The sequence below is a fragment of the Clupea harengus genome, chromosome 19, assembly GCF_900700415.2.
Source record: "Clupea harengus chromosome 19, Ch_v2.0.2, whole genome shotgun sequence".
Taxonomy (NCBI): Eukaryota; Metazoa; Chordata; class Actinopteri; order Clupeiformes; family Clupeidae; genus Clupea; species Clupea harengus.
Window position 1 is genome coordinate 25,330,964 of NC_045170.1, and position 144,179 is coordinate 25,475,142.

The 144,179-nt window shown below is 43.2% G+C and overlaps 9 protein-coding genes and 1 long non-coding RNA gene across 16 annotated transcripts in view; 5 read left to right on the forward strand and 5 right to left on the reverse strand.

Moving 5' to 3' along the window:
• The window catches only part of trib1 (tribbles pseudokinase 1), a 6,517-nt gene extending 6,454 nt beyond the window's left edge, over nt 1–63 (forward strand). Inside the window, exon 3 of the mRNA XM_012836036.3 lies at nt 1–63. This exon is cut by the window's left edge and continues 938 nt beyond it. The gene's annotated coding sequence lies outside the window, so the exon portion shown is untranslated.
• A 22,183-nt stretch (nt 64–22,246) lies between these two features.
• lratd2a (LRAT domain containing 2a) lies at nt 22,247–24,173 on the reverse strand. Its single transcript, XM_012836037.3, has 2 exons — nt 23,964–24,173; nt 22,247–23,681 (listed from the first exon to the last, which is right to left on the reverse strand). The coding sequence occupies exon 2, from the start codon at nt 23,623–23,625 to the stop codon at nt 22,804–22,806; it is 822 nt and encodes a 273-aa protein (XP_012691491.1). The 5' UTR covers nt 23,626–23,681; nt 23,964–24,173; the 3' UTR covers nt 22,247–22,803.
• Nucleotides 24,174–28,424: 4,251 nt separating this feature from the next.
• fam91a1 (family with sequence similarity 91 member A1) lies at nt 28,425–52,556 on the reverse strand. The gene is made up of 24 exons (XM_012836056.3): nt 52,209–52,556; nt 51,512–51,596; nt 51,178–51,329; nt 49,946–50,003; nt 47,740–47,807; nt 47,401–47,514; nt 45,499–45,589; nt 44,953–45,015; nt 43,859–43,965; nt 43,645–43,683; nt 41,096–41,208; nt 39,938–40,047; nt 38,700–38,809; nt 37,446–37,532; nt 36,481–36,610; nt 34,385–34,533; nt 33,559–33,693; nt 33,113–33,226; nt 32,626–32,698; nt 32,003–32,149; nt 31,028–31,135; nt 30,580–30,703; nt 29,527–29,596; nt 28,425–28,958 (listed from the first exon to the last, which is right to left on the reverse strand). Exons 1-24 carry the CDS (start codon nt 52,278–52,280, stop codon nt 28,773–28,775), a joined length of 2,505 nt encoding a protein of 834 aa, XP_012691510.1. The 5' UTR covers nt 52,281–52,556; the 3' UTR covers nt 28,425–28,772.
• spire1a (spire-type actin nucleation factor 1a) lies at nt 42,970–100,916 on the reverse strand. 5 transcript variants are annotated; one of them, XR_004165891.2, is made up of 21 exons: nt 100,417–100,916; nt 96,037–96,068; nt 82,460–82,705; nt 79,661–79,786; nt 76,662–76,736; nt 76,378–76,542; nt 75,018–75,104; nt 74,585–74,714; nt 72,784–72,825; nt 71,478–71,525; nt 70,105–70,277; nt 69,678–69,768; nt 69,354–69,499; nt 68,234–68,254; nt 67,244–67,270; nt 65,714–65,851; nt 65,354–65,424; nt 65,165–65,192; nt 64,856–65,022; nt 64,247–64,561; nt 42,970–42,985 (listed from the first exon to the last, which is right to left on the reverse strand). XR_004165891.2 is itself a non-coding variant. In XM_031586567.2 (20 exons), the coding sequence occupies exons 1-20, from the start codon at nt 100,754–100,756 to the stop codon at nt 64,306–64,308; spliced, it is 2,409 nt and encodes an 802-aa protein (XP_031442427.1). In that variant the 5' UTR covers nt 100,757–100,916; the 3' UTR covers nt 62,270–64,305. The 5 variants fall into 5 exon arrangements, 1 of the variants encoding a protein (XP_031442427.1); XR_004165893.2 differs by lacking the exon at nt 72,784–72,825; XR_004165892.2 differs by lacking the exon at nt 67,244–67,270.
• klhl38a (kelch-like family member 38a) lies at nt 54,186–59,799 on the forward strand. Its single transcript, XM_012836038.3, has 4 exons — nt 54,186–54,404; nt 55,845–57,198; nt 57,600–57,705; nt 57,907–59,799. The coding sequence occupies exons 2-4, from the start codon at nt 55,846–55,848 to the stop codon at nt 58,194–58,196; spliced, it is 1,749 nt and encodes a 582-aa protein (XP_012691492.1). The 5' UTR covers nt 54,186–54,404; nt 55,845; the 3' UTR covers nt 58,197–59,799.
• Nucleotides 100,917–102,398: 1,482 nt separating the features above from the next.
• Nucleotides 102,399–109,345, reverse strand: atp6v1c1b (ATPase H+ transporting V1 subunit C1b). 3 transcript variants are annotated; one of them, XM_031586358.2, is made up of 13 exons: nt 109,178–109,345; nt 108,553–108,707; nt 108,211–108,278; nt 107,372–107,457; nt 106,941–107,035; nt 106,688–106,779; nt 105,989–106,087; nt 105,674–105,742; nt 104,985–105,077; nt 104,787–104,880; nt 104,255–104,352; nt 104,029–104,152; nt 102,399–103,164 (listed from the first exon to the last, which is right to left on the reverse strand). In XM_031586358.2, exons 2-13 carry the CDS (start codon nt 108,682–108,684, stop codon nt 103,069–103,071), a joined length of 1,146 nt encoding a protein of 381 aa, XP_031442218.1. In that variant the 5' UTR covers nt 108,685–108,707; nt 109,178–109,345; the 3' UTR covers nt 102,399–103,068. The 3 variants fall into 3 exon arrangements, with proteins under 3 accessions (XP_031442218.1, XP_012691515.1, XP_031442217.1); XM_012836061.3 differs by having other exon boundaries at nt 108,553–108,712; XM_031586357.2 differs by having other exon boundaries at nt 108,553–108,736.
• Nucleotides 109,346–114,161: 4,816 nt separating this feature from the next.
• azin1b (antizyme inhibitor 1b) lies at nt 114,162–125,318 on the forward strand. Its single transcript, XM_012836089.3, has 12 exons — nt 114,162–114,363; nt 116,301–116,438; nt 117,241–117,410; nt 117,787–117,960; nt 118,102–118,274; nt 118,772–118,900; nt 119,326–119,407; nt 120,049–120,123; nt 120,249–120,414; nt 120,658–120,773; nt 123,761–123,978; nt 124,104–125,318. Exons 3-12 carry the CDS (start codon nt 117,309–117,311, stop codon nt 124,177–124,179), a joined length of 1,311 nt encoding a protein of 436 aa, XP_012691543.1. The 5' UTR covers nt 114,162–114,363; nt 116,301–116,438; nt 117,241–117,308; the 3' UTR covers nt 124,180–125,318.
• Nucleotides 124,368–137,233, reverse strand: LOC116224906. The gene is made up of 3 exons (XR_004165789.1): nt 137,221–137,233; nt 132,460–132,466; nt 124,368–124,445 (listed from the first exon to the last, which is right to left on the reverse strand). It is a non-coding gene; the product is annotated as an uncharacterized LOC116224906 (long non-coding RNA).
• rrm2b (ribonucleotide reductase M2 b) lies at nt 125,639–129,568 on the forward strand. Its single transcript, XM_012836052.3, has 9 exons — nt 125,639–125,803; nt 126,325–126,492; nt 126,639–126,755; nt 127,397–127,530; nt 127,847–127,941; nt 128,290–128,423; nt 128,526–128,630; nt 128,734–128,847; nt 129,222–129,568. Exons 1-9 carry the CDS (start codon nt 125,753–125,755, stop codon nt 129,372–129,374), a joined length of 1,071 nt encoding a protein of 356 aa, XP_012691506.1. The 5' UTR covers nt 125,639–125,752; the 3' UTR covers nt 129,375–129,568.
• On the forward strand, nt 131,330–139,338 carry mtdha (metadherin a). Its single transcript, XM_012836090.3, has 12 exons — nt 131,330–131,721; nt 132,445–132,543; nt 133,093–133,180; nt 134,012–134,173; nt 134,613–134,660; nt 134,809–134,979; nt 135,381–135,437; nt 135,525–135,602; nt 136,127–136,245; nt 136,592–136,708; nt 137,160–137,247; nt 137,651–139,338. The coding sequence occupies exons 1-12, from the start codon at nt 131,347–131,349 to the stop codon at nt 137,716–137,718; spliced, it is 1,470 nt and encodes a 489-aa protein (XP_012691544.2). The 5' UTR covers nt 131,330–131,346; the 3' UTR covers nt 137,719–139,338.
• The last annotated feature ends 4,841 nt before the right edge of the window (nt 139,339–144,179 follow it).

Consider the following 144,179-nt stretch of genomic DNA (forward strand, 5'->3'; position numbering starts at 1 on the left):
ACACACAGACACAACACACACACTGCAGGCCAGAGGCTATCATTGACTCTCACACACACACACACACACACACACACACACACACACACACACACACACACACACACACACACACTGCAGGCCAGAGGCTATCATTGACTCTCACACACTCATACACACACACACCCACACACACACACACACACACACACATACACACACACACACACACACACACACACACACACACACATACACACACACACACACACACACCCTCACACACACACACACACACACACACCACTGTTGGGTTATGTCTCATTCAGCACAGAGAAACCGTGTGTGTGATTCTTTATGTTTGTGCATGAATACTCACACTGTAAGTTGCTCTATATCAGGTTCACCATGTGTTCACCTCAACCTCACAACCCTCTCTCAGTCTCTCTCTCTCTCTCTCTCTCTCCTTCCCCTTCTCTCTTTCCCTCTCTATCAAACTGTCTCACACCCTGCGGTGTTGAGTGGGGCTTGAGGAGGCCGTATCATGTGTCGCGCCCTTCTTTGACCCTTTGAGCACGAGGGACCATTAGCCATCAGCTAGCTCAGCTGATAGCACACCACTGACATCCCTCTCCTGCTGTAACACCAGCCCCCATTCAGCTGAGTCCTCTTAAGTAGCATGGCCGTTACAAATGACATTACATCTATAGATAGTGTTAGTGATTAGATGACGACGGTATTAGATTCATAGTTATTTTTAACGATAACCGATTGCAATTACTGACACATAGTGTTGGCAGTTAAAGACAGACAGCATAGCACTTGTTGGCACGTATAGCATATCAATGGTAGCAATATATTAGCACAGTGAGAGCAGACCTAGCACAGTCTGCCTGCTACACGGCTCATGTCGACACCCAGAGATGGTGTTGATGGCTGTTGTGTGTTGTCTCAGCCTTCCATTGGTTGTGCCTCGGTCTTGAACTGTGCGAGTGCTTCAATTAAGTATGAGGAACAGATTCAGGTGAGCTGCATTGTGAGAAGTCGTATGACTCAACACCTTGGTGTTTCAGTACAGCGAGGGAGGGGAGAGAGAAAGAGAGAGAGAGATGGACATCTGGGAATGGTTTGCTTCAGTGTGTGTGTGTGTGTGTGTGTGTGTGTGTGTGTGTGTGTGTGTGTGTGTGTGTGTGTGTGTGTGTGTGTGGGTTTTGTACTTTCACTGTTCACAAACCCACAGTCACAGGCCAACTGTGTTGAGTTACCGACTGGAAGCTCTCTCTTCCCCTTCCATTACGCGCAGTTGAACCTCAGATGGAATGAAAAGTTATTTTCCCGTTTATGCGTTACTTTTTCTCTGAAAGTCCTTTCAGCACAAAATGCATTTTCTCTGACAGGCTGACCATGACTTCAAATGCCAGATGATAATAGCTCATAAATGATACTGACAGAAGTGCACAAAGTTCATTTTGCACTGTGAATGATGTACTTGCGACCGAACCTCAAGGCTAGACCCAAAAGGTTAAACTGAAAATCCTTCATTGTGTAAATGAAAACGATGTAAATACTGTACATGTACATTAAAACTATGTGGACAAACAAGACACAAGTAAAGATCATTTTTTGCATACTTAATTTGTTTTTGCATACTTAATTTGTCAGTCTCGTCTTCACTAACCACATTTATGCATTCACACACACACACACACACACACACACACACACACACACTGTGTCTCACAAACACACACAGATGCGCACATACACACACACACACACACACTATCTCTCTCAAACACACACAGACAAGCACACACACACACTGTCTCTCTCAGACACACACAGACAAGCACACACACACACTGTCTCTCTCAGACACACACAGATAAGCACACACACACACTGTCTCTCTCAGACACACACAGATAAGCACACACATTCTAGTGCTGTAAAAAGCAGAAGGGAAGCGACCCCATGGTTTGTAGATAAGTCTGAGTGACTTTAGCCGTGACCTTCTAATTAAGTCCAAACAGCATTCTTTCTTCCAACAGAACCTTGGGGGGAAGTCTGACCTTCAATAGCCTGTCCTTTAATAGCGTATTTATTTATCATTCCCTGCATTCTCTCTCACACTCTCTCTCTCTCTCTCTCTCTCTCTCTCTCTCTCTCACTCACTCTCTCTCTCTTTCTCTCTCTCTCTTTCTCAGATTTTAGGGAGTGCACAGCGTTCCTGGTTCACAATAGCAGGTATCTCTTCCCACCATCTATGAAGTCACAGGCCCTTGCATAAGCAGCTGATTAAGACTGGATTAGCTATCAACAGGCTAGCTGAAGCGTCTACGTTTCTGGCCAGGTGCCAAGGAGCATCGCACGCCACCATTGCGACTGCCTCATGACTCATTTGCTTGAGCATGACGTCAAATGAAGCGGGCCAACCATAACCCCTGCTCTTCACCACACGCCCATAGACAGAGCTGGATGTGTCTGGGGTTTGGTATGAAAATGTATTCCTGTGTGTGTTAGAGACAAAGAGAGGAAGAGATCTATAGCTAGGTGTTTGGAAGGAGTGAAAGAAAGGAAGTCAAAAGAGAAAGGCAGAGCACACAACCTGGCATGTGCAGTCATGAATGTGTATCCAATGCTACCAGTGCTCTCCTTCATAAAGAGCTGTGGGAGCTGAAGATATGAGAGTCAGTCAGTGATCCTCATGACAGTGGCTCAGAGACAACCTATCTGTGTCCACAGGAAATAGATCAAATTAGCCAGTGCTGCTAGCAGAGTGCTAATGACAGGCTGGTGGCCTTATTTTGATCTATTTCAGTAGCAGGATATTCTCAGACTTCTGTCAATCACCACTGACTCCAAATAAATACAACCATTTTAGACAAAAGGCATTTGATTTAAGGTCAAGGAAGACACTGCTGGGTTTAACATCAGTAGCAATTCACCACTGTTGCCACTGTATATAAAGACTCATAGAAAGATAACTGACATCACAGATTATTTTAATCACTAATACCAAATTAGGTAGCAGGTAAACAAATGAGGTCATTTAAAACAACAAAAAAATATATGAAAATATCATTTGGAGAAATTCAGGATTTCAAAGTAATGTTTTGATGTTCACGTTATCAATTTGGAAGATTTGCAAGCAACAAAACACTACATTGCAAAACAGTGCTTTGGCTGTTGCTGTAAGTACTGGCTAACTGGACCTGCATGCACCGACTTTTATCAGAGCGTATGATATTTTTACACTGTCCCATTGATCATTAATTAATGTCTGGATGGCCACACACACTCATATTTCACTCCAAACATTATTTGGTTTGGTTGTAGCACACACTCAAGCCACTAGGGGGCAGCACCTACATTAATATAAGAGCAGGGTAACATTGCAAGTTAACCTGATCCGTTTCTGATGTGACAAGGTACAGCTTATTAGAATTGGAATTTCATAAAGAAAAGAGTGGAGAGTGGAGCAATTGTCACTGTAAAGAATAAGTGTTCTCTTCATCTGAGAAGGAATTCTCATTACAAATGTGTTTAACCATTGAGCACAGGGGTTTCAATAGCCTGACATCTTGACTACAGTAATGCTCCAAATTGCCAATTCTCTTTTATTATTGGCAATTATGAAACATTTTGTGGAAGTTACTTATTTAAAGCACTTGAAGTCACAGTCTGGTGAATTTGATCATAGCAAAACCTCAAATGTATGAAGTCCTTCCATAACCTGCAATATGAAATGCTGAGGTTTCAGCTCCCACTCCAGAACTTTGGAGCGATGAGTTTAGTGATTTGAACAATGTTTAAATATTCACATTTCTTCTCCTCTGTGTTTCCCACCGAAAGACCAAAGAAAATAGCAGACTTTGTTTCATTGTTGTGCGTGGCTCACTAAGCAGTGTGCATGAGTACTGATCTGACCATGGATTTGTTTTATTATTGGTGATTAGCTGTAATGGACTGCAGGTCTCTTAATCACTGTTCCAGCTTTTCTGAAAAGACCCTTTGTCCAAAGAAAGCAACATGCTACAATAAGAATGTTGTGACCAAAGCAAGGCTAAGCTTTTAATAAACTTATGAGAAACACAGTTGGAGGCGTATATTCTCTCTCTCTCTCTCAACCCCCCACGCCACCCCCCAGTTCTGTCAGGACTGAAAGATTTAACTCTTCATCCCTCCCTCTCTGGTTTGTTGTTTTTGTCGTTTTTGAGGCAGAGGCCTTGTAAAATGCAGTGGAGCCATTTGCTGGGCTAATGTGAATGCCAGAGTAATTTCTGGGTAATCTTCCCACTGCACAATGCTCTCGCCCCTCTCCCACCGCCCAGCACAAGCACTCCTCACACTTAATGGATCACATCCTAACATGATGGCTTCTAGGAAAGCCTCTGTGGTACATTTTATTTTACAACTGCTGGTCCATTTGGAAAATGTTCAAGTTAATAAAAAGGTACAAAATTGAAGATAAAAAAAAACATGAGGTGAATGATTTCTTTTCAGGCCTGTGTTGTAAGTGCACTAAATCTTTCCTGAGCCGCTGTCCAGTTCTTACCTTTTGAGACACACTGATTTTTCATGTGGCTAACTCTTTCAGCTTTGCCATAAAAGCCTGTTTCCGAGCCTAACAGCCTCTTCCTTCCCTATCACTGCCAAACTTTTCAGAAGGAGCAAATGCATTTCTGTGGAAGGGAAAAACACATGTTCTCACTGCATGAGCAAGCTGAACAAGATAACAGACGACTCGAAGGAACACAAAAAAGCATGCAGCACGTGTCCGTGCCAGCGTAATGATGCCAACGGGACACATCAACTGTGGCAGAGCGAGTGTTGATGTTGGCACTGGTGCGGGTGCTATGGCAGGGCCATGAGAGAGGATCCAGCACCAGAGGAAACCAGCCCTCAGCCACAGCCTGAATGAACACAGAGACACAGGGTGAGACAGCTGAGGGTGAGACAGACAGAGGGTGAGACAGACACAGAGGCACAGAGACACAGAGGGTGAGACACAGAGGGTGAGACAGACAGAGGGTGAGACAGACAGCAGAGACACAGAGGGTGAGACAGACAGAGGGTGAGACAGACAGCAGAGGGTGAGACACAGAGGGTGAGACAGACAGCAGAGGGTGAGACACAGAGGGTGAGACAGCAGAGGGTGAGACAGACAGCAGAGACACAGAGGGTGAGACAGACACAGAGACACAGAGGGTGAGACAGTAGAGAGACACAGAGACACAGAGGGTGAGACACAGAGGGTGAGACACAGAGGGTGAGACAGTAGAGAGACACAGAGGGGGTTAACGCTGAGAGGGCACATGTGACAGCATGACGTGACGGGGTACAGGTTGATATTGGGAGAGGAGTGGGAATGGGGACAGAACACAGTGGCGCTGAAAATCTGGAGATTGACCTACTTATTCACATGCATGTACCCAACCTGAAACCAACACAACCCAAAATACTCATCCATTCAGCTCCCACTGAAAAGGCTTTAATGGTATCATTCTCTCTATGCCCAGAAACGCTACAGCGATGGTTCATGTGGGAATGCAGGAGAAGGCACATCCACCAGGCTGCTAGGTTCATCACCACTGGTTGCTTTCAAAAAGCCTTGAAAAGAATACACCGACCAGACATAGTAGATTAGATTCTCAACCCACAGAGCCCTGTGTGGTCCACGTAAACCCCCAGGATCAGTTGTCTCAGCAACAGCGTTGGCCGCCCTCCCCTGATGCCTGTGTGAGGGCTGGGCAGGAAAATGCTCCCCAAGGTCTCAAGGAGAAACCTCCTTCGGATGTTGGACATGGAAGAAAAGAGATATGGAGACGGGCGGTGTTGAGCGAGAGAGCGCGCGCATGCGAAAGAGAGTCTTTGTTTTGTGATTTTGACATCTTCACTGTCTTCATTGTGCAGAGGCATGATGCACACACAGATCGGTAATCCATGACATTATTTCTCTTCACTGACAACATTCAACATCCACAGGATTGAACGCATTCTTGGGTCGTGAGGGAGGCTGCATCTCGGAGAATGGCTGGTGTGGGAGCTGGGATATATACCAACGGATCTGATAGAATATTCCACTTGACAATGAATGTCAGAGGATATAAAGGATATCTCTCTCGCCCTCGCTCTCTCTTGCACTCTCTCTCTCTTGCACACAAACACACACACACACACACACACACACACACACACATAAATCCATGCCTGCCAAACACCAAATACCTCCCAGCACCACCATCAAGCTGTTCAATAGGCTGAGGAGAAAGGGCAGACATGCACCGAGGGCTTCAGAGAAGCCAGAGTTTTCCCCATTTCCATAACTCCATCCGCATAGCATACAGGCTAATCAGGGTTAGTCTCCATAAGCCCCTCAGAAGCTTGCACTGTGCACACCACACGGCAAGTAGCATTAGCTGCCCCCACTCCTAGCCTGAACAGGTCATGCATTTATGAAACTCTGTCCAGTACTGGCAATAGATTATCTCAAGCCACAACTCACAACTAAAGGAAGGTTTACATTTCCTCTTTTCTAGACACCAGTATGAAGTGGAGTGCAGTGGTAGTAAGAATTTACTGGAAAAAGGTAAACATTGTTTGAGTGTGGCATGATGAGTTCCCTATTTGACCAGATAAAAACACTGAGCCATTGTAGGGAGCTGAAAAACAATAATTAACAAGTCGCCAAGCTTCTACAATAATGCAAAAAATGAGAAAAAAAAATGTTCTAGCATGAGAGGTGTGAGAGAAGGGGGTGAGTTTTTTTCACAACTCATTCCACCATCAGAGAGTCTAGGGTCTAGACTGAGACTTCATGACAGTGTTGGCAATACCATTTGTTTACAGATCGAAGAAACTGCTTTTTCTTGCCCCCTCATCCCCACTGACTCATGCCCCCGTGTCACAATAGCACAGGAAAGTCATTAGCCAAAACCGTATTTAAAGTTGGAATGATGTGCGAAGGAAAGGGCCGCCTCATATTGAGCCTGTTTGCATTTCCACGGCGCCAGAGCTTCCAGACTAACAGCTTGGGGTTCAAATGTCATGTGCGCTTGATAAAGGCGGTGCGTGGTATGTGCGATCTCCTGCCGTAAACTCAGGGCCCTTTTTAATTACATTTCAGCCACGCCGCCTTTCACCGGCGCAGGCCATGCTTCTGATCATCTGTGCCTGATTATTAGACCTTTGTGCTGTGTCTGTGTGCTGTGTGTGTGTGTGTGTGTGTGTGTGTGTGTGCTGTGGAGGTGTAATTACACAGCAGGCCCCTGAGAGCTTTTACATGTCAGTGGCCTTATACCTAGCGTTTCAGGGAAGTGGAGGGGAAGGGGGTGGGGAAGGGGGTGGGGAAATAAACACTGGTAATTCACACTGGGTCATACAACACTATATGGCTTTTGAAATAAACATTCACAATTTAAGTAATCTGCTGTTTTCTTGTTCCACTTTGAACTGCTCTAATAGCCCATTTGCTCATAGAAACCCACCACTTTGTAAACAATGGGCCATTTAAATTTGAGAATATGGTTCATGGTTAGGCTCAAGAGATTAAGTCAGTCCTAGTTTGCTGTTGAGTAAGAAAGTCATATGCAATAAGTACAAATGTGTGTGCATAGTCTGTGTATATAGGGGGGGTGTTGATGAGGCATCTAGCACGTCCATTTCAAACATACAGTAGCTATGACTGCAGGCCTCACTTCCTGTGTGGTGGAGAGGTAAAAAAAAGAGGTAGTGCATCATGGACCAGAATAGAGGACCTTGAGTAATGTGAGATTCCATAGAACTGACCAGAAGCTTGGATACACCTGCAGAGAGAGGCACAGCTTAGTGCAGTTTTCACACTTTATATGAATCAGTATTTACCATTTTCTTCCCCAGTTTACAATGTGACCTCTCTTTTCTCCAACACTGAATATATTAACATGATTAACCCTCTATACCCCAATAGAATTCTAGAACACTGCAGCATATTACTGCGAAAACCAGAGAATTCCTGTATTTTTTGTTATTCTGTAAACAAACAGTTACAGTTAGAAAACAAAAGAAAAATTACAATTACAAGTTTCTTTTGTTTGAAAGGGCATAAATTGTTTGTTAATATGATATCAAATATGTATTACTGACATCTACAAATATTAAAATACATAGCTTTACATACACCCTGAAGTTCAAATTCATAAGTTTTGAACGGTACTGCAGACCTATTTATTACATTTAATATCATCTTAATGTATTTAATTAGTATTTGTTTTATATTTTGTAAATAAATAAACACATATTAAACTTAATATTTAAATATTAACACTACTAAACCATATAGATAACCAACATTTTTGCTAATTTGGTGGAAAACACCAACCTCTATGCCTCTTGAAATGCATCCTGGTGCAATACATTTGTGGAAGAGGTGAAGGTGTTTGTGGGAATAAACATCCTCATGGATATCCATCATTTACCCTCTTATCTTGACTACTGTTCATCTGATCCAGCCTTACAAGTGTCCTATGTGGCAGACACCATGCCACAAAATAGGTATGAGGAGTTATGCAGATACGTACCCTGTTCAAACCCAAGGATAGCAGACAGGTGACAAGCTTCAGAAAGTGAGACCATTACAGTTTTTTCCAATCATTTTCACACTTGGCTCAATACCATGTACACTTTCTCAAAAAACTTAACACATCCAGCATATCAGTAGACTATGTGAACTAAATGGGATACTTTTCCATTGCTTAGATACAAAATGCAGTCAATGACCACTTCTTCCAAAATTCATGGATACCCGTCTCAGTCAATGTTCACCACCAGCAAAACGCTGTGCAACTACAGCATTTTTTCAGATATTTAGATACTCTGTTCAAAACAGTTAACTTTCAGTTCAAAACCAGACACAATTTAGATCACTGTAGATGGAAAGATGCTGTATTTTCACAGACAAATGAAATTATACACTTGAAATAAGACAGATTTAGTTTTTTACTAATATTCATAAATGTATTTAGTTTCCATCTTTGTTTTGTTCGTTTGCAGCCTTGCTGCTAACTATACTGCAGTACAGCATTTGTGTTGATATGTACATGTGTGTAAAATATAGATGTAAGTGTCACTGAAGACATTTTCCCACCATTACGGCTGCATATGAAATTCATGGGCCATCAACGAGACAAAGTGACCCAAAAAGGGAACTACAACAAAAATGTATATCCAAAGTGAGTTACAATATAATTTTTCATTGCCCAGGAATTGAACCCAGGTCAGCTACTTGTTAGCCAACAACACTAACCACTGTACCACTTATCACACCTGCCAATCTTGCCACACAAAACTGGTATCTACAAACCAACAGAAAAGTTTGTTCTTACGGTTTTTCCAATAATTTTTACTCGTCTTAATACCATGTACACATTCCCAAAACACTTAACACATCGAGCATACCAGTAGACTATGTGAACCAAACTGTGGATACTTGCCCCTATGCTTATATACAAATGCAGTCAATGACCACTTCTTCTGAAATTCATGGATACCTGTCTCAGTCAAGGTTCACTACCAGCAAAACGCTGTGCAACTACAGCATTTTTTGCCGATGTTTAGATACTCTATTCAAAACAGTTAACTTTCAGTTTAAAACCTAACTTACAGTAATTTAGATTACTGTACATGGAAAGATGCTGTATTTGGACAGACAAATTAAGGTATATGCTTGAATAAGACAAAGTATTCTTATTTTAGCAGAAAGTTTAGTTAGATTATTTTGTTGTTTTGGCTTGCAGACTTCTTACTATCTCTACAGAAGGCAAACATAGATGTAGCTGTTCCTGAAGAGTTGTTTCCACTATTACAGTACTGCTCTATATGTAAGTCATAGGCTATCAGTGAAAGACAGTGATTGAAAAATGCAATTACAGTAAATGTACCCACTCAATAGTGACATCTATTGTGAGAAGCAAACTAACATATGAACACTGTCTTCAGATAGTTAGCTTGGATTGACGTATTTCCAAGATGCAATGCAAAGGAGAATGTTACCGTACATTTGAAGTTCAAACATGTCAAAGTTTGACAACAAATACAGAGGACAGAATGGATCAGCATTAGGGCTACAGTAGAATTCTAGTGGTATTACAGTTCTTTGGTAGACTGTATCTTGTGTTGATGTATGTAAATATTGGAAATACTACAGTAAATACTTAGCATATTTATGCCTTTTTGTTGTCCTGTAGTAAGCCTATATAGTGCAGTAACACGTGCAATTTTAGCATATGCATAATGACACATATTGCAGCATTTTAGAATTGTTTGTTCACTGTAATATAACTATATTTACTGTAGTCCAAAGAAGTTTTTGACTTTGTGTGTTTTTTCTCCTTTTTGCAATGCAAACCTACAGTAATCTATGCCAATCTAGAGGATACAGCAACATGTTATATATGCAATTGGCAATGCTTCAAGTGTTTAGTGTTTTTTAGGTCATTGTACTCTGAGAGAGAACATTTGCTAAAGTTACGGCATTACTCACTTTTGGGTGAAGTATGAAGTGTTTTGGTGGTTGTAGTGCATTTTGCACCAAAGGTTAACTGATATGCTGAGGTGTGTGTCTGTTAAGCCCACTGTGTGAAGAGTTTTGGAAAAAGTGTACATGGTATTGACACAAGTTTAAAAGTGATCGAAAAAAACTGTAATGTGTGTGCTCCAGGAGAACGTCCTAAAACTTCATCGACCATGGAAAAATCTCTCAGTAGGTGAGGCCATGATTAAAATTGACGGCATGTTACTTTGGAAACAGTATATGCCTACGAAACATGTCAGATGGGATATTAAGATCTGGTGTCTCTATGACTCCCTGAAAGGATACTGTTTAGCATTCAATGTATAAATAGGCAACAAGGGGTGTGTGGCAGATGATATTTGGTTTGGGATAGAGGGTAGTAATGGATCTTATGTCAGACAACCTATACAAACACCACCACTTGTATGCGGACAACCTTTGTCCTTCAATTCCTTTAGTGAGAAACCTACTCTGTCCTACTGAAGCTTCCCTACGCTCATCAGGCCTCTCGCTGTTCCTCTCCCCCATGTCCTCACTCCTCTCTGCTGCCACAGCACCCTCACTCACTTCTCTACTCTCAGATGAGCTGGAACACCCGACATCCTGACGCATAAAAGAAAAAACTATCCCATTATTGTAAGCCATCACAGTGGAAGCCATTAGTGTTTCCTCCATTTTTCTGTCAATTGTTTTCTGTCACATCATCGGCTCAATATCCCAATGTGAACTACATACGGACTAGCTACTGCTATCTACTATACATTTGATGTAGTATTGATGTCCTATACTATGGTCCTATATGAGCACTGATTTCATTGTGATTGGCTTTCTACAGTTTAAAAACTATACCAGCTTAAAATTTAACATCACAACATATTACTAGCTGGTTGTCGAATAATCTGCTGAATGCCTTTCCAATATGAGGTTTTAAATATATTATAAATGGTTATCTTGCTATATAGTGTCTTTAGCTACTGTTGTTACAATGAGCTTACAGCTCAAAAAAGAATGGAGGTTTGAATAACTAGTAGAGACGAACAAAAAATAATTAGAAGTGAGAATAAAAAAAAGTGACCCATTTTAACAGTTTTCTTTTTTACTATACATGTTATTTATCTAAATCTAAACAGTTTAGTAAGTAATGAGGCTGATGCAGTCACTAGCTAGCTATCAACCAACTCCTGACTGGCTCGAACTCCTCAGACTTACGTTACCTCAGTCAATGTAGATAGCTAGCAAAATAGCTGTAAAACTAGTCATGAAAATTGAGATGACGATCCAAATCTTAAAATACATTTTCTTCTGACAAACAGAAAACACAGCCGATTACCCATGTCGTCGTTATTTGTGCACAAAATAGCTCTCACCCACAGACGCAGGTGCTTGCTTCATAGGTTGCGAGTCACGAATTGACCGTCATTTCCACAAGTGAGGTAACGTGAAAATTTGCTTATTTGAACGTCCCTCAAAGATCAATAATTAAATGTTACATATCTCGGCAAATAAAAGTGTCATAGGTTTACAATCCATTCAAATTTCATTGATCTAGCTATGTCTTATCAATTTGGAGAACGATGAGGCTGGTGCTAGTTGTAAACCAAGACTTCTCAGTGACCGCCATACGAAGACGTTACTAGAGAGTTAGCTAGTCAGAAAAAAACAGGAGGATACTAATATTACTATTTTTAATACGTTTTTTAATTTTGATTTTTCAAACATGGTCGTCACTGTCATACAAACGTGATGAGTCGTCGTCTTTGGTGCACAAAAATACGGTCTCATCCAGTGAGAACAGATGCAGACGTCTCTGATTGCTAGCCTTTACTGCAAGAGACACTGTAATCCTCAGGCCATCTGTCAGTAGCGAAGTTTAGTTAACAAATACTTCAGAAAAGTCAATGACAGCATACCAAGTTTCCGGTTTCAAAATAAAAGTAAGATGTTCATGTATCCACTAGCGGAGTATTATTTCATGAATTAATGTTGTAGTATAAAAACTGTGTCTTTAAAAGTTACGGCCGGCCGCGGCCGCTATGGGGAAATTCTAACATGCCGTCGGCGGCCGCTATGGGGATTAGAGGGTTAACATAAAGATCTAACATAAAAATCTATTCTGCCACCGGACTGAGACCATTCAAATGCCAACCAAACATGACAAAGAAATCATCTTGCAATGCCTTACAATAATGAATACCTTCAGTACCTCCATTTGATTCTTGTGTGGTGAAGCACTGGAGAGCAACAGAGAAGAAGGTCAGAAGGTGTGTAGGAACTGTCAATCCTGTGGGTTAAGGCCAGCCTGGAATGTTCTGTCAACAACTGACCACCTAATTACTTTAATTGAAAATAACAGTCCATCTGTGTTTTAAGATCCCAAAGTTCTCAGCCCCAAGCCTAGAGCCTTACATCTCTGATGTCCGACTGCGTCCACTGCTGTGCATCCCACAATCCTGTTCACCTGTGACGGCCCTCTGAAGGTCATTTTGCCTCCAGGCGCCCGGCAGCTTTCAAACAGCTGCTCCAGGCCTTTGAGCGAGCAAGTGCCTCTCATCTCATCGTCTCCATGTACGTACGTTGTCTCCAGGCAGGGCATGGTTTGAGGCTGCTCCAGGCTCACACACTGAGCTGATCTCTCCGGACGTCATTTGTGTAGGACTTCAAATCTAGGATTTGTGCCTGTTGTGTAGTGAACCAGTGGGATGCGCCACAGTGTTGACAGTTACAGACAGCAGGGAAAAAGAAGAAAGAAATACAGAGAAAAAAAAACAGAGAAAAAAAAACAGGAAAGCTATGAACACCAGCAGAGCCGTGCACAGACATTTTGAGGGGCAGATACTCAAGCTAAAAGAAAGGGCATCCCTCTCACCAACAGTTATTTCTAAATAAAGTAACGATTGAATTATTTGAATGTTTCAAGCAGGCCTGTGACTATGGCCTGTCATTCCTTTAATAATAACCCATAGCCTCTGGGAAGATGTGGATCAAGCTGATCAGATCTCATTGTTCTACAGCCCCTGGCCACAAGTCTATCAGTGCTCCTGAAGACAGAGGTCACCGATAGTCTAACGTTTCTGATATCCAAATATGATTACATAGACTTGAACCATGTTGGTCATTCATATTCATTTGTTTAAGTTGCCAGACAATTGAAGGTTTTTAACTTTTAATGTTTTTATTGACGTTGTTCACTAGACTAGCTTTTTGTTGTTAAGCTTAATGGTGGACTTTTGTCTCAGTTAGACTGCTTAGCCCATCACAGGCTCCATCGAGATAGTTTAATAGTGGTATCATTTCACAACAGTGACAAACATGGTCGAGGCTTAAGGCACAGTATCGTTACGTAGATGTAGGGGGTTCAAATACTTATTTTCTGCATCAAATGCAAATTAAGTCATAAATGTTATAAAATGCAGTTTTCTGGATTTTTTGGTTGATATTCTGTCTCTCACTGTTAAAATACACCTACTATTACAGTTATAGATCACACATTTCTTTGCAAGTGGCCAAACTTGCGAAATCGGCAGGGGTTCAAATACTTATTTTCCCCACTGTAAGTTTACAAAGCCAAATATCAAAACTTTAGCTCAAGCTGTTGTTGTGATACTGCAATTTGTCAGTTGCATCGCCCCCCCTCAACAAAATTCACAAAATTCACAAAAATGTGTGCAGTGTGTGAAATTTTGTGAACTTTGAACCTTTACATCACAAGACAGTGGCTAGTAAAGCAGTAGATTTTTACATTATTTAGTAGGTAGCACTACTCCACAAATGAATCATAATGAGCTGGGGTAATGCTCGTCCTGGAGGCCAAACTGCCATATTTTTTTTTTTTTCTCTCTGAAACAGTTTTTGAGTTATTGACATTGTCAGTTGCAGCGCCCCTTTGAAAAACATTTCACCACATTCGACACGCCAAAGAATGTAGCAGTGATGCAGCATGTCTAGTTTCATGAACTTTGGAACCTTTAAAAACCTCAAAATTGAAAAATGAAATTTATAATGAAACGGTTGTTAAACTAAATGCCCAAAAAAATGCTTTGAACCTAATCCACTTCAGGAGCTCCAAAAGTTTCATGTGGACTGGTGAGGTCTAAGTATACTGTATATATCGTCAACCAAAATTCTGTGAAAAAAAAACAAACATTTGACCACCCTTCAGTCAAAATGAACAGTTTTCTCTTTGCACCACACAGGAAGGTGCTGCTGAACTTTTCTTTGGTAAGATGATGTCAATGCCAACCACCCCATTCAGTGCTGAAACCCGTTGCAGAGCACAGGGGATGTACTGCAAGTTCATCTTACTGTTTTTGCCTTGTCACTGTGATGGTGAGTTAAAATAAGACCTGCTGCAACCAGTCTCAGTACATATGCATTCACTGCTCCTTATAAGCTAGTATTGGATATGAGCCAAAGCTACAGAGCACAGGTATTTTGCAATGTGTTTGAAGTTGCCATTGCATGTTGCATGAAGGAGCTTTTCATTTAGCAAGGAATACTCTCCTCAGGCATTTCACCCTGGAGATTTGCAGAACTCAGCATTCAAGACAATATTGAGAAACTCAACATTCAGTCAAGGCAATCAGAGACTACCTCACGGGGTTCACAAACTGAATCCTGTTGGCTAGCCCTGTAGGAAACGGGGGTCCGTGATTGACATGGACAAGCCCTCTCTCCTCTCGCTCTCTGCTGAGCATCCCCACTGTCAGGCAGACTTGAAGACAGTGGTGTAATTGAGGAAGACGTGATTCAGCATTTTGCTCTGCGTTGCTGTGGCTCCGTGCGCTGTGGAGGCCCTATCACTAAGGAAACGGGTCGGCCCGCAGGTGGGTACAGATAGCACCACAGGGATTGTGGGTATTCACACAGAGTGCTCTGATGAGATGGTCTAAATAAGATGTAGTTAGTGGGAAAACAAGCTGAGTCCTGTATGAGGAATCACACTGCTTTTTACACTGGTGTTTGTATAACAGCAGGACGACGATCTTTTGAAATTAGAATTCAAATCATAATGGCTATCATGTCATGCACTCACAAACCGGTGTTTTATGGCTTCGTTGTGAAACAAAGCAAATCATTTCCAGTCATTGACATGGCATTATCACGAAGAGACAGTCATTTCCTGTTGCCCAGGAAAGACTGCATATAACCGAGGCCTGAAAAGAGAGAAAAGATTTACTCAAGGACAAAATACAACCCTTTTTAGAGGCAGTCATGTTGAACCGGAACATTTTTCTGTCCGTAGCCTTGGATTTAAGACATTATAATGTTGAGACATCTGAGAATGTTCCCATTATCAACCAGTCTGTGTTTCACACCTCAATCTTGGCGACCGGGGTGTCATCTAAGTTCTTTTGTTAATGCGTTTTTATCACTGTCACACATTTGAGCTCTCACATCTCCCTGGAACCACTTAGTAGTCAATGTCTGCTTCAAATTGGATTCAAGGTAAAGGAATATGAATCAGAAGTGTGGAGTGTTTGTGGAGTGGAATGCTTGCAGACTTAGAACAGTTTTCATACAACATAAAGGTCTCTCATCCAGCGGCAAAAACAATACAGTCTCCAAAAAAATATTCTCTTTCCACACCATATCTCATGACCCCACTTTGGTCTGTGCTGCATGCACATCCATGCTGACATTACAGGTGGAGATTTACTGAAACCTCACTGGTCTGCTGTGGAAGTCCTCATTTCACCATCACAATTTCCACCCATTGCAACCACGGAACACACTTTACTCACTCATAAAACCAACAACAAGCCAACAACGACGCACGGGTTTCTCAGCATTCTCTCTTTCCCCCCTGAAACAATCCACGATAGAGTGAGTATCTCATTTTCTGTCATGGAACCTGCTGTTTCCACGAATGTGAGCTGCAATTTGCAGCGTTGTCATGCAGGACGTTTCGTCACACCTATTCCACCCCTCAGGTGGCTGTTGTCATGCTTAAGCGTCAGCGGGCCTCTTTCATGTGCCTCCTTGCACAGCGTGACTCCTCCACCCCACACACACACACCCACTCCACAGCGCCGCTCAGGGACTCTCTCTCTCTCTCCATCGCCGTCTTAAATCCTCCTCCAGAACACAAAACGTAGCCACCCTACCAATTACCATCATCAAGCCTGGAAGCCACTTGCTTTTTCCTGTGACAGATGACTTTTACCTTCTGCGTACATCAGGTGCTTCTCAAATGAGACAAACCGCAGACACAGAAGCAGCAAAGCACAGCATGACAGAAGAGTCGATCCCCGAGTAGGCCTCCAGAATGTCACAGATGATGGTATTTCTGCATGCAAATCACACCTGTTCCATGAGCGTGCAACACAAGATGTTGAAGGGGCCTAAAGAGCTCTCTGAGGCCACACAAAAGCCACACTACACCACCATGCAACTCTAGCATCTTATAAGCCCATGTGAAGGGTCAATAAGGATCCATGGAGCTCGGCGCGTGTCATAATTGGTCATGCTGACATGCACATGTGAGATCAAGCTTATCCCTAGTACCCTCTTTGTGGCTGATTCCATGGTCTGTAGTCCTACAGTTTGTGACTAGCAAGCCATATCTTCTTATTAGTATTCCCCCAAGCGCTTATTGAGGCAAACTCCTTGAGCTGGGTTCCAGATACGGCTCTGGATCTCGGCTGACCTATGAGCCATACAGGCTGTTTCCATTGTACACCCCAGTGTTAGTTATTATCGTTGCCCCCGCATTGCAATCAAGCCTCTCGAAGTCGTGGATTTTGTAGTGCTGTGATTGAGCGAGCAGGTACTTGGGCTTAGAGCAATCAGAATATGCTTGAATGAGTTCATTGTTGCTGTACTTTATCCGGGGAAGGAATTTGAATTAGCCAACCAGGCTGTGTGGCTGCCGTGTGTTGTTTGCCCTGAGTAAATATGGGCGGGAGTACTGCCTCACAACAGCAGGAGCTTTTGTTAATATGACACCTGTCTTGTTTCTCACTAACATTTAAGAGTCTTTTCCCTCTAGTCTGTTTCAGTATCATGCTGTGGTTTTCTGCCATGGCAGCCTGTTGTGGCTACGCTTTTTCATCATGATTAAGGTTAAAGCCAATTCTGCAAATGCAAATGATCAAAAACTAGCACATTTTCAAGAAAGGAAAAAAAGGATTCAATTTTGTGCAACGACATCTATATTGTCCAATGATGGCTTTCATGTTGGTGATTAAATGGGCTTTCCTTACATAAAAAAGATAAACACAATCAAACACAGCTTCATCCTTTCAACTGCTGTTCAAAAGAAAACACAGAAGCATTGGTAAAGAAAGAAGAAGACACATTTACCGCCCCGATAGTCATTTTGTGAGACACGATGGCATACCTTTCATGTTAAAAACAGGAAGGAGAATTAAAAGCAAGTGGGAAAAACAACATGGGTTCTTTTTCTCCCTACCACCATCAAATGTCCCTGGCTTGAAAGTAGTAGTATAAATAAATAACTATTAAAAGAATTGAGCATAGTTTTATGCCAACACCAAACTGTCACTGCTGTCTTTGGGTCAACATTCTCTTGCCCTTGGCATCAATAATCCTCTCCAGTCACACAACAAGCAAACACCTGAGGAGAAGGAGACAGGATGAGGGTCTACCACAGCAGTGAGACTACAGCTTCATGAACTCCATGCACCAGACAGGATGAGGGTCTACCACACCGGTGAGACTACAGCTTCACAATCTCCATGCCCCAGACAGGTGGCATCCCAAATGGCCACGCAGAATTTGCAATAGTCCACTTACGCTAATCACAAAACAAATGAATACATAGTCCAATATTTCTCTCTTATTTCACACTATAACTCTCGACAGTCAGAAACACTGGGTTGGAGGAGAAAATAGCCCTCATGAATGCTGAGCCTGTTATCTCTCTGACCTTGAGAGCTACCTGGATGACCTTCTCCAGCCCTCTCCTGCGTGTTGATTGCTGGCACATGTGCTAAAGTCACTGTGGTGCACATGCTCCGAGAGCCTACAGCACATTCTTAGCTTTGAAAGTGAAAATCTGTTACCTCCTCTTTGACGGATAAAAAGGGAGTTTCTAACAGGAAGGTAACGTCATAAAGAAAAAAGAAAGAGAGGGGGGGGAAGAGAGAGAAAGAGAAAGAGGGAGGGGGAGAGATGAGTGTAGCAGACAGGAATACACTCTTCTCTGACCCCGGCACAGCCACAGAGGCAAACTAAACACCTGAGCTCTGCTGAAAAATGGAAACGGCGCAGCAGAATAACGGCATGGACAGCTCTTGAGGCGCACGAAGCCAACTGATCAATATAATAATATTCTAAAAATAACGGAGTGCTTGGCCGTCAGAGCAAGCTAGTTACTGTTGATGACGTGACACGCCTGGCAGGATACCAAGAATTCGATTAAGTTTTCTAAGCTGAAGACAACGGCCCGGGAGACTGTGCTCCTGTGATGGAGCAATGACCCTTGACCCTTGAACTTTTAGTGAACACACAAAGATATCAAGTGTATACAGATACATCATCCAGTAAGTCACCAGACACTGATGGAAATAATGGCTGTGATAAACTGAAGAACAGAAACATAGTAGAAAGGCAAGTGGGAGAAAGAGGATGGGCATTTATGTCAGGCTAGACATTTCATAAACGTTTTAAACTCCACCTTCCTGTATACGTTTGAACAGAGAACATTTGGTATAGTTTAAGCAGATATAAACCCCACATTAGAATGGATCTTTCCTGGTCAGGTTTTGGAACACTGAGAGGTTAAGCATTCTAGATACACACCATAATGAACTTTGACGCTTGACACAAACTTTCACAGCTATAATGGAGGGAAAGAAACAAAAACAGGAAATGAGCCGTTACAAATGCATAATGCAGTGTTATTTTTTTCTGCGTTTAGATGTTGAATGTGAATTACAAACATAAAAAATACAAACCTCTATTAGCACACATACAGTCATTTGATTCACTTTAAGTGGAAAATTGCAATGATTTCACATTTTGACAATGATCATTTTCTTCTTGAATACACAGTGCATCACTGTGTGGGTATAATTTCAGCTTATACCAAGACTGTGTGCTGTTTACATGAACAGAAATCCTAGGTGAACGTAAAAATGATTCAGTTTTGCATTGTTTATGTCCATTAACAGGTGCCCTCCACCCACAACCTCAGTGTCTAGAGCTCTGAAGTCCACACCATAGTATCTGAACATTGGCATTGTTGCCTTCCAGAGCCTGCACATCCAGTTCCTCCGAGATGACTCATAAATCTTAACATATCAAAATCATCATATTGGCATGAAGCCATGTTACATTTTCTTCTTTCAGACAACTAATTGCCTCTCCACGTACAGGTTTCCGATTGACAGCGCGTGTCTGTGCTCTATGAAAATTGGCATTTGTGTGGTATAATTTGCTTAGTTTCACAACATCATTATCTTGTGGGTCTCTTGTTTACAGGTTTGGCAGATAGAAATCTACTGAGCATGAAAAGCGTGGAATGCAAATGGACTTGAAGTACTTCCTTCCTGTTCATTGCCTCCAGTACCCAAACTCCTCTGCCCCTCAAGCTGCTGTTAAAGGAACGACTTGAGTGATGGACAAGTACAGCAAGCCGGGAGGGACTAAAAGAACCCAATTCAAATCATGCTTTTCAGTTGACCTACAGTATCAATAAAGCAAATACAAAAAAACAATGTGGGATAGCATTCCATTGATCTTGCACTCAGAGGACCTTTTACAGCATGTGTAGACGTTATCATCAGACATCTGACAAAAAAGACTTAAGACTAATTTCTGCCACTAAAACATTTGCATAATTTTACACATGGCTTACTAGAATTAAGGAGACAAGTACACCGTAGGGTATATTATTAAAGGGGACACTTAAGACCATTTTCTGCAGTGAAGTCAGGCAGAAATGGTAAATAACGGACATCATTAAATACTGTTATAGAAATATTATGAACGCTTGGGGTGAGCCGTGACAAACCCCCCCCCCCCCCCCACCCCCTCCCCCAAAAAAATTAAGATGAAGGGAAAAAATGATTCAGGTATGAAGATAATGTATGATAATTGGATTGGGTGAAGTGGCAAGTTTTTGATGGTGAGATAAAATATGCTAATGGCAAAAAAGTTGACTGGTGTTCACCTAGAAAAATCATGGTCCACTGCCTCAGCCTGTGGCAGGCTAATTTCACTCAGGGTCTGGCACACGTGTCTGCTGAGCCAACGGCCAGAAGATAATAAGATGGCTATAATCACGCTCACTACATGCCTAGCTCTCATCTACCAGCGGAGATGTTCAGGGAGGTCAGTAATGAACACATTTTTAGACATGTGTTCCAAACACTCTTGCAAATACACCATCCACTTGACGTGCAATCAGGATATCATCTCAAGACTAATTAAGAGCCTCTACTAGAGGTGGTGGGCAATCTAGCCCGTGGTTTAGAGAAATCCATCCCAAACTGGTCCATCACAAGACAACAGATCAACATAAATCTCTGGCCCTATTGTGGAAAAAGCAATCCAGTTAAGAGTGACCAACCCCTAGCACATGAACACAACAACAGCCGGCCAGCACAAAAGACCACCTGTAGACCTCCTCCTCGGCGAGCTGGCCATATCGCCTCCGCCGCCACAGGGGAGGGGAGGCACAAAGCCAGGACACAAATCACTTCAATAAAGAGTGCCATCAAACAAGATCTAGCACTCTCCGGCCTACGTCACGACACCAGGCTCATTAAGCCAGGGGGGCCGCCAGGGGGAGAAGGGTTAGCCGTTTCAGCCTTGGCAGTTAGTAGTGGCACTAAAGTGATGCACAAAGAGGGCCTTGTTGCCTTTGTGGGTAGCCATTACTCACTCACAGTGTGGCAGCTGTAATTACTTCCATTCCTTTCCCAGCGTCCTCCTGTTTGCCCAGAGTGCTGCTGAGACGCCAAGATTAGGCCCAATTCACACACGCACATACACAAACACACACACACACAAACACATACACAAACACACATCAGCCATTCCAAAGTGGTTTGTCTGTGGCAGGGCTAGAAAGCAAATTACTTTCAACTTTCTGTGTGGAGTAAGGAACCGGAAAGAGGATTCACCTTGTGATTTGTCTCTGCACGCGGTCTTGAAAATAAAAAAAGGCAGCTGTGGGTTTTTTGTTGGTGATTATCTGCGTACAGGCATGATGGTCACAGTTCAGTCAGGCAGGGAACCCTCAGGATGGGTGTGTTGACAACAGGCCAACTGTCCCAAGTAGCACTGTGTATCAGGGGTTATTTTGCGATAAACCAAGTCGGAAGGCTGATTTGGCTTTGTTTACACTGACAGATCCTCAAAGGGCTTTGCCATTCATCATCATTATTGACGAGCTTGAACAGAAATGCGAGTGTGCCATGGTCTGTTTTGCTTCAAGGCCCCTTTTTTTGTGTCACTAAACATTTGTTTCATCATTGAAGGGGCATTATGCCTGTTGGCGTGAAAGTTTGAGACAGAGTTGTAGCTCACATCCAAGTTGGATATTTTCTTAATTGAAAGACAGATAAAAGAAAATGCAGTTACATATTGAAGGTATAAACATATATAGAGCAAGAACCTTGCATAACACTGTAATGGCTTTTAAAATACAGGAGCACATCACTCTGATTCTCTTTGGTTATTAACTGCAAAAGTCAATCCCTCAGTCATAAAAGTCAAGTGATTTCCTTCACATAAAACAACACTTCATAACTCATTTAGTTCCCTCGGTTTATTGTCACACTATGTTGTGGCTTACAAATGCCCTGAAAAAGACTACTTGTTGATTGTACACCCTCATGATTTTGTCAGTTACGTTGGTTTTCACAGAAACTGAAAGCCACAGTGGAAAAAGTTAAACAGGAAATGAACTGTTGCAGATAGACTTCCACAGACTACAACCAACAGGCATTTTTGACTCACACTTAAAGTGTTTAACCTGAATCATTTTTAGTTCAAACCTACTTAAAACTGAGCCATAAATAATAGAACCAAATAAACATAGTTTGTTTTGCTTAATTTCAATAGCTTTCACAATGTTTATAACATCAGATTGTTATTATTGTATACTTCAACCAGGATAATCCGCTGTGTATCCATCCTCACGGCCATTTATCAGGCTGTGGATCACAAAGCTTGTCCGTTTCTTGTTTAAATGAACAGATCCTATTTGTAATCGGTTGTTTCCCATTAAAATGATTAAAAAAAAACATCCAGCAGGTTGTATTAATGGGAATGATCACAACAGGTTACCCCTATTGACTGCATCAGTGTGGGCTTGGCTCTCTCCTGATACTCCCGACATTGTTGAGATGATTGGCCAGCTCCTGAATCATAGCAACCTTTCCAATCTGGTCATTCCTCCTCTTCTCCATGATCAGGTCTTCCAGACTCTGGAATTCGAGTACATGCGATTGTTTTTCCGGCAAGATTATTTTTAAACGATAAGGCTGCTTTCCGATTCGTATCTCACCTCCCATTTTAAATTCACGCTTACCAAATTTGCACCAAGCAGCAAAACATTCGGAATTTCTCCAACTCAGTTCCATGTCTTTGGCGCCCACCTGTTCCATGGCGTTCTGTACAACCATTTCAGGACTAAGTTGTTTGAATTTGTAGAAATCGTTTACAATCCGACCCCTTCTGCCCTGACTCGCATCAGTCAGAACACTGTTCTTCACCTCCGCCCTGTGCAGGTGAACCACCTGAAAGTCCCCGACGTAGACAGCCCAGTGGGGATACTGGCTAGTTGCCACGAACTCCAGCAGGTCACCCGCTTTACATTTGTTCAGTAAATTCTCAGGCGAGTAGGTTTCCAATTCTATAGCTATGATACTTTTCTCGTAGATACATTCGTCTCTGTGGTAGATGGCACATTCTACTTCGTTGCACTTGTCATAATGTTTCTCTTCCTGGTTATGGTCTAGGTGTGCTCCATCGACATTGTCTTCCAACTCATCATCATCGTTTGAAAAAATATAAGATACCCCAATCCTTGGACCGTCCTCCTCCGTGTCCAAACCATTCGGGTCCGTGGTTGGAACTTCGGCATAACTTAAATGTGACAGTTTATCTACCTGATTTCCCATGCTACTTCCCTGGCAGCCGATGGGAATAAAATGAGTCCCCGAGACCGCGGGTCCACCTAAACACAGAAACAGATTATCATCTGGAGGTGCAACACGTTGGGTATCCTACTACCCGGACAAACTAATTTACCCTGCAACAGAACACTGCCACATCCTGACAGGCGAAACTGCTGAACGCGACTGCGACGTCTAGAGGAAAAGCACGTCCCCTGTTGCCTACCCAGTAGCCAAGTCAATTAGTGTAACGTTGGCCAAACAGGCTGTAGTCTGACGTTTGTCAGGTTGGTGGAATTTAGTAGGCTAAATACAGCCGAGCAGGTGTAACCTTAGCCTCGCACCTGATAGATTTCCCAGGGGCAAAGTTGTAAGATCCTCCTAACTGGCTGAAGTAAAAAGTAGCAAGTCCATACTGTCCACATGTGTTCTGAGCGGGAAATGCGCTTGTCTTCGTATCCTTTTCAAAAGCTGTTTTTAGTTGTGACTGTCGCTCGCCACTTCAGCCTATGCCCCATCTCTGGCAGTGCAAGTGTGGATTGGAAGGCGGTCAGATCTAGGCGAAGCTAACCACAGTGACAGTTACAAGCGGTCTATAATTTAAAGAGGTAGCGTGCCTATATTCAATTTGGCTAAAATATTTACAGTTTCGTGACTTAAACACTATAGTACAATCTATTGTGAGAGAAATAAGCAGGCGGTCGATGATGTTTGGAGCTAATAATTAAAAACTAAAACGGTGTGAATAAACCATGTAGCTTTAATACATTGAGGTAACTGTCGCAGCCAATATGTGGCTGTGTGGAGTGTTGTTAGAAATCTAGTAAACCTGTATGAATTATAATGACCCAAGATGGTTACAAAACATTTAAAGAGACTAATTTGTGCCTGTCTAACCTGTCTGCTTGTTATGGGGTGTATTTTAAAATCACATAAAAATCTAATTAAAATGCTCTGACATACCCAGAGTGTTTTTGTTTTCCCTCATGTTATCAATTTAAAAAATATGAATAGGCCTACACATAATTTAACTTGAAATGTAATCTTATTAAGACTTAAAACAAACTCATCCTCTCCTTTTCTGATTTAATTTGCTTTAAGGTTGTGAGCAACTTCATATTTCATTAGTCAAGCATGATAAATTGTGGATGTTTGGGAGAGCTCAACAAATATGATATCCCAAGCAATGTCAATTACAACACTAAATTTAAAAGGATTGTCAGAGGTAATTATTGTAAAAAAAAAAGTCTCTCCAAAAATGAAAGTGGGTGGGCGGTTGTGGGGGCATTTCAGAGTGTTTGGCAGATCCTCAGAGAATGTCTGGACTTTGGAGCTCAGGCATTCCCGCAGGAGTATCTATCGTTATAACACAGCTTAATGAACAGATTAAAATATTTACTTGCAGTCCCCCAGTTGCTGATGCCTGATATCAGTTGTGCTCTGCTTATTAGTCACAACTGTTTTTTTCTGCAAGCAAGTCAATGCCCACGGCACCTGGGTAAGCCTTTACAGTGCATTCAAAATTCAATGTGCCACCTTTGAATTAAGTAGTTTGGATTCTGTCTTCCATGTTTTTAAGACAGGGGCTGTCTCATGATGGCAATTCTTTCCCCCCTTCCTTAAAGACTGGCTTTGTGCAATTGGCCTGTTCCTAGCAGGCGCTGAGAGAAGTTCTAGAGGGATTATTCTCTGCCTCGGTGTCCCTGGGGGTAAATGTGTGCCACCTAAATTGGCATGCTGCAGCTTTGAAATGACTTCCTGTAGCAGCTGGTCTGAATCTGTGTGTATATGTGTGTGTGTGTACACGTGCATGTGTGTGTGTGGGGGGGCATGTGCTGGTGTGAGAGGTGAGAGAGGAGCTGCGAGACGAGGAAAGAAGGGAAAAAAGCGAAAAAGACGCTACCTGGGGGAAAGCTGCCTCCACACATCTCGGTGAGTCCAAACTGAAATGTGTATTATCAGGGCTGCCACTTCCACTGTCGCCCCTTTCCCTCAACAATGAAAGGAAGGATTTGAAGCGCTGCTGGGTTCCAAATCTGTTCCACCACCTTGCTCCCCCATCTCTTTAATAATGAGCTCTTATGCTAGCTTCAGCACAAGAGACCTAGATGGGCTTTATAGAGCGGACTTTTCCACACTAGACTAACATATGAAGACGTCTTGGATGGAAACCACATACAGTATATGTTGGAAGATTAAAACATCCCAAAATGCGTACCAAGTGGAGCATAGATACACAACACCTGACTACAATCGAGGAAAAAAACAGGTCTGAAAGATGTGCAGTAGACTCATCTGATCACAGGTCACGTATGCTTGTAGCCACTTCCGTTAGCCAGTCACATTACATGGTTCTGTCCACTCTGCCTCCGCCCGCCGCTTTTACAAAGTTTTCAGTCAAACTGATTCTCAAGGAACGTTAGACCGAAAAAGGAGTGAAAAACAGCTTAACTCCTCTTCAGAATAATGTCTATAAACAGTGTTTGTGGCCCAGCCGCCCTGGGAGATGGTTTAAACCGGTCTTTAGTGTTCATTGCATCCTTTTGATGTTGATGGTATGTTGGTGAAAACTGCAACATAAATCACTCCCACTACGCATTATTTCATTAAGTCCCACTGTGATGGAAGGGTACGTTGTAAGCTTTTGAGAAATGTATGCTGTTGTCATTTGGGCACTGTGTCCACCTGGCCTGAACATCCAACCAGAACGATCCATCACTGGGACTGTCAATATCTGACAGATGGATTGGATGCTTTTTTCATTTAAATTAGAAAAGCTGCAGAATGTGTATTTTCTCCAGTGAAGAGATCTGATGCCAGACTATTTTGGCTCAGTTTCTAACCCATTCCAACCATAAACATCGTAGTTACTGAACTTTTCTGGTCAGGATAGTTGGTTGGGCTATTATACTTCAAAGTCTGAGGTGTAGACCAATGAAGACAACACTTCATGTAGGGGGTATTATATTGTAACATATTTATTCATATTTTCATATACTTTTTACATATTCATTTTGTAGTAACACATATGTTTTTTTTCTGGGATCGGGGAAGAGGAATGTACCCATTTCATTACAAGAGCATGTAGTCACAGTCCCATTGCACAAGCTACAACAAAGATTTCCTAAAATGTGGGTAGACTTTATAAAACTATTGGTAGTCTTCTAACACTGTGATGGGTTTGAGATGACAAGGGCTGGGGGCTTACGGTTGGGGCATCTTTGAGAGGAAAGGTATCTGGGGTAGGCATCTTAACTGGCATGACAGGGAAGAGGGAGGTGACGAGAAGGGCTTGGGGTTGATTTGGAGTGTACACTGTGCACAGCACACACACACACACACACAATGGTCTCTACACACGCACACACATCATGCTCCACCAACACCTCTCACTTTGATCACCATCATAAACAACCACAATGGGAGTTAGAATCAGTGAACACTTGCAACTCCTTCTCAAGGAGAGTACAAGGCAAAAACATTGAAACAAGAAAAAAAACCCAGCAGGCTACTGATGAAGAGCTGTCCTAAGGCAGCACCAGTGCCCTCGACTGCACCGCCCAATCAGATGGAGAGTTGAATTCATGTCTGACATGTAATGTATTCACATAAGGATAAAAACAAAACAAAACAAAACAAAAGAAATTGAAGCCACAGGTTTGTCAGGCTGAGCCCTAGATTGTTGTTGCCTCTCTGGACAGGACATCTGAGATAAGAGGCTGTAAACTAACCTTGCCAAAGGGATCTGCTCCAAAACACAGCCCTGAATGCTCCGTACACTAGCGGCTTACCAGAACAGAAGAGAGGTCAGCTGTCTCCTGGGCACCACGCAATCAATGCAATAAGGCAGCAAATTAAAAAAGACACCAACGAGAGGTAAAAACACACATTAAAAAAAAGAAAAACCAAAAGAAAATTGGTCTTTGGTCACTCCCTGGACAGGGAAAAATGCCATGAAAAGCCTACTAAGCTTTTTTTAGTGCGTTGATCAATGCCAGGCATTCATAGACTGCCAGGTAACCATGTGCAGCGCCCTCTGCTGTCCCGATGGGGGAACACCTTTTATTACACAGAGACAGCAAGGCAGCACAGACGTGAAAATGGAATAGAAATACCAACACAGACAAACAAATAAACAAAGAAATCAACATTTTTTTGATCACATAAAGAACTTCCAAAAGACTCTGTGCAAAAGCCAACCAGGTACTCAGACAGCCTGAGAATGTTCCTATGAGATAGTGTGCAATGTCTCCATGCATCAAATACCACAGAACATGACAACACGTGGAGGCTGGGGTCATATATACAGGGTACCAGGCCACCACCATATGGCCACACGTTTGGTCCTATACATGATATATTATCCAAGCCAAGTCTATATACAGAGACCATCAATATAAGGTTTTTGTGATTTTTTTTGTTATATTGTTTTCATTCTGATCTTTCCATGTTATATGAGTAATCTCATTGTGTGGACCGAGGTGATATTTACTGAGTGCATGTCTGGAGGGTTTGAGAGAGAGAGAGAGAGAGAGAGAGAGAGGGAGAGACAGAGAGAGGGAGAGAGAGAGAGAGAGAGACAGAGAGAGAGAATGAGACAGAGAGAGAGAGAGAGCGAGAGAGAGAGAGAGAGAGAGAGAGAGAGGGAGAGACAGAGAGAGGGAGAGAGAGAGAGAGAAAGAGAGACAGAGAGAGAGAGAATGAGACAGAGAGAGAGAGAGAGAATGAGAGAGAGAGAGAGAGAGAATGAGGGAGAGAGAGAGAAAGAGAGAAAGAGGGAGGGAGAGAGAGAAAGGGAGAGAGAGAGAGAGCGAGAGAAAGAGAGACAGAGAGAGAGAGAGAGAATGAGACAGAGAGAGAGAGAGAGAGGGAAAGAGAGAGAGAGAAAGGGGCTGGTCTGAGTAAGTATGGCTCAGGAGGGGCTGTGCGTTCCTCGGGTCCCTTTCTGAGAAATGCCTCCAGATATGACATCAGCGGCATCGCCGGTGGCAACAACAGCACCAATTGGCCAAGGGATGGAGCTGAACTAAACCCAGTGTTGCCATGACAACCTATTCAAGACATAAGTGATCAATAACGGACTGACCATGGGGAGGTGGGTGTGTAGGGAGGGGCCTAAAGAGTGAGCAGGCGGGGTCAAGGGGGCGTGGTTTCTATGTGGGTACGTCCCTCTGTAGGGCGGAGATGTGCAAAGAGGGTGGGGCCCGGCCGCTCCAGAGCTTCAGCTGGCCATCCTTGAAGAGCAGGTTCAGGGCGGGGAGCGGGACCCCCGCCTCGGCCGGCGGCTGGCTCAGGGGACCAGTCACCCCACTGTCAGGGTCCGCTGGCACCGCCACGTCCTGAGACACCGGCCAGAGGAGAAAGGTGAGGTGGGATCACAAACACACAACAGTCATGCCGTGGGTCACATGATCACCCCAATGACCACAGGAAGAGGATTGAGTGCACATTTGATAGTGCTGATGAGACTATGATGACAAACACACACACACATCTGTACTATACACATTCTTTATTTAGAGTTCTGCTTTGAAACCTTAGCTAGAAGGTCATTCCCAACCTTAGGGTTGCATGCCTTAGGGCCTCTACCTCTATGGTTTTAGTGAAAGTCCTGAGGATTCGCAGCAGAACCACAGAAATCCCTTTAAAGCCAAATGATCTGTTGTTGAGCCCTTTGATATACTGTATGTTTCAGCTTGCGGGTGTCAGATAGAAGCTTTAGAAAGGGTGCTATGTGGGTATCAGATGGGATAAATAAATGACACTTCTCCAGGTCAGAGGTGCATTCACTAATATGTATAAGGACACTGATCATGAATGATGAGGGGGAAAGACATCTACTGTGAGCTCCGACAGATGAAGCTGATTTATACAGTGGAGGCACAAAGTGTCACGGAAGGTTCTTACCTGGAATGACTGGACGAAGCTTAACACTTTCAGAGACAGCTTCCGGCTGGAGTGGAGCAGTTCCTGCAGACTGTGGAAATAAAACAATATTAATAAATAATAATAATAATAATACATTGTCAACGGTTTTTGATAAATATGTACTAACAAATAACACATAAGTTATGAATTACTTATTGTTTGACAACAAATTGATTATAATCAACTAAAACATTAAATAACGTCAACCTATACCTAAATAATAACTTCTAACATAACAGAATCTTCAGAGGAGTAGTACGTCCCCATGAATACCATTTTAGATTCTCAGATAGCCATCTCCATGGGATATATTCAAGCACATTTAACTACATTAAATGAATGCTGCTACATTCAATTGATTATGTGAAATTACACAGGTTACAATTTGCAAACACCATTTTTATATAATAACAAAATGGATACAGCAAGAAAAACAGCACAGAGAATTGGACAACCAATTTGACGTTAATCCAGCTGACGTTAATCATACTGCCGTATTGCACAACCTACTGAACTATTACTGCCCAACATCTTTTTCCAGATGTACCAGCTCCTCTCTACTGGCCATGCTAACAAGTGGCCTTGCTTCAATGCGCCTATCGGTCTTGGATGGTCAAAAGACTGCCTGTGTGCAGATCAACTTCTGTTTTTACTTAATAGTAGTAAAAGTAGTAGTAATAGTAACAGTAGTAGTAGTAGTAGTAGTAGTAGTAGTAGTAGCAGTAGTAGTAGTAGTAGTAATAGCAGTAGCAGTAGTAGTAGTAGTAGCAGCAGTAGCAGTAGTACTGTAGTAGTAGTAGTAGTAGTAGCAGTAGTAGTAGTAGTAGTATAGCTGTAGCAGTAGTAGTAGTAGTAATAGTTATAGTTTTAGTAGCAGCAGTAGTAGCAGTAACAGTAGTAGTAGTAGTAGTAGTAGTAGTAGTAGTAGTAGTAGTAGCAGTAGTGGTAGTAGTGGTAGTAGTAGCAGTAGTAGCAGTAGTAGTAGCAGTAGTAGTAGTAGTAGTAGTAGTAGTGGGGTGTTGAGGGTGTTACCTGTCTCTGCTGCAGAGTTTATGAGCAGCGATCTTCTGGCAGATGTGGCGGTTAAGCTCCGAGCTGAAGAGTGGCATCCCAAAGCAGAGCTCCAGAGGCACCCACTCGTCCTCACTTGATGATGCTGACAGTATGGCACACAAATATGACATCAGCTGCCCACTCTCATTGCCACGTTAAAGATCCACTCATTCTTTTATTCTATAAACTGGTTGTTAGATTCATGTAATATTCACAATTGAATGAAAATGCCGGCTTTGCAGTGATAAGAGATATGTTTATGCATTGTCGGAGATTCCTGTTTTGTGGGTACACGTTGCAGGAACATTGGACAGGTCACTACCTCTCTCAAATGCAGAAAGATGCACATAAATACCAAATCATCATTCTGCCTACTGCATGGTTTTCACCCAGAATGCCTCACGTTTGGATGGGTGCGTTCCATTACCTTCAGCACACGGCTTCTTGCCTCCTTCCCCATTGTTGTCTTCAGTCACCAGCTCAAAGGACTCTGTGCTACCGTTAGCATCAAAGCCACCACCCAGCCCCAATTCAACTGAAGGACACACACGCATACGCCACACACACACACACACACACACACACCCACACACACACACACACACACACAGTCAGAAATAGGCTCACAGATGCATACACACACCACGCCAGAGACGAAGAGCATTCTGCTAACTTGATCAACCTACCAATCAATGGTCTCTGAGAAGCACAATTACAAGAGGTTATTGAATAAAGGAACAAGATGTGCTTCTATAAAAAGTTTGGCAGGAGGGTAGAGATTAGCATCAGCTGTCTTCAGTGTAATCCAATAGCCTTAAGGCAAGGCTAATTACTTATTTACTGGCATTTGAAAGGTCCTTTTAAAGCGGCCTTCTCTACACATTTGTTTCTCCTCTGAGATGTGAGACACAAAAGGTTAAAGTAACACTATGCAACAATTTGACACTTTTTGAGGTATGGTTTTACAGGCAACTAGTTTTGGTACCATCCTCAAATTCATTTTGATAGCATATGGTCATGTGAAGGACAGATAAACACTTGTGCCTTCCCCACTAGCCTTCCAGGATATGCCCTATGTAGTTCTGTGTAACGGGCTGGTACACCCTGCAAAAATGGAAGAAAAGCTTTCATTGCCAGCTAAACTGCTAAAAGACACCAGTTAGTGTGTTGGCAAGTTTCTATCAGTGTCAGCTGGACTGTTGGTGGTGTTTGCAAGTTATTGTAGTTAGTTTACTAGTTTTGGACGAGAAACTCCGTATTGCTGCTTTAATCATTAACGACTCACTCTGAACTAAAACCCTAGATCTGACGATTCAAGGAGGGTGATCAACCCGGACTGGTGCGTGACGTGACCTCACAAATGGATACTGCGGATCACCACCCGGTCCCCACGTTCACTCACCCCGTCCGTCAGAGACGTCGCTGTTCCTGCGCCGGTGGCGGTTGCTGTGGTTAAGCATGGTGATGTAGCCGCACTGGTGCTCCAGGTCCACATGCTCACGCAGGCTCTTCAGCGCTCCATGCACCCCCATGTTGGAGTAGGAGAACTCTGCAAACAGACCGCGGCGTATTTTAGACACAGATGGGAAAGACTGGAGCGCAGCGAGGAGGAGGACGAGAGATGGAGAAACACAGACGCTGGTGGAGACACATTCAGCCCCCGTGTGGTCTGCTGGCACTCTGCCCCAGATGAGTAAGAGCCGACTCACCGAGCTCACTATCTACCATCAGATATGATGAAGGGGATCTCCTCTGCTGCTGGGTTTACACATCGGAGACCTTCTGTTATTGAATCAGATTTGAAGCTCATGGAACCAGCCATGGTCACTCTTGTTGTGAAGGAATAATAGGATGTCATTGAGAATATGATGGTGTGTGTGTGTGTGTATGGTCGTGACATGTGAGCATCTCTGGATGTGTATATGTGTAGTAGTGATTGAGCAGGACTGTTGATGTGTGTGTTTAAGTACAAATAATAATAATAATAATAATAATAATAATAATGATAATAACAAGGCTACACACCTCCTTTGAGCTCCTCCTCATCAAAGGGGAAGGGGATGTGAACGGTCTCTCCATGGCCATGCATACCATGACCCTACAGACACAGAGAGGTCACACTAAGGTCACAAAGAGGTCAGAGAGGGAGAAGTCTCACTACATCAAAGCTAAGCTAGGGTCAAGTCACAATAGTTCCAGACTCCCAGACGGACATGCTGAATATCTGAGAGAATTGTCTGCTGCCAGTGACAGGCCACATACAATACAATACTGGAAAGTCTTTTTTTTGTGTCTGTGCTGTCTCGCCTGACTGCATCTTACTGGAAAACATAAGCTACCATTATTGGTGAGATCCTCCTTAAAATATTATGAGTTGGGCATGTAGGGTACTTGTCGTGAAATAGACGTTATCCTTATAATTGAATGGTAAAACGACAAGAAAATATAAATGAAACAATCAAGGCCCATAGCGGATGCAGTCTAAGGACGGTGTGCATGATTCTCTCCCTACCTGGATGAGGACAGCCGAGTGAGTAAGGGCATCATTGAGCATTGTCAGCACATTAGAGGTCGGCACCACACCGGGGTCATGACCCCAGGAAGTAATTAGCAGCCGGTCATACACCTGAAAGAGCGGGAGAGCATGACACAGACTGCAAATATGCAGGGGTATGGAAGAATCATCAGTGCAAGGTTTCGTCTTGTGGTCCAGACAGTTTTGACCATCACCCACAAACACACACACACACACACATATCCATCCTTGCACATACAGTGCCACACACTCATATTCTCTCACTCTGTCTCTCAGTTACACACAGACACAGACACGCACACGCGCGCGCACGCACACACACACACACACACACACACACACACACACACACACACACACACACACACACACACACACACACACACACACACACACACACACACACACACATCTAGACGAACCTGAAAGATGTCTGGTAGTTTCCTGAGCCTGGAACCCTTTGACAGCAGTAGAGAGGGCGGACCCTGGCCAGTCACATGGTACAGGTAGAGCTTGAACCAGATGGAGCTGACCTCTGGGATGGCAGGACCAATGTGCTGGGGAAGAGAGAGGGATAGAGGAACACAGAGGGAGGAGAGGAATAGAGAGGGAGGAGAGAGGGATAGAGGAATACAGAGGGAGGAGAGAGAGACAGAGGGAAGAGAGGGATAGAGGAATACAGAGGGAGGAGGGGAGGAGAGAGAAACACAGAGAGAGGAGAGCAGTAAAGTAGAGGACAAGAGGGGAAAAAGGGAAAGAACAGATCATGACTCAAACTCTCACAACAGGGTCAATGCAGCTGTGGTCAGAAGGATGGGGGGTTACAGAGACCAAACACACACTAACACAAACACACTCGAACACACACTAACACACACACACAAACACACTCGAACACACACTAACACAAACTAACAGACACACACAAACACACACAAACACACACACATTCACACTCGAACACACACTAACACAAACTAACACACACACAAACACACTCGAACACACACTAACACACACTAACACACACTAACACACACTAACACACACTAACACACACAAGAACACAATATGCTGAGGAGAGCTAGGAAAAAGTTGGGAGCTCAAACACCACCTCCTACCTGAATCTGACTCTCTCAGGTGTGAAGGCGTGTGTGTGTGTGTGTGTGTGTGTGTGTGTGTGTGTTTGCGTGTGTGTGTGTGTGCGTGTGGACAGGTGCAGTTATAGAACGCGGCCGGAGGGGGTACCTGCGGTGTGCAGCTGCTGATTGGCCGGATCTCGTTGCTAAGCGGGGCCATGGAGACGAGCAGCCTGTAGTTCTTGTTGAGCACACGGCTGCAGGTGGCCGGGTCCAAACCCAACAGACTCTCACAGCGCAGCAGGTCCAGAGGAAGACCTGAGAGAGGGAGGGGAGAGAAAGAGAGGGAGGGAGAGAGAGAGAGAGAGGGAGGGAGGGAGGGAGAGAGAGAAAGAGAGAGAGAGCACAGGTTATACAGGTGACAGGTGTATGTGCACGTTCAAGGCCTGATGAATAGAGGCAGATATTACACACAGGTGTGTTTTGTGCATAAGGGAGTGTATGGTGAGTGTTGATATCTAGTTTAAAAGCCTACAGACTCTAGTCCAAGAAATGTGCCTCATTTGCTAGCACTGGACGGAGGGCCAGTAAAGAGGCAGATAGGGCCAGTGTGTGTTTGTGTGTGTGTGTGTGTGTGTGTGTGTGTGGAGGGGAGAGTATGAGTATGTGTGAGAAAGTGTCTACATAAGTGAGACTATTTGTGAGTGCATGTGCATGAGTAAGTGTGAGACACTCTGACCAAACGGAAGAGTGACAGAACTCCGTACATGTCGGAGTGAGTGAGGGAGGGAGTGAGTGAGAGAGGGGGAGAGAGGGGGGGGGGGGGGGGGGGGGGGGGGGGACATATGTTTATGCTCATTTCTGTGAATCAATTAGAGCTGTTCAAAAACGACTCAGTGTTTGTTTGTGTTTGCCTTCACTCTGAATACATAATACCATTGCAGAAGTCAAATTGCCAAAAAGATGACAGTTGTTCCCTTCTGTGTAAGGGTAAATAGATAGATAGATAGATAGATAGATAGATACACTTTTATTAATCCCCTAAGGGAAATTCAGGTGTAATAGCAGCAAGGTAATAGGAATCAAGTATATACGTACATACCATTTTTAATACATTAATACCAATTTGAATACGATTTTTTTTTCAATAAAATCTGTAAAGTCTGTAAAGTCTGTCTGTCTGTCTGTCTGTCTGTCTGTCTGTCTGTCTGTCTGTCTGTCTGTCTGTCTGTCTGTCTGTCTGTCTGTCTGTCTGTCTGTCACTATCATTGCCTCCACCATGCTTGGCAGATGCTGTCAAGCACTCCTCCAGCATCTTTTCATTTGGTCTGCGCCTCACAAATGCTCTCCTTTGTGATCCGAACACCTCAAACGTGTTTGATTTGTTTGTCCACAACACAATCTTCCTCTGTCTAGTGTCTGTGTTCTTCTACCCATCTTAATCTTTTCTTTTTCTTCGCCACTTTGCAACAGCATCCTGGACTCTCCTCTTCACTGTTGATGTTGAGGCTGGTGTTTTACGGGGACTGTTTAATGAAGATGCCAGTTGAGGACCCGAGAGGCATCTGTTCCTCGACCCAGACGCTCTAATGTGTTTGTGCTCTTGCTCAGTTGGGGCCCGGGGCCTCCCACACGTCTTTCTATTCTGGTTAGAGCCTGTTTGCGCTGCTCTGTGAAGGGAGTAGTTCACAGCGCTGTACGAGATCTTCAGTTTCTTGGCAATTTCTCGCATGGAATAGCCCTCATTAGTCAGAACAAAAACAGACTGACAAGTTTCAGAAGAAAGTTCTTCGTTTCTGGCCATTTTGTGTCTGTAATTGAACCCACAATTGCTGATGCTCCAGATATTTGACTAGTCTAAAGAAGGACAGTTGTACTGCTTCTTTAATCAGTTCTCAGCTGTGCTGACATAATTGCAAAAGGGTTTCGCTTTTGATCAAAATTGATTTTAAAATTATAAACTTGCAATAGAAAACACAAGCTGCCACTGGAACACATTAAAGTCAGCCGTTCCCAGCTACGGTAGTCATTTCCAACATATAATAGCGTCTACACTGTATTTCTGATCAATTTGTTTTTTTAATGGACAGAAAAAATTGCTTTTCTTTCAAAAACAAGGAAAAAGTGACATAGTGTATATGTATAGGTTTAATGAATATGTGTGTGCGTCTCTGTGTGTGTGTGTGTGTGTGTGTGTGTGTGTCTCTCTCTCTCTGTGTGTGTGTGTGTGTGTGTGTGTGTGTGTGTGTGTATGCATGATTTTACCTATGTTGGTTACGTCAGGTCCCTGATCGGAGGTGAGCTCCTTGTTGTAGCGCAGAAAGAGGATGGTATTCCTGAGGGTCAGGGCATGGTCAAAGTAGCGCTGGGCCTCCCCCTCTGCAGTGCTCTCAACCTGCACACACACACACACATCAGATTACACAGAGCAAATAGCATACATACACATTCATGAATGAGATCCAAGGACATTCATGCACATACCAACACACATACCAACACACACACACACACACACACACACACACACACACACACACACACACACACACACACACACACACACACACACACACACACACACACACGAGTGCTAGGGTGCTAGTACTGCAAGTGAGTGCATTTCTGTGTCAATGTGAGAAGCTGCTCACGTGCACACATCCCCTGGCTGCTCACGTGCACACATCCCCTGGCTGCTCACGTGCACACATCCTCTGGCTGCTCACATGCACACATCCCCCTGGCTGCTCACGTGCACACATCCCCCTGGCTGCTCACGTGCACACATCCTCTGGCTGCTCACGTGCACACATCCCCTGGCTGCTCACGTGCACACATCCCCCTGGCTGCTCACGTGCACACATCCCCCTGGCTGCTCACTTGCACACATCCCCCTGGCTGCTCACGTGCACACATCCCCCTGGCTGCTCACGTGCACACATCCCCCTGGCTGCTCACGTGCACACATCCCCCTGGCTGCTCACGTGCACACATCCCCCTGGCTGCTCACGTGCACACATCCCCCTGGCTGCTCACGTGCACACATCCCCCTGGCTGCTCACGTGCACACATCCCCCTGGCTGCTCACGTGCACACATCCCCTGGCATTACGGGCACCCATAACCCCCCCAACCCCCCGCCCGCCAGACCACCCTCTCTGGATCTCATTCCACTGATTGCTCTGATAGGCTGGAATCTCCCGTTCCTATGGTGACTGCTGTGAGTGTTACCTTCTCCAGCTCCATCAGGAAACTGTCCAGGGTCTCATCTGAAAGTTTGCCCACCTCAAACATGGTAACGGCATGGCTCTTCAGGTTCTACACATAACACACACACACACACACACACACACACACACACACAGATGAACTGAAAGAACGAACAGTAGAACAATAATCACAGACAAACACGCGTATATATTCTCTCCCTCTGTCTCTCTCCATCTCTCATTAAATCACACTAACTTTTGTTTGTCATGCATGTACTCACACATAAACAACAACAAACATGTACACAATACATACAAATATACAAATACATATCCATGTATAGAAATTAGTGCTGTTAAACGATTAAAATATTGAATCGCGATTAATCGCATTTATGTCATAGTTAACTCAAAATGAATCTAATTTTTAGAATCTATTCTAAATGTCCCTTCATTTATTTATTTTTTCCATCATTTTATTTTTATTTTAATGCCCTTATCAACATGGAAAAGTGGATTGGCTTGCTTTATGCAAATGTTTTATTTGATTGAAAACCAACATTGCCAAACAGGCTCCAAAAATCAAATTATAAAGTGCTCATTTCAGGTAAACAAGGACTCAGTTAAAGTTCTCAGTGCAGTTAAACCATGGCTTACTATTTTCTTTTTTTCAAGTTTGCTGGGAACATAGCAGTCAGGCCTCTTATTTCAGAAACAATGAACCGTAACAGTACCTTACAATAAAAGGTAAGCCTACTACTTCTTTGCTTTCAGCCAGCTGCCTGTTGACATTTTCAGACAACAGTGAAGCTCGCTTCTTTGCACAACACAACTTTTAAACTTTTAACTTTCCATTCAGAAGCTTTTTATCATCCATTTCGCCGTATCGCGCTCACCATTCACTCAAACCGTAACGTTAGCCTACTACACAGTTTGCGAGGCCAAAAAGAACGTTAATAAAAAAAAAATATATATCTCGTGTTAATCTCGCGATAAAAAAAATGACGCCGTTAAAATGGGTTTGCGTTAACGCCGTTAATAACGCGTTTAACTGACAGCACTAATAGAAATATAAAAATACATATGAAGATCAACTGCTAGTACACACACACACACAATCTGTCTCACACAGACACAGCCCCCCTTACCGGTGAGAGGTTTCCCATCATAAGGAAAGATCACACACACACACACACACACACACACACACACACACACACACACACACACACACACACACACACACACACACACACACACACACAACCCCCCTCACCGGTGACAGGTTTCCCATCATGAGGAAAGCGGTGAGAGTGGAGTCAAACAGGAAGGCGATGCGCTTAGAAGGGGCTGCTGGGATACTCAGACTGCTCACACTGGCTGTGTCTGAGCATGGGAGAAATCACAGACACACACGAGAGAAATCACAGACACACACAGGAGTAAGCAGACACACATGGGAGAAATCACAGACACACACGGGAGAAATCACAGACACACACGGGAGAAATCACAGACACACACGAGAGAAATCACAGACACACATGAGAGAAATCACAGACACACACGGGAGAAATCACAGACACACGAGAGTAATCACAGACACACATGAGAGAAATCACACACACACGGGAGAAATCACAGACACACACGGGAGAAATCACAGACACACACGAGAGAAATCACAGACACACATGGGAGAAATCACAGACACACACGGGAGAAATCATAGACACACATGGGAGAAATCACAGACACACACACACACACACACACACACAGGAGAGAGCACAGACACACAGGAGAAATCACAGACACACACGGGAGAAATCACAGACACACACGGGAGAAATCACAGACACACACATGAGAGAAATCACAGACACACATGAGAGAAATCACAGACACACACGGGAGAAATCATAGACACACACGGGAGAAATCACAGACACACACAGGAGAGAAATCACAGACACACATGGGAGAAAGAACAGACACACACAGGAGAAATCACAGACACACACGGGAGAAATCACAGACACACACGGGAGAAATCACAGACACACATGGGAGAAATCACAGACACACAGGAGAAATCACAGACACACACGGGAGAGAGCACAGACACACACACACACACACACAGGAGAAATCACAGACACACACACACACACACACACAGGAGAAAGAACAGACACACAGGAGAGAATATTAATAGTGATGCAGAGAGAAAGCAAAACACACACCCAATATTACATTAACACACAAAACCCCATGTCACATAAAACCACACACACAGACATATCTACTAACAATCTATGTACACGCATATATACTCAAAAACACACATTTTATTAAGCCTACCCTGTGCTACCTACAGAGTCAGCTAAACCTTTTCCATTTACACAGTATTAAAAGATAAAACACTCTTATTTTCCCCAAATACATGTCTATGAATGCACTGCTAATTTGGTTTATTCAAATCCTTCCTTTGTCCCTGGTAGGCTACCGTACCCTGGTCCTCCAGACTGGTGGTGTCTGTGTCAGTGGCTGAGGAGCCTGCCTCCATCACTGGGCTACCACCCTCCCACGACAGGAGCATCTTCTGGGGGTCCATGGTGCTCCTGTCACACACACACACACACACACACACACACACACACACACACACACACACACACACACACACACACACACACACACACACACACACACACACACACACACACACACACACACACACACACACACACACAGTAAGAACTAGACAATGAACCATAACAAAATACAGCACCAAGGTCAAGAGTGAAATGGTAATGCACTAACAAAGCCGTGAATGTTTTGAGCTCCAGGTCACACGCTGCACTGTGAAGCACAAAACCACATATTTCACAGTGCTAGTGACTGGGTGACTTCAGTCTTAAAACAGCATATTTCACAGTGCTAGTAACTGGGTGACTTCAGTCTTAAAACCACATATTTCACAGTGCTAGTGACTGGGTGACTTCAGTCTTAAAACAGCATATTTCACAGTGCTAGTGACTGGGTGACTTCAGTCTTAAAACCACATATTTCACAGTGCTAGTGACTGGGTGACTTCAGTCTTAAAACCACATATTTCACAGTGCTAGTGACTGGGTGACTTCAGTCTTAAAACAGCATATTTCACAGTGCTAGTGACTGGGTGACTTCAGTCTTAAAACCACATATTTCACAGTGCTAGTGACTGGGTGACTTCAGTCTTAAAACAGCATATTTCACAGTGCTAGTGACTGGGTGACTTCAGTCTTAAAACAGCATATTTCACAGTGCTTGTGACTGGATGACTTCAGTCTTAAAACAGCATATTTCACAGTGCTAGTGACTGGGTGACTTCAGTCTTAAAACAGCATATTTCACAGTGCTAGTGACTGGGTGACTTCAGTCTTAAAACAGCATATTTCACAGTGCTGGTGACTGGATGACTTCAGTCTTAAAACAGCATATTTCACAGTGCTAGTGACTGGATGACTTCAGTCTTAAAACAGCATATTTCACAGTGCTAGTGACTGGATGACTTCAGTCTTAAAACAGCATATTTCACAGTGCTCGTGACTGGATGACGTCAGTCTTAAAACGATTGAGATCTGACAGGCATCTACATGTTGGAGTGTAGTGGAGACAGAGGCGTACTTCAGTCGGTTGACAGAGGGGGCGCTCTTCCAGGAGAGGTGAAGCTGTTCTGGACTGATCACCTGGCCCTTCTTAAAGGCAAAACCCAGGCGGCAGTACATGGACACGGCATTCTGGGAAAAGTCAAAGAGAACACGGAAAACTTTTAGTCAGGACTACTGCGATGTTGTACCTCACTAATATGAGGTTGAAGGTCATCAATGTTCAATGCAGTCAACAAATGAGTCACATAGCATGACGCAGCTTGTCCGTCTGTACCTGCAGAAGCTCCCACCTCTAAGAAAGCAATCAGACACTATTGACTTTTTCAGAATCATAGATGGACTAGTGGTTGCAGCTTGTTATTCGAGGCACACGTTGGCGGTCTTGAGAAGGCAAAGTGTCCTCTCAGTCCAAAATACAAAAAATTACGAGATGGCTGAAGATTTTAACTGTATGTGTTCTGCTTAACGGTACAAACCACAGCTTCTCTTATTAACAAGAAAAATTCATCTGGGTTATGAATCTTGTTTAATTACAAATATTTAATTAAATAATTGAATAATTACTGCATCGTAAGATAAGTATTTTTCCAATATTCCTATGCATCCGATTGTTTCAGAACTTTTTTAACACGTGATTACATTTTGCAATGGCAGCAGATGCATAAAAACACCTGAAACAGAGAATCAAGATATTTGTCTTAGAACTATATTACTATATTACTATATTACTAGAGATATTTTGGCAACAAAAACTTGAGATAAATGGTTGGACCACTAAACTTGAAAATGAGTCTTAGGATACACATCATTTCCAAATCAGTAATTGTATTGTTAACATTTATTCTAATGTATTTACAAAGGCAAAATAAGTGATTTGTCTGCCCTTAGGGGACTAAGGCCTGTTAGACTTTTTTAGGTAGTCTGACATGCCTTGATGTTTTTGTATATTTCCTCTAACTAAAAAACATTGATGCACAAGTGGCATATATGTAGAAGATTAAAAGTTTTGGGGGGTGTTCTTTTTATGATTCTAGGACACACATTTGCGGAGCTTTAAAGGCATATTGACAACAAGAACAACCTGACCTCCCATCAGTGGGATATAGACCTCTAAGGGTTTATAATGATAAAAATAAGTAAATAACAAACTGAAATATATCACTTGCATACGTTTTCAAACCCCGGTACTTTTGACTACCAGATTAAGGCAGATGACAAATTATACAAATACTATAAGGAGATACTCTCACTTCAGAAGGCTGTTATTTATTAATTAAGTATTAATGTATAAGAGTTGAACACATATGCAACAGGATATTTTAGTTTTAATTAATTTTGAATTTTAGTAGACAAATAACAAGAAATATACTACAGCATTTTAGAACTTAAGAAATATACTCCAACATGTGTTCACAATGACAATACTGACTGGGAAAATATGTTTAAGTATCTTTTGTAGAAGAGAAAATGGTGAAGACTTTCAGGGAGGCGTAATACTTTTGCAAGTTCACTGTACATCTCAGCCATTCTTTCAATCATTCAAAATACACGACTGTGTCTTCCCACTCCTGGAAGGTGAACTAGACCCTTGAGAAGATGGAAGTATGCTGGCAAAGGCACCCCATCATGGGGGAACAGGCGGGAGGAGGCTCATCCTTCAGTCCAACAGAGGAAAGCCCAGTGAAATGAGGTCAGCCCAAATGGAATTTAGGTTCAACATTCAAAATCAGACGGCTCTCAGTCAGGGGGCTCGCCAGAGGAAGAGGTGACCGAATACTGAGTGAGTGTGAGAGTGAGTGTGTGTGTGTGTGTGTGTGAGTGTGTGTGTGTTCATACGTCTGTGCTCTGGGTGCAGTGTGTGGTTGTGTGTGCATACATGAATGCATGTATATGTGTGTGTGTGTGTGTGTGTGTGTGTGTGTGTGTGTGTGAATGAAGTTTAAGGGCTATGTACACATGTATTTAAGTTTGAGTAAGGGTGTTTTTTTTGGGAGTGTGTGTTCTGATGGAGGAGGGGAGGACAGTGAGGTTAACTAAAATGATATTATTTTCCCCATTTCATTCCGTTACAAAAAATACAGGCTGGGTTAATGGCATTAGTACACAGCTGTAAATTGAATACTGCACTCTGCCAATCTCAAAGCCATGAGCGTCGAGACACCCAACATAAATTCAGTTAAAACATGAATACATTTGGGGATTTTTTAATTAAATGTCCAATGACACACTCATTGTAGCCTCTCCCTTATATTTGGCAACTCTATGGTTAAAGGGAACGGAGAGAAACTGTATTGTGTTGTTGAGTGTGAGGACAGCATGTAAGCGGCACTCGGAGCGTGAGCACACACTCAACCACCATTCAGCGCAGAAAGGCATCAGCGCGTCGAGGGATTTGGGGGAAATTGCCTCTCCATTTGTCTGTCTGTGCCACTGCAGCACACACTGCAGTCGGGATTCAGAGCTTTTCAGGACCTAAGTGAGCACCATCATTTCTCGCCTGACAGCTATGGAGATACAAGAGGGGGAGGCTTCTTTTTTTTTTTTTTTGCTCATTTCAAAACTCACCTTCACAAGCCCCAAGTCAATCTCAAGAACATTCGCCAGCTAAAATGGGAAAGAAGGAAAAAAAAAAAAGACTCAGAAACTGGCTGCCTGAAAGAAATAAGAGTACCTCACCTGTTTAACAGCATAGTATTGATAGAATATTGATAGAATGAAGTTATTATTTAATCTGCATTGCTGTAAATATATACTGAAAATCATGCGAGTTGAAGTGCACCTCGGACACGTTGGTCTGCTCATCGATGGACACAAAGATTTTGTAGAGAAGCGTCTCGAAATAATCCCCCTGCACCCGGTTCATCACGAACCCTTCCAGAGGGGGCACTACACATGGAGCAGAACCGTGGAGAACGTAAGAAGCAGAGCAAGAAAGAGAACAAGAGAGCACAGAACAAATAAGAGAGAGAGAGAGGGAGAGAGGGATAGAAAGAAAGCAAGACCGAAGGGAAGAGGAAAGAGAGGACAGAACCCAATGTGACACAGAAACAGAGAGAATAATTATTTGCAAAAACAACCCTGTAATGACAACCCTCTCACAATGTTGTCTCTGCTGCCTTCCAAATGGATTTGTGATCATCCCATTATCCCCCTCAGATCACCCCCACTCCAAAGGCCCCATTACGCCCGCCCGCCCCCCCACAGCCCCCCATAGACCCCCCACAGCCCCCCAACAACCCCCCATAGGCCTGAGGATAAACAGAGTAAATATAAGCTGGTGTTTGTGAGGAGGGTAGAAAATGGCCCAGGATGGACAGACAGACAGAGAGAGAGAGAGAGAGTAAGCAGCAGGGCTGACTTCTCCACTGGCTGTACTAGTGGTACCAACTTTCACAGTTTGGTCAAACCAGCACATGATTTGGACACACCCTTTATTTGGTACAGCATGGTATTAATGAATGACCTTAATTTGCATATCCTAGTTTTGCACTGACGTAAAGATTGACAGTGACAATGCCCAATTCACATAAAATGTTTTACATTTTTCATACTTATTTTTGTTTGTATAGAACTTTTTGTGTTAAATATATTGTATATACTGTATATATTTGGTCATTCACACACAGCTCATTGTGTGTGTTTTTGTAAGAGGGAGTTAATCTATGTTATAGGTTGGGTTTGACTTTTTTTCTCATTTTGATGCCATTTTATTCCCCTAAGTTGTGTGACTCTCATCTAACTGCTGAAGAGAAGTGGCGAGGGCCTCAGTGTTTCAGGTGAGGCGTGATGTCATGTGATGTCATGTGATGTCATGTCATGTCATGTCATGTCATGTGATGCCATGTCATGTGTTTAGAAGGCAGGAACATGCACCTGATATACAGCTGTCATCTGATATGGGCACGTCCAGGTAGATGTAGCCACGGTTGTACAAGCCTGTAAGATGGACAAGAGGACATGGAAAACTGAGAGAGCTTCATCTGGGAGACTAAAAACTCAATGAGTTTAAGACAAAAATCACACTTGACAGAGCATTTTTGACAAGCGTAAGCAGCACCTAATATATGTAAGACTAACATAACAGACTAAAACAATTTCGACTAAATGAACCTAAATGAGGCAGACATGATCATCAAACCAGATATTCAGTATACACTTCACCTACTCTTCATCTTCATCGAGATCTATGTGTCAGGACTGTAAATGAGTTGCTTGATAAATCTCTTAATGATGAGGACTATACAGAGCACGCTGCCTGAGGTCTAGAACTTCATCACTTCAAACATGGAATCCAGATTCTCCCTCAGAGCCCCGGCAGCCCCACTGGTCATCAATGCCTCTCCCAGGCTGCCTGTGCTTCCAGACGAGGAGCTGCCAGGAGGTCCCTCCAGGGCAGACACACATACACCGAACACTTACTCAGAACCACATTGTACTCCATCGACCCAGCGAGCTGGGGACCTGCATCGATCATCTTATCTATGGCCTTCTTCTCGCCCGGTGAGCAAATCTGCAATCAAAACGGCACACAGATGCCGTCATTCGCAAGTACAACATGGAAAATATGACACGCCATGATCAATTGTCGGTCCTGAAAATGAACAAAGATTACCAGCAATTTTTACTCATTCACGTAGCAGAGAATGCTTTAAAAATTAATCCATCCACTGGTTTTGTGTTCGCCCTTTTTATCTTGATGTATTATGTGTAAGGGGCATCCAAGTCCCACTACACTAACACACACACACACTGGCCTCCTCCCAGAGAGTCAGGTTGATGGCCTTAAAAAGCATCTCTAAAATGACAAGCTACATGCTCTCAAGGATAATGGGCTTTCATATCAGCTAATTCCCCTTCACTTTTAGTCTTACAAAGACCTGAATAGATTTCAGCAGCAGCAGTGAAGGTAAATGCTCATTATCAACAGACTTCACTGGGAATTGAACCAATGATTGTTGGTATTACTAGTATTGCACTATTATGAACAAAGGTAGTGTTCTTCAAGTACCAAAGCTGTCTCTTGTTGTTATTGTTGCTCCAAGGTTATATCACCGCAACAGCACTTATAATACCACAGAGCTAAAGGCATCATGCCATTAGGTAATATGGGTGGCCCCAAGATAATAGTGTTCTCTTTTTTCCCTTCAAAATGTCCACAATGTAAAGTTTGGTCAAAATGTGTTTCATATGTACAATATGTAAGTTGTTTCAAAAACTAACTAGAATAGCACCAGAATGTTATATATATGTATATATATATATATATATATTAAACGATGTAATTTCAAAAACACCTATGCTCGGTGTTGCTAAGATATACACTGAAGTTTGCATGCTAAACAGCTAGCCCCGGCCTGTCCCCTCTCATGTTACCACTTTGTACCTCAAGAGGTGCTAGTGAGTCAATGTATTAAAAACAGCAAAGCCAGGCAAGGACACGGTCACTGGCATAAGCCCACAGTCAGGAACGCTGTTTTTAATGGCTACAATCTCATTTCGGAGGCTAAAATAATGATATTTCAAGTGATTGTTAATTTGTAGAGAAATGGAATGCTCCATTTTTTTTCAAACTACAGAGCCTCAATCCATTTTTAGAGCGCTGGATTTAATTTACAAACAGACCCAAGTAAGCATGGCTATCCTGTAGTTACAAGTAGCTCAGTACAGCTTACACAGCCTGAAAACTAGAAGTGTGAAGCTTCACTGGCCTCTCAATTTAATTACGATTACGATTACAATTACGATTACGATTCAAAGGGTAACTAACGGGTCATTATAAAATGATTCTCAATGCATCAGGATGCATTTTGTCCTTTTTTTGTATTCATAAATAGAAGCAATCAGATTTGATCTCTAATTCCCCCTTAAAAACGTATAATTCAACGGCTATTTTTAAAATTTAGAAAGACACATTATATGAAAAACTGTCTCCTTTTTTCAAAGACTACCCAGCAGTAGGCCTATGCCTATATACTAAATATTTGATAGCCTTCTGGACTGGATTGTAAATACAATTTCTGTAAAAATGTAATTAATTAGGATATTAGATTCATCATGCATTTTCATTCATAATTACACCTGAATTACACCCCAGTGAAATGGGTTTTAATGAGCTGTTTAAATTCATTATGCTGGCTGCACATTCTTCAATTATGTTGTTTAAAAATGTTTTATTGATTGATATGATTATTTAACTTTCCTGATTGTAGAATCACGATGCAACACTTCCCCAGCAGCCCTACAGAGAACAATCTGAGTCACACTCACTTATGAATGCTAATCTCTGTGAGCTTTAAGAGCCAGTTCTACAGGAGCCCCTACCCTCATGTCATCCTCGGTGATGTAGCCGGTCTGCACCACCCACCATGGCTCCACCGTGATCTCCACAGGTTTGGAAGGCAGGAGGTCACGTGCTGTTTTCCTGCGGAAGAATTTCTGCGGCAGAGAGGCAGACACTATGAATCAGGTGAAAGCCAAACGCATGCTTACAAACACCAAGCCCTTTTCACTTGATACGTTCTTGGCAAGCCGTCGGCACGGTGCTCAAAATATCTTCAGACACTCTGGCTACCATGTTGCTATAGTAACTATAAAAGGAACACACTGGTTTGGCTCAAGCATGGGGGAAACTTTTTGTATGATGATGAAAGCTTTCCTTACTTTGGAGGACCTGCACTGGTTCATCAGGTCGATATACTGGTTCCTACCGATGCCCAGAAGCCTAAGACCTGCAGAAGGAAGAGTAACACGGCCATGAGCAAATGAATACATAACAACAGTATGGCATCAGCCACAAGTTGAAGGTGGGACAGGAAACACTGCCTTCAAATAATATACAAAACCGTCTTGGGTCCTATTTTCAAACGATGCAACTACACTCACCAATGCAAAATAAGCATCCTGAACCTTTTTAAAAAATTAAACACAACACAAGCATATTGCAGTTTCACAAATTCCAATTCATCTAGAGAGTCATTTCATGCAGGAAAGTGTTAAAAGTTAAAAGTGTAAAATGTCATGGTGTCAGTTGCACATCGGCACATGCCATGTAGCACTGCACACACACACACACACACACACACACACACACACACACACACACACACACACACACACACACACACACACACACACACACACACACACACACACACACACACACACACACTAAACATTCTCTAGGTATTGTTTTACCACTCAGAAGAATGACTACCATGTGTGACAGCTCTCTCTAACCTTGGCTACAGGAATAGGACACACACACTGCGCTCTGGGAATGGCCCTCCGTGGCTGATGAGTATGTGGGACTCTGGGACAGTGCCCCATCCTCCACCCTTTGTGCTAACCCCATTCCCCATTCCCCATTCCCCCTTCACCCCACAACAAAGATGTCGGGGGCCTGTGCCTCTCCTCAAAAACACAAGCTCTCTCTCTCTCTCTCTCTCTCTCTCTCTCTCTCTCTCTCTCTCTCTCTCTCTCTCTCTCTCTCTCTCTCTCTCTCTCTCCCACACTCATACTCTCTCTCTCTTCCTCACAAAGGTTCTCTGTCACACACACAAGGTCTTGCTGAAACACAAACGGACCAACACACACACTCTCCTCTGTAGGTGTTGACCTCTGGGCTCTGGGCCAGGGGAGCCAGGGTGCCAAACCTGTTGGGCTTACAGCAGAGCTCCCCACCTTTCACTAAGAGATTAGAGCTGATGACCACACACATGAACAAACACAAACACAAACACAAACACAAACAGACACAAAGCTGTCTCTAGCTACACACATGAACAAACACAAACACAAACAGACACAAGGCTGTCTCTAGCTACACACATGAACAATCACAAACACAAACACAAACAGACACAAGGCTGTCTCTAGCTACACACATGAACAAACACAAACAGACACAAGGCTGTCTCTAGCTACACACATGAACAGAAAATACGTACTAGCGTGCACCATCATGCATGCCTACACCCACACACACATAACAAGGATATAGAAGCCATCTTTTACATGCATCACCAGAAGCGCACACACACACACACGCACACAGACACACACACACACACACACACACGGCCCTAATGCCCTCCGTGGCCGGTACACAGCGGGGCATTCTGGCACTAGGGGATTAACATATGGCCGTAGGCTCCACAGACTGAGGGCATGGTCTCTCGATCAAATCTGCCCTCACACAGGGCACATAGCCATGAATTCCTCTACACCTTCACATCACCTTAAACCCATGTGAGGACATAACCAAGTCAAGAACTTTTACTGCAAAATGCAATCAGACCAATTAGGTGGGACAGCAATTCAATTAGGTGGGACAGCAATTCAAATCTAAGCAATGAGGAAAAGAAGTCCCATTTAAGTCATATTACACAAAGAGGGAGCAATGTTATCATTATTATCAGCACAACAGACATGACTACAAGTTTGTGATGTCAACATGTCCATTGCCAAAGAGCTAAGCTATTCTGATAGTCAGTGGAGGACAACAACCTTGTGATGCTTTGATCCATCAATTCTATGAACATTCCTTTGAGACAACAAATTGTTTATAAATCTGACTCTGCCAACTTAAATTTGAAATTCAACAAAAGTGTTAGCTCTTGCAAGGCAGCACACAAACTGATGGGAGTGTGATCTACCAGAAAGCTATCCCACCGCTCTTCTACTATGGAACACCACTCTCTCACCTCTGGTGCAATCAAACAATAATCTGCAACATGACATGAAAAACAGTCATTTCATTTGTGTGTGTGTGTGTGTGTGTGTGTGTGTGTGTGTGTGTGTGTGTGTGTGTGAATATATATGAGTTGGTGTGTGTGGACAAGCTGATGCAAAAGTTCAGCTGACTTACAATCGGCTGCAGTGAAGTTGGGCAGGGAGTCATAACTCTTCTCAACGTTCATGATATCCTAAAGAGAGAGAGAGAAAAAGAGAGAGAGAGAGAGAGAGAGAGAGAGAAAGAAAGAGAGAGAGAGAGAGAGAGAGAGAGAGAGAGAGGTGAAAAAGAAGCACATTCAAACAGCACTGCGGGTTGAGCTCAGGCACGGCATAAATGTACTGTGATGCCTTTGCGGGAGACAGAGGGGACTGGACATTAATGCAAATCTGTCTGCCACTCACAGTAGGTGACCTCTCCTTAGTACCACCGCAAAGGCCTCCAAAAGAGCCAAGGGGAGGTTATCATAAAAAGCACTCAGTACGTACAGAACAATACACTTAAAAGCCCTTTATATTTGGTATTTTTCCACCACGCACCACTGCTACAAGGAGAAGAGTGCTACCGCTTTGCCATATCATCACCAATAGAGGACGTGGCCTGTGCCTAATATGGCACTACAATTAGAAGAAAAACTCAATCTTTGGTCTTATTTTTGCTTCTATTAACATTCCAAATATACACTTTTGACAAACACTTTCGATATTGTTGTGATGAAACACAGTTTCCTGGTGTAATTTTCAATTGTATTTACACACTGCACATGTAAGGTTGAAAGGTATTAGGCTTATATATTCTAGAACCCCCAAATATTCTGATCTGTTATCCCTCAAAATGCAACAGTAGACATACTAGCAAATGAGAGTCCGAGACAGTTACAAGGACACATTCCTCAAGGTGCAACATCACAACAAGATCATATGTCTAGAGTTCTAAGTCTGTCCCCAGAATAACAGCACCATTCTAGCAGAGCAGGACAGACACACAAGGAAGCTTTATCGCTAAACAGCCTTTTCAAATAACCAAGGGAAAACAAATAAACCAGCGCCTGGCAACATAAGTCCAAATAATCAGATCCCAGGCCCAGACCTAACAGAATAACCATAATGTGTTTCATGAATCACCCATGTCTTCATATTTCACAGTATTTCTGAGATCTGGGTTGGCCAAAGTTAGCTCAGAAGTATATGCCAAGTTCTGTGTGCATACTGACAAAGTCCCTTTTCATAAACACATAAAATCTCTTCTGTCTCCAAGTGTACTTTTCACAATGCCCTAGAGATGATGCCAAAACATGTTCAAAACTGTCCAGGGAATAAAACTGGATTGTATTACATGACACCAAAGTGTGGAGAAGTGTGTAGTACCTCCATGATACCAATGTAGTAAGAGAAAGGCGTGACCCTCAAGCCCTTGACCATGATGTCAGACAGGTGGAAGGGGTATAGCATCAGGTGATCACGACTGTACTTAAGCAGCTCCTCATAATATTTCCGTTCATCCTTCTTCACATGCCGCACTGAAATGATACACGAACAAATGATTATCATTCATGCCATGCCATATTTGAAGTGTTGTAAAAAGGAACCCTTTACGCCAAACATTTTAATCTCCATAACCTTCACAATATTCTGCATCTAAGCAACATACATTAGCGTACAGTGCACCTGTCAGCTGTGAAACAGCTGGACACATCCTCACCTAGGTTATTGCGGAAGCGTAACTGGTTACGGATGCTGTACAGCAGAACATGTTTCTCGTACTCCCTCTGGGAATTTCCAAGGCTCTTTACAATGAAAAGGCAAAAAAAGTGAATTCATTAAAACAAATTATCTGTAAGATCTTTGACACAAATAAGACAAAAATATGTATCTCCACGTTACCGACCCTCTGAGACAATTTAGCACATATTGGAGAGCACCTCGGTAAGCCGTTTCATTAAGGGGCTACGGTGGCTAATCTAGCTAACTCCAGAGCCTCAGTCGGATTTGATGTGGTGGGATTCTACCGACCGTCAGCAAATGCACATTTCCTGAAAACAGTCGATTTCTTATTAAAGACGCAGGGCTGCACCAACTTACGCTGCAGTTATGGTGTATGCTCTAAGTTAGCTAGCTAGCTACTCATTGTAAGCTGCCTTAACTAGCTTTTAACGGGCTAACCAAGGAGCTAGCTGATAAAAAGAAAGGGCCACTGCAAAGGAATTCTTGTATGCGTTTCTTTGCATTAGCTATAGGATGAATGAAATCAAGCAAAATAGTGATGTGGTTGGTGAAATCACCCCAGCCGAACAGATGTGCTGTCAAGCAAATGTTAACATTAAGGCTCGGGAGAGGGGACTTTGACAGATGCAAATTACCCTTACCCATAGGCTACGACATTTACAAACGGACTGTACCTGTTTGACATTTGCGGGTAGCTTGTTCCACGGATAATTTTGTCTGATGTGAAATTCCACGTCCGTATTCATTGCTAGAATCTGGATCCACGATTATGTAAATGGATTGCAACGGGCTTTTGGGTAAGTCCAAGGTGACTATACCCCCCGATAATTAAAACTAGAAATTGACAGCAATGTAAAAGTTCGAATTTGCCTCTATCTTAATATTATTTTCCTCTTTCCTATTAATATCCACTTCCTTGTTGTATTTTCGAGCGACCGTTCGTCACGCTCTCGGCTATGTTCGTCACTTCCGTTGTAGGCGTGACCGACCACTATGACTGGCAGGTCCCCAGTGGGTTAAGAGGTAAGAATATGATTACCCTCTATGATGGTAAGTGCCAACAAAGCCTTACCAAAATGTCTACTAACTTACTAAACACAAATAAGAGTCTCTGCCATTTCCTGTCATATCAAACACCTGGGGGAATATGGTGGAAAGTTGCTGATTCATTATCTTAATAATCTCCATTCTATGGAAGTATGCAAAAGGATAATGCTTTCAAAATGTAATGTGTTGTCACATCTTCTAGTTGAAAACGTTTTATGCCCAGAGTCACTTAAGACCATATACATTTACAATTATTTTTTAATTGACATCAAGGTCAAGAACAGTTTGTTTGTGTACATTTTAGACTGTACTGATGGGATTTTCTTTTGCTGTACACCCTTGATGAAAAGTCTTTACATTTTGATCATGAGCAAACAGTGCTGACACTTCTAACTGTAGACTTTATGGAGATGTAGTGACACAAAATTTATGAGGCGTTTAGATTTGCCATGAAATTCTTGGAGGGGAAGGACAAGGGTCATGTTAATCTTAAAGATAACAGATGCATGCCACGGCTGCTGGTTGCCAATATGTGTAGTATTGGGTTGCAGTCCCCATGTTAGAGGTCTGTGCTTATGCCAAGCTGATAACTGGTTAGTTGACATCACATCCCTATGCTGCGGCGATATTCAATCTATCCAGATGCATATCTCCTTTCCTTTCCTCCTGCTACAAAGCAAACATGACAGTAATTCATCTTCACTCTCACTGCCCCAGGGTGATACAAAATATCCACGCTGGTCTTATGAGGGACTTGGGATTGAGGCACTTTACACTACTGAGCAGTTTAATCATTGTTGTCAACACCTAAGTTTTAATGAGAATATACAACATTACTTGTATTCGTAGGCTACATAATTAGGCTATTTCCCCAAGCAACAGTTTGTCAAACCCGCAGGAACAGCCTGTCCCCTAATTTCACACCAAATCCGTCTGGGGTCATTATATTCTTTTGCAGTTTGTTTTTTGGATGGTGATTAAGAATTCCCCAACAAACCATTTTGGGCCAAAAGTTTCATACTGAAGCAGGCACCAACCCAGATAAGTGCCAGTAATAATTATTGATCAGAACTAATCTCATTCCGCAGGTTGGGTTCTTATCTACAGCACTCCATGCTGTGGCTAAAAAATATTGTTTTGCCCCTCACTTCTCTCACAAAGAGTTCTCTTTGGGGGGGAAAGACACTTTTTTAGTTAAGAGTTTAACAGTTTTCAGTGTTTCATTTTAAAATATATTGGGTAGCTCAACCTGTAATATCTCCAAAACCTACCAATGGTGATGAAGCAGAGAGGGCACACAGGGCAGGTGCCCACCAGCTCCCCTCCTGCCCACCACCTACCCCACCCCACCCCTCGGAGGCAAACCAAGGTAACCAGGCCTGGGGGTTCAGCTGTCCAGCCCACTCAGCCAACCCTTCAGCACTGGGCTATATTTACCCCTCTTCCTCTTCTTCCAAGGGGTGTCAGCAGACCTCCCCACCACTACCACCCCATGCCGCCCCTGCTGTGGCAATTATGCGGCGTTGCTGCAACCCTTCCATAGTAAACACACAGAGAGCGTTCCCTCGCTCACCCCCACCCTCACCCCCACCCCCACCTCCACCCGCAACCCTCTGGACTATTCTGAGCAGCTGGAATGTACACAGCGGCCTCATGGTCAGATCGAAGAACCCAACTTTCTCCACGCGCTCTTCCAGCGATCATTAGCAGTGGTCCAAGAGCAAGGCGTCAGCGGGAGACGCAGGGCTCCTCTCTCAGATGATCCGTGGGTGATTGGGGAGCGAACGGGCTGAAGTTTGTTCATCGGAAGAGCAGACCGATAGGTAAGAGATCACGTTATGATGGAGCGGGCGCTCTCTGGGTTAAGAGCAGAGGCTTGCTTATTGACTCAGAGAGCGTTGCCTCCTTCTTGTTACTGGTGAAGCAGGGCGGATCAATGAAACTAATTTCTGTCACTAGACTGAATAGTTTTCTGAAAATGCATTATTGGACCTTCTAAATTGCACCATGCTCTTCTGCCTGTCCTTATTTGTGCCAGGTCACAAGGGTAACGATGTCAAACATTCCAGAGGCATTTTCACAGTTTGTTTGTATTTTCTTACCCATAATTGATTCACAGTTTCTATGTCTAGAATGAGATTATCAATAGAAGTTAAACTTCAAATTTTAAGATAAATTACGTTGGCCCTTTTTCTGTATTTTGAATCTGAAGGAATACACAAAACATTTGACGTGTGTATACTCCCAAATCAGCTTCATATTGGGAATCAAGCGTTAGAAAGGTCTTCAGCTGAGTTCTCATTTGTCCACTGAATTATTTTATCAGACTGGGGAATACCATCAGTCACCAGCTGCAGCAGTACTGGTAGTTATTAATAAATAATAATGATTAACCGCCTGGAATAACAGTAGGGGGTGGCCCCAGTGATCCTGGGCGGAATAAAATCAGTAGCTGTCTCTGGGGTGATTAGACGACTTAGTGTCGATAATAGCCCTATGACATGTCCCAGTCTACACGAACACAAGCAGTCAAGGGCAAACCAAACAAATGGGGGTCGGGGATTGGGGGGGGTGGACAGCTGGGACGTGACATAACTGTTTTGATAAAGATGGCTTTGATGGGGGGGAACTGGCCAAGCACTACACAAACTCATCATGGTGATTTATGAGAGAGTGTGGAAATAGAAAGCTGTGTGTGGTGTCACTGGCCATCACATCAAGGGCAATGTCACAGCGGGGCAGGGGGTGAAGCAACTAGGCCAACGGAGGGTGGAGCAACAAGCATATCTTCAGGCTCATATTGGTCATGACAGCGATGGCAAACAAGATTCAATTTGCCAAACTCTAATGTGCTACATTGATGAATTTAGCTTCATTGTAATTGTAGGATCAGATTGGAGCCTTTACCATAAATGTCCCTCGACAGGAAACATTCACCTTCAGGGCCTTCTGCTGCCAAAAGTCCACGGATGGTAGTTGTCAAATAAAGATTTGTAAGATTAGTTTAGACCATGTTTTCCCAGTAATGTTACCCAAAGTGTGTCCAATTATGTTATCTCTCTCTGTAAGGGTCTCTCAGTCCAGCTTAGCTAATTCAGTGGTCTTCAGGTAATCAAGAGTAGCACTGGTCATTCAGAAGTGGGAGAGCAGGACAAGAGAAAATTTGTTTTGGGGGAGTTGTTCTCGAGAGGGATTTAATTACTCCAGTCTATGGTTATACACAAAGAATAACGTTGAAATGCTCTACTCTTGTCCTTTCACAGAATGGCCACTTCAATTGCGACGTTTTCTTTCAAGGACCAGGAGCTGCCAGCACACCTGCTCAGCCAACTGAACAGTCTTCGCCATGACCAGATCTTTACAGACGTACTTCTATGCACAGAGGACCGGGAGATCCCTTGCCATAGGAACGTATTGGTTTCCAGCAGCCCATATTTCCGTGCCATGTTCTGTAGCAACTTTCGAGAGAGCAACCAGGCTCGTGTGGACCTGAAGGGCATCACGTCCGAGATCCTGAGTGGCATTGTGGACTACATCTACACCGGCACCATCACCATTACTATGGAGCTCGTGCTGCCACTGATGCAGGCGGCTTCTATGTTACAATACGGACGCCTGTTTGAGGCGTGCTCTGTGTTCCTGCAAGGGCAACTCAGCCCCGACAACTGCCTGAGCATGATCCGCCTCTCTGACATCCTGCACTGTGACACCCTGCGAGACCGAGCCAAGGAGATGGCCGTACGGAGCTTCTCCGATGTGGCAGCCTCTGAGGACTTCTGTGAGCTCTCCCTCCCGGAGCTCATGTGCTACCTGGAGGACGACCGCCTGTGCGCCGAGGAGGAGCAGGTGTTCGAGACGCTGCTGGCGTGGATCCACCACGACCCGTTCTCCCGCCGCGGCGCCATCCACGACCTCTTCAAAAAGGTCCGCCTGCGCTACATTCACCCGACGTACCTCTTCCAGTTCATCGCCAACGACCCCCTGGTGCAGTCGTCCACGCTGTGCACGGAGATCATCGAGTCCGTGCGCCGCCTCATGTTCTCAGTCAGCACTAAGTGCATGGGGGAGCTCAAGCCCCTCTGGACCACACCCCGCCGCTACACCTGCCACGAGACGCTGGTGGTGGTGGGCGGCCGCAAGAACAACGAGCAGACCTCCCGCGAGGCTCTGCTCTACGACGAGCGGACTCAGCGCTGGCAGTGGCTGGCCAAGCTGCCCCTGCGGCTCTACAAGGCGGCGTACGTCTGCATCCACAGCATCCTGTACGTGGTGGGTGGACTGAGCCTCAGTCTGGCGTCTGGCGACAGCGCGGTTAGCGCCACTGTGTACACGCTGTCACTGAAGACCAACCAGTGGCGTACTGCCGAGCCCATGTTGGAACCACGGTACGCCCATCAGAGTGTGTCCTATCTGCACTTTATATTTGCCCTCGGGGGCATCGGAGTGGACAAGCAGATCTCCAGCACGGTGGAGCGTTACAACAGCATGTTCAACCAATGGGAGGCCATGGCGTCTATGCCCACGCCTGTACTGCACCCAGCCGTGGCTGCCAATGACCAGAGAATCTACGTCTTTGGAGGGGAAGATGCTATGCAGAACCCAGTCAGATTGATACAGGTAAAGAACACAGTCCCAAAGGAATACTAGGTTTTCAAATACATTATGTTAAGTGTGTCCAAAAGTACATGCAGGGAGAATGGCATGCATCTAAGCCAAATGTTTAGTGAGTTAACTATGGAAAGAAATGATATAGTTATATAATGAATTGTTTGACTGATTGAGTTTTGGACTTTAGGTATTCATGGAGCTATAAAGGGATGATGACCTGCTGGATTCAACCAGATTTTTTTAAAACTATAAATATTCAGAGGGGTGCATATCAAATATCTCTTATTTTTTTATTAAGTGATACTCAGAATATTACTAAATTGTGATAAACTACTGAGAGAAGTGAATCCAGAGTTTGTATAAATATGTGTTAATAAATAATGGTGATAAAATAATCTGATCTCTTAAAGGTCTATCATATCGCTCGCAATCATTGGTCAAGGCTGGAAACCAGGACAATTAAGAACGTGTGTGCACCTGCTGCCGTGATAGAGGACAAAATTTACATTGTTGGAGGTGAGCTTAGCTTTCAATCAGTATGTGTCATACTGTAACATATATCTACGTATTTCAGTTGCAGAAACTGTTAGCTTTGAGAACCCAAAGCAAATCAGGTCAGTTAAACTGGCTTAGAGTTTGTGAGTGTCATTGAGATGATGAGAATGTGAAGTGGGGCAGGAATCAGAGAAATAAACATGTGCCATTCCTCTACCCAAGGCTACACACGACGGGTCATCGCCTACGACACCAAAGCCAACAAGTTTGTGAAGTGTGAGAACATGCGAGAGAGGAGGATGCACCACTCAGCCACCGTCATCAACAACAAGCTCTACGTCACCGGCGGCCGCTTCTTGAACAGCCACGATGTCATTGAAGACTCGGACTGCTTCGAGTGCTATGACCCCAAAACTGACGTGTGGACTTCCAAAGGCTCGCTGCCATATAAGCTGTTTGATCACGGCTCCCTCCCGCTGATCTGTGTCTCCAACCGATCCAACCCGCCGTGAACTCTGGGTAGGATCCGCACGGAGTCGCGTCTCTCCTCAAAGGCCCCCCTTTCACCCATGACTCCCCTCAAAAGGCAAAGACTCATGGGCCCACAGCTGGTGCTGCGAGGCATCCAGGCGTGCTCAGATTCCCCCGATGGCTGTGGGGGCCCATCTCTGCATTGCAGCCCTGGGGAATGTGGCTGTAGCCGGAGCATCTGCCGTGTTCTAAATCAAAGGAGATGTTGGGGGGGGGGGGTGGCGACCCGAGTTGTCACGTGTAACGCCCATAGGAGTGTGCAGGAGCCCGGAGGACATGGTAGGCTTGTGCAACACTGGTGATGTTCAGACAGAAAAGGGCAAGAGAAGTGGTACGGGCCTCATGCCCCAAATGCCCTTCCTCACCATCTAACCCTGTGACTAGAACCTAAGAGGGCCTGGGTATTAGTATGCATCATAGGTGAACTTGGTTTGGAGTGCATTTATACCAACAGAGCTTTTGTTTCCATTTTGGCAGCATGAAAGCAATTGCACCATTTGGAACCATTAAAGCACTTTGTGGATATACATTCCTGCCCCTGAACCCTTGGGCTAACGTTCTGACATGCTGACATAGTAACTGCCACATGTTGCCTTTTAGATTCCGGGAGCTGCCATCTTTGGGATGATAATGCACACAGTGATTGCTGAGAGTCAACGGAGGGCCCACATCCACACCACTATCCTGCCACATACATGAGGAGATGATTTGTTTTTTCCTGGATCCCCTCAGTAGTTTTTTTTGGGGGGGGGGTATGACAAGTGCCATCTTGTTTGATGAGAGAACAGCAGGTTATGCTCTCAGCCAGAGTTCATCCGATGTTATTGTGTCTCCTCGCTGATGCAGAAGGCTGTTCTTGAGCAAAAGCTGTTATTGCATTTGTGATGGAGACACTGCCCATAACGGTTATAACACGTTTCCTAGAAATGACTCCTCTATAGCAATAAAGGTGGATCCTATGAAGAAAGAATGACAATAGATAGGCAGTTAAGGGCGGGGAAACGAGAGAGAAGGCAAAATGAAATGAAAAAAAAAATGAAAACAAGATGAACACATCTGACCCACTCTTAAAAGCAGTCCTTTGACAGAGACTCAACACAAAGGGTTCATTTCTGAGTGGTTTTTCAGGTGGTCAGGTCACTTGTGAGGGCCTTACTAGCATTAACACACAACCAGAGAAGAGAGGAGGAAAACTGTCTCTAGTTTCACAGCCGACGCCAGTGTCCTACCCAGCTGATTCCCCTCTGAGCTAAAGCACATTTCACCCTGCGGCCCCAGATAGCCCTTGACAACTGTAGCCATGGGAACGATGAATCACATGAGTAAGACAGGCCTGTTTTCCACTAGTCTTATGGAGCCAGATGTATACGACACTATACATAGTCACGTTGGCCCGCCGCAAAACTACTATTGTGTATACAGTTTTACTATCCATTGGCAAACGCATATTCTGCTGAGGTTTAACATCTGATTGTAGACTGTGAGTGAATTTATATTTAGTTTCTTCTTTTTCTGAGACTGTGTTTTGTAATTATTTGATATACAACATGTCTGAAATCAAAGCAATACAAAAAGATGAAATCAGGGGTGATTGTTTAATGATGTTTACGGAGAGAAGGAGATGAACAGATCTGAAACGGAGGGGACATTAAATGACACAGGTTCTGAGGGGACATTAAATGACACAGGTTCTGAGGGCCCATTAAATGACACAGGTTCTGGGTGGCCATTTCAAAGTGACCCCATTAGTGCCATGCCATGTCTCACAGCAGCCTGCCCTCTGACAGTAGGGTCTGAGTGTGTCTGTGTGAGTGGCCTGACTCATGTTCCCTGGCACTCGCTGACATCAAACGTGACCTTAGAGCCACACAGAAGAGGTGCCCGAGCATCAAGTGTCACGTTCACGTGGCCCAGAGCTAGAACAGATGGGGGGTACACACACACGCACACACACTCACACACACACACACACACTCACACACACACACACACACACACACACACACACACACACACACACACACACACACACACACACACACACACACACACACACACACACACACACACACACACACACACACACACACACACACACACACACACTCACCTTCTCTCCCCCACACACATACGCACAGAAAGGCAGTGCGGGCTGGCTTCTTCAGATCTTTGCCATGATGGGGAAAAAGCAGCGTTATTGTATCTTGCTGTTCTGTTCCCAGAGGAGCTGAACCTGAGTATCAGGCCTGCATGCTGTGCCGTCAGCTTCCCCTCAGTTCTCCGTCCAGCTGTCTCCGACGCTGTAATCGTGTTTACCTTCCATAACACCTCTCATATTACTACCAAGACTTAATGGAAGAACTACCTGAATTTGATTCCAGCATTATGTTTGACGTATTGCAGTTATTTTTACACGCCAAACTACCACACACACACTCACACCAGAGATGGATTTACCCCCCGTATTAGTCCCAACAGGTGGTGAAATTCAGTGAAGTGGATCGATACATTCAGTTTGCCAGGTATCTTCAACTCTAGTACCTATTCATTACTCATGCAGACATGCGTTGCAATATGCATTATTGAACATTCAGCGTGAATACCTCGAAGTCTATCACAATTATTTCAAACAAGTCTAAATGCTGAAATGTAGCTCTACAGACAACAGATACTATATATATCCTTATATTCAAACTAATATTTGTCCATTACAAATTCATGATACTTGATTCTTACATGATTTTTGTTTTTATCCAGGGAACGTGTGAATCTATTGTCCATTGTCGCTACCGCTAAAGCAAACGTCCCATGAAGGAGTCTAAAGCAAGCGCTGGGGAGAGAGCGAGAGCAGCGTCAGACTCCATAATGAGGTGTTGGCCTGGGGATGCTGACGGGATGAGCTTAAGCAGATGGCACAAACAGGTGGGCTAGGTCAGGGCCCCGGAGGACCAACACTATTTAATTATAGAGAAGCGCTGAGCGTGTCATTCACAGCTCCATCCTGCCCTCTACTGGGCACAATCACACCAAACAAGAGTAACACGGTCCACTCCAAGGTTAGAAGGTGCAGTCCATGATTCTAACCAAGACACTTTTTTTCCAGTTCAGTGAATTGCTCAGCCCACTTAGCTGTCCGTTCCATGTGTGCTGAAAAAGGAAATGAAGTGGCTTGGACCAAGCCATACTAGTCCAGCCAATCAACAGGACACAAGAGGGAGGGGTGTCATTTTATAGGCTATTGAGCTCAAATATCAACAACATTTAGCCAGAATCTCACACTGTGCCTTTAAGGTGAATGGTAACTTCTAAACAATGCTAAGAGTGGGTAGTATTAAGAGTGGTAGCTAAGAGTGGGTAGCAGTATATATATATATATATATATATATATATAGGTACAGCATTAAATTAAAACTTATTTGGAGACACTATCAGGAATTTCACCTATAGTACATGGAAGGACTGTTATGACTCCAAATGTATCAGATTAGATACAAACCTCTATCAAATGATTTCTGAGAACTAAGATTGTGCTCGTCAGAGCCAGGAACGCAAAGAGAACAAGCACTGCAGTAACTCATCTTGGACACTGGGTGTCACACTTCACCATGCCAAGGTTTTCTGCAGAGTTACACATCTGAGGGTCAGACAACCATAAGGACAAGAGGAAAAAGAACAGCATGATGCCTAAATAAAATGCCATGTCAAGTTATTTCAGTTCCTATATCAGCATTTTATTATACTGCTTCCTACATTTTTAGGTGGCATTCGCCTGCAGGAATGCTGATTTGTATTATATTAGATTAACTGTAAACCATTTTTTGCCCCATGTGTCCATAATGAACCAATCCAACCCCCCCGTTCCCCACCTGTCTATACCCTGGTATAATGGGTAGGCAGCCCAGGACCCTTAGTGACCACATTCAGTGGACACAGATTCAGATTCCATAACATTACAGTTGCATTCTTCACCTCCAAGATCCCTTCCTACGCTGAAAACAAAACCACCTGGGAGAAACACCCATCATACCGCAGAAGAAGAAAACACACCACAGGGTTTCAAATTTCAACACTACTCTCAATGTTTTATTTTATTTTTCCAATTAAAAAAAAGATAGACACATTTTTATCATGCACATAAATTATTGATTCATTACAGGTAGTCAATGTGGATTTACAAACATTTTAAACCTCATTCTCATTTTTCAAACCATGAGGGACCACACAAGGCTTCCTGTTCACTAACAAATTACAGGCAGTATTTTTACGATTCGTTTGGACCCATTAAAACCAAAAGTTGACTTTTTGCAGACAGCAGACGGGGCCTGTGAGTGGAAAGAGGCGTCTGAATCTATCTAATGGCACTATTGACCAGTTTGACCTCAAAATATAAAACAAGAAGGAAAACCGGATGACTTTACATTTAAAAATTAACTATATGTTTTGCTCTCCTGTAAAAATGCTGTATGATTAATATTCTGGCAAAAATAGTGCATTACTTAAAAATGAAAGACAGCATCAATTACTTCAATGAACATATTGATACAAATAATATTAAGATAATATACTCATTATTACTATAATCCATATTTGAATGTTAGAAGTACAGATCATTTGTGATGAGTGATCTGGACATTAGTGACCTAACAGACAGATGAACCCGAAAAAAAGTCCACTTGTATAACTTAAGAAAGTGTTTGAACTATTTACAAAACAGGCCCAAAACATATACTTTTCAGTATGTGAACAGAACTTTTGGCACCAGGCAACCTTTTTAAGAAACAGATGCGTGCTATAAGTGTGACAGAAAACCTGTCTTTAAAAAGAAAAAGACATCTCTTCAATCAAAATCTAAAAAAAAAAAAAAAAAAAAAACTATATATAATATACACATAGAAATCTGGATGACATTTCAATTCAGCCAGTGAAATCTGAGATCAACACATATCCGTAGTTTTCTGTAAATTACATGATAAATCAAGCAGCAATCATGACAATCAAAGAGGGGGAAAATCTGAATTAATATTTGGTCGAACTTCACCCTAATTGGGTAGAAGAGGGGTGTGTGGAGAGAGACAGTACCTGTCCCACCTGACTAATACATCTACCATGGACATGCACCACTCATCCATCCTCCCTGACAAAAGGAAGTAGATGCTTATGTAGAGTTAAGGTCCTGACTAGTATATATATATATATATATACATATGTACGTATATATACACACACTAGTAAAGTTACCATCAAAATGGTCCCATTAGAAAAATATACATTCTCAGGCCTAGTGCAGTTAAACACGCTCCTCAGCCTTAAACATCTTCCATCTGAACCTCTGTGATCCCATTTCTCTAGAAAAGGCTCCTGTCGTTCTGTAGTGATTCTCTCACAGTCCTCCCATTCAGTAGAGTCATGGAGGTCCTGCACGTGGGGTTTGCTGGCATGGGGTGGCGTCGGGGACATTTGGGAAGAGCTACTAGAGTCCACGACTTTGGCTTCTGACCAAACCAAAAGTTACCTGAGACAAAGAGGGGAGGGGAGGGGGGGGAGATGCTGAGGACCCCATGCTCAAGGTGGGACATCTCATTCAAATACAGGCTGGTTCATTGGGTCAGCCCTGGCACTTTGATCTGATGAGGGAGGGAGGGAGGGAGAGAGACGGAAGGGTAAAGGGGTAGGCAGGGGGTGGGTTGGGCTAAAGGAAGTATTTACAGAAGTAAAAGATGCGGCCATTCTCTCTCAATATGGTCGGCCATTCTGGTCCTTGTTCCAGAGGACAGTCCACTGAAAGCCTTCTTGACTTGGGCACACACACACACACACACACACACACACACACACACACACACACACACACACACCTCGGTCCCCTCCATCAGGCACATCCCACCACCATTTTAATACCAACAGGAACTCGCACTGAAGCGTCGCCATGGGAGACAATAAGCAGGAGAGCAGAGAGACACGACTAATCAATCAAGGACAGAACAGCCCCGATATATATATATACTGCGATCAGTCTAAAATGGCCATCAATGTGTGTGTGTGTGTGTGTGTGTGTGTGTGTGTGGCGAGGCCGGGGAGGAGTTCTCTCCCTCAAACCTCTTTGATAGTCCTCTCTGTGGGGTGGAAGTCTGCCCCCTTGGGGGAGGACAGGTAGAAGGACTGCGTCTTCCTCTTGAGACGGTTGCGCTTGGTGGCCAGAGACAGGCTGCGCTTGCTGGAGGAAATGATGTCGTGGATGAACTTCTTGCAGTCGATGCACACGTCCATGGTGCTCCAGTCCTCCGTCAGCTCCTTGGGCAGCTCCACCTCATCTCTGGAGGACGAGTGTTCCCCGCGCTTCGATGACCTACACAGCCAGATGAGGAGAGAGGGGCCGCATTATTTCCACTGTGGACACATTTAGAAGGCGAGACGGTCACTGCTGTGGGCCACTGAAGTGAAGCGGGGGAATAGCCATCTGATCTCTGAAATCAACCGAACCAAGTGAAGTGCCTAGAGCCAACTCTACAGGGCATGTGGCCTATACTAAACCACCAGTCAAGAACCAAGTGAAGTGCCTAGAGCCAACTCTACAGGGCATGTGGCCTATACTAAACCACCCGTCAGGCGCAGCGTGAGAAGAGCAGCGTGTGGAGGGTACCTGCGGTGAAAGCTGTGACGGCGGTGGCTGGGGGAGGGCTTCTCTGGCTTGGCTGGGGCCGGGGTTGGGGTTGGGGCCGGGGCTGCTGCTGCCTCCTCCTTGGGTAGGGCCGGGGAGTCCAGGGAGTAGATGGGCAGGCTGGCGTAGGGCTTAGATGGAAGCCTCATCTAAAACAAGAAATCATGGATTTAGTCAACGTAAAATAAAGAACACCGCACAAAGATCAAGAGGGTGTATTTGGATTAGCATATCACCAAGACTTTTTAAGAGGTTTTTAAAGTGGCAGTGAAGGTTGAGACATGGGCTTACCTTCTTACAACACTGAGAACACACAGGTCTTAAAAGGTGGGGCAGAAGAACACAAATAGTAACAATTAGTCATACTGGTCATGTGACTCCTTTGTCAAGTGTATCTGTCTTTATCTGTGCTGGGCACTAGGAGGTGATGTAGGCGGAGAAGAGGGAAAGCCAGGTGTAGGCCGGGAAGGCTCCGCTCACCTCTTGCAGAACTGACAGTTGTAGGCCCAGGTGAAGAAGGAGAACTTCTTGGTTCGACAGGAGAAGCAGAGCTGCAGTGGGTGGGATTGGACACACAACCTGCATCAGAGGAACTCCCAGCACTATGCCAAGTTTGTTTACGTTTGCACTTCCAGAATTGCCACTCCTTAAGAAATCTCTCGCAAGAAAAGTCACCAAAATAATGTGATGGTAACTAGCTACAGGCTACAACATAGGCTTGGGGCTAGTAAGGCTTGTGCTCTTAATCGTATTCAGTGCTTTGGCAGTTACCGCTCATAACAGGTAGTTATATGATTTTATGTGTGTATGGTGTTTGTATTGTATTTGAGCCCAGCTCACCTTCCCCTTCTTTAGGGCGGTGTAGACGTCTTTGTACTGCTGGAACTTCTCCATCTCAGCCTTGACCAGAACCTGTCTGATATGCATGACTTCTTCCACAGTCAAGGCCAGGCACTCCACAGGATAGCAGAACTCCTCCTGTAATGCACACACACCCACATCAAATACAATTCGGCAACGTCCACGACAAACCCATGTCAAATGTGCATGCTATGGTGGACCACCGCACATGTTACTATGGTTACATCAAACAGACAACAGGCACCCAGTACAGGGCAAGACCACACCCAAAAACATGACCTTCATGCAAGATCCTAGTTTGCATTGCCTTTTGGCACCACCAAACCACAGAGCCTTGGGGCACAGGCCATGCCTTATGAACAGATACCTCACAAGATGAGCACGGGATGCAGGCAGAAACATGAAATGCAGCAGTTAACTTGTCCTCCTGAAAGAGATTAGCTGCTGTATAGGCCAGTTTAGCCACAGCACAATAGCACTTTTATAGCTGAATTTGCTTACAGTTGGTTATGCTCTTAGCTCAGACTTATAATGGCTTCGCTTAGCAAAGAGTTTACCAGGGGTTAGGGCTTCAGCAAAGCATCTCTGGTTACCCATGGTAACACACAACCCTGAGGTGAAGCCACGGTAACAGACAACCCTGAGGTGAAACCATGGTAACAACCAACCCTGAGGTGAAGCCACTTCAATGGAGTAGGCTTGGATATGCAGGCAGAAAAGTTCACTAATGCAGTTGACATGAATGCATGTGATCTCACAAAATCCACTGCAGTAATAACAGTTGGAAGTCTGCTTCCTCAATCCCTTTGATTTGAATTGTAGTAGTGCTCAATAGTACAGAATATGACTACAACAGGTCTGTTAAAACTGCAGTTATTTTGCAAGGGTTGAAAAAAAAAAAAAAAAAAAAAAAACACATGAAAATTCAGGCATATCTGTTGATGAGCATGATGACATTCAGATACCCTTTTACCCAAAGCAACGTTCAGCAATATAAAACACACACATATGTACATGAAGACTTCCACACATACACTGCTCCAAGTCTCATAATGGCCAACAATGTATTCTATGGTTAAACAGCAAGTATGTTTATAAATATACAAAGTGTATATTCCATTACATTATCCAGAGCCACTAACAGTGAACTAACTACAAAGGACCCCGAGTCCCCCTGGAGGAACTAAGGGCCTTGCTCAGGGGCCTAATGGTGGCAGCGGCCTGGGAATGAACTCATGACCATCCAGTGAATCCCAGGCCCTTACCACCACTGCCCCTAAAGTATGACACTGCTGGATCATCAGTTCTGTTGGCCATTATGGTCCATGGCATCCCCATGTTAGTTTTTGAGTGAGCAGTGTAGCTTGAACCAGAGATCAGCAAGCAGGAGACTCTGGCCTTCTCCTCCACAAACACACACACACACACACACACACACACACACACACACACACACACAAACGTACCGCTCGCCTTCTCCTTCACAAACACACACACAGACAAACGTACCGCTCGGGAACAGCTGGGTCCTTCCCCCTGGCCACCAAACAAAAATGACATCAGTGAGTGGAGTGCATGTTCAGACGCATCCTGTCAAAACCACATGTCCCTGGCAGGCGGCGGAGGACCTGTTTTGATGTGTGCTTGTGTGGTCCTAAGCAGGCCATCTCTATGGCAAAAAACGTGTGGGAGTGTCTGCCCTAAAAACCCTCTTTCATTTCGAAAAGAGGAAAATATGCTAATTCTGTTTGTGTAGGGAGCCAAATAGAAGTACGATTGCAGTCATTTGGATAGATAAAAAGATCTTTAATGCGAAGCGCTCAGACTCATTCGTGTTTCATTACGTTCAGCATTGTTGCACTACCTCCATTCTTATTTATTATTTTGCTCATACTGGTACTATCTGTCCTTGTATTGTTGTTCTGTGTTGTCTTGTTGTTCTATTTGTGATGCTATAGCCTGCATGGAGAATACCAAATCAAATTCCTAGTATCTGTATACATGGCGAAATAAAATTGAATTGATTCAATAGGCTCTGCTACCTGTTGTATGTCTGCATCACTAGGCTAGACTAGCGGTCTGTCTAGTCCCTATTGAAAGTTCACAACAAAAACGTCCCTTCTTCAACAGAATGAGGACAGACGAAGGCCTTTGCTTGCCATATTGTAAAAAGACCCCATTCAAAACCTTTAGAGAGGGATTTCAGAGTGACCTGACAGACACCCAGTGACAAAAGACTGAAGCACAATCTTTCCCATTCACGGTTTGTGTAAACACATCATTCACAATGTAGTCACTCCATTTCTCATGCAAATGCAGATACACCTTAAACCTCCACCAGATAGTCAGAAAGAGTAGTTGGCTTTCATGAGGAAATGAACAGAAGCACCCATGTTATACAGAAACCCTAACTAGAATGTTAGAGTCAACCACGGTGACGATGGCCTTTCAGTAAACCATGAAGTGAACGGGGTGGAATATGTCAAATATGTCAATTACCTTTGGAGCATCCGAGGACAGCTGCATTAAAATGTAGAGCACATCATTATGGCATGATGAATGTACTTAACACTCTGCTCATGACCTCAGCACATCATTATAGCATGATGAATGTACTTAACACTCTGCTCATGACCTCAGCACATCATTATAGCATGATGAATGTACTTAACACTCTGCTCATGACCTCAGCACATCATTATAGCATGATTAATGTACTTAACACTCTGCTCATGACCGTAGCACATCATTATAGCATGATGAATGTACTTAACACTCTGCTCATGACCTCAGCACATCATTATAGCATGATGCATGTACTTAACACTCTGCTCATGACCTCAGCACATCATTAGGGCATGATGATGAATGTACTTAACACTCTGCTCATGACCTCAGCACATCATTATAGCATGATGAATGTACTTAACACTCTGCTCATGACCTCAGCACATCATTATAGCATGATGAATGTACTTAACACTCTGCTCATGACCTCAGCACATCATTATAGCATGATTAATGTACTTAACACTCTGCTCATGACCGTAGCACATCATTATAGCATGATGAATGTACTTAACACTCTGCTCATGACCTCAGCACATCATTATAGCATGATGCATGTACTTAACACTCTGCTCATGACCTCAGCACATCATTATGGCATGATGGATGACCTTAACACTCTGCTCATGACCTCAGCAAGTAAGGTGTGATGTTTAATACATTTGTGAAAAAGAAACCAACTCCTGAGTCTGTAGTTTCAGGCCATATCAATACTGGTCCTCACTTCATTCATCATTCAGAACTTCACTCTGGCATCAGGCCCCTAAGTGTATGCCTGAGGTGATGGTCAAGTTAATGGTCAAGTTAAGGTCCCATAATTCCAATGAAATGGTCCCTGGAGTCTCATCTGTCATGATGATTCACTAAGACACAATACACAAACAGGCCTTTCACTGGTCAGAGGCCAACCTGCTGATTTGGTAGTCAATATAGCTCCTCCACAGTATCCAGAGCAAAGAGCACGTACTGAAGCCTCATCTCAAGCTCCCCTCGTGAGTATGCTGGAAGTGTAACCATGCTCCAGGCTTGCACTGGCAAAGGAACTACCTACCAAGGACTTGGAGCTCTGTCGAGAAGGGGGCACAAATGGCCGAACGCTGGTGGGAGTCTCCTTCTCGATGGAGTGTCTTCGCTGGGTGGGTGCGGGTCGTCTGTCTGGCTGGGGGGTCGAGGAGATGGGCAGGAACCTGGGGGGAGCTGAAGAACACACAGCCGAGAATGACTACATGTGTAGAGACTGAACGGGGGGGGGGGGGGGGGGGGGAATCATAGGTAGGTCATTAAGAGGAACATACACACAAAGATGGAGAGAGAGAGAGACAGAGAGTGAGAGAGAGAGAGAGAGAGAGAGAGAGAGAGAGAGAGAGACTCTTACTCTTCTTCCCAGCGTTGGACTCCGGTGACGTGTCTTCCATCATGGAGGCGGACACACTGGAGCTGCTGGCTGACGTGCGGCTCGGCTCATCCTAGAGCATACACATGTAGGGCTGTTTACTCAAGATGCGTCGCACAGACAAGCACAATTACCCATGGTGCATCACACATCCACATAAATATATGTAAAATGTATCTCTACATACATCATACAGCTTTGCCACGTTCATAAAGCATCTCCAACACATTTAGTTTTGACAGACATGGACTTCAATGGAAGTTCCAAAACACACACTTTCTTACTGTATCCTAGAGATATCCACATACATACACAAACATCCAACAAAACACATAAGCATTAACAGAATCCAATACCGGCAAAAACACCCCCCACACACACACACACACACACACACACACACACTCACATCGGAGTCGGAGCTGTCCAGTTCGGCTAGCGTAGGGGCCTTCAACAACCTCTTCCTCTGAGATAACTGCTGGGACCCACCCAGTCCATTGACCGGGCTGTAGGCTGCCTGGCTACCATTGGACAGAGCCAGCGTGCTGATGGCCATCTTCCTAGGGGCATCCAGGGTCACACCTGTGAAAACAGTCATGTGATCAGAATCCCAACACAAGGAAGATATGGCCCGAGATCCAAACTAAAACTTGGAGCAGCAAAAAACAAATATATATAAACATATCATTCCAAACTCCAAAGGATTCAGCAAAAAAAAAAAAATGAAAGCATACATTAGGCTAATGGTAAGGTGCAGCCTCAGATTTACAGTTCTCCTTTCAAAACCAGTAAAGTAAACTTAAGAGTTCAACGTCCAAGAGACTACTCCAGTCACTCAGGACTCCAGGAGGGACAGATGCCACCTCAGGACTCTCTGGGGTGAGTGAGCCACAGGGAAGATTATTTACTGAGGTATGATAACATTTCTATTAGAAGGACTCTTGCGTAACACAAACACCAATGCCAGAACGGGCGATATTAGATTAAACCATTACAAACGGACACAGTTGTTTGCACAGAGAAGTTCAGCAAACAGATGTGACAGAATGGCAGCAGTAAGATTCAGTGCCTCCCATTTTCTCCATATAAACCGGTCAATTCATAATAGCCATGAACGAAAAAGGAAGCCTAACTGGACCTTTTCAACACCTTAAGGGGTACACCATTGTGAACATCACATCCACCAACCAAAGATCTACCCCCTGTATGCCTATAAGGTACACAAGGGGGCGATTCATCTTCATTCTCTTATCTCTTTTTTTATCTCATTCGGACTCTGTTTACTGCTGATGCAAATCTCACCCAGAGCCTCTCCATCACTGGTGACCAAACAGGAGACATCGAGGTCGCAGACAAGTAAAAATAACTGGGAGGTTATTAAATATTGATAACATCAAACGGCTAGTGTTACATAACGGCTCTAAATCTACACTAATCCTGGTTAAGAGACTGAAAAATGCTGATCTTAACTATAAGCCTTCGGTACATACTATTAGGAAAACTGAGAACGGTTACTGTTATTGGAACACACACACACACACACACACACACACACACACACACACACACACACACACACACACACACACACACACACACACACACACACACACACACACACACACACACACACACACACACACACACACACACACACACACACACTTTAGGTTTAGATGTAGACACACACACACACAATTAAGGTTTAGTTGTAGACACACACACAAACTCCTCTGTGGTTAGGGACGGCTCTGCAAAGACAGTGGTTTTAGGATACTTTACCTGAGCTTCGGTACAAATCTTGCGGAGTGCTGATGCTTTTGCCTGCTCCTACAAAAGGGACACATCCTTCAATATGATCCAACAGTCACCAAACACAGAAGTCTGCTCACTCACTCACTCTATCGGAGCTGAGCTGAGCTCTCTTAAAGTGCCACAGTGAGGTGAACCCAAACATCAGAATCATGGACAGGGAAGGGGGGCACGTGAATCAGCTGCCTTCGCAAACTGAGGGAGACCCGTTAAAGGGGATCCACCGGGGTTGGTGTGTCCGATGAAAATGCATTGTTCAGGGCAGTTGTGAATTTTGGGCACGCCACAAAAAGACATAAACACACATCCACAAGTCAGCCACATCAAAAGCGGCAGGGGTGGGGGGTGGGGTGTGAGGTGGGGTGTGGGGGTAAGCATAGTGAGAGGAGCTTGCAGACACCAGAGAGCGAGAAGAGGATGTGGAGAGAAGTTAAGTCGGGCAACGGAGGTCATAACTTATTGACCTCAAGAATGGGACAAAGTCCTGCCCTCGCTCGTGTAGATGTGACGATAAGGGATCCATCTTTACATAATGTCATGTTGCTGTATCATACAGCATGTCTCTCAGGCCCAGGGATTACCATGACTGAAGGGGAGCACGTGGATTAGTCGTGTCATTCGCAGACCGTTCACCAAACGACGCATCAGTTAATCCCAGTGGAACTGTGCTCGTTTGTGAAACAAACACAATCCAACATGCACCCGCCCACTCGTCCACTATGATAAATGACGCCATCTCTCAAGGATGAGCAAGAAGGCTTGGGACTGGATAACCTAAGAGTGGCGTCCTTTCAGTCAGTCCGTTTCCTCTCATGTCTTCTGAACAGCAGACTGTCAAATGTTCTGCATCAAGCCTATTGGTAGACTATCAAGAGGATGGATCATTGCTTTTAAAGTCCTCTAAATGGACACAGAGAAGGATTTTTGGTATTCACATGACTGGTAGTGATTTTTTGCAAATCGCAACACCCAAGCCATTAGTGTTATAAAATCCCAATAGAATAGTTTAGAGGCTAATGTGTTCATGAAACATTTAGTGATTCTGGCCACTTCTCTCCTCTTCCCTCTACTCATGAGGTGTCTGGTTCCATGCCACGGAGGGCGAGGCGTTACCATGACGGCAACACATCCCCTCAAGATCACAGCAGCAGTAGACAAGAAATCTTTTTTTGGGGGGGGACAACAAGTTCCAAGAGCACCACAGACACGGGGTACAAACACACGGGGGCCAAAGCCAGGCAGTGAGGGTGCAACCAGGCCGGGGGAGGGGCTTTACCTGAAGAGTCAAAACTGAACGACATGCTAAGCGGTCGCATTACTGCAAGAGAGACAAAGGCACAGGGATCGGTAATCAAGACAAGGGTTTAGGGATAGGGTTCGATAAGATAGGGTGGGGAGGGGAGGCATTTTATAGGACCAAGGGAGAAGGGTAGGGAGGGAGAAGAGAGTCAAGCAATCAGTTCAAGAGAATGGTTCAATGCCAGAGGACCTGCATTGAACACAGGAGACCTATGAGGAAAGGCAGGATACATATCATGAGCTTCTGTTCCTGCATGCAGTAAGCCTGCCTGTCACTCACAGTACTAGATATGGTCACTTAACATCAAGCATGCTATGACCGTTAAAACTCCTTCTATGCAATGCAACTGCAATAATGACCTCTTACATACATACATACATACAACATGGATAAGGGAATATTTTCTCTATAATACAAGCCTAACAGTTGATGATAATCCTCCTCAAGATTAAACAGTTTAGATCAGAATGGTACCGTTGGACTTTGTTTTCATAAGGTCAGTACAAATGCACGTAACTTCTATACTTATTTCCATAGGCTGAAGCTTACTTGATTTCCAGGGTCTCTTGAACACCCTGTCCTGAACTGATCTTAAATATATACAGACACAACAGACCAATCCGATTAAGCAGATGGTCTTTGTTCCACATTAACCGTTAGGACATTCTATCAAATAAGCGTCATGCATTCTGAGTAACTCCCTCACAGTTCAACTTTACATCAACAGCTACTTTTCACAGTATTGAAATCTGTCGTTGCACAGAATCACAACTGAATGCACAGACATGTTAGCACATCATAATGATGACCACAATCAGTAGTTACATGACCGTTAGAAATCTCTCCGATGACCTGAAAAAGCCGAAACAAACCAACACTCGCCACACTAGAATCACTTATACGAGGTTCATAAATCACTGACAACATTATGCATCACTGAACACATAACATGTCCAGAACAGATCTACATGTGCAGCAGTGCAATCCTACATGACACAAAGGCCTAATCATGGACCCATGGGCATTAAGAGCATTAATGAGGCAGACACAATGACAGTTCAATTAAAGCCATCTTGGGGTGCACACACAGCGATAGACAGTAGCCATGCATGAGCACGTTTGGACACAGGTTGTGTGTGTGTGTGTGTGTGTGTGTGTGGTGTGTGTGTGTGTGTGTTTGTGTGTTTGTGTGTTTGTGTGTTTGTGTGTTTGTGTGTTTGTGTGTTTGTGTGAGAGAGACACAGGTTGTGTGAGAGACACAGGTTGTGACGGGAGGAAGCTGGTGTGAGTTTTCACTCTCTGGCTGGGGTTGTCCTCACACACACACGACAGATAAACATACAAAGATGAGCCTTTAGCTCAATGAATTAGACCCGGTTGTCAGTATACAAGCATTTTGCGAGTCATTAAATATTATAGTACATTGTGTGAATTTTAAAAGTTCTACCAGGAGACTGTGAGTAACCATAAAAGGTATTCATGCTTGTGGACAAGTATTTGGAATGTGCGTTATGTATCTGTCTATTTTCATATGCATGCATATACACGTGTGTGTGTGTGTGTGTGTGTGTTTGCGCATCTGTGTATGCGTGCATGTGAGCATGAATGCATTAGAGCAAGAATGTTTGTGAGAGAGCGAGTGAGAGTGAGAGTGATCTGAATGTCTGCACATGTCTGCTGTGTGTGGGTATGTGAGAGAGAAATAGAAAGAGAGAGGAGGATCTGAGGATGTCTGCTGTGTGTGGGTCTGTGTTGATTGATTGCTTTTGGGCCTTACCCAGCCTGTTGCGGCGGATCATGTCTGGAGACACGGGCCTCAGCTTCCTCTCAGACTTGATCCCCTCCAGGAGACGCTCGTGGAGACTGACGGGCCGCTGGGGGTGGGGCTTTAGCTTGCGTGAAGCGGCCTGATTGAGCACGATCAATACGAGTGACTGGTCACAGCATATACAAGCATAACAGAGGGTTGTACATAGATATGAAAAAGAATGACTGCATCCCTCCTTACGAACCACTACAAAGACATTGCTTGATTAAATATGGATACACATATCAGTAGTAGATATAGTATTATTAGTGGACATCAAGAAAGAGAAGAACAAGAAAAAAAGAAAGAGAGAGAAACAAAGGGAGAGGGATGACAGCTGGTCAGGTGGAGCAGAAAAAAAGTCACCAGGCCCAAAATAATTCAGCCAGGGTCGTGCGCTTACCGGGTTAAGGGGCGGGCGAGATCGGATGAACTCCAGAATGACCTCGTGGGCACTCTTTTTTAACCTGGGCGGAATGTCTCCATTCACCTGCAGCATCACAGGAGAGAGGGCAGAGGGCAAAGGTCAAAAAGGTGGGAGGTCATGGGCTGAAACACCAGAGACTGGACACAGCACATTAGAGTCATGGGCTGAAACCCCAGAGACTGGACACAGCACATTAGAGTCTGTGCCTTGAGGAGGCGGGTAGAGTCCCCTGCTCACCAGTCTTATTCTTGGCAACATGTCTTAGGGTTCACACAGCAGAGGACCTCTGCATAGACATCAGACATTTAAGAACCGACCCCCGGCAAGCCTAAAGCATCCAAACATGCAGGCCAGACATGTGCTCCGATCATGCTTGACCATGAGGCCATGACCAGCTACAATTAGTCCCCAGTGGCACTCTTAATGAGGTCATGCATTCATTCTAATGGTTCCTACTGGCTTCTGGGAGCAAAGGTCAAGCTCAGTCATAATCCGCCTTATCCATGTGCTCTCCATACTGATACGGACTCTGACGTGACGTTTGAAGATTTGCTTTGTTCACTTTCAAAGTCCTATTCAACCGGCAGCCTACAGTTAGTCATCTAGCGCTATCTGAACCAAGTCTTTCTGCATTGCCTTCTTTAACCTGAGTAATGCTGTAAGCCAACAGCAGGCAGCCGCTGTGGAACCTTGCGTGTTATCTGATAAGCGAGGGAGTTGGGCAGATGACTCAAGACAACCTAATAAAAGGCGCAATGCAGAAGAACAAATGCTTCTGCGTCAGGAAATAACAATGGCAAAAATCTAATGAATTTTAAATCCTCGCCGTCACCAGACGTTTTTCACATCAAATAGATCCATCTAAAAATAGACTTCATAACCTGTGGTTGCCTGAGGCTTTGCAATATAAAACCAAAATAATTTCCTTCTTTTAATAAACAAAGTAGAGGATAAAGGGAGAGAAATACAGAATCACCGCCCTGTCCACCTGGCCAATGGATATTATGTGAGTGTCTCTTCATAGACGGACACTGAATCTGCTGTGTCATGATATGATGTGAGTGTCTCCTCATTGGGACGGGACACTGAATCTGCTGTATCATGAGCTGATCCATGCATATTAATACAATCCCAAGAGGTACATGTGTCAATAAAACTGGGGGCATTGTCAGAATAGATTTGTAACAAAATGTTCCGCTAAGATGATGTGACAAGCTCTACCACGCAACGGCATACAGGCAAGGTTTTGCTTCACCCTGTGGTGGTCTGTCTGTCTGTGGTTTGTGTGAGTGTGAGAGAGAAAGTGATTCTCATCCTTCTCCATAGCAACACTCACCATGACCTTGCGGAGTTTGTAGCGCTGGGAGCGGATGTCGTCCATGAGCATCTCGTAGGGCGTGAGCGAGAACTCGATGGGCAGAGGGTTGTACTGGCGCTCATGAACCTTCTTCAGCTTCACCCCGTCACGCAGGCTACGCATCACCTGCACCCAGAAACGAGCCTACACACACACACACACACACACACACACACACACACACAGTTAAAAAAGACCTTCCAATAGTCCATCAATAAAGTGCTATCAAGTGTAAGTGTGTGTGTGTGTGTGTAAACTTTTACCCAGTCAGCATTCTGCAGCTCATTCAGGTCTTTGGCTGGCTCCTCTCGGGCATCTCCCTCCATCCGCCGCAGATTCTTAACGAAACAAACACGACCACAAATTAAACATAAAGACACACATTGTTTTCCTCATTAAGCCATATACCTTGGAGGCCAAACAAACAGAGGCCAAACAAACAGATGCACACACACACATGCACGCACACACACACATTGTTTCACACTGCCTGTGTGTAAACTGATTGCATCTCGTGCAAGCAGCAGGCATCAGACGGATGCCATCGACCCTCTGTGCAGGGGGCGATCAATGGGCAGCTAATGCAGCCCTTTTACAACGGTCCATTCTGCCAGGATGGAAGCGGACTGGACCAGAAGCACAGGGTCACCCAGGCTTAGGGTCACAACAGGGACCGCCGGGGGAAGCACTACTACACCAACTGACTGCTGTATCTTCCATCTGTGCCAGAGTTCATTCTGAAAGTGGGCCATAGCTTACGTCAGGTCATCAAAATGTTGAAGTGTTTGTGGGGAATATGACTCTTATTATGAATACTGTACTACAGATGAATATTGCTTAGAAATAATGCTTATTTACCTCAAAATACAAATGGCACTTTACCTATGATTTGTTAAAGGTCTGTCCGGACCTCTTCAATAAAAAAAAAAAAGAAAAATCAAAATCAACTCGGGGCTGGTCTCTCAAACTCACCCTTCTTCACACATTCTGAAAAGAGAAAAAAATCCCTCATTCCCCCGCCCCCCCCCCCCCATGTCTCTCCCGTGAGCCCCTGAATGTGTTTGTTTGTGTGTGTGTGTGTGTGTGTGTGTAGGTGTGTAGGTGTGTAGGTGTGTAGGTGTGTAGGTGTGTAGGTGTGTTTGTGTGGGTGTGTGTGTAGGTGTGTGTGTAGGTGTGTGTGTAGGTGTGTGTGTGCTTGTGTGTGTGTGCAAGTGATTGATCCTGGTCCATTGCCAACATCACATCATCCACACCAATCACTGTCACTCACATTCTGAACAAAGCGCAGTGAAGGATGCTGGGAGTACTGCTGACTGTCTTCTCATATTACAGCCCCAGCTCTCCTGTGGATTGCTTAACACACACAGCTCTTGCCCACGCAAGCACGTTCTTACACCAGCAGGGGGTTTATTTATATACACACAAACTCACACACACACACAAGCAGGGGAAGAGACTGATGACGCATGTGGCCAGTACCACTGATGCCTATATGCCAACTCCTCTAACTGTGGCATCAATACTCTTGTAAGAGCTGTATTCATTAATGGATCATTAGCTATACAGTAACCGTGGCTACCTGCCAGGCCTGCGGGACCTTAAGTGCAGACTCTGACAGACTAATCTCCTTACTGCACCCTCTCCATCAGGCTCCGCGCTCTGGGCTAGCGCTCTCTAGGCTAGCTGTGCATTACATAAGCTGCTGCGGCTAAACCCTCCGCTACATTCAGACACGTCCGACGCGGACAGTCAGAGCACAGTGCTGCCGTCCTAACAAGTGCCAGTAATCAAATCTAATCTGGTTGGACCGAGAGTACCTAGAGGTGTGTGTGCGCATGTGTGAGTGAGTGAGCGTGGCTGTGTATGGGTGTTGACATAGCCATGTGATTTTCTTCTGGGTCCAGAAGCTGATCCAATGCTTACATTGCTTAAATCCCTTCGCAAAACTGCACCACATGAATCTTGTTGCTCAAGGCCTTGTTTTTAAGAGCGCCCTGCTTGTTGTTACTGTGGCGATACAGCTCCTATGTTTCACAGGATGAAGCAACAGTCCAGTCAGAGAGGATTGAACCACCATGTGAAGAGCAGGAGGGGAAACAGCAACAGAGACGACATCAACTCAAACTTGGACACATCCATCATGTAAGGGCCATTAAGGGGAGCAATAATGTGAGGCATGTTTGTTTGTTTAAAGATGCTTCAAACACTGCCACAGCCACAGCTGACTATTTCTAGAGATGTGTGGGGACTGATCAGGCAGGAGTCAAGGGGGACCATACAGACCCACCAAACCCTCAGGCCAGACAGGTTAATAGCAGTCAGACAGGGATTAACCACTTGGCACCCGGAGAATCTTAAAGTGTGTGTGTGATCCTGTCCACTGGCTGTGAAACCTGTCCAGGCAGTCACAGTGGACAGCGTGGCTGAGCCAACGAGAGGAGGGACAGATCCAGAGGAATGTGACCCGGCAGTGCATACCTGATACACCCTCAGGGCTTATGCAGAATTATTACCAACAAACAGTTCCTCAATTCTTGATAATACAATGCATCAGTATCCTTGTCCATGAAGTGCTAGATCTCGAAAAATATAACGTACCGTTTACATGACCTCTAGGTCACTGGTAGAGAGTTTTGACTGTGGGGTTGGGCATTTAGTCCCTTTCCAGAGCTGCAGAGATACTCCGGCCATTAAAGCGGACACTGAGGATGCGGTTTCTGAATGAGACTGTGGTTGCCCTCTCTGGTTGGCAGAGGCGGTTTGAACACATTCATTTGCAAGCTTGCCTCGTTCATCGATGACTCAACCCTCTCAGTCTTTTCAACAGTGTGGATATTGCTCCACAGAAACAGCCTGAAAGCCTGTGTCTATAAATACCAACCTGGTTTTCCTGTGGACCATTACCGCAAAGACACAAAAACTATTTCATAACACATCCATTCATTTTTTACATTAAATTGACAGCGCCACAGACCTGAATAATAACTCCATTTTCTCGGAGTCAAGAAATCATGAGAAAATTTGAGTTATTATCAACCCTAAGGAAAACTTCAACCGTCAACAAAGATGGACTGTTCAACAAACATCTTCCTACAGCCCCCAGGCCTGAGACTGTGCCCATTGCTGAGCCTTGTCTAGGGAGGGCAGTCAATGATGCTAATTAATGATACTAATTCACTCACCTCGTTCTGTCTAGTGGAGATATGGCTAGCCTGCAGCAGTACAACACAAAAACACTTCAGTGACTTTAAGTGCGTCTCACCTCCTTGGCACTCTTGATCTTCTCCAGAAAGGTGCGGAGCTCCTTGGTCTCTGCATAGAGAGCCCGGCACACGGCCTGGTAGTGGTTGGGGGCGTCGGAGGGACTGGGCATATGGGATGTGCACAGCTGAAAGGGAGAGAAAGAGTGTTTAGAGTGATGCATGTCTATAGAGGTCATGGGTTAAATAAGCTGCCATATAGGATCACACATGGATGGTACAGCCTTCAGCACAGAACAGAACAATCCAAGATGGGGCTACATTTGCATTTATTCATCTGGCATGGAAAGGTCAATCAACAAATCAACTTCCTGTCCATCCATTGCACCAGTCAGTCATTCCTTGGCTATTGCAATCAGATTTGCCTCCACTTTAAAATATCCTTAGTCTTAGTGCTACTTCCACTGGACCATCAACTGATCTCCTGACCAGTTTGGATCTCCATCCTGCAGGTGCCCCACTGTATCACTGCTATGATCTAGAGGTGACCAAGTTCCAAATACTGGACTATGAAACAGAGCCTTGACTTACAGCCTTACAGTTGTTCCATTCTTCAATCAACGCAAAATCCAAGGCTACATGTTTGTAAATCTTTCTGGTTACACTGCTATGGACATATATTAGTATTGTATTCTGCCTGCAGTTAGTAATATAATGATCAAGTTGTCCTTTTACACTGGAGGTTAAGTTTATAATATTCTCTAATATCAAACCCATCTTTTTTTCAGGCTCTGGTATCTCATAGTGTGTCACTGTTTGTTTGTTTGTTTGTTTGTTTGTATTGTATATTTTGTGTAAGCACACTGAGAGTCACTTTACCAAGTCAAATTCCTTGTTTGTGCAAACTTACTTGGCCAATAAAACCTGATTCTGATAACCCTTGTCAGTCAAAACATGTAATCGGAATTATAAATTACATTAGGTCATCAAATGAATTCTACTTGTGTCATACCAACTAATAATACATGTACATTTGGGTGTTAGATTCAGGTGGGGGGTGGAGAAATCATTTACACTCATCCCTGGGTCATCATCAGCAAAGAGATCACCCATCATGCCTTGCGCAGAGACAGATACCTGTGGCGGGCGGCCCATCCCTGATGTGGTATGATGGGCAGGCGTAAACACACGGGCACGTTCACATGCTCATTCTGACTCGCTCAAGTGGAACAAAGCCTCCATATGCCTGCCGTCATGTCAAATTCCCCTGACCTGAAAGGAATTAAACCTGCCCAATAACATTTCTGCACCCGCTCCCACCCAGACCCGCCCTGTCACGGAATGAGTAGTACAGGTGTCAACAATCACCTCCTCCCCCCTAGAGCGATGACAATGCAGAGGGAGGCCAAGACTAGAAAGTTAAAGGTAGAGGAGCTAAAGTAAAAAAAAAGTTAAAGAGGAGGTAGAGTTAAATAAAGAAAACCGGTCTTAGAGGCCTATATTAGCTCCTGCCTGGGAAGGGACTGATTTCCCTGTTCCGTCAGACTAATATGAGCAACATGACAGACTCAAAGATACACAGACAAGAAACACAGAGTTTAAATAAAGCCGTTCAGCACATGATGCTAATGGCTTCTCGATAAAGAACACACAGGCAAAGACAGATATAAGAAAGAGAAGAGTATGTGAAATGGGTAGACATACAGGCAGTCAGAAAGAGAAAGAGAAAGAGAAAGAAAGAGGTCTGGGGGATTTCAAAACTGAACCCATGAGAGCGTTTTATCCCTGGAGGACAGGAGCATCTCTTCCAGCAGGCAGCTTCTTTCCAGTCAAATGCTCAAATTCACTTTACCCCTCCACTCAACAGACCGTCTGCTAAAACCACACACACACACAGACGATGAATACCACGTCCTTTGCCCCACTCCTCCTCGGCAGACTGCCAGAGGTATAACTATGAGAGAACACACACACACACACACACACACACACACACACACACACACACACACACACACACACACACACACACACACACACACACACACACACACACACACACACACACACACACACACACACACACACACACACACACACACTCCTCATTTGACCCCAGAAACACAGAAGAGTAGCTGACCCCTCCATCTGAGTTATCTAACAGCCACCAGCAGCAAACTGTAGCACCAGCACAGAGAGTTAGCACACAGTATTAGCCATGTAATCAGTAGCAATTCATCTAAATCCGCCGACTGTTCCCACACTAGCACACCTGGACCCGACCATACATCTCCTGCATTCATAACATAGCGTGTCCATTACCATTACGCCATAAGCCTCAGGTCAGCTTTCATAAAGGGATATCTCTTTTACTAGCCTGTTTATGCGCTAATCAGTACGAGTAGCTCAAGCTAAAGCTGCTTACATATTGTATGTCTGAAGAAAGATAGAGGTCATTAGCCAACCAGGAGCAGTGGAAATGTACCTCTTAGTGTGTATTACTTATGTAACTGGGGACTGGAAAAATAAAATACAGTTATATTCAGAAAGAAACTACTTATGGTAAGGCGATTTAAAGCCTTTATGCTAAGGATTGTGAGGACTTTCCAACATCATGGTCAGTGACATAATGGGGAACAGAATAGTTTACTCATAAATCCTCACTCCCCTTGAAAGAACAAAGTAACAGTAATTATTGAACATGTTCAGTACAGACTATGGCGGAGCACACAAACTTCTGAAGGTGGCAGTAGCTTTGCTGTTGTATTTACAACTCGGTATGTTCCTCTATATTTGAGCCTAGAGTTGAAGAGAAGCACACGCTTTCAACCAGCATGCTTACAGCATTGCTCCTCACTCACCTCCAACACGTCACGGTAGCATCGGATGTTGCAGACGTCTGGGCCTTCTTCTCCTTCCCCCTCATCCTCTTCCTCAGTGGCCTCGTAGCCCTCATCAGGGCAGGGGTCTTTCTCTGCCTCGTCGTTGACCATGTTGGTCATGAGATCGATGAGGCGTTCAAGAGGTGGACTCAGCTCCCGCTCCTCATTCTCCTTCAGGCCATAGTCCAGAGCCTTGTAGATCATGATGCCCAGGGACTCGATGATCTGCCAAATAAAACATGTTACACGTTAAAACACATTTTCTACTCCTCGGGAAAGTAACTCCTGATAGCAAGAGACTTTAAGATCTGAGGAGACAAAAAAAAAAAAAAAAAACACACAAAAATTCCATGTTTATCTGTGCATGTTCTTCATTTATAGAATTCTGTGGATTATGACATTTTAATAGACTATAAAGACTTAATGGGTTAACTCATGACAAACATATTAGAAACACTACTTAAACAAGTATGAACAAATGTAATATTTTCCCTAAGGGCCTTCCTCATTACTGAGGTCATGAAATTGTGTGGGTTGTGTTGCCCCAGTATGACAAGATGCTTTCAGGGAAGTTCTTTCTGGATTCTTCCGTCCCATGACACGAAGAACAGATCTCTCTGAATGTGTTCAGACAGAACACAAACCACATACTCATAATCAGAGCAGCACTAGACATGAGACCATCTTAACGAGCTACATCAGCTCACTCGTGTCTCAATGACACTCAGACAGCATTAGAGAATTTCGATTCAATTCAATTCAATTCAATCGTATTTATTTATATAACACCAATAACAATGGAAATTGTCTCGAAGCACTTTACAGAGCCCAGAGCCTGAACCCCATCGGGGAAGCCCTAAGGCAATGGGGACAAGGATAAAACTCCCTTTTAAACAGGAAGAAACCTTCAGCAGAGCTCAGCTTAAAGGGGAATTTCATCAGTGAAAATGTCCTCATAGTCTTGTGCCGAGTCAATCATCAAACTGTAGCAATGAGGAAGGGGATCCAATTATGATGCCTCTCATTAAATGCTTGTCTCTAGAGTGACTCTCTGCATCTGTTCAGAAGGTTTGGCTGTCTGACTTGATCTGGCCCAGGTGTGGAATATCCTGTTGCTGTTGTCGGACCCTCCCTTTCCTGCTTCACCTGCCTTGCTTTGTATTGAAAAATAAATCATGTGGAGGGGACTGAGACTACATGATTGAAATACAGGCCCATCTCCATTATATACATAAGAACAGGTCTACCCAGAGTCATCATGTGGCATCATTCTGAGATCTGACAACATCACTTCCTGCTCACATTCTGCCAGTGGCTGGAATAAACCAGACGCCACCTGACAATTCACTGTTTACACCACCGGACGAGATCCAACTCCTCCTCCTCCTCCTCCTCCTCCTCCTCCTCCTGTGCCCACGTGTTGGTACAAACACACAAAGACACTCGCTGTCTCCAAAGTCATCACTGGAGCACTATGGGAATAGTACTCCCAGCCTCCACTCAATTCCGTAACTCTATTCAATCATCCCAATGTGAGCACAGATGTGCTGGTCAGATTGCCCGACAGCGATGCAACAATACTATCTCAGGGACGCTACGCTCGGGAACCCAGCCAATGCATGAGCCAATGCATGAGCCAAGCAGACTAGCATGACCCCTTAAACAAAAAACAAAACAAAAAAAGAAAAACACAGACCAACGATGAGCCTTCAATTACAGCTAATACAATTGAGATCCAAAAACAGCTTAGCCAGAGATGGGCAGCTGTTTAGTGCCGAGCTGGAAAGGAGTTTAAAATAAGCTTAATAATTACATTTCCCACTGAGATTGGAGATCACACCAAACAAACAAGAGAGAATCGTTCATTCTTTATGGGTGGGGGATAAGTAAGGAGACTGATCGCTAGACATACACACACACCTCTGCTGGCTCCATCATGGAAGTGGGAGTGGTCCAAATCGCAGGTTAAATCCAACATCACGCACCAAACTCAGCCTCAAGGTTAAGAGCTTGGCAGCTGCAAATTCTCTACTAGTTGATCTATGCTTTCCCAAGACGGTGCATGTGAATGAAGTTCCATGCTCAGAAGACAGAGATACCATCAACATTAAGTCCTCATGTCTGCGTCAGTACCGGCCCTAAAATGGTCCTGGGGTTCTTTGGAGACTGTGCTGTTAGCAGTAATCACATCAGACTGCCGGCATTCCAGATGTTAATCCTTCAAAAACAGCTGAATGATATGAATACTATAGTGTCTCAGTGTTGCGTAATCTAATCCATCTATCTGTCCACCACGCCTAGCACTGGGACAGACTGCACAAGGGATGCTGATCGGAACAATCACTACCAACAGTGAGCAACTTCTGGAAACTTCTTTGATAAGTCTCCAAGAAAGATACGAACATCAGAAAACTTTGACTGCTTTCAAGTTCAGCCTCACCTCACGCTGCCCTTAGTGTAGTTAAAGCCCTTAGAGCAGAAGGAATCATGGGCAGCATGTTTATGGATCAGCTGGGACACACAATAGGCCACCAAAGAGCAGGTCTAGAGCCGACACCAGAGAGGACAGCAGGGCAGAGAGGGTCTGCTCTACCACTAAAAGGAAAGATTGAGATCACATCCATGGACTGCAGAGCTATGTTAGAAGACTTGGCATGGCCTCCGCCCTTTGAGGAGACAGGAAGGTAAGGCACTTTGTCAAAGGTTGCCACTAGAAGTGGGCTTAAGAGTCCTGTGTGCACAGCCAGGGTGCTCGGGGTGCCAGCTGCAGGACAAAGGTCTTCAGAGAGACAGAGAGACAGACAGAGAGGAGGGGAAAGGCCAGCGTTCCCACAGCACTGAATGAATGAGCGGGAGCTGGACTGTCTGACTCCAAGATCGACGCCGACAAGGAGACACATGAGCGGATTTGCCCCAGGGGAGCATGGGAATCTGTAGACCTCCACAGGGAAAACACCCCTCCTGTGCTCACACGCACGCACGCAGACACACACGCACGCACAACTTATAATACACCTCAAATACACATGCCAACAATTTATAACCACATGACGCACAACCATCTTTTATTCAGTAAATTCATTAAACTTGGTAAAAACCGGACAGGACAGGAAAGATTGAGAAATATTTCAAGATGCAGACACAATCTTAATTTGTTGTTTGCCAGAGTGCCCTGCTGAATAGCACTGACAGAGTGCTCATCCAGAGTGCTCATCCAGAGTCCTCATCCAGCTGCAATGGAATTTCTACACATCCCTGACTGCTCTCAGATGCTATGAGGGACTCCGGTGTTAACACTGGGAAGGAAAGAAAGAAAGACAGAAAGAAAAAAAGAAAAAAAAACAGAAAGAAAAAGAAAGACAGACAGAAAGAAAAAGAAAGAAAGAATCACCATCTCATTTAGAGGCTTGTGACTCAGAAGGAATGAGGAAAGGAGACGGCAGGAGACTCAGCTGACGAGGGAGGGGAGAGCTGACGGAGAGCAGAGACTCAAACATGTTCTTCACTCTGCAGAGGAAAACAAACCCGGCCATGACAGGCCGTCTCGGAGACACAGGAGCTCAATGGGTCTTCCCTTTCATGTTTCCACAAACTGGGACTGCAATGGCTCACAACCCATCGAAATGCCATCTCTCTTGTGGAGGTAGGATCATCAAAGAGGTTGTAAAATTGTCTGAATAACCGAGATCATTAAAAACTATATGGGTGTGTTACAGAGTTAAGCAACATCCCAGAGATCAAAACAATGACTGTGTCCCATGTGGCATTGGCTGTGCATGCGGTTGTTTTCGTCAAGTGAACACACTCGCTTCTTCTCATGCTCTGAAGAACAACACAATGAGGAGACAGCGCATGGGCCTGTAAGGACCATTCACATGACATCACCGCCATAGGGTCCGACATGCACACACACTCACTCACACTCACACACACACACACACACACACACACTCTCACACACACACACACTCTCCCTCTCTCTCTTACAGCTGTGGTGAATTGATGCACAGCACCGGGGGCTGCCAATGCCTTCTCCCGTTTACATAACAGTCCTACAAACATGGAGTCCTTGGCATTCAGAGGGAGAGTGTGTGTGTGCGCGGTCATGTGAGCAGCTGATGCCTGACAACATTCAGAGCACAACGCCATTGCCTCATGTACAGCTCAACTGGCTCTCGACACACAATGGGAGCAGTGACTGTCTCTGGAACGCCAAGCGAGACGGTTTCCTTGAATTTCTCAGCAGAAGGTTCCATGCCCAAGCACCATATGACGTCATACACTTCGTAAGTGGAAACTCATGACAAATCATTATGTGACTGGAGTCACCTGGAAGCCAAAGATTGACTAGCTAATGTATTCGTGAGTACAACCGATATTGGAATGTACTGGTTTACATTGATAACTCACTTTCAAAAGGGAAAATGAAACAGTCAAGCATTCTGGTCTCACTGGAATAACTCCATTTAAAAATCAATTCCTTAGGCCTTTAATTTAGACTAGCCACTTCATTTAAAACAACTCCACTCTAAACACTTCACTTGTAGCCAATGGCTCTCCTTACATTACTGAGTGAGCACTCTGAGCAGTCAGTGGGAAAGCAGTCAGTCTATAACTGTGTCTATATGTCTGTTCACATGTACCTGTGAGTTTGTATGCGCGCACAAATGTATTTCCAGTCTTATGGACCGTTTCTAAAGATTAGTTGTGGCAAGACTGGGAAAATGACAAACGCTCCTCACATTTCTTTGAGGTCTATTCAATTGTTTCAGTGTGAGAATCCCTTTAAGTAGAACGGGAAAAACCGGCCCAGTTTTCGCCTCATCATCAGCGTCTCATACGGCTGCCAAGTCTAGCGCGTGCACGTGTGTGTACATCAACAGCAGGAAGACTTCAGTGTGTTCAAACACATGACCTGTAATGGAATGAATGCATGTACACACACACGCAGTGGCACATGTACACACACGCAGTGGCACATGTACGTACACACACGCAGTGGCACATGTACGCATCTTTGAACTGCTCTGCACTGAAATCACATAATGTACAGTATAATGTACAGCACAAGGTCTCTCCCCCCATCGAGCAGCTCCTCAGAGAGGCCTCCTGCCAACAATAAGACCTCATGGTCACCAGCCTTCAATAAGCAAGCGATCAATAGTGATCATATTAGCACTGTGAGAACATGGCTGAAATCCTGTTACGATGCCAGAACAGCCAGAAGAGAGGTGTTTGGCTGTCTGTACAGCGGAGACTGATTCATGGGGATGGTCTCAGTCTCTCCTGACACACTGTGGCTCAGACGTGCTCAGTGTTTCATCACTCCCTCAGTGCCACCTCCTCATCTGCCCCTCACTGGCTGCACTGCACACTGCACACTGCACACTGCACACTGCACACTGCACACTGCACACTGCACACAGAGCTGGGGGCCGAGATGGAACTATAGGGAAATTGATACGGACAAACAATGAAAAAGCTTTTCCATTTCCTTTTCATAAAATCATTCATTTAATGAATGAATGAATGAATGAATGAATGAATTAATTAATTGTGAAATCTTCATTTTTGGGGGATGGCCCAAACAGAGCAAAAAAAGGGGGGGGGGGGCACTCAAATGTCTTTGCTCAGTCTGCTTATGAATGCCAAGCGTTTCTGTTTCTGCTTCTGTTTCTATGGAGATCTGTTGTCTCTTAGCAGGGATGCTGCAATCTGCTTGGATGCACACATGATGCCAAACCAAATGGCACAGCCAGAGATGCAGAGGAGGGACGAGCCTATGGGCTCCACACAACAAGAGTCCCATCTTACAGGTCTGAGTCACACTGGGCTCCACACTACAAGAGTCCCATCTTTGGTCTGAGTCACACATGCCTATGGGCTCCACTAGTGTTGCACGGTGTACCGGTACTAGAAAAGTACCGCGGTACCCTTACGTTAAAAACGATACGATTTTGCATATTTTTGGTACCGGTACTTCATTAAAAAAGCACGCAATCAGAGCGCACTCACTGTTCCGCTCCCTGTCAGGCTGCCGGCACGCATTGACTGTAAGGGGCGGGGCTGCCCAGCTCTCACACATGCAAATACTTCGGGTACGAAGCAGACACTGAAGGAAAACCCATCCACACACACAGAACCTTCAAATCCACTCAGGCAAAGGGAGGGAACACGTCGAATATGGCTAAGCACCTATCAGACAGACAAAGTTCAAAGAACGACAGGTTAGCAAATGTGATTATAAACATGAACACCCAAGCTCACCCATATACAGCCTAACACGAGTAGCCTTAGCCTAGTTTAGCTAGGGTGACCAGACGTCCTCTTTTACCCGGACACATTTAGGTCTCGAAAAAGAGGACGTCTGCTTTGTCTTGTGTTGCAATTGCTTGATGTTTGACTGTGTTAGGAAAGTTGTTGACTTGCTAGTTTGTCATAAACAAAGTAAGCAAATTTAACAGGTTTCGCTAAATGTAGCCGCTAGCAAGACATCTCGTTAGCGATGTTAGCAAGCTTGTTATAACAGGCTTGGACATTGATGCTAGTACTACGTTTTTTTTCACCCCTGATGCTAGTATTAAGTGCTCTTTGTAATGTTATTGTGATAGCCATGTTGGCTAGGTTGCCAACGACTTTCCTAACACAGTCAAACATCAAGCAAGTGGCTTCATCTGGCAAAAGAACTGTCCAGAAAATGAGACAATGCACATTATCGTCATGACTATTATCATTTTTTTGTTAGAACATCAGTTGCTAACAAGACCATCACAAAATACATTTCAGTTCATTTATAGAGTTAGTGTTTCTGTTAGCGTGTAAATAGTTTGTAAAGTGTGTAAATAGTTCAGTTGTAATAAGTGCATAAACAATTGCAATAGTTGCAAGTTGCAACAAGTGTGAATATTCATAATTCAAAATAATTCTACCAGACAGACAGGCTGTCTCATTGTTCACCATAGTGTAATGGCATGTGTGTATTGGTGCAAAGGTATGTGGTGGCATGTTTTTCATTGTTGTTTTTCAATAAAGGGGAGAAATTGCCCTTTAATTATGTGTCTATCTTTAATCTACCCAACCCACATAGCTTTAGGTTTTTTTCCACCTCAAACACACTGTAAAATTATGTAATTCATACTTATGGAAATAACTATGTAGTCATATAGTCAGATACAGACAATAGGTCTATAATCAATGCTATGATGTCACCATGTAGTTTTCATTAATATCTTGCTGTGGGCTAATACTAATATGAATGCCATTTGTTAAGTGTTCAAAAAGCTGGGCAGGAACAAGCTGGTAAAAAAGGGAACCTTACAGATGTTTTGTTTATTACTATCATAGATAAATATACCAGTATCGTATCGTATTTGTGGTATCGTATCGTATTTGTGGTATCGTATCGTAAGTATCAGGTATCGTGATATTTTGGCAAGTATAGTATCGAAGTCATAATTTTGGTATCGTGACAACCCTAGGCTCCACACTACAAGAGTCCCATCTTACAGGTCTGAGTCACACATGCCTATGGGCTCCACACTACAAGAGTCCCATATTACAGGTCTGAGTCACACATGCACTGCTACTGAAACCAACAGACAGCTTCAGGGATGGGAGGAGCAGATTAGCACCTCACTGCGCAGCACCACAATGACTTAAAACCACACACACACACACAACCAACCATATACACTCTCCACCCAGAAAAGTGGCACCTATGCCACTCTGGGTGCGACTGAACATGTCTGCCTCCTGACTCCAGCCCACTCTGGGTGCTACTGATCATGTCTGCCTCCTGACTCCAGCCCACCTGTCTGAAACAGATCCTCTGAACTTCAGACTTCACAAATAGATTGTCTGATCTCCTCTGAACACCTAAACAAAGACTAAACTCTTCCGGCTCAGCATTTCTTTGTGACCCAAAAGACCCTTCTGTCTGAAACAGAATACAGGGCACAAACAGAACCTAAGACACAATACTTAAAGGATGCTGCACTCAGTCCAATTTAACGGCTGTGACCTAGATGCTCCTGGCAGGTTGGGTTCAGAGCTAAATAAGAGCTGTCTCTCAGTCAGGCCACTCCTCTTTCTGGGCCTTTTAGCTGAGCCAGCCGAGGACGAGCTCAATGTTCAGACCAGTCACTTAGTCAGGCAGGCAGGCAGGCAGGCAGGCAGGCAGGCAGGGAGATGTGACAGGGAAGCACAGGCGCATCCTCAGCGCTTTTGGGCTGCCAGGATAGATGGAACAGCCAAAGAGAGAGAGAGAGATAGAGAGAGCGAGCGATCGAGCGTGTGAGAGACGAACGTTATGTAACACACGCGCCTAAATCCAGATGACTTTGGTGCGGCGGATGCTTTGTTCCCTTCAGACAGCACAGTGATAAGCCACTGGTCCGCTCACAAAGGAACACCCCGGCACACACCTTCAACGTCACTGAGCCGTGCTGGTGCAGGACAGCCATGCCCCACAGCCACCCTCGCCTGTCCACACAAACCACCTTCTTCAGATACCAGAGCGCTAGGTGCAAGTGCTCCAAGTTGGGGGGGGGGAAAATGCACTCTCTTAGAGGAGGGTTTCTGAAACCTGAAATGATTGAAGGCAGAAAAATGGCTGGCTTCAGCATCTGCTCTCCTCACTTACGTCATCTAGTGATGCAGAAAACAGCTGTGATGTAATATTCTTCCAAAGAGTGATGATGAAAGATACAGGTGATGAAGAGAAGAGCGAGAGAGAGAGAGAACAAGAGGTAGAGAGGAAGAAGAAAGAAAACAGAGGCCGACAAACAGAGCCACAGAGATGCTGACCTCAAAAGAGTATCACTGCAATTAACTCATCTAGCATAGATGTGGACTTGAACATGGCAACACTGCGGAGGAGGAGGCAAAGGACTGATGAATATATCCACTTTGACAGGCAGGCCTGTGGGGAACAGCCACACGGACTAGAAACCAGATCACCAGACAGGGCTCATGGGGGTGGGGGGGAGGGGTGACTACAAGTCTGAGCCCACTATTTAAGTAGGCAACCATCACAATTAGTCACCACCACCGTTCCCTTTCACTAGTTAAGACTTAATGAAATGAATGAAGCCAGACACACAGCTGTCTGTCTGAACTCAGGCAGGACTCCCTCAAAACCTCTGAAAGATGCTCAAGTGAATCACAGTCAAGACCTCCCTACATGGAGAGGAGGAAGAGGAAGACTGGGTAGCAGGTGGGCCAGCGGCCTCCAAAACCACACAGGCACTTTCAACAGAGTGGATACAGAGTCTCTGAGGGAGGATGCAATGACGTCAAAGCGTTGACCATCATCCAAAACACAGCAAAGCCCTTTAGCTCATGAACATGTAGGTTAAAAGGTGCCCCAGGTATTTATAGGGATCCCTTCAGGTAACTGGATAATAGTGCAAAAGAAATGTCCAAAAGCACCATCTATGGGTCCATCCCCATCTACGGGTCCATCCCCATCTACAGGTCCATGCCCATCTACGGGTGGCTGGACCACTGAAAACACTGAGTGTGAGTAATATGCCATCGATCCCCCCCAGAGGGAAATGACTATAGTAGTGCAGCATCCCGGGGGAGAGGAAGCTCATATTTCCTGCTCTAGAAAGCAAAGCCAGTGTTATTGACGTGTGTGTGTGTGTGTGTGTGTGTGTGTGTGTGTGTGTGTGTGTGTGCGTGTCCGCCCGCCTGCCTGTGCTGCTGGTGCTGAGCAGGGCAGATTAGATTAAACTGGGGGAGTCACATGCATGCTCAGAGTGGGAACAGACCACGGGTCGTATACAGCTCAGCCCTGCCCAGACAAGCTGCTGGCGTCATGACCCAGGGTCGCACACATGGCCCGGGGTCGCACACTGTCTGACGTTCAATACAGAAGCTCAACAGGCAATTAGTGTGTAGCTAACGAACAGGAAGGGAGGGACAGGCCCCTGCTGGTGTACATACATACACACAAAATAAACAGAATGCCCTATATTCAAGTCCTAGAAGGATTCGAGTGACTACAGTGGTACTAGAGAGTAAGGAAAGAATCCTTTAAAGTATGTGTGGGTTCTTTGAAAAACTAAACTATACATTTCATTTCTAAACAAGGAACCCTTCTCTGGCAGCAAGTGGTTCTTTATGGCTAAAAAGAGGTTCACCCAGGGTGAATCAGGTTTTTAAAAACATTTTCTTCAGTAAAGGGCTGTGTCAGATCAGTGAATCTAGACTCTATTACTCTATCAACCAAGATAAATACTGAACTAAATGCTCAAAAATTGCCCTTTTGCAAAGAAAAACAAAAACAAACCCCCACACACACACACAGGCGTGACTTTCAATTTTCACCTTCAGTCTGACCCGAGTCAGCTGAGAGTGTGTCTACAGTGCAATGGAGGGAGGTCTGTGTGTGTGTGTGTGTGTGTGTGTGTAGTCATTTACAGACCTGGAGGCCTTTAAGCATAAGAACACCACCCCCCCCCCCCCCCCCCCCCCCCCCTCCCAACCCAACACACACACTATTCATAACACATTCCCAGTCCCAAACATCAAACTGTGCACCATGTTTGACTACAGTCTGGCAGCCAGCGCCTGGCTTCTCAAGAAGAGTGAGATCTGCAAGAGAAATGGCCAATAAAACGACAGCTAATCCCATCTTAATCTCGTGACCTGAAACTCGGGTCCCAATCTGCTTTGCCAGGGATCAAACCAGTCACCGCCCAGCAACCCCACGACAGTCACCAGCCCTGCCATCATCAGTCACAGAAGACAACCTTCTCAAAGTGCGCTTATAGCTCTGGAGGGACTGCTCTGACCACACCAGACACCCAGGCAGAGTCACAGCTGTCCACAGCCTTGCATGTGGCTTGGATTCTGGCCGCTGGTTATGAAGAGGTGCGATGGACCGCTGTACTACTTACACACCATTTAGGGACCAGCAGCCATCAAAGCAGAGTTGCAGAGAGAAAGTAGGTCAGCTCTCCCTCCCTGTCTGTCTGTCTGTCTGTCTCTCCTGCCTCCACACAGATGAGATTAGTGTCAAAGGCTAAGGCCTACAGAGAGCAGCGAAAGGGTGAATCACACCAGGAAGCCAATCAACACCATGGCGGAGGGAGAGAGAGAGAGAGAGGGGCGGCTAACACCAAACCACACCGCAAGGATGAACAGGACTGGCAATGAATGGGGGGAGAGGGGGATGCTGTGAAGAAAGGGGGATGAGGGAGAGGGGGGTGAGTCAGGTTGGCGTGAGAGAGGCAGCAGAGGCAGCAGTGTTGTCATAAGACTGGGAGGATGTGTAGCTCGGAGCAACATACAGGATGGGTGTGTGTGTGTGTGTGTGTGTGTGTGTATGTATGTATGTGTGTGTGTGTGTGGCTCGCGCTGGGCCATCACATGAGCTCAGATTAACAGAAGAAGGAGCTCCACCACACACACACACACACACACAGACACACATTCTTTCAAAGGCCTACAAAACAGGAGCATTTTTAGAGCTTTTGCGAATGAATCCGTCTCTTTGACCAGTCAAAACAAACAGCTCCTCTGCCATCTCCTTCACAGGCTGAACAAGCTCATGAGGCAATCCCAATCCCATCAGTTTCACAACACGGGAAGAGTGTGTGTGTGTGTGTGTGTGTGTGTGTGTGTGTGTGTGTGAGAGAGAGAGACCCAGAAAGACAAAGACAGAAAGACAAATAAATAAATAGAAAGGCAGCTTCAGACACAGAGAGAGAGAGAGACAAACAAACAAACAAACATACATGACAGGCAGACAGAGAGAGAGAGAGAGAGAGAGAAAAAAACAAAAAAAAACAAACAAACAAACAAACATACATGACAGGCAGACAGAGAGAGAGAGAGGCAGAAGACAGAAGTGAAAGGAAACTAGGAAGGGACAGAGAGAGCTGCATGAAAGGGAGAGGCTGCCTGACCAAAGGAGGGTTTGTCCATGGCACGGTCAGTCAGGGATGTGGGCGTAGATCTGTCAACCAGCATCAGCAGCACATTGCCAACACCACAACATACTACTTCTTACTGAAACCATGCCTGCAATATTCTGTGTATTGTTTGCATATTTGTGTGTGTGTGTGTGTGTGTGTGTGTGTGTGTCTATATATATATATATATATATATATATATATATATATATATATATATATATATATATATATATATATATATAAGTGTGAACATGTCCCCCACTTAGTCCCATCTGTTCCTGTGGAGCAGTGTGCCAACCCTCACACAGATTGTATTTTTGCCCACAGAGCCGTAGACTCCCTGCACATTACAGCCTCATCAGCATTCATCTCACGACCTCGCCATCCTCAGAGCTACCGCTTCACACAGTCAGCATACTCTCACTCCACTGCTTGACAAGGCAATGTTTAAACATGCTCATCTAGTGTAGCGCTGAAGCTTCGCTTGTGTTCTTAGGGCTAGGCCTGCTGCTTGCTGCGGCTAAACTACTGACTTAACTACACTTAAACATAGACTAGTGGGGTTAAACACAGACTATGTCAGTTGTGTTTAGAGAGGCTGAGTGCTGGTTCATTCTACCCCTGAGAGACAGGAAGGGTCATTAGACCCTGCACTACCGCGCCAAGCTGGGCTTCGTTGTCAGACCAACGGTTACTATTGGTTTCTGTTTAGAGTTTGGAGTAAGACACACACACACACACACACACACTACATATCACCATACCCACACGAGAGTGAAGGCTCCTGCATGGGACTCTACCCTGCACACTTCTGCTGGGCTACGCCTGACAGGATGGTGACTGACTAATGGAAAGCACACACACACACACACACACACACACACACACACACACACACACACACACACACACACACACACACACACACACACACACACACACACACACACACACACACACACACACACACACACACACACACACACACACACACACACACACACACACACACACACACACACACAGCTCCAGGAAGACTGGCCCTAAAACTGTGTGCTTGCATTAGAGTCCACACAAGATGCTAACACAACCGGACAGGAGCTACACACAAAGACATCCACTGATGTTTCTTTCAAGAGGGTAAGCCTATGTGCTGAATGATACTGATTACTGACTCTTCATCAACCCATGACTGAAACCATGAAATTCTTACAGATCCACACAGCTATGGGAACAGCTGGAAGTACAGAATAGTGAATGTGTGTGTGTGTGTGTGTGTGTGTGTGTGTGTGCGTCAGCAGGTCTCTCCCTTCCTTACATCCGATCTCATTAGCACTTTCCCCTCTAGCTAACACTTCAAACTCCCCCATCTGGGACAGTCACCATGACAGCATAAATCACCATCCCATAATCAGCCAGACAGCCAACACACAGACTTGTCTATGTCCACTTTAAAGAGGCTCAGCCCTGGGACACTTCCACATGGGTGCATAGGAATGGTCCGTCCACCAGCAGGTTTAAGGGTTTGGATCAAATCAAATGAGCCAAATCCAATTGGACACAGAATCAGAGTCCTGTGATGATGTCCAGTCTTTCTCTTCACAGGAGTAAAGGGTTCGGAAGAGTACTCACCTCGATTGATCTGCTGGCCGGTGGGTATGTATCTGTGAGGGAAAGGACAGAGAGAAGGAAACATAAATATCAAGATCCTAAGATTTATCTTTTCTTCTACTGAGAGGGGAATCATTAGTGCTGACTGCTGATGCTTGACTTTTCAACAGCATACAGCAGGTCCTTATCTACCTGTGATGTTTAATTCATGAAAACCTGTTCTGCTGACGCTGAACCTTAGCATGAACAACAAGCATGGCATGATTATAAACCTAATAATCGAATAGAGGAAAATCAGACACGTTCAGCTTCCTTTTTCCTTTCCAGCAATGCAACTCAAGACCCCAGAACCTACCTCATACATCACCACACAACATTAAATATTAAATGTAGACTGTGGGGGATCGTTTGTGCCATCAGAACGGGCAGAGATGGAGACTCTGTATGGGAATGCAATATGAGGCCGAAGAAAGAAGAAAGAATAAATAAATAAATAAATAAATAATCCATGGCTCTGTAGACAGACTGGTAAGACCTTCCAAGACCAGATGACCCCAGGTTAAGTCCAAGGCTAAACCCCCTTAAGGATGAGAAGTGCAGGGAGCTACCACAGTCACCATGACAAATCCTGGGCGTCTTAACCCAGACAGATGAGGGACTCACAACAACCAAAAAACCATAGGCCTATGTAAAAGTCATTTTCCAATGAAGATGGTATGATGGCATGAGGCAATAATCGGTTGGCATTATCTATAAAATAACTTCAGAGGACCCTAACTTTTAAACTTAAACGCTAAAATGTCACTGCACATGGTGACTGGACCTGGACCACTCTGCACTTGGTTACTATAGAAACCTTTTAAAAACCCAAACTTTTCTACCGGGCTTCAATCAAAGCCCAGATGCATTCTAGGGATCAACCGATATTTTAAAGGCTGATACCAATATCTAATAGCTTAGGATGGCTGATACCAATATCTAATAGCTTAGGATGGCTGATAACCAACATTCATTCATTCATTCATTCATTACATTTGGCAATTGCAAAAACTAAATAATTATGAGTTAATTTGCAAATACTTTCAATGAAAAAAAACCAACAGGTCATCTTAGACCAACCAGGGAATAATCACCAACTTAAAAGTAGAAAACAATCTGTGTACAGATTGATGTTTTTTGTAGGCCTATAGTTTTCTCTTTAATTCAAGTTTTCGTAGGCTTATAGTTTTATCATCGGGTCTCCGGTAGTTTTATACCCAGGGATTTATACCAACATCTGTACTGTAAATTGCTTTGGATAAAAGCCTGTGCTAATTAAATAAATAGTGTAAAGGTATTTTCCTTTCTCTTGACCCTGAGACAGTGCTTTAATGCTTGCATGCTCAGGTGCAGTCAATGCACACAGGTCCACTATGAAAGGCAAAAGAATGACACCAACGATGGCATTGACTAAAGACTAATGTTGCCATACGTACTATAAACACACAGCCACCAATATATCGGTCTATCGCTAATGGGTTCTCTATGAGAATATACAGGAAAATAGATCTGGAAATAAATAGTTCTAGAAAAGACTAAACAGACATTTAACCCACTATAAAAACAAAGATTATACCTGATGCCTTTCATTTGTGATTGTTTTCATTACATCCCCTAAAATATGTAACGTTTTTTTTTTGTTTGTTTCTTTTGAAAGATATCACCGGTTGGACAGCTTGCACTACATTCCTGCTCACACAGCTAGGCATTGAGGCAGATAAACGCTGGAGTTTTATAAAGACACTGAGACAGATCACACTCTCATGACCGGCCTAATTCCTCAGAGCCCAGAGACACAGTGAGCCACTTCAGCAGGGAAAGGTACATGCAGGGCCATCCAGGGCAGATTAACCTACATCTCACAAGTCAGCCTTTCACAGCGGCAGGAGCACAGCGCCTGTAGCACAAGCAGGAGTAGGAGCAGGAGCAGGAGTAGGAGCAGGAGCAGGGGCAGGGGCAGGAGCAGGAGAGGCAGCCACACGAGAGGACAAGAACATTTCATTTACGGGCCGCCCGGACAGGGTGTGCCCTGCTCCACTTCTCCCATTTCTGACACGCAAGCCGTCTCTTGCCGGAAGGTTCCGTCACACCCAGACACAGGTCACACCCTAATGATGTCAATCACTACATTTCAAAACAAGGCAACATACAAGTCAAAACATTTTGGAACACACCTAATATAATAATTACAGTAATCAGAATAATGATTAGCCGTGACTGAGCCTCTCAGAGGAACACTCCCATGCGTAGACACTATTTGACTTGGACTTATTGGAATTCTTTTCTTTACACTTCCTTTTTGTCTGATCTGGTCATGAGCATTAACCTCTATTCTAGGGTCATACAAGTATAACGATGTCTTGATAACCCCTATGATCCACAAACCTTCCCAGATGAACACATGCATCCTCTATTGAGTCTAGTAAATAGAGGCCTAACTGTTCCAACAATATCATCTCATTAAAGTCAATGTGACTCTTTCATTTGGAGAAACAGGGTGCATCACCAAGGCAGAATTCTGTGGTCTGTGTCCTCAAAGCTGGAATACGCGCTTCATAACATTAAGGCTACAAAGTGCCAAACTTTTCTTCTAACAACAAATGAAAACATCAATCGGAAATACTACAACACACATACAGCTATACGAAGATCCACCACACTGCAGGTCTGCAACAGACACCTCCTCCAGGGCTGAATATAATATTAATGTAGTACATTATTCTCTTTGAGAAATCAATCACTCCCTCTGGGACTGATGCACAGCTTGCATCTGGCCAGCCAAGAGCCATGCACAACTGTGATTGGTCAGTCAGGCCTGACAAGAGGACATCCACAGGGGGGGTCACAGGCAGCCTTTTTTTTGGGGGGGGGGGGGGGGGGGGGGGGGGAGTGTGGAAGTCAAGAAGACTGATCATTTACAATGCCATTAACAAACTCCTGAACCAGCTGCCTATTCCCTAGATAGCCAGAGTTTCACATTACCTTATCACCAATCATGCTAAGAATGGAGGATTTCAAACACACACACTTTATATGTGTAAGCAACAAATCATCCCATCCATGTGCACTGTGCAGAATCAAACTCAGAATACACAGGTGACGTATAAGAGGTGAGACTGGCATCTGAAGTCTATAAAAAAACACCCACAGATGGACATCCCAACAGCAGCTCAGCCCAAGAGCTAGCCAAGTCATGTAGGCATATTTCTCACTTCAAAGCACAGGCTTTTACAAGACAAGAACAAAAAATATAAATCAGAAAAAACACAGAATTAATGGAGAAAAAACAGGAATAAATCAACAGTCGATAATGGCCTTGGATACTGCATCTGAAAACCTGATCTCCACACTGCCAATAATGTATAAGGGGGGTGGGTTAAATGAACTCCTCTGGGAGAGGAAGGGCGAGTAAAGACATTGATCCAGGGGTCCTGGGGCGATATGGAGCATCCAGCACATATGATTAAGTCTGCACAGATATCCATCACACACTAGACCTGTTTGTCCGCACCAGGAATCAGGAGACAAACATAGAACTCACAAGCTGACTGAGAAAAAAAAATCTCCAGAATTCGCAGGCACGTCTTTAGTGTATCCATCGAACTGGACACAGAAGCAATATTTCCAATATTATTATTCAAATGGTTGATAGTATCAACATAACGTCATTTGCAATTAAATCTTAGATTTGATTTATATGTTAGCAAATAGTAATACTGTAAATAAATGCACATCCGCTTGTTTTGTATGATGTACCGAGACTGATAACATTAGAGCACGCCGACACATAGGGACCCGTTCCTTTTGTTCGTCCCCTCAAGGTGTCAGCCATGGCATATTTATCACATGGCACTATTGTTTACATTTACCAACGGCCAAAGCGACACCTTCAATTTCACCTTCTCGACTGTTTACTCTCAAAAACCTCTTTATGCCTTCACATAGGACCCGTTGTACCGCGGCAGTTTATTCAAAAACAGACCTAGCCTAGTGATTCAGTGGTAGGCCACTGCGTTGTACACTGTAATGCACAACTCATATGTAACCTACAAACTGAACAGAACGCCACGTCAGATAGAGCCCTACTGAGGGGGGAAATCCACAACATTTATATTGGTTTAAATCTCTATTTGATGTTAAGGTTGAGATTGAATGAGTTGACACGTCAGTAAAAACGTTTACCACAAGGCACAAACAAACGATGGCGTCCAGAAAGACGTTGACAGCATGGAATAACAAGGTGATGAGTGAATGAGGGAAATAATGATTGGCTCATGTAGGCCGTCTAAATCAGATATAAAAAACAAACTAAAACACATCACAACGCACTTATATGCCAAACGTATCCGTTGTCTTCCTTACCTTGATTGCTCTGATGCTGTAATTTTATGGTACCATCTTTTAGAATCCTAACATCGCCAGGGCCGTCAATCCTCCTACTATAGTCCCCAGTGGGTGCTTCGGCTGATTTTGAATTTCTTCGCCTGTGTTTTTGCGCCAGAGACCTGCAGCACTGATAACAAACCGCCCATGCTTGTTCTTCATTTATAGGTTGGCCGTACAGTGTTAAAATTTCTTCCAGAGACAATTCTCCATCTATGCAATCCACATTAACGTCTCTGGCGTTTGCTTCATGGCTGAAGTCTTGAAGGAGCGTTGGTGAAAGTAACATACTCTCATCGGCTCCTGGCCGTTTGGCCATTCTGTTATCTTGACTTACAGTCCAGCAGAGTTGGCAGTTGGCAGTTAAAACACGCAAAGAAAGAGTCGGACTTTAGGCTGGATCATTATTGATGTGGCCTGAGCTCCCTCCACTTCCCTACCTTGACGTTAAATCTGTGCTCCAAGTGGTGCGAGTATACCCATGGTTTCTTATAGAGGCAGTCATATGATGGCGTTTTCTGCATGGTCTCAAAGGCAGTCGGGTTTACAGGGGACAAATGTGCACTGAGTAGCCTTCCCAGAATGAAGCTAAGCAAGTACATTTAATCATGTTAAAGACAGTAGTTTGTATAAGGGCTATAAATGCAATCACCATTTTTCTGTTAATTGGTTTATAACACGCGATTAAGATGATGCATTTGGCATAATACAACATGTAACATAACAGGGGGTATTCCAAGTACGTTGTTTTAGTGGCAAACCTGGGAAAGAGAAAGTAGTAGACCTCCTAATAGAGGTAAGATCCCTATTGGCAAGTTTTAATGTTAATTCACACAGGCTTGTCACAAAATCATGTACCTGGGGGAAAAAAACCCAGATCATCCAAAAACATTGAAATGTTGTTTTCTCACAGAAAGTTTGTCTACGTTTATTTTCCGCCTAACAAGCGCATTCGTCATTTGTGAATGTGTTAGATTGACTTTGGCTCACTGAAAAATGTAGTTCTGCATTTGTTTACGCCATGTAGTGCGGCATTCATGGATTCCCTCTCATCTGCCAGACATTTTCCATTAAATCTAATCACCGATCACGCTTTTGTCACCGCATTGGGAAACTCTGGTCTCGCCTCATCCACTGGCCGGCGTACGTGCGCCACCCAGTGGTTTTGATGGCACACTCGTTAACATGGCTCATGATACTGTCCCGTTTTATCTGAATTGATACAGCAGTAGGCCTACATAGTTGTGAACAGGGTAGTTCAGTTCATGTTACACTTACAAATTTGCACGTGGTGATAACAGGTTGAAGAAATAGGCGGTCATTCATTGCTGGGCCTGTTGAATCCAATGAATTCACCAGTAGTATACACGCAGACATCAAAACAAGAATATATGCATTATAATGGGTATTCTCTGGGAAAATAATGATTATGAGCCATGATTATGAACTGCCACAATGACATTACCCCCAATACCTTCAGTGCAATACATATTTTAGTCATAACTGGGTTGTATTTGGCTGTAGAGATACCCAGATATAGACAACCACTTTATACAAACCTGTCATGGACATCATTTGATTTTGAGTAAAGCAACACTGTGTAAAGCACGTCCTGTGCATTAATCTGGCTTTTTAGGTACTCGTTTCAATCTAGGTTACTGCAAGGAGTAGGGCTGTGTGTTATATCGAGTACTTTACGAAGTACACTACAATACAGAGCGTAGTGCACACTAAGTACATCTGTAGTGCGTTCTGTCGCTGATTAGTGTTGTCTCAAATGGAATACTGACGGACGCAAATGTGCAAGCCTTTTACCCATAAATCTGTGCGCCAGCTCCCTCCGGCCAGCTGGAAATTTTAACCCCAGCTTTAAGGTAAAAAAGTCTGCTGCGGGATGTTGTACATTTATAATCACAAATCTATCTTTGGGAAGAAATAGTGTGTAGAAAAAAGTTCCATTGTCCTTTTTAAATATACATTTATTTGTTTACTTACTTGTTGGGTTGTTTTGTTTTCCCAAAAAATCGTGTCACAGTAGTGTTACTGTGACACTCAAAATATATAACACAAGAATGCTCAATATACACATGAAAACATATTGCTTTTTGATATCACAATCAGAGCTAATCACTACAACTAAATGCACCACATAATGTTAGCCTGCGACGAGGGAGTTAAGAAATACCTGACGCCACAGTTATAATGGGCCACCCACTCACATAGTTTCACTTAAAGACATCATTATCGACACAAGTAAAGGAATGGTTTTAAATTCATTCGTCATTGCACAGGATAGATCTTGGACCCCAAAGAGATCAGTATTTTCACACAGTGTACATGTACATACGTTGACTGACACCCTTTGTAATACCGACAGGAATAACATAATACAAAATAAAAAGAGCTTTGCAGCTTCGGTGAGATTGCAGTATGGCCTTGTGAGCACGCGCAGCTCCCATTTACACAGAAGCAGGAACACACAGCTGGGAGAGGGAAGATGGAGAGCCAGACAGGGGAAGCAAAACAATACTGGAAATAAAAGATAACTTCAAGTGACATAAGAAAATAAATGAAAGCTTTAGGAATCTGTCACGAGGCTTTCTCATTGACATAAAGAGGTTTAGTGACATCTTATTTGAAATCCAGCAGGTTACAGTCGATCTTGTAGTAAACATAAGGGTAGTACTCTTGCTGGCTCAGGTTCAGACCAGGAATATCCATGGCGGCCTGAAAGACAACAGGACTAATCAGAACCGAAGAATTGAGAAGATTTACAACAGTGACAGACTGGACAATTAGATATAGGACATTTTGGACAATGTTGTTGAGCAACACTAACTTTGTAACATCAACCATCATATGGAAAGCCCATTTTTCTGAGTAACGTGATCCAATTCCTCAATATACATACCCAAAATGGCCAAAATTGTTTTTATTATTAAAAAAAATGATGTAAGCAATGGTAACACACATTGAATGTTTGTATGCAGAACTATTATATCATAACTATTGTATCCAATGTGACTACACAACACATGCAGTAAAGGTACTGCAATATGTCACACTCTACTTTACACAACAGTTAGATCCGGTCGAAAGATTATTAATTTTTTATTGGACAAGAGGCATTCCATGAGTGAGGATAATCTGGAACAACCTCAATAGGACTCTTCACCGCAAGCAATCACTCCGCGTTTGGTATACTTTAACCGTTGAATTGGATGACGTTAATATTCCATCATTCAAAGCAAGAGAGCAGAATGGCAAGCAGTGATTTCTATAACGTTACATAACACCTGCTTGGCAACGCTTGATGCCGAAAACTCAGGTTGGAACTAGAGAATGAATAAACCAAATCACCGACTGCTGAATCAGAGCCATGGGGGTATCCTTTACCAAACCCACTCTCACTCGTGTGATATTGCTTAAGTATATACAGTATATTTAACTGTATTTCAGCTTAGTGCTTCTCTTCCTATCAGCTTAGTTGTTGGCATTACACCAGTTTGAAGAGTAGCCCAGATACCACTGAGTGTCTCCACTCACGTCTATAACGGCCGCACTGCTGTCTAGGTAGAGGTCATTACTCACGTCTATAACGGCCGCACTGCTGTCTAGGTGTTTGTAGAGGTCATTAAGGACCTCCCTGAGCTTCTTCATGTTCTTCTTATTGGGCTGAAGGAGCATGGCCTGGAAGTTGACTGGCAGCCCGTACCTGTCGATCAAATACATTACCATCGTTAACAGGTGATCAAAAACAGTCTCGAAACCTGCAGCATATGAAACAATGTCATAGATTAGATGAGCTTTTCCTTACCTCAAGACAGACTCCACAAACACACGCAGAGCCTTGATGTGGATCCAGGCTATGAATGCCTCACTGAAGTTCACCTTGAGCCACCGAACCAGCGGGCCCTGTTGAAGTGGATTGATCAATTAATCAATCAGTCACTGTTTCACTTCATAAATAACAACGTATCTTACACGAAAAGCAAAAACACTAAAATAAATGAATGAATTTTCCAAACAAAATTGAAGTTTCAGTTGGACAATTATTGTTACACAAATCAAGATAATGCAAGTTTTGTAACCTTGTTAAACCAGGTATGTAACCTTCCTAGAAACTACAATAGGAATAAGCAGGATATCAGACCAAGGCAAACATGCTATACATTAAAACAACAAGGCCATTCACTGGTACCCTGAAGCACATTTCATTGTTATGGCCAACATTCAGAGTGCTGCCAAAATTCCATTTCTATGCCATCACACATTCTGCCAGTTTATTAAGATCTGAGAGATTCCCCAGTATAGGCGAGACGCTTGAAAAAGTGAGTGAGAACACATACAAACTGCTTCTTCTTGTCAGTGGAGAGGCGGGTCATCTCCTCTTTATCTGCTTTCATCTCCTCCTCGTTGTACTGGAAGTCACGAACACCAAACCTAGAGTAGATAAATAAGTAGATGTCTAATCCCAATACACACTAATTACCTCTTAAAAGGAGAAGGCAAGAATAACAGGCGCAAATAGAAGAGGAGACATTTACTTATTTTCCCGGGCCTTGTGCCTGAAGTCATCTACCGCCTTTCTGAAGAGGGTCACACTGAACAGGCCACTCTCTCCATCCTCAAACAACAGACTGCAAAAGAACAGGACAACGCATTTTTAAAAAACAAAGTTAATCGTCTGAGAATAATACCTTTTTTATGGTGAAATGATCCAGTCATGTCAAAACAATACAAGCAAATGATGACTAGTCAGATGTGTTACTCTTATTCCAGGCAAGAAAATATTTTTGTAGGAAACAAAACTGACTGCAGAAATTCAAGACACCTGTGTTTGGGTCTCCATAGATACTTATAAAGACAGACAAGTGTTCTTGTACATTTTCAAGATCAGAAAGAGTGTTGAAAAAACACAGCAACTCCAGCTTTGAGTGTAAAATGGCTGGCACTTTCTCTGTCTATCTGGGACAGCAGCAAGGGTTGGCTGGTTTCCATAGATACTGATTTGTTCATCTAGACCAGGCGACCCTTTCTATTCTCCCCTAAAAGGGACACATGTCCCTGTATGAAAGAAATAAAGTATTAAGGCAACTGTTCTCAGCAGGTCCTCTTCCGAAAGTACTACAAAATGTTCCAGACTGAACTTAACAGCTCACCAAGACCACACTATAAAAGAACATTTGTACTTATATATTTCTATGACTTCACAGTGCATTCTGTGGATACTGACTTTGTTGAGCGGGGAACCACCATTTCAGCCAGGCTTTCATATGTTCTCTGCCAGTCAGCATAGTTTATCCTATGCAATCAAACAAGAAAAGAAGGAATATTGAACACACTAAACAGTTTTCACACAAAGGCATTCAGTGTCCCTAAAGTCTGCCAACACCTAACCGACAACACATCCTGTCAAATGATGGTCATAGATAGATAGATAGATAGATAGATAGATGGATACTTTATTAATCCCGAGGGAAATTTAGGAGTCATATAGTGAGTAGAAACTTTTCACAATTACAAAAGGTGATTGAAAAGTTGCTCTTACTTTGGAACCACAACCAACATGGTAATAAGATATTCTGAGTCAAGCACAAAGTCCTCTTTCTTCACAATGTCAGCCAAACTCCTGGTGAGCAAGCTTCCCCTGATGAAGAGAAACACAAATTGACCTTTATTAATGCATCAGGTATTATAAACAGACAATACCATGGTCAAATCTGTTACAGACAATAATGAGGACAAATAATTCACTTTATCTTCTGTCATTCAAAAAGAGACAAGTAAAGCTGTCTGTAAGTAGTAAGTAAGTCTATAACTGCACTTATTTCACACTGTCAGTGTAACTGAATTGCTTTACATTTCTGCTTGCACAGGCTTGTCACTGGTATCTGGTGTTACTGCTATTGTCTTAGCCTTCATCATGTTACTGAATTTGGCTTCAGCTTTTTCTGAGTCATCACAATGGCTGACACAGACGTAGCCACATAAAACTTGTGAAACACTGTAATCAGTGCCATGTCACATGGTTTAGCCCAGTCCTGACCACTCTCTGCTTCTCTCCACTGCCCACCGACTATGGCTCACTACGTTACTAGCGCATTCTTCCGCTCCACTGGCCACTGACTATGGCTCACTACGTTACTCAGGCATTCTTCTCTCCACTGGCCACTGACTATGGCTCACTACGTTACTCACGCATTCTTCTCTCCACTGGGCACTGACTACGGCTCACTACGTTACTCACGCATTCTTCCGCTCCAGGTTCTGGAGGTTGCCTTTCAGGTTGTTATAAGCAGATGCTCTGGCCTTCAAGTCATTATCGATCTGAGTCACTTGCTGTATAGATGAGAATGAAAGGAGAGGTTGGAGTGAAAGGGAAGAGAGATAGAGTGCGAGAGAAAAATAGGGGGAAATAAACCAAAGGTGAGGATGGGAGTTTAAGTACGATATCTTTCAATGGACACACAGACAGATGTTTCTTTAGTTCTCGCGCTCACCTTGGTGACGATCTCGGAGATATTCTTCAAAGACTGTTTGATTGGGTATTTGGCCATGTCCCATTGGAACCTTGTTATGTAGGTAATCAAATCAACTGTGCAGAGGAAATCACAATAGAATCAAAATCATAAATTCTGCATGGTACAACTTTTGAATAATATTAATGTGGCAGTACAATGGCTTGCGATTGAAATCAAATGTTTTGGATTCTAACATAAACATGTTATAAATAGATATAAACAGAAAAGCGGTTACTAGGGAAACTAAAGTTCACACAGAGGTAAACTGCACAAATAGTTCAACTATACTCTACACTGAACCCCAGTGCAAATGTCATCCCCCAAACTCCTAACAATTACAATACATCAACACTATATGCACATCCCTGGAAATATGATCTAAGAAAAGGTTCATTTGGTGACATAATGACCTCCATTGGCCAGCAGGTTCTCTTGGACTTTGTCTCGGCTGTCCTCCAGCACATCTGCCATGTACTGCGCCACCTTTTTCACAACACTGCAGAGAAAGGATAATCACACACACACACACACACGCACACGCACACGCACACGCACACACACAAACACACACAGCATTGCAAAACAAGTCAAGGGGTTAGAAGACTGCTAATGGAGTGCATAACAGAGTGATAGTAGTCTTGGTCTTGTACTCAAAATGTACTCAAATTGCAAATCCAAACATTTATTAAAGCAACATTATGTTGGTTTTTACCGATCCTTTGTAGGTAGCATATCATCAATTTAATTTTGAAGGTGTGGAAATATAAAGATATGGTAAACTTGTTCCTTCTAGCCACTGAGGTACAAAACCTAGCAAAAATGAATATTAAAATAAAACAGTTTCTACGACAGGACATTTCCAAATATATCACCGAAATACAATCAGTTAGCAAGCCAGCTGGCTTTTCACAGGGCCGGTGGTGTTGGTGCTGAAGTCCAGACCGATTGCTGTTAGCTAAAATAGTGGACAATGAAGAAGGAGATTGGGGAGTATTCAAGGCCATCATGTCTTTTAACAGACAGATATGTGTGAAGACACAGGGATTGTTTTCCAATGAAAGCAATACATGCAATATGTATACTGTGAGCCTGGGCTTCATGTCACAGTCAGCTGTCAAGATGTTCATTGGAGATTGAATAGAGAACCAATCCCACACATTCCTCATGTTGATGTGACACTGAGACAAAACATGGCTGCTTAACCTTTGGAGTTAAGCACATGCAGAAGGTTAAATTCCCAACAACATACCTTTCCACAAAAGAGTCGATTTTAGCCAGCTCATCTGACAGACCCACAAGAACATCCAGGGTTCCAACCTGTTGCGCACATCATAAGAATACTGTGAATCACTACACATACACACGGTGACATGCACTGGGACATGCCTTGGAAATTCACAGTCCTACAAGAGTCCATCCATAAAGACTTTCACAATTGACAAATGCATTCAAGTGAAGAGGTTGTTGAACTATTCTTCTCTTATTTTTATGATGGCGAATTGAAAAACTGCTAGGTCCTAGAATGGGCCAGAATGTTACACACACACACACACACACACACACACACACACACACACACACACACACACACCTTAAGATCAGGGATATTGAACTTGTTGTTGGTGGAAATGTTGTTGGTGCGTGTGGTAGCCATGTTCATCTTGTCCCATGTTTGCTGGCAAGTTTTATCGCCGGGGGCCGAAATCAACCAGAACTCAGTCATGGCTGTATGCGTCCTCTGTTCTCCTGCCCTACCACAAGATGAAATTGAAAACCTGGTAACTGAGTTAAACATTATTCATACAACATATTCGCAGAATCACAGTTCTGTACATTGATGTTGTCAGCCTGTACATTATAATGATTCAGGCCATCCCAAAATGCCACCGTCTACTTCAACTATAGCCTATTTCACTTTTGTTCCATTTCCTCATTTTACATGTCTGGAATATCCAGGGTCACGAGTCTTATTATCGTTGACAAAAAGCTGCCTATTTTATTGCTGCCTATGTCATTTGCTTCACCAGGTTAAACATGCTTACAACCTTTCAACTCACGGCAATACAGTGTAACAGTAGAGTAATGTTTGCATAAGTCGTGAAAGATAACTGACTCTTGCTACAAGTCTTGTCAGCAGGTTTTTGAGCGCAAAGCTTCACTATGGCTGGCTGTCACGACAATAACATTCTGATGAATAGATAAGACAGAGACCTTACCTATACGGTGGATGGATTTGATACAATCGTACACTGTATGATAAAATGTAGCACTGATTGTAATTTTCAACGCATAATAGTAAAATTATTAGTATGTCGTTTCAGAGGACCTTCACTAGCATCACATTCAAAGTCAGCTGATCGGATGAACAACATTACGTCTGCGCGAAAAGACGTGCGCAGTGGTTCCAATCTTCTTCGCTGTAAATTTATGAGGCGGCAGCCACCTATGTATAGAAACATTACTGCCATCGTCTGGCCTAAAAGGTTGTGTCAGCAATCTACTGTTTAAATTCAGAAATATTGTGAAGAGAAGTAGCTACCCAAAGCCCATAGCATTTAGTAGATACAGCTGTGTTTTATTATCTTTATATAGTTAGAAGCACAAGATGGACTTGGGGAAATATAATGTAGGCTACTTATTATTTTTCTCAGAAGAAAAACATAAATAACATAATTACCTGCGCTGTCAAATGTGAGCAATTTCCTGTCCTCTGGGCCATCAAAGATTCTTCACATTCTCAGACAGTTCATTAGGAGGGTCAGGAACTCACGCATGGGACCAAAACCATATTTGTGTGATTTTGATTTGCATCATGTATTTGCAGCGTGTTTGCTGTTAACTTGCCACACCAGCTGCCACCCCAATCCCAAATCCTCCATACACCTAAAACAATAATTATAAATGCAACCAACTCGAAAAACAAGTTTATTGTTCATGTTCTGTGGATACAAGCGACAATAAATCGAAACCGTGTCTTGTCAGTTGTCAGTGATGACAGCTTGTGATGTACAGTTATTGGGGGGAGGTGTATGGAGGGAAAATCAGGGAATTAGTTTATTAATATGGGGTAGAGTCTTGCCTGATAGGGAGATGCTCAAGATTCTAGTCAGTTGTGTAGAGAGATTGAGAGAGCCATTGAGTTGGCCATTGATTGCAGTTAGGCAAAACTTCCTTAGCATGTCCCTGAGGTTTTGATGGTTTGGGGAGAGTAGTAATACCTCCTTACACCCTGCGGATTAGGTTGTTCCCCTGATAGGCAATAGACTATCAACTATTGCACTGAAGAAAAGTCTAACATCACTACAATTCACATAGTGCAGGGAGGTGCAGGCCAAAGTGCAGGGAGGTGTGTAGCAATACGAGGGAAACTCGTCTTTTACAAGAAATAAAACCATGCAGAGATATGCTTCTTTGGCTTCTGGAGTTGCCTTTGCCGGTTCCATATCCTTCAGCTTGTCAACAAATACACCACTGTCCATTAGGGGGTCTCAAAGCGTGATTTGTATTTACAGCAGTGGTGTAAAAGTGAACTACACTCCACAACTCAGTGTTCAGTAGCAAAACATACCAATTCTCGCATAATGAGCTTTAAAGGTGTGTCATTTGGCCACGATCACCACTGGTGGGTGGATCTATTCTGTTTGGGGATTTTCTAGCAGCCACTCCCACAGGAAACATCATACAAAGAGAAGAATTGGTTCTTCTAAATACCAGCCAATTCAGATGCAAATGGCATGCAATCAGTGACTAAACTGAAGCCTACAAGACGTTGGTCTGTACAACAGGATAATGTTTCAAAGTATACCTGAAAATACACCACAAAGTACTTCAAGAAAAGGAAACAGTAGCTTGGGGAATGTCCTACACTCCCCAAACTTAAAAGCATGATTGAAAATCTGTAGGTAAATCTTAAACATGATGTGCATGCAAGACACCCTAAATGTATCTCAGTCTGCAGGGTAGATTCATCAATCAATAATGAAAGACTTTTAGCTGTCTACAAAAAAAATCATCTGTCAAACGAGTGTTAATAATTGCCCTAACTTTTACGCATACCACAATTGCTGTTATTTTTTTCATTGTTTAATGTTTCTTTGCTGCAGGGGTACTATTGACTTATTTTCGTTTCGTTTTTCTTTTCATTTTATAAATCAAGATCAAGTCATTTCCACAGGGGTCCCAAACATTTGCATACAACTGTATTCACTGGAATCTCTCTGAACCCTTTTGCTTTGCTTTGGCCAAAATAATATGAGGAGAACCCAGACAGACATGTAATAGTAAGGAAAGACAAAGCATTGTCTGACATGTGTGTGTACCTGGGTTTGTGTGTGTGGGTGTGTGTGTGTGTGTGTGTGTGTGTGTGTGTGTGTGTGTGTGTGTGTGTGTGTGTGTGTGTGTGTGTGTGTGTGTGTGTTACATAGCTTATTCATTTATTGGTAGCCTACTCCCTCTTTAATAAGCTTATAGGTTTGTTAAAATATTCACATTCTTTGGCTGAACAATAAGGCTGGTACAAGATTCCACAGGTTAAAGTCCAAATTAGTTCTAAACTTGTTTTTCTTGTCATGGAAGTAAACATAGCTTTCCACCCATGTTTAGGTGTATTTAATCAAAATGTATTTAATTCATAATGGCTGATGCCCCTATCTAAAACCCTTTTACAGACACAAAGTAATAACATCTTCAGCATATGAAAATGTTCCTGCAATTACAAAAAGCGTATTCTCTAAATTTCCTGGAAAAGTTTCCAGTGCATTACTCTGTCTGGGTCTCTGGCTGCATGTGATCCATTAAGAGTGTTTTTTCTTTCTAGTTCTGTAAGACTCACAGCCTGTTGACCCTCAAATATGTACAACCCATCACTCTCACACATCTTAAACAGAGGACTTCTTTCTTCAACCCATGATTAGCACAAGGACATGATACTGACAAAATGACTAATGATTCGTATAACAGTGGCAAGTACACAACACCAAATAAATTAAGTATATGATACATAAACACTCTGTTTCGTAAAGATTACAAGCCAGCACTGTGCAACTAATTCAGCAGGTTCATTGTATGTTTGGTTGAGCATTGATAGTCCACATATAGGCCTACTGTATAACAAAATTGGTGTGTCAATGCTGTCTTTTTTATAGGCCTGTGCAATTTCAGGGATTTGTCTTGGCTTTCAAACAAGGCTCTGATCTCTAAAAATATGACAACCCATGAAGGCATCTTTGTTGTTCTGGTTGTTGTTGCTAAGTATTGTTAGGTATCGGTGTGATGGTTTTAGTGCACCCTGTTGTGTTATGATACCTAGGCTAAGTAAGTGGGGCTACTTTGGGCTGACAACCCGTGGCAGCCGCATCTGTGGAAAATACAGCCAGGTAGATGCACCTAACTAAGCTACAGAGGAATAAACTACCAGATTGCCAGTAGAGTCAGATAAAGCAGGGGTGGAAGATGACTCACAGGCAGACCACATGGCTTTGGACTTTGGCATGGCTTTGATGAACATGGACACGGCCAGTTTGGGTGGAGCTTATGGATGACAGAATGACGCTTACAACAACTGCTCCATGTATTTGGCTGTTAGCCAAGTTGAATGACAATCTGAAATGGGTGGAAGGATGAAAGTTAAACTTAGCAAATGTAGAAGAATATCTATCAATAAGGGGAAACTGATGTAAGAGTTTATAGACTTTTAAGAGTTTATATATTGATGGTGAGGTGATTCCTTCTGTTGTACAGACACCAGTGAGGAGTTTAGGAAGATGGTACGATTCCACATTCAGTGATCGAGGACAGGTGGAAGAGCTTAGAGAATTCATTGTTAAGATAATCAACACCATTGATAAGACCTTGCCTGGTAAATAAAAATTGTGGTGCCTGCAGTTTGGGGTTTTGCCATGCGTAAGGTGTATAAAGTTGTTATTTCTGAGGTGGAGAAATTTGAGACAATCTTGGATAAGGCAGTTAGGAAATGGCTTGGGGTGCCACCTTGTCTAAACACTGTAGCATTCTATGGGTAGGGAATTTTAGAGTTACCAGTGACAAGCTTGGTGGAGGAGTTCAAATGTGCTTAGACCAACCTGGAGATGACTTTGCCAAAGTCTAGGGATCCAGTAGTCAAGAAGACTGCTCCAATGGTTAAAACGGGGAAGAAGTGGAATCCAAAAGAAGTGGTTCAACATGTCCAAGGCAGGTATATGGATATCATTGGGCAGGTACAGAGGGGAAGAGCGGTGTTTGGGTTCGGTGACATTTGGAAAGCATGGGGTAAGGCTACATTGCCGGAGAGGAGTCAGATGGTAACCAGCTTTGTTCACGAGCAAGAAGAGGAAACCAGACGAACATCAGCAGCTTATGATGTCCTCCCTGCTCCGTAGAACCTCAGTCAGTGGGTGGGTGGAGACAGAAGTTGTGTATGGGTGCTGGCTAAGATATTCTGTCTGGTTGTAAAACTCCTTGACCAAGGGTTACAACACATGGAGACGTAATCCGGTTTTAAAATCAATGGCGTGTTTGAGGTTGAGGTGGACACCAAGCACATACAAACAGTACTTTCAAATGGGGCAAAGCGCTGGATTGGAGATTGCTGGCTGAAGTTCCACAGTTGTTGTGACTGCTATGAGATCAGACATCATGTTGTATTCTGAGTGTGAGCATGAGGTTGTTGGGTATAATTACTTGCATGTGACAGTGAGAGGTTCAGCCACTGTGGGAAATCCCCAACAAATAGCACAAGGAATTTAACATCTTTTCATGTGTATAACTAAAATATGAGAAACGGTATGTGTCTCTGTCAGTAGCACTGATTAAAACAGAATTATGATAGCCTACCACAGTTTAGTGTATGCCTGTTTTGCTATTTCATTATTTGGCATTTGAGTATGCTATCTCTTTGAGTGAGTTGAGTGATTCATTCTGATAATGGATTTAATTCTTGATATTTTGAAAGACTAGAATAGCCTAGGCCTGAACTAAACCTGAAAATCAACGAAAATGAAACAGACTTTTTGTTCACCAGATCTTCCTGACCACTGAATGACAAAAATGGGAATATATATAATAAATACGTAAAATTTCCACAATCATTATAGGTTGAACATTTCATCAAACACAGCAGCTGGTAAACATAGCACGGTCGACGGAAATACATATTTGGTAAACCTGGGTGCATCCTGTTGCACGGCTTTACTGGAAGGTTACGCCTCCTTTACTCGTGGTCTAGCTCATTCTTCTTTCGACTCCGCTACTGACAGCTCGTCCGTACATTTCCTACGTTGTTGGCATCAAGCCTTATGGCACTAATGGCCCATTTTCTTTCTTATAGCTGTGGTCCCACTACTCTTTAAAAATTCCGCCGAAAAAGAGAAGACGATTTTCCAGAACATTGTGGCCGTTATCTCACGTAAGTACCGTTCAAGGATCTCATCTTGAGTTTCGTCCATGTAAGTGGAGGTTGCTGGAGGGAACGTTTCTTACAACATGGCGGACAGAATTACATGAGTTAGCTTAAGGTAGTGATGGTAAGCGTTGGGGGTGTTACGACAGGCTACGATTTGTTTGTGTATCATTTATTGCATAATATTGAAATTATGAATCGAAATGATACCGTTTTGTTGTTTTAATGGTAGGGCCATTATTATTTAACTTATATCGTTTGTTATAAACAGTCTTGATGATTTAGCGAGCAAGCTGTTAGCTAGGTAGTTAGCAGCAGTAGCTTAGCCTATGAATGGGCCTCCGAATCGAATTTCTTGTCGATTCAGTGTGGCAAATCCTGGTTACTTGCGTTGAGTTAGTGGGAAACGACTTGAAAATGCAGGTAGCGGCTAATCTTGGGTTCTTATTTTTGATTTTGGTATTCGGAATAAACATCGCCTATTCGGAATGATCATAACAGTCGTCCATTCATTGTAACTCATTTGTAATGGCGATCTGACATTAACTATCTGGAGTTGTAATGCCCCATGAGGGTATTTCTTCTAATGAGCATGTGTTAACCTATTTGTCAAAATTATAACATGGCGTTAGTGTTGATAAAGAAATTAATTTTCAAAACACCTGGGTTCTCTAGCGGTCTTGATTTATTAGGCTAGTATGTGAATGTTTTGTAGCACATGAATGTCCTTGACTTGTATTTAATGGTATCTTGACTTATTGGTTTAAAGTTAAAAGTAACATAGGTCTAAATGTTTGCCTCAGTCACTGACACTGAATGATCAGGACCATCCCTGACCATTAATCTTTAAACTGCAGTTCACAAAGTTACTGAACTTATTGATTTGTGGCGCAGTAAATTTAGACCAGACTATGCCCTCGTTCATAATGGGCACACGGTGTATATTTAGTAGAAATGTGCCATTCACAGTTTTTCTCAGAGTTAAAAATATCAAAACAAATGCTTTTGCACAATCATGCAAAAGACTATGTACACTCGTCTGTTGGTTTGGTCTTACCCCCCAAAACATCTAGGTATCTATTTATTGTGTAAGTCATAATAATGATAACTGCTTAAACCTATTTACATGTCATGTGTCAACCATGCTTCATCGGTTTTCAGTGACATGGTATTTTTGGAATGTTTGCTAAAATACATGTCATTCAAACCTTGATTGTTTACATGTGAATGATGAGGATGGATTCAGTTTGTTCAAAGGCAAAAAAGCCAAGAGGTGTCTGTCCCACTCTTTCTCCACAAGTTGTTTTGGTGGCCACTGTCCAGTCTCTCAAGTACTTTTCTGCTTTCTTCACCAATGACGTGGAGCCTTGTTGAATTGACGTTTTTGTCAGTGACATGAATAGAGTTTAACTAGAAAATAATATTCAGTTAGTGGGAGGCATGCTATAATCTGGTATGGTGCTAAATTACTGTGAGTGAGAAGACATACATTCAAATGTAAATTTGGAAATAAGGATTACACTTTTAGGATGTGAATTTATATCAACGTGACTGAGTGTTTTGACTGTCTTATGCACTGACTTGAAATAATGATTTACTTTTAAACATTGACATAATTATTTACTTTTGAGGGAGTTACCGGCTTTTGCAGATAATCCATTGTGTAGTGCTGTTTGTAAGAATTGTTCGAGAAATGTATTCACTTTACCAAAGTGACTGAGACAAACTGTAAACTCTTTAGTGAAGCAGTGTTCCTCATTATAAGCACTGGTCATCAGAGTATTTCAAACATGACCAGGACACTTTGTATGCACAGCCTTCTTCTTCTCTCTGTCCCAGATGATCGCTTTAATGACTCCAGTATGGATAGAGGGGCTGCCAATAGCTCCTTGGTTTACTCATTGCTTGGCCAAAGTGCTGAAATTATGTTTTCCTTTCAACAGGGCTCCATACACTCTGTGTATAGGCGCTACCCAGAAGGCCTAGGGGAGGTCCTCCACCGCGAGCAGTTCGACTTCAACGCCGAGCCACCTTGGGATCCTAGCTGATAGCGGGAGAGGGCCATCTCCCAACTTGTCCATGTATGTGGCCTTCTCTAATCATGGAACAAGAGTCAATAAAGCCTTTAGATCACTGTGGTGTACTTGCTTAAAGTGCACCACATAAAGTGACGTGCTGCCATGGGTGTACAAGAGCACAATGCAAACTAATTCCATCAATCACTCTTTTGTGAGCTGCTGCCACTGGGATTAATTCTGATTGGGGCAAAATAAACAGGCCCGCCTCCAAGCGGTGCCCCCAAAGCCCATGTTTTGATAGAGGCCTTAGAGGGGCGAGGGTTGTCATCATAGTGGTCATGTGATCTCCAGTCCAAGTCCGTAACTCCAGCTCTGTCTGTCAGCTTTGCCTTGACACGCCAGGTCTCACCGTGCAAACCCATGACAGCGACACGATACGCTTCCATCACTTTGAGTGGGCGTGTTGTAGCGTGTGGAAATAGCATTTTCAAACTGTCAGAGACGACACCAAACAATCTGATTGGCCACTGCCGGGAAAATCGCTCCTCATTTGCATAGGATTCAACATTTACCAACTTTTATCGGTCGCGTCGCCCAAAACGATGGTCTACGTCACAATGGATTGGCTCCCGTTGAAATGCATGGGATTAGAATATCGCGTCGCTCGTAACGGTGTCATGGGTTTGCACCGTCACTCTTAGATGCATCCGTTTGAAAGCGTGCTGTGAAATGAGAAATTGAGTTGTTCAGACCCATTATATATGGTGGATTACCTTTTTAATCAAACAACATGTAATCTTATGTCATGTAAAGCGAGATTGGTGAGCTCTTTGTTGTAACATGTTTTTGCCCTTCTCTTGCGCAGTTTGTTGCATACCCAGCAGGCTCGGTAAACTCCCTTTATGATCGTTGGATTTGCGGAATACGGTTGAGATGAAAGATTTTACAGATGAACCAAACTACACCATTGAACTACTGGAGGGACGAACGACCCTTGAGGACGTCATCGATAACCACATTTATGAACAAGCTTTGGTGAGTGGACATCACGTGCATACACATACATACACGTGCATACACATACATACACATGCACACACATACATACACATGCACAAGCATTATGTAGAACTAATCCATCAGACCTCTGCACAGTGCGGTATCTGATTTGAGTTTATCATGCTGTCTTACTGGGGACATGCTACATTCCTCTAGATTGGGTTTTTTAGTCAGTTGAGTTCACTGCTTTCACTGACCTGGCAGAACACCCAGTGCCAAAGTCACATGCAGTTCTCAGTGCTGAAACGTACTTTCAGTGCATTTGTATCAGCTTCGTATGAGAATCATTGGTGAGAAGACCACAGGCCGAACCTAACTCTCCTCCTTGTGTGATGGGTCGTGTGGCCTGCAGGTTGAAAAGAATGCATTTGTTGTGGCCGACCTTGGGGCCCTGATGCGTCAGCACGTGCTCTGGCGGAACAGCATGCCCCAGGTCCGACCCTTTTACCCGGTCAGATGCAACAGCAGCCCTGCTGTCATCGAGGTCCTGGCTGCACTCGGAGTCGGCTTTGTCTGTGCAAACAAGGTGAGCTTCACGCATTCGATTAGCTGTGCTGGACACATTGCCAGGGGTGAAGTGTTGAGCTTCTTGTTGGCCCTGTAGGAAGTGAAACGGCTTGTGCTTGTGCTTGACTGAGAGGTGTGCTGTTTCTCTCTCTCCCCTCAGGCGGAGGCCACTCTAGTGCTGAACAGTGATGTCGCCCCTGAGAACATCATCCTCTCCGGCGCATGCAAACAACTGGCTTACCTCAAATACGCCGCCAAGAACGGAATCAGTTACCTAGTGTGTGACAGCGAGACTGAATTGTGCAAGATAACCCGCGCTCACCCCAATGCCAAGTACGTCTGACCAGTTCCTGCCGGAGTGTTTACAAATGGAACAGTGCTTTTGTCTTGTTTGACACCTATTCACTTTCAGCTCTTCGTTGAAAACATATTTGGAAAGCAAGAACAATATTTTCTGTATACAGTACCAGTCAAAAGTTTGGACACACCTTCTCATTTTTTGAGAAGTGTTTTCTTTACTTTTATTATTTTCTACATGGTAGATAACACTTTTTTTGTTTAGTACATCATTCCATATATGTTCTTTCGTAGTTTAAATGTCTTCAGTATTAATCTACAATGTAGAAAATAATAAAAGTAAAGAAAACACTTCTCCAAAAAATTAAAGGTGTGTCCAAACTTTTGACTGGTACTGTATCTGTGATTTAGTTATGTCTGCTGCACTTTGCAAAAAAGAAAAAAAAAGCATGTCTGCCAGATGGAATGTAAAAATGATTTGTGATTGAATTGGTTATTGCAGTTGTATAACAGGGCTTGTGTTTGGCTTTCAGGCTGCTGCTGCAGGTCTCCACGGAGCCCCACGCTGAAGAGGCCAGCATGTCCTTTGGCTGCTCCTTGAAGAGCTGCAGGCACCTGCTAGAGATGGCCAAAGAGCTGGGCGTGCAGGTGGTAGGAGTCACGTAAGTCACGTCCATTTATCTTGGTTGGAAATGTGTCCTAATTTTGCTCTTCAGTGGTTTGTGCCGATTTACAGTTATGTGCCCTTAATCACTCCCAAATGCTATATATGTAGTTTGACAAGAAGGACACAGAGGGCGTATAGATTTGGCACTTTGATGATTTATAAATCTAGTATGGATTTGAGAGGGTAAGCTGTACTTGTTGTAATATAGTATGCAAGTCATGTTGGGGTGTTGCATAATACCTGTGGCTGCTGACAGTCAACAGAGTAGTTGACAGAGTATGACAGAGAAGATTAATGATCAGTGAACTCTTACTCCCACAGAATTTAGAGATTTAGACTCCCTTGACTTGGCTTCTATTTTGAGCTGTAGTAATAACCATAACTGAATAATAATCAAAGTCTTTCTTTTTTTTCTTGCAGATTTCAGGTACCAGCCTCTTGCAAGGACCCCGAGGCATACACCCATGCCCTATCGGATGCCCGCTGTGTGTTTGACATGGGGGTGAGTGTACACATTGAATGGAACCTATAGTGAGTCTATATTGAGCATCTTATGCGAACATGTTAGAGTTGTATCTGGATGAATGAATGTGGTGGTTGTTGCAGCAGAACTGTAATTGACGTACTCCACTCCCTGTGTGCGTAAGTGTCCCAGAAATTCTCTTGTGGCAGTTGGACCTTAGGCTATGTTCACGTAACGTCATTTTTGAAGCTATCAGCATCTGTTTTTCAGTTAAAAAAAGTTCATCTGAGGGGAAAAACACCCTACGTCAAGCCCTTTTTTTGACCTCTGACCAATCACAAGCGGAGTAGTGTGACCTGTTGTTTCCCGTAATAGCCACTATAAAAAGGAGAGAACTATATGACATGACCATTAAACTGTATCACCAATATTCATATGTGGAGTAAAACTGGATGGGTCGTGAGTTTCTGGTTAGTGTTTGTGTTTAGTAAAGTGGCTAATAAAACTAGCGTGCTACCTAATGTGAACTCTAGATTAGCATTAGTTGTCAGGGTAACAAAATCAACTACATTTCAAAACAGGAATTGTTTCTACATGAAGAAGCGCCTGACCAGCGTTATTTAATTGAAACAAATGTTACGCGTGAACACAGCCTTACTCTTTATTGTGTTGTCTTGCAGGAGGAGCTCGGCTTCAACATGAGTATTCTAGATGTAGGTGGTGGGTTCAGTGGCTCTGAAACCCAGCTGGAACAGGTACTTAACACTTCCACCACATTATCCAAGAGCCTCTTTTTTTCAGACTGCGCCATGGAAATGTCCCCACAGGTCTTTGCTGTTCTTTCACAGTTCTTCCTCTAACTTCCTTTGTCTCCATCCAGGTCCATGCTGCTATGAAACCCTTGCTTGAAGCTTATTTCCCCCCCATGTCTGGAGTGAGTGTCATCGCAGAACCTGGAAGCTTCTATGTGTCCTCCACGTTCACCCTGGCTGTCAATGTCATTGGCAAAGAAGTGGTGGCAAGAGACCTCCAAGACCAGCTCCAGGGTGAGTGGAGCCCACCGTCTGGTCAAAAATCTGCATGGCTGAGACAGTTGTCAGATGTGTTCTTGGTTGGCTCAAAAGCCTAAGGTTACCCGGTTGCCTAAGGTTTCCCGATTACCTAAGTTCCTCTACCCGTTAGACTGACAACACCAGGGGTGGGGATTTTTACAACCCTTTTGTTGCCATTGCAATTCCCTTTCATGTTCTGCATAAAAACATAATGTTGTTATGATCCTTTTCACACAGACAAGTTGACCCCCAATGATGAGCCGGAATTCCTGTACTACATGAGCGAGGGCGTTTACGGATCATTCGTGGGCAAGTTACTGGGAGGCACCGTCCCGCTCCCCTCAGTGCACAAGGTGAGCTCCGCTCATTGGAAAACGCCAAGATGTGGGAAATCACTGAAGGCAGCCGTAGCCGTAGTTGTTATGTTGCCTCAGAATGAATTGATAATTCGTGCTGTAGATCATCTTTATCCATATCTGAGACCAATTGAAGGGTTGAGAAAACATCTTCACTTATCTGCAGATGTAGACACATGACTATGGTGCTGCATGTAGCTTAGTTACAGTAGCGGATGTAGACACATGACTATGGTGCTGCACGTAGCTTAGTTACAGTAGCGGATGGAGACACATGACTGGTGCTGCATGTAGCTTAGTTACAGTAGCGGATGTAAACACATGACTATGGTGCTGCATGTAGCTTAGTTACAGTAGCGGTGGAGACACATGACTATGGGGCTGCATGTAGCTTAGATACAGTAGCGGATGTAGGCACGTGATTCTCATGATCTTTCATTCAAAATATTCACAAAAAGCGAACCTTTAATTGAAGTAACATAATTGAAAGAAACATTAAATTTCTTATCATGAAACAAATATTTTCCTCCTGTGCCACAATTATTGGCACCCGCCATTTAATATTTTGTGCAATATTTAAGATAACAGTTCTTAAGATAAGAGTCTTCTCCTATAATGCGTGATGAGGTTGGTGAACACATGGCACAGGATCTGAGACCATTCCTCCATACAGTATCGCTCTGAATCCTTCAGATTCCGAGGTTGACGCTTGTGGACTCCTCTTCAGTTCATCCCACAGATTTTGTACGGGGTTTAGGTCAGGGGACTATGATGGCCATGGCAAAACCTTTATTCGGTGAACCATTTTTGTGTAGATTTTGAGGTGTGCTTCGGATCATTGTCCTGCTGGAAGGTCCAACCACGGCCCATTTTAAGCTTCCTGGCAGAGGCTGTTAGGTTTTCATTTAATATCTGTTGGTATTTCATGGAGTCCATGATACCATGTAACCTAACAAGATGTCCAGGGCCTTTGGAAGAAAAACAGCCCCACAACATCAAAGATCCGCCATCATACTTTACAGTGGGTATGAGGTGCTTTTCTATATGGCTATCTTTCTGTCTACGCCAAACCCACCTTTTTGATGTTTGTTGCCAAAAAGCTCTACTTTGGTCTCATCTGACCATATAACCTGGTCCCATTGAAAGTCCCAGTAACATTTGTTAAAATGTAGGCGTTTTAGTTTGTTGTTGATTGACAGCAGAGGCTTTTTTCTGGCAACCCTCCCAAACAACTTGTGGTGATGTAGGTGGCGTCTGATGGTAGTTTTGGAGACTTTCTGACCCCAAGACTCAACTTGCCTCTGCAATTCTCCAGCTGTGATCCTTGGAGATTCTTTTGCCAGTCGAACCATCCTCCTCACGGTGCGTGGGGTCAATGTACACACACGTCCTCTTCCAGGCTGATTCTTAACATCTCCTGTCGCTTTAAACTTCTTAATTATTGCCACGATAGTGGAAATGGGTATTTTCAACTGTTTAGAGATTTTCTTATATCCATTTCCTGATATGTGCAGCTCAACAACTTTCCGTCCGTCCGATCCTAGTCGTCGCTACACGATCCTAGCCGCGCATGCGTCAAAACGACAGATCATGTAAGATTGCCAGTTTCAATCATAGACATACATATCTATATATGTCTATGGTTTCAATCATGGAAGACAGCGAAGACAGCCAGTTTTACCGAAACATGACCGTTTACTTAAAAACGAGAGAGATGGTGTCACTATGGACTAAAAATGAGGTGGAGGATCACACTGTCTATCCCCAGTTACATTTTGAGGGGTACGTACGTTGTACAGCACAACAGCAGTAAAATGAAGACTGCTCAAATAGTCTGAGCCAATTAGCTTAAAAAGGGTGAAGGGTATAAATATTACATTAAATATACCCACATTATGCGTTAAGACAAGCCCCATATGTTGAGGTTGAGCATTATGCTATAAACCGTTTACAACATTATTAAATATTACGTTAAATAAACCCACATTATGCGTTAAGACAAGCCCCATATGTTGACGTTGAGCCTTATGCTGTAAACCGTTTACAACATTATTAAATATTACGTTAAATAAACCCAAATTATGCGTTAAGACAAGCCGCATATGTTGATGATGAGCCTTATGCTGTAAACCGTTTGTGTCTGAGCATGCGCGACTAGTATCGGGTAGTGACAGTCACTGTGTTCTTGGGTCTTTCCCATAGTGATGAATGACTAAGGGAATTTGGCCTGCGTCACCTCATATTTATACCCTAGTGAAACAGGAAGTCATGGTTGACCACTTAAGAGTTCCTAATCAAACAGGTGAACTTAGAAATGTAAAACATGACTGGAAATATATTTCAGTTAGATTTATTTAATGTCAACATTTTTTTTTTTTTTTTTACAATTTTACTTCAATGAAAAGGTAAGATTTTTGTGAGTATTTTGAGTGAAAGACCAAGAGGATAAACAGCAAAGAAATGTATTTTTTAGTCTGTCGAGCTTGCCTTGGGACATCTGAGGTGACCGCTTATTGAGTTGTTTATGTGTGTACAGTCTTGTGTTTTCTGTATATGTTGCCAGTTTCAAAGGTTTCTGTAAAGTCGGTATCATAGAGTTGCGTGGTTAGTCAAAAGAGCTCTTTATAATTTATAACACAAGCTATTGCTAATGCTATATCATGTGGGAAAATTTGTTCTATCTTAGCCTGCTTTGTTATTTCCAAAGATATTGATATTGAAAACTGTAACCTGTATTCCTAAGCACGTACAGAGTAGGCTTATCAAACATGTCCGGACAGGATTGAAAAAATCAAACAAATCAAATGGGGAAATGTATTTTTATAATGTGGAGTCTTAGAAGCCAAAATATTACAGAAATCACAACTCGCAACAAATGTATTTTGTGGCATTGCCGTGTTTTAGACAATGCATGTAGTCTATATGTACATGCTTTCCGCTGCTCCTCTGGGTCCTGACTCTCATTCTTGTGTCTTCTGGTGTAGACATCCATGGCATCTGAGGAGCTGCTGTTCTCCAGCAGCCTGTGGGGGCCGACGTGTGACACACTGGACCAGGTGGTGGAGCGCTGCCTGCTGCCTGAGCTGCTGGTCGGGGATTGGCTCATCTTCAGCAACATGGCCTCCCTCAGCTACGGGGAGCCCACTACCCTCAGCAACCCTGACAAGCCCACCGTATACTACACAATCGCTACAGCAGACTGGTATGTGTGTGTTTGGATGGCCCAGTCAACAAGCTGCTTAATGATTTTGTTTATTTATTATAATTTTTGGGTGGCTGTGAAGTGCTTTTGCTAATGAAAAATTCCTTTTTACATATGTGTGGCAGGTACGACATGCAGGAGGCCGGCATCCCCATCGAATCCACCATGAAGAACTTCTCATTGGTCCAATATGACATGTAACTCTGCCCAGGCCAAGCCACCTTAATTTAAACGTGACATTTGCCAGGTCCTCCTACCCATGAGCGGCCAAAAGATTGGTCTTTCAACATTCCAGCTGTGGGTGGAGCTAAATCAAAGTGGTGTCACTGGGAACAGAAATGATTCGGCGTGCATACCTCAATTCTCAATGTTCAAAAGATGTTCTGACTTTTTTTTGCCCCTGCGAAAAAGGAAGGAATACTGGAAGCCCCAACATTCTTTGACTACATATGCAACAAAATGGACGACTTTGGAGATGGCATGCTCACTCTTGGGCTTTTTTCCTAATCAAATACAGTTTACATAAATGTTTGATTAATTTAATTTTATTATATATATATTGATTACCTGTTGGCAGTCTTGTAAATCAGTTGTCTGTTCAACACGAGGCAGTTTTATCTGTATTAAGAATCTAATGTGATTTCGAAAGAATTAGAATCATGAATTAACAACTACGTGCTGTGGCCATGTGTGTCAGGAGAGACCATGAACCATGATTTTATGACCTTGTCCATTGTCGGAAGATCACTTTTCCCTGGGTTTGTAGAATAATGGAGAGGGGAAGGGTGCAGATCAAGGCTCAACTGCCAAATTCATTCTCAAATGTGTTGTCTACCTGCAGTGTCTCATTCAACAGTATTTCCCAAGGTAGCACTCCTTGGTTTAGTGTGCTGTGATTGCCATGGTGACCTCATAAACGCTCACACTACATGAGTGTGTTCACGGTAGTTGAAGATGTTCCTACTGGTACAATGTAAACATCAGGCTGTTCCTCAAGTCCATTGTATGGAGGCTTAAGATTGTAATTGTTTGGAGAAATATTGGCTGAAAACACTCATTTATTTGTCTAACCACAGATTTAAGGTACTTCCACCAATCAACCAACAGGTTTAACAGTTTCAAGCCTTTATCACTGTTAGGTTTGCATCTCTGTTAGTCCTGTGCAGTTCAAAGCCTAGTCAACATAACTCCATCCACTCCATTTTTTTAACCGCACCCTTTGGTTGAAAAGGTAATGTAAATTAATTTTGGCACTAATGGACCATAGCCTGTTTTTGACTGTAAAATTGTGCTTGTTAATGTAATGAAAGTGATTAATTTAATACATCTCCAAGACTGAACACCTTCCTGTGTCTTTTTTTATTTTGATATAACTTAATGTACAGTAATGTTCTAGACTGATATGCTACGGACAGTTTAAGATGTCATACCATGACTAGGTTACACTTTAAAGAAACGGTAGGATTGACATTCAAAGCAGTGATTGTATTTTTAAAACTGATTACAACATTTTAAAAAAATCTTACGAAGATTATGATCTTGTAAGAAAAAAAAAGCCTTTTTTAAATGTAAGTTCTAAGACTGAAGGATTTCTGTATGAGTCTCAAACCCTTTTTAAAAGGCCAATCAGGCTGTTCTGCCGAATGCGCACCGCTTACTTTTGCCGAAGGAGGGCGCTCCTCGTTGGATGTGTTTGTGTAATCATGGCTAACCGCAGTTGAGAGGAGCGTCACAAAGAAGCAGCTTTAGCTAGCCTGGGTGGTGCAAACGCACCATGGAATACACGAATATTATGAGCGACCAGACGGATATTCAACAATATAAGGTAATGTTTGATATATTCCATCCGACTGGAGGCTCGGGGAGACTGCAGATTTCTGTTAACGGTCAGTGAGTTGGCTTGTGTAACCCCAATTTGACAAAGAAACCAATGTAGTAAGTTCAATGTTACTGGAACGTTAAATAATGACCTCGATGGTTCCTTTTGATGTTGTTCAGGAAGCTGGGAGCAATTTGCTTTATGACAAGTAAGCAAGTAACCCTGAACAGTACTACTAACGACACAGATGATCGAAAAAGAGACGACTTTGCATAATACGACGCTATATCAGCGAGGGGTGCAATGTGTCAATGACTCGGGCATTCCCTCAGTTTAATACCTGAGTAGTATGTATTACTGTTGATATTTTGCAGTTCAGTGGTCTTTGAGATTACCTTGTCAGGCCTAATGGCCCTTGTTTTGGTCGTATACAGAAACGTCATCAAGTGGCTGCGGCTCGTATGATCCTGTTGAGGAACTAGCTCACTAAATGGAAATAATGTCCTGTTTGTTTGTGTTGTTATCAGAACGGCCACACAGTCAAGGATATGAACAAAATGCCTCAGAACACAGACACCGAAGATGAACCACTATTGAAAGAAAATCCAAGACGGTTTGTCATTTTCCCTATCCAGTACCCTGACATCTGGAAGATGTACAAGCAGGCACAGGCATCATTCTGGACAGTGGAGGAAGTAAGATTTCAGTCAGTCTGTCGCCCACAGCCCACTGTATGAGTGAGCTCAAAAGTAGTGTTTTTAACAATGATGTCATTCCTTCATATGTTGATATGTGCTGCTAGTGTGATGTATGTAATATGTTATGTCTTATGTGTTTGCAGGTAGATTTATCCAAGGATCTGTCACATTGGGAAAATCTGAAGCCCGATGAGAAGCACTTCATATCTCATGTGTTAGCTTTCTTTGCTGCAAGCGATGGCATCGTCAATGAGAACCTTGTGAGCCTTTTTTCTGAATTTCTCTTGTTTCATTACTGTTGGAGGTCCCTTTGTGTTTGCTGACAGGTTTCGTTCACTGTCTTTAATGAGATTGGCATAGTATACAAGTTAAAAGCCCACCACTAGTGCTATATAACCCTTTCCTGTGGTTTAACAGTGATGGCCACCTGGAGCTCTCCTGCCTGTAATGAATGGTAAATGGACTGCATTTATAGAGCACTCAAAGCGCTTTACAGGTTAATGCCTCGCACATCTATCCACTCACTCACCAAGGTGCTAACCTGCACTTCAGGAGCGGTTGGGGGTTCAGTGTCGTGCTCAAGGTCATTTTGACTCAAGGTCAGGAGGAGGCGGGACCAAAATAGCAACCTTCCCCTTTCAGAAGGATTCCTCTACCTCCTGAACCACTGTTGCCCCAATGACTTCTTTCTCTCACTTTTGTAGTACTATTATGGGTGTATCCACTATATCACACTGTGCATTGAGAAACATATCACTTCCTCCCTCTCCACTGTCCTATAAACTAGACTGTTTCCTTAAATACTCATAATAAATTCTTAGATATTTCTTGCATCCATTATTATTAGTAGTAGAAAGCTGGACAAGAGTGATAACCATGTCTTCTTCATCTGTCTTGACAGGTACAGAGGTTCAGTCAAGAAGTGCAGATCCCTGAGGCTCGCTCTTTCTACGGTTTCCAGATCCTCATTGAGAATGTGCACTCAGAGATGTATAGCATGCTCATCAACACATACATCCAGGATCTGAAGGAGAGGTAAGAGGACTCTAAACACAAACAAAAATCACATCAATATAGTGTATACATTATATACATACCTTCAGCCTTAATGTTGGGACATAGCATACCTATACCTGACAACTGAATCTCCCTGAATAATTCTGCATATCATTCTCATAAAGCCTGGGACTGTCTTGTGTCTAACAGGTCTAACAGGTGTCAGGTGTACGTAGTTTCAGTTAGTGTTGAAAACCACAGAGGAAAAGGTTGACATTTTTTTGGCATGATCTCACGTACCTACCAGAAATTCCCCTGAATTTCAGAATCTCCATGCGCTTCTCTCCTGATGCAGGGACCACTTATTCAACGCTGTCCAGACCATGCCTTGTGTGAGAAAGAAAGCAGATTGGGCTCTACAGTGGATTTCAGATATTAGGTCAACCTTCGGTGTGTAGTAAAAGTCACAAGAAATACTATCAGGTCTGATGTAATGCAATCCATGTACATTATCCTTATCCATTATATAAATTGTAACCCTAGAAAGTACATGTTTTCTTTAGTATTGTGTGTGCCATCTGGATTTACCAAGAAGTACAAATCGGTTACTATCGGGTTGACCTATTATATAATAAAAGCTGACCCAGTATAACTGTAAAACTTGAATTAAAACATTTTCACAACATATCAACCCCAAGAGACCTTGGCTGTGTCCAGCTTTTGTCCATCATAGTTCTGGCAGATAACGGTAACCTTTCACAGGGGTCATCATGTAAAGCTTTTTATTTCTTTTGGCAGGGGAGAGACTTGTGGCATTTGCAGCAGTGGAGGGCATCTTTTTCTCTGGGTCCTTTGCTGCCATCTACTGGCTGAAGAAGAGGGGTCTGATGCCTGGACTCTCCTATTCCAATGAGCTTATCAGTAGAGATGAAGTAAGGATGATGCATGTTGGAGAAAAACTTTGTATTTGTAAAGAACTTGTTATTGATAACAGGGAACCTGTCACTGATTTCTAAGGACCTGTTATTTCCCAGGGCCTGCACTGCAATTTTGCCTGCCTACTCTTCAGCCACCTGGTGAAGAAACCTTCAGAGGACAGAGTCAAAGACATCATTACCAAAGCTGTCAGCATAGAACAGGTGCGTGAGGTGTGCGTGTTGTGTGTTGGTAATGCTCAAGAAAGCAGTAGAAGTAAACGAAAAGTAAATGCTTCAAAAACTGAAGTATGCTTTACATATGTAGGAGTTCTTGACAGAGGCTTTGCCTGTGGATCTCATTGGGATGAACGGTAATCTGATGAAGCAGTACATTGAGTTTGTGGCTGACCGACTGCTTGTAGACCTGGGAGTTTGCAAAGTGAGTACCATTTTTTTTTTTTTTATATTTATATGACCCCTTATCATTTTTGCATTGTCATGCGTATTATTTATAACGTCAGGTTTGCATAGTTCATCTCAAATTGAATTGATGGTAAGTAGTATGATTCTGCAAACGCACGTGACGCACATGTCACTTTCAGAGGACCGCAAGTGAAAAGCACTTTAGAACTGGACAGTGTTTAGCGCTTACACTATGTAAACTTATATAGTTATAATGTAAATGTTTAAAATATTGCATTTAGGACATCTTGAGGTCTCACCTAAGTTTGCATACATATTAGAAGCACAATAAAGAAAAAAATCATCAAATGGGTTATGGCATTTGGTTAATGTATGTTTTCTGTACCAAAGGTATATCGGGCAGAAAATCCTTTTGACTTCATGGAATCAATCTCGTTGGAGGGGAAAACAAACTTTTTTGAGAAGCGGGTTGCTGAATACCAGAGATTTGGTGTGATGTCAAATGCGATGGACTGTGAGTTCACCCTAGATGCTGATTTTTAATGGTCCAGATGGTTATTTATTCTGTTTTTATTTTCAGTGTTTTATGATGGCATGTGTCATCATTTAAAGGTCAAAAAAATTAGGTCAAGGAATGTTTGCCATAAATATATTATACTGCGTGTGTGAGAGCGGGGAAATTGGGTTTATTCATGTGTGTTTTATATTAAACCTTACAGATCTTACCACTTCTTCGATTTTTCATTGTAGTACTGATTTTCTAATTAGCGAATGAGAGGTTTATTCTCTCCTGTTACTGTGAACACTTTATTCATACATATCAGCCATCATGTTCTCCAAATGTAGTTTTACAATGTGATTGACAAATTGCAGGCATGACTAAAATCCTGGCTGACCGGTCAATTCTTCCTATCTAAAATGTGTGTCAACTCTACCAGTTTACAGGTGTGTCATCTAAACATTTCAAACAACAGCTCATTTCACCACTTTTTATGCAACTAGTTTTAGTGTCATCTTCAAATACCTTGTGATGGTTCACGGTCATGTGAAAGAGAGACTTGTCGTTTCCTCGAGCTGCTCAGATGATGCATTATGTAGTTAAGAGGTCAGGGTCGGGCCACCAGAAGAATGGAAGAAATGGAGGAAAAGCTTTCACAGCACTACATTTCTAACCGTATCGCAAAAAGGCACTAGTTAGCATACTAGCAAGCTTTTATCTGCACCCGCTGTTCTGCTGTTGGCGTTTGCAGGCTTTCGCAAGCCTTTAGGTAGTTAACTCACCAGTTTTAGACCAAACGCAGCAGTAAGGAGGTTTTGATACAGAGTAAAATCAAACAACAGATCTGTCTTGTCTTGTCATCCAACTCCAGGACACATACCACTACAGACACATCACTTCCATAGAATATTGGTTATATTATTTGGTAGAATATTGAATATATATGAACTGTAGGGTTGTTAGACTTTCCCCAAAGATGAAAACATGGGAGGCCTCAGGTAGAGTGCAATAGTTGACAGTGTATTGCCTATCAGGGGAACAACCTAATCAGCAGGGTATGAGGAGATATCACCACAGTCCCCAAACCAGCAAAACCTCAGGGACTTACTAAGGCTGTGGACGTTTTGTCTAACTATTCAACAGTGGCTCTCAAAAATCTCTCTACACAACTCACTCGTGAGCCCTTTCATATCTCTCACCCCACTTCTCTCTACCCCATATATATACAGTATATCTCTAATTTCCTGATTATTTTTTACACAGCTTCCGATGCTTTGGAGCAGTAGGAGGACGTATTTTTGCATTCCAGTCCACTACATTTTGCTTGCTCTCATGGGTTTAACCTGACGCAAAATAGCTTCCAGTATAAACTTTCGATCTATATGCACTTACCTCCTTCTGCGAAAGCGGCAACCACATTCAACAAACAAGTGCTCAAGACGTAGGCTAGCAAGTTTGAATGTATGTTGAACACGGTATTGGATGCTCTCACGCTTTTTATTTATTGATGCTTAAAGATGAACGATACACTTTTCATTCTTCTCGTCTGTTTTTCGACTTGTTTGTAGTTTAGTCATACGGTTCTCAATTGCATCTAGAATGATTGTTTTAGGTGTATGTGGGGATTCGGGATTGGATAATCCGCCCTGTCTCACACACAACTTCGGAATGAAAACACTTCGGAAAATACTGATGCCTCTTCTACATAAGCCTCCAAATTGAAACATAAAAATTGTGATCCTGCCATCAAGACATCCATTCATGAAATTGTATATCATGGGAACATTGTGAATTGACATGGATGGATGCATATTTTATGTGTAGGCTATTGCACCTATTGTCATATAATGTTCATTAATTGGAAAGTATATGTAGGCCTATTCTGTATAGATGTTTTGTTAGAGATTCAATTCTATTTAGTCAACAAATTCACATGCTTTAAAAAATCTGGCATTGTTTTGATGAAACTGTCAAATGAAACCCCGCCCCCTTCTTACTCAGTTGTTGTCCTGCTGAATGCTGTTTGCCTGCCTGATTGTTGGAAAGATGGCAACGGACTGGCAAGGCCTAGCGTTGCAGCAAGCTGAACTCATTTCCAGTCGTGTACGGACAGTCCTATCCTTAGGTGTGAAGTTCCTCAAAACCGAGCTTGGAGTAGAACTAGACCTAAAGCCTGAGCTTTACCCGTCATGGATCATTCTCTCGACTGTATTCATCGGTCTGTTTGTGGTAGTCGCTCTTTCGTGGATAGCGGCCTGCAGCGGATTCTTCGTTGGAAGAAAGCGGAGACCTATCGTGAGTGAGAATAGCGATGTTGTGAAGGCCTCATTAACTAAGATGATCAAAACCGAGGAACCCAAAAAGAAGAACAAGAAAAAAATCATTGAGAAGGTATGCACTGAAATGTGGAGACCCCTTGCTCCATTCTACATGCAAACGTGATTACTGAATTGTTTTATTTGTAAATAATAAACAGTGTAACTTTAGTTAGCATAGATGGTTGTCCATACGTAAACGCTCCAGTATTCGTTATTAAAATTCATGCAATTCGAATGGGCCGCTAGTCTGACAGTTACTCAGTCATTGTTAGCATGTAGCTAACAGCTGGTTAGCATAGAGGTTCATCATCGTGTTTACTTAGCAAGCTAGCTCACATAGAAAATTGGTAGGTTGTACAAAGTAACGTTATTTTCAAATGCCTGTAGCTAACTGTATAGTAAAGGGCTTTCCAAAGACATGGCAAGTTGCTGGGTTTACTTAGTTTGCATGTTAACTGGCGGCCAAAAAAATCGTAATGTTGTATGGGAACAATACATTTGTTGGCTTGCTGGTCTGTCGAGAAGAAAGGTTTGTCAGCCCAGCCAATAGGACCATTCACCTCCACCAGGTTCGAGTTGTAATATAATTATTGACAGTATGTATTGATAGTGTATGTTGACAGAATATATTAATGGAAGATGTCAATTACATATGTGTACGACGTTGGATCCATAAGTTGATTTTACTTTTTTGTTTTTTAACCTGTAATGTAGATACTAGTGAGCTGATGCTGCACACGCGTCTTTAGATAGAATGTAAACTTAATTGACCTTTACTCAATTTCGTCAATATCAGAAACCTCAGGCGAACGGTCGGACTTCATCAGATCCACCCGAGGAACTCAAAGTCGCAGAAGACATCCCCAAGCTGCAAACTGAGAGTAAACTTGACAAGGTGAGTTACTCTCCATGGGAAATAATATCACTAAAGATGTTGCAACGAAGCTCTATTAAAACGATAACTCTGTGTTGTGAGACGGTTTTACCAAACGTGACAGAAGAACACAGTCGACATTATGAAAGGAATTTAGTGAGTTTACACTTTTTTCTGTTAGGCTTGCACGTGGGTTCAATATATGACTGGACACTGTTGGCAAATGACTGGACACAGTTGGCCAAGTGAAAGTAAAGTGATCAGGGAGAGCCAGGTGGCAGTTTCAGGTTGTCATCTGAATATGCTGATGAAGCATCTCAGTGTAGAACTTCCAAAAGTAGATCAGAAGCCCTTTGACTTTTAGCTCCGGATCATCCGGGTAGCTGTCGGGGTCATGGAGCTTAAGTTAAACATCCAATAGATACACTCTGACTACTTTTTGTGCAAATTGTGCCTTTGTTGTTGTTGTTGTTGTTGTTGTGTGGGGGTGTGTGTGTGTGTGTGAAACATGTAAAGAAAATAAATACTTGACCCTCTGACTTTATAATCATGCCTCCCCATGACATTTAGGTTAAGAAAAACAAAAAGAAAGCTAAACTTGAAGTGAAACCGACCCAGGCCCCTGTACCATCCGTGGAAGGCAAAGAGCGAGATGAAGGTGAGATATCAGCGTACATTTGGATTAACCCACTTTCCTTCAAATACACTATATGGAACAGCAAATGAATGTCTGCAACAGCCCTCACTTTTGGAGAATTGTTTGTTTTCATTACTTCCTTGGCAATCATTTCTGAACCTTCTGAGTTACGTAAGATAGGTACAGTCAGTGCAGCCGTTATTGTTACTAAGCTGTTATAACTGTTGAACTGATGTTTTCTCACAGGGTCATACAGTAAAACTGTTAATGAAGGGTTCATTCATTTTAAATAGTTAGACATAGTTTTTCCTTTTGGATGTATTTTGGTCAATGACGTAAGGATTTTCAATAAGCCGATTTTAAAATACAAAAAAAAATCTGAATTTCTAGTGTTCAAACATTAAGAATGTCATGTATTACATTTTTTAATTAAGTCATTTTAGTGTTTTTTCATGTAGATGAATTGGCCGTGGCCTTAAAAAATGTCATGTGGTTCGTCCACAGCCTTCGATTTTCATTTCCTGAAGGAAATACTAGTGCTTTCACATTTTTTTTAAACAAATGTAAAGTAAAAGATTGTAGAAGTTGAAAAGATAATCGATGCATGCACAGAGAGAGTGGAGAGTGGAGAGGGGAGAGAAAAGCAAAGCTGTGTGTAGAAGGTGAAAGACAAACATACAGATAAAGAAATAAAGACAGATAAGGAAAGTAGACAGATGAAGGGAAGGGAGGTTCCACAAACATCACTATAGTCACTATAAAAAAACACAGAAGAACTTTAAACCAATAATTCATTTGATAGGAGGGAAGAACGGTAGCCCTAATTCAGTCTGGTCTATCCTTGTCTATTAGGTGACTGGGAGAAGATGGTCAGTAACAAGGAGAGGCGACAGCAGCGCAAGAAAGAGAAAGGCCCAAACGATGAGAGTCCGGGAGCAGGGGACCGGAGGGTCCACCAGGGGGAGCCAGCACCATCTGCTCCTCCAGCCTCCTCAGGCTCCAGGAAGAACAGAGGTACACTACTGGGTGCACTCCAGGCAGGCTGTAGCCTTACCTGTCATCTGGCATTAGGACACTGTTCAGTAGGTGTTGATACTGTTGGCTTGTTTGTTTATTTTTTCCCTTCCACCTATTTATGAAACACTGTTTTTTGTTCCCTCTGGCTTAGCCTCTCTTACCAGTGTCCATTGATGATATCTACTTATGATGTGCACATGACTGCTTCATGACGCATGACATTCATTCATTTCATACAAACACTGTCCATACCTCACATAACAAAGAATCAAAAGAACAAAGACCAGCCATGTTGGACCACTTGCTGTCTTAAAGCATTATTGTAAGACGACACAAGTCCATTATTTGTGCTTCAATACATTTAGGCAAGCAAAGGAATGAAGGTGAAGATATACTGGTCCAATAGGTTCATCACAGTGTTTTCTTCTCATTGTAGATTCCACACATGCTAAGGCTGCTAAAGCGGACTCTGCTGTGGCCCAAGGTACAGTTGACACATTTGTTAACGTAGCGTTTCTTAGACAGATTAAGATTGGAAAGTTCCTGGCAAACTTTGTTAATTAACATCATGGGTGTATTTCCAGAAGAACTTTCTGAATGTATATGTCAGTTAACTGGGTGTCCTGCCACAGCTCCCAGCACCTGGACTGAGGTGCCGCCGGTGAACAGCGGAGGATGGACAGACCCCACCTTGAAACCTAGATCACCAGTGAACCAGGCCGACAGTGAGAAACGGTCATCCACGAGGAAGCCATCTGGGCACAGAAACTCTGAACCAGTGGGTGGGGCCCAGGAGACTGAAGGTAGGGATATAACCTCACTTCGTACATAGTGGAAAAATACTGATAAAGGCTTCCCCTTCTCAACTTAGGTGTTCAATTTCAACAAATGTACACACCTGGTATGCCATGGTAGACTCTGGTATATAACATCTCAAATCAACTCCATTTCAAAGTCAAGTCCCACATTTCTTCATTTGTCCCCCTAACTAAACCAGTAATCAATAATCTCCAAAAGCACAGATACACACACTACACTGCATTATTAATTTCATCATGAATGCATTATCACTATAATGTAATGCACTGATATTACGTTAAGGTCATATTGCGCCATTTTACAGTGCAGTGATGATTCTGAGTAGATCTGTCTTTAGTGGCTTGGCTATTGGAGAGTCTTAAAGGAATGGTTCTTCATGCAACAGGGTCTTGGATGAAGAGTGAACTCAACCCTGTAAACTTTGCGCCGGGACTGAACTCTGGTAAGCAGCTGCTGTCATATTAATATCACGTTGCTCTGATGACAGCTGTGAAAGGGGAAACCGTAAGACATTTCATATTGGCTGCAGGTGGTGAGCCAGTGTCCCAGCCAGCAGCGGACCTTCAGTGGAACAGTTCAGCCAATGCTGACGAGTGGTCCGGCTTCAGTGAGTCTCACAACTCTCTAAACATCCCATCGCACGTTGTTGCTTTCCAGTCAGTTGACCAGTGAATGGAAATGTTTTAACCTTACTGCATAATCATTTCGTTTTCACTGAAATGAATATAGCTGCTATGAAAATAGCAGCTTATTATGTCATAGCCTAAAGGACTATCACTTCCTCTTGTGCACCTTTGAGCTCACATGCCCACAGTGGCCCAAGTGTCTTAGGTTGCTGGCCCTTGCTATATTGTATTCACTTAATGCAGCAGCAGCGTCTGGAATAAGGTATAACATCATATGTTCTGCATGTGTACCAGGGTGACTAGCAGACTATGTATGAAAGAGCTTATTGCTCTTTAACTGTGTTTGTGTGTGCTGTGGCAGATGGCTCTTTAACTGTGTTTGTGTGTGCTGTGGCAGATGGCTCTTTAACTGTGTTTGTGTGTGCTGTGGCAGATTGCTCTTTAACTGTGTTTGTGTGTGCTGTGGCAGATTGCTCTTAAACTGTGTTTGTCTGTGCTGTGGCAGATGGCTTGGTTGCTGTGGATCCCAGCTCGGACTGGAACGCCCCGACAGAGTTGTGGGGAAATTATGAGGAGCCGGCAGTGGACACTTCTGCCCCTGCAGCAGCACTTGTCAGCCAGCAGGTGAGAACCACCTGCACCTCACAGTGTGTAGACATATTACTGTGGCACAGCAGTGAGAACCACCTCCACCTCACTGTGTGTAGACATATTACTGTAGCACAGCAGTGAGAACCACCTCCACCCCACAGTGTGTAGACATATTACTGTAGCACAGCAGTGAGAACCACCTCCACCTCACAGTGTGTAGACATATTACTGTAGCACAGCAGTGTCTTCTGGTCTCTTCATAGTGTAATCTATGTTGTTGTGACCCACCGGAATATTCTAACATACAATGTTGAAGTCATGTGTTAATATATTGGTGTAAAGTGTTCAGTAATGTGTATATAGTTTTGTATTCCTTTAGTCAATAGACTCAGATGATGACAAAGAGAAAGGTGATGGAGGAATGGGTGGAGCCACAAAATCCAAGAAGAAGAAGAAGAAGAAGAAGAGTCCAGAGGAGGGGGATGCTGCAGAGATGGTAAGAGGAAGCAGCTCATCTATACTGGGAGAACAGAACAGAACAGAACTGAACTGAACTGAAACAAGGGGGGTCAAGTGCACAGTACTGTTGGGGAACAATATTATTTATTTATCTTAGTCTAAAACCATTTTCATTTTGTATCAACAAAATCTACTTAGTGCACCTTTAAACTGCAGTGAAATGCATGAAATCTGAATGGGACATTTGTACAGTGCTGTGAGACAATTTAATTGTTTTGGCGCAATATAAAAAAAATTGAATTGAATTGAATTTTTTGAATGGAGCTGCGACCATGGCTTGCAAGAGTGATATCTAGAGACATCTGTCTGTAGCATAATACATTCACATATGAAATGAGACTGGCTGTCTGTCAGCAGCAGTTTGTTTTGATAAACCTCTGGTATTGATGTGATGTTTGTGCACATCACCATGTCACGTCTGTTTACAGGAGAGTGGGTCACCAAAACCACAGACATACTCAGCCATGGGGGAGTCAGGATCTGCCAAACAGAGCACACCTCCCCCAGGATATCAGAGTGAGTGACCAGACACACACACACACACACACACACACTGCCAAACAGAGTACACTTCCCCCAGGATATCAGAGTGAGTGACCAGACACACACACACACACGGACAGACACACACACACACACACACACACACACACACACACACACACACACACACACACACACACACACACACACACACACACACAGAGTACACCTCCCCAGGATATCAGAGTGAGTGACCAGACACACAGTGTGAGACAACACACACATTTACAAGACATATACACACATGTTATGTCTTGAATGAGTTACGCTGGTACCATGTTTTTATTATTTTGATTTAGTCGTATACTGTATATGTAAATACTATATATAATATATAATATTCTGTTTTTGTCTTTATTCATGATTTATTTGACAGAAAAAACAGACCAGCATCCAGAACCTCTGAAGCATGTGCATAAAAAGAAGGCCAGGAGAGAGACCTGATTGCAGGGCCTCGTCGTCATGCCGATGGCTGCCCTCATGCAATAATCACTCAGTGCAGAATTTAATACCAGAAATCACTGACTGTGCTCCTCAGAAATCCAAAAAAAAGCACATGGAAAAAAAACATGAAAAATGCTGAGTTGGATCAGTACACTAGACAAACGCTGCAAATCTGCTGCTCCAGTGAACTAAATCCTGACTGTGTGCACTGTAAGCCACACTGCAGAGAGGAACGCTTTAGAGCTAAATTGTCCTTTTTTTCCCCGCAGTGGGTGACAATACAAATCATTATTTTTATCTCTATTATAAGTACTTTTGAAAGCTGTGTCTTATAGGTAATGTGAAGCTTTTCCTGGAAACACAAAAGACATTTTAAAAGACACGCATACTTTGAATGTTTCTTTTTCTCTCATCTTTCCTGTGGTGTTTTGGTACTGGTGATTTGCACGCAGTAGTGTCGGTACCACAGACGTGTAGTAGTTGCTATGATATCCCCCCCTGGAGGAGCCTGATGCACTGCAGAGTGGACAGTAGGGACCACAGAGTCCCATGTTTGGACTGAACATGTGAGCTGAGGAGTTAAAGGGACAACCCAAGTATGACAGAGAATCTTACCTGCCACAGGGCTCCCTTTCAACACACTACATATGTTCTCCGTGTTTTTAAAAATGTGACGTTAGATTTGGCCTCCATTGTACATATGTGTGCATTTTCACAGTTTATCAAATGTTTGAATTTAGTAAAGAAATGCCATCCATGGTTCAGACCTGTGATCTGTTTGCTTTAGCTTTAGTTGTGTGTGTTTTCTGTGAAGCCGCTCCATGTCCGGTTCAAAGGGTTTTTCTCCTTTGACTCTTTGTGATTGCACTGTGCCATTGGCTGTACTGCACCCTGGGTGTTGTATTTTTTGTTGGCTTTATTGAGAAAAAAAAAGGTGAAATGTGAAGATTTTGCATTGGACTTGAGGTGTTGATGTAATATTAGAGGATTGCTTGACATATTTAGAGCAGCTCTAAAATCCATGTCTCTTGACACTTTTATCAGGTCTATTCTGTTGCCTTAACCTGTAGTTTTATAGTTCATTGAATCTTTGTTTGTTTGGTTGATTGTTTTGTATTTTTTGAACTGTACGAGTCCCCATAGCAGGCTATGGCCGCCCCATTGAGTCTTTAGTGGGATTTCTGTCAGAACAGCGCTAACTCTTGCATGACTTTGATATACCATCCAATATACCATTACATACAATGGTCAGCATTGAATCATTTTGCCTGTACACCATTCACTGTAAATATTATTTTATGAGTGACAAGGGTCCACAGAGCCTTCAAACCTCCAGCTTGAGCCAAATTGGATTGATGTCAGCTTTTGAGAATGTGCAGTTTTAAAGCAGTCATGTTTGAAGTCCCTTGGAGGTGTTCTGCCCTTGATCAGTTGGGGATCTCCGAGGTGCATTCAGGTCCTGCACAGAGGTGACACATGTTTGTGATGGCAGAAGATCACATGAGCTTATGTATCTGTTGATGCAGGCCTGCTGGTTTTATGGATTTGACACAACTACGTTTACTGAAGTTGATGCAATATTTCTATGTTGATTTGTTCAAATAAATTTGATCTACAAAACCACTCTCTGTTATTTCTATCAACAATCACTTTTAAGTTAGTTGCACTTTAGATAACTCTGATATTAAAAGTGTCATTTTGATATCGGCCTGTATAATTATTTCAAAACAGACCTCCCTCCTTGTCCACTACACAATATCTCTTGCTTTGGACCGCTTTCCCTTGTCATCTTTTATCTGGTAAACCTCATTAATTATGACCTCCTCTCATTCTAAACTGCACTGACCTTTATGATCATGGTTGAAACCTTGGACTATATTGCCTAGAAATGGTTTTTGATTTAAAACCAAAATTGCCATGGATATACAGAGTAACTCTAGCTTGCAATTTTTTGGTTCAAATCTGTTTTTGTTGATCCATCTCATTTATTTATGCCGAAGACCATATGCTAAGAGAATAAACGTCCATGTTTGTTAAAAGCGGTTTAAGGCCTTAGTGTTGTCCCCTTGCTGGCTCCTCCTGTGGCCAGTGTCTCTTCTGGGCATCTGCTCTGCATCCAGCATGGGATTAAAATGATGACGTGTAAACAGAGGCACCTCAAATCTGTGCCACAGTCAGCAGCTGGTAACCCGGGATGGGTTGAGTTTTCCAGCAGAAATCCAGTGTCAAGTGTCCCTCTGCACACACAAACACTCATACATATGGACTGGTTTGCTGGCATCGTTGCTGCAGGGTCTCGTGTGATGAGACTGACCTCCAGTGCCATTTTCTAGTTTAATTTAGGATTAAGTCTAGCCCATTCATTCACGTTACAGTCTCCCTCTCCCTCTTTAACAGGATGACATTGGGTTTGTTTGGCTCATGCTCTGCAAAAGCCATTATTTTGAATGGAGAATTCCTGAATAAAACAACTTAATCTCAAAAGGATTAAGGGTTTTCTTTTTATTTCAATGACTGTTGGCAGCCAAGGTAATCTGGGTTGATCTCAGAGGTCTGCATCTGCATTCAGTCTTCCTCATAGAGGCATTTTCCTCACAATTGTACTGTATTGACATTTGATCTGTATCCTATTTCAACCCTGGAATGGCATATTTTCAGGTTTATGGCTACGAGCTCATTTAAGAAACCAAATGTAACTATGTTCAACTTCCATTTGACATGTTCTGTTCTTAAGTATCACATGTATACACTATGATTACTGTGTACTTTTGTTCCTACCTGATTTTCCTTTTCTTAATTACAGTGCATGAAATGCCCTGTATTGTTATCCAAACTTTTATTATTCGTATTATTCGTTTTACCTTTTTCTGTGCTTAATTCAGTTTGAACCGCTTAACGTAGAAATTTTGTTCAAACTTTGTCGCGCCTAGGTGTCTTGTAAAGGACACCTGTGCTATGTATTTTTCATTTTTCTGAACTTTATATTTTTTAAGATATTAAAGAAAAACTAATACAAATTTTCCCATTGACTTACATTGGGCCATTATGACATCATAATAGGGTCTTTAAACTGGCTTGCACCTGTGCTTCACTGACACCTGGCCAAGGTTCCAAGGCTCCTCTTCTCTCTCTCCCTCTCCATTCAACTGTATAACTGGGAATATAAGAGACACCTTCCATACTCCCATACTATCCCTCTACCTCTATATTCTCTCACACTCCATCTCTCTGCTTCACTCCATTTTCTCTCCTTTCAATATTTTCCCTCTTCACTCTCTCTTTACTGTCTTTATCCAGAGCCACTCTTGTTCACTCTTCTTTCCTTTCTTCTTTCTTTCTTCCACTCTTCTTTCCTTCTTCCACTCTTGTTTTCTTTCTTCACTCTTCTTTCCTTCTTCCACTCTTCTTTCTTTCTTTCACTCTTCTTTCCTTCTTCCACTCTTCTTTCCTTTCTTCACTCTTCTTTCCTTCTTTCACTCTTCTTTCCTTTCTTCTTTCTTTTCTTCTTCCTTTCTTAACTTTTGCATTTCATGCACTGGTATTTCCTTCAGGAAAATTCCAATCAAATTTCTAGTTCCAATTTGTCATCATTACCTTCTTTAAAGCAGTCCATCACCAGGACTGTAACACACAATCTAATAGAGCTTTATCATGTATGTTGTCCTTTCTACTTCATCATCATCATTGTTTATTCAGGGAGAATTGACTGAGCACAGGGCTCTTTTGCAGCAATGCCCTGACAAAACAAAACAGACAAAATAAATTTAAAAAAACACATTAAACAACTCAGAAATTAAGTATAAAAAAAATTAAATAAAATAACATAAAGTAAAAAAGTTAAATCAGAGAATCATTTAAAACAACAGCATTGAGGCACATCCTTATTATCTAAAAGGCTCTTAAATTGGTTGACAGACAAATACTTGGTTAATTTCAACTCCACTTGAATAGTGTTCCGTTTATGGGAAGCAAAGAACTTAAAAGCTATTTTACCTATATTAGTTTTTGTAAGGGGGATTTCAAGGGAGATGAGGCTCTGTGACCGTGTATTATGACAGATGGATTTTAATTTTAAAAGTGACATGAGATAATTAGGCAGTTTTCCCACTAAGGCTTTATAAACAAATAAAAGACAGTGTTTTTCCCTCCTGTCTGCTAGAGGGGACCAACCAACATTCTTGTATGAGTTACAGTGGTGGGTCCTGAAAGCGTCTCCTGTAACAAATCGAATAGCACTATGGTAAACAGAGTCCAGGAGTTTTAAGGTAGAGGGTGCAGCATACATGTAAACAATGTCACCATAGTCAAGAACTGACAAAATTGTTGATTGCACTATTTCCATTCGGTTTTCAAAAGTAAAACAAGATCTTATTCTATAGAGAGCACACAGTTTAATTTTAACCTTCTTAGCTAGGTCAAGAACATGTGATTTAAATGACAGCCTATCATCTAGCCAGATACCTAGGTATTTATAGCAAGGAACTTGCTCAATATTAGTCCCAGAACGGGTGCATATCCTATGGGTGGGGGGGGACATTATTTCTATCATTGGAGAAAATCATGAATTTAGTCTTAGATTCATTCAGCATCAATTTGAGGGACTTTAGGGAATCCTGTACACCAGGGCTCTTCAATTAGTTTGGAGCTGGGTCCGGTTCTTTAAACTGAGGCAAAGTCAGGGGCCGGAGGATATGAGTAATCACGGTAACAAATAAAGAAATTACAACAACATACTGAAGGAGTGAATATATTCTATTTTGTAAGTGCTAAACAACATATGCCCAAGAGGACGCATAGGCCCAAGAATTCAAAAATCAAACCAGGTGCGCAATAACCAAGCCATATTAACAGACAATTGAAATGCAATTAACTAACAAAAACATGCACTTCATTGTACATAGCTGTACCAACACAACTTTACTGGTCATTATCCTCAATATTTAAGATTAAACTGATTTGTGTAACAGGCAGAATCAAATGTATCTCCAACAACAAAGTGCATTGCATGGAACTGAATAGAATTGTAACAACTTAAAAGTGCTTGGTATTCTATCAAGGAAATGGGTTTCAAATGTCATCACTCAGTTCAGGTGAACTGTATCAGTTGTTTAGAATGTAATTAATTTAACTGCTACCAAATGCACCAATTTTTGGTTTTACTATTCTGCCCCCGCTTCTCTGTGTGTGGCGATTAGCATATTCATCAAAGTAAACAATTCGAACAAACTTCGGTTCATTACAAGTGGTTTCCACAAGAAGTAATGTTTCTAAGTAATAACTGATCAACTGTTTAAGAAAATATTTACAGGCAAATGTTTTCTGGCCATATATATCAGAGTAGGAAAAAATATACCGCCACCTATACAGGTGCATACCGCCACCTACTGCACGTGAGAGTGTACAATTAGCCATAGTCACGAACTGAATGTTGCTACCGGAGCACACTCCCGGGGCCAGTCCAAAGCAGCTCGAGGGCCGGATCCGGCCCAAGGGCCGCCTATTGAAGAGCCCTGCTGTACACAATCAAAAGCATGTTGAAGGTTTGAAACTGCTTGATCTATAGAGGGCGCTGAGGCATACAAAATTGTATCATCGGCATAAAAATGGACTTTGCAATGTTCTAGATGGTCACAGATATTATTAATGTAAAGTGAGAACAATACCGGGCCTAAAATAGAGCCCTGAGGGACACCAGAATTAATTACTAGTGCCTCAGATGTAAGGCCTGCAACATCTATACATTGTGTTCTACCCGTGAAGTAGTTTTTTAACCATCTGAGGGAGACATTATCAAATCCCAGGGAGTCCAGTTTGCCAAAAAGTATCTCATGGTTTACTGTATCAAAAGCTTTCGACAGGTCAATAAATAAAGCGGCACAACATTGTTTCTTGTCTACAGCAGAGGCTATGTCATTTACCACAAGGGTTGTTGCAGTAATGGTACTGTGGCCAGCTCTGAAACCTGATTGAAAGGGGCATAAAATTGAGTTTAAAGATAGAAAAGAGCTAATTTGCTCATTTACAAAGGATTCCAACATTTTGGCTAGGCATGGGAGCTTGGAGATCGGCCTATAATTGTTCATATCATTTGGGTCTCCACCTTTATGAAGGGGCACCACTAATGCAGATTTCCAGATGCTAGGAATGTAGCCAGAAAAAAGTGATAGATTAAAAATGTGGGTCAAGGGTCTGGCTATAATGGGGGCAGCAAGCTTCAAGAGACGTGGGTCTAACTGGTCTGCACCCACTGAGCTCTTCATACATTTAGAATTACGAAGAGCAGAGAGGACTTCATGCTGTTGTATTAGTCTAAAAGAGAAGGATGTGGTTGGGTCAGTTCCCAGTGACCTGGCATCAACAGTGAAGTTATCTAGCACTCCATCCGGTACATCAGGGAAATTAGAAAGGTCAAACAAAGTGCCGCATTGGATAAAATGATTATTGAAAGCATTACAAACTTC

Bases quoted from the DNA above. Each gene is read 5' to 3' on its own strand.
- lratd2a (XM_012836037.3), bottom strand. From the start codon at position 23,625: ATGGGAAATCAGGTAGATAAACTGTCACATTTAAGTTATGCCGAAGTT.
- fam91a1 (XM_012836056.3), bottom strand. From the start codon at position 52,280: ATGAATACGGACGTGGAATTTCACATCAGACAAAATTATCCGTGGAAC. The intron at 47,515-47,739 runs GTAAGGAAAGCT...TCTCTGCCGCAG, and splicing joins ACCAGTGCAGGTCCTCCAAA to AAATTCTTCCGCAGGAAAAC. The intron at 28,959-29,526 runs GTAAGAACCTTC...CCGGTGTCTCAG, and splicing joins GCTTCGTCCAGTCATTCCAG to GACGTGGCGGTGCCAGCGGA.
- klhl38a (XM_012836038.3), top strand. From the start codon at position 55,846: ATGGCCACTTCAATTGCGACGTTTTCTTTCAAGGACCAGGAGCTGCCA. The intron at 57,199-57,599 runs GTAAAGAACACA...GATCTCTTAAAG, and splicing joins ACCCAGTCAGATTGATACAG to GTCTATCATATCGCTCGCAA. The intron at 57,706-57,906 runs GTGAGCTTAGCT...CCTCTACCCAAG, and splicing joins CAAAATTTACATTGTTGGAG to GCTACACACGACGGGTCATC.
- spire1a (XM_031586567.2), bottom strand. From the start codon at position 100,756: ATGGCCAAACGGCCAGGAGCCGATGAGAGTATGTTACTTTCACCAACG. The intron at 72,826-74,584 runs GTAAGGCCCAAA...TCTCTCTTGCAG, and splicing joins GATCCGCCGCAACAGGCTGG to TAATGCGACCGCTTAGCATG. The intron at 69,769-70,104 runs GTGAGTGTGTGT...TGTATGCTCTAG, and splicing joins TGGACAGCTCCGACTCCGAT to GATGAGCCGAGCCGCACGTC.
- atp6v1c1b (XM_031586358.2), bottom strand. From the start codon at position 108,684: ATGACTGAGTTCTGGTTGATTTCGGCCCCCGGCGATAAAACTTGCCAG. The intron at 106,780-106,940 runs GTGAGCGCGAGA...TCATCTATACAG, and splicing joins TCTCCGAGATCGTCACCAAG to CAAGTGACTCAGATCGATAA. The intron at 106,088-106,687 runs GTGAGTAACGTA...TCTCTTCATCAG, and splicing joins AACCTGGAGCGGAAGAATGC to GGGAAGCTTGCTCACCAGGA.
- azin1b (XM_012836089.3), top strand. From the start codon at position 117,309: ATGAAAGATTTTACAGATGAACCAAACTACACCATTGAACTACTGGAG. The intron at 117,961-118,101 runs GTGAGCTTCACG...CTCTCCCCTCAG, and splicing joins GCTTTGTCTGTGCAAACAAG to GCGGAGGCCACTCTAGTGCT. The intron at 119,408-120,048 runs GTGAGTGTACAC...GTTGTCTTGCAG, and splicing joins GCTGTGTGTTTGACATGGGG to GAGGAGCTCGGCTTCAACAT.
- rrm2b (XM_012836052.3), top strand. From the start codon at position 125,753: ATGGAATACACGAATATTATGAGCGACCAGACGGATATTCAACAATAT. The intron at 125,804-126,324 runs GTAATGTTTGAT...TGTTGTTATCAG, and splicing joins CGGATATTCAACAATATAAG to AACGGCCACACAGTCAAGGA. The intron at 128,424-128,525 runs GTAAGGATGATG...GTTATTTCCCAG, and splicing joins AGCTTATCAGTAGAGATGAA to GGCCTGCACTGCAATTTTGC.
- mtdha (XM_012836090.3), top strand. From the start codon at position 131,347: ATGCTGTTTGCCTGCCTGATTGTTGGAAAGATGGCAACGGACTGGCAA. The intron at 134,661-134,808 runs GTACAGTTGACA...GTCCTGCCACAG, and splicing joins GGACTCTGCTGTGGCCCAAG to CTCCCAGCACCTGGACTGAG. The intron at 135,603-136,126 runs GTGAGTCTCACA...GTGCTGTGGCAG, and splicing joins TGACGAGTGGTCCGGCTTCA to ATGGCTTGGTTGCTGTGGAT.